Genomic DNA, 137949 nt, shown 5'->3' on the forward strand with positions numbered 1-137949 from the left:
GATGATGATGATGATGATGAAGATGATGTAGCCAGTGTTGCACAACAGCGTGCGGACTGTCGGCTCCGCCCACCCGGGGCTCGCGCTCACAACTGCACAATTATTTACAAAACTATATATATTTCTACAGTAGACAGTACGTGTTCATTTTTTTATTTATTTATGTTTATTTTAACTTAAGATGTCCTGCTTGAAACACACACACAGACACACACACACACACACACACACACACACACACACACACACACACACACACACACACACACACACACACACACACACACACACACACACACACACACACACACATATGAAAAGCCTAACTATTGCACATTCAATTTTTTTTACAATGTATGTCTGTGAATCAACAATTTGATTTCATCCTCCTCCTCATCATCATTATCATTAAAAAAACCACAATATCGTTAGGCATAAACATCTCCAAAATGAATTATAAAAAAATCTATATCAATTTATATCAACAAAAATAAATAAAAACAAACACAAATAAATAAATAAATAAATAAATAGTTTAAATAGTTTTTTAAAAGCATGTAATTTAAAAGCATGTTTAATGCGGTAACATCCGATTTTATTCAAGTCAAAAATAGGCTATTGATTTCAAGTCAAAATTTACTGATTGAATCAAGCTGATTACAACAGGTTATGGCAGCAGAAGTACACAGTATAATCAGTTATAGGCTAGCACACCAACACAGAATATTGTATACAGTATATATATATATTTATATATATATATATATATATATATATATATATATATATATATATATATATATATATATATATCCGATTAATCGCATTCAAAATAAAAGTTTGTGTTTACATAATATATGTGTGTGTACTGTGTATAATTATTATGTATATATAAATACACACACAATCATGCATATATTTAAGAAATATTTGCATTTATATACTGTATATACATTGATATTATTTATATTATATATAAATATAAAACAAATTCTTTAATCGATTAATCTTTTGACAGCCCCAATATATACATACACACACACACACACACACACACACACACTGTACTCTTAAGATACTAATGCACAGAATTGAATTTACCCCCCCTCCCACCATTACACAATGTAAAATACACAATACAATAGACCCCCCCCCCCCCAAAAAAAAAAAAACAAAAAAAAAAAAAAAAACAAAAAAAAACCACACAAGCACACACACACGGCTCTCGCAACGAGAACACAAGTGATTATGGGTGAACAGTGGGTTGGATCATGTGCTGAGTGAGTGTGGTGAGTTCAAGCCAGTGAACTATAAGGGTCCAGTGTGAGACTAGCTTGGGAGAAGCTGTGACGCCGCATACCTGATGGTAGCAGTGAGAAGAACAGATCATGGCTCCAGTGGATGATGATTCTCTCCACTGGTGTATCGTTGATGGTGTTCTGTGTTCTCGTCTCCTGAAGTCCATCACAATCTCTTTGGTCTTGCTGATGTTGAGGGAGAGGCTCTTGCCAGCGTGTGAGAGACTGAGCCTGGTTGAAGTCACCTGATGAAGTTTGGGTTCGTTGCCACTGTTGCCTCTGGCTTGCTTAGTTGGGAACACAATTTTTAGCAATATTATTGATCTGACTGCACTCACACTATTGGAGGAGAACTGAGCTGGACGAGAACATCATTGACATAATTTTGTGCAGAGCTGCTTTATATGAAATTAACTAATTTAATAATTTATTATCTTTACAACAGAACTGAATCAACACTGAACTGTCAAAATGCATAATTTTCCTAATATCACTGTAAAGCTTGAAACAATCTGTATGAAGCACTATATAAATAAAGGTGACTTTGACAGGTGAGTGTTTCATCGTTGTCGTTGTTTATTAATGATCTGAGCAGAATTACAGTAAAACGGCACATTTTCACTTTTCACATGAAGAAGTTGACTGAAGAATTATGTATGTCTCAATCCCTGTGCTGTTACTGTGAATTGATAATGCTTATGAAGACTTTTGATAAAATAAGATGTACTATTGACACTATTCCTTGCAAAATCACATTGTACTGAGGTAATATGGAGGAGGCGTGCACTTATGTATTAATGAAAAGATGCAGACTACTATAATTTAGCATCAGATCATAAAATACAGTTATTGCAAAACAATATAACTGAAATCAATTAAACTCTTTCTGTTTATCTATCTATCTATCTATCTATCTATCTATCTATCTATCTATCTATCATCTATCCATCCATCCATCCATCCATCCATCCATCCATCCATCCATCCATCCATCCATCCATCCATCCATCTATCCATCTATCTATCCATCCATCCATCCATCTATCTATCTATCTATCTATCTATCTATCTATCTATCTATCTATCTATCTATCTATCTATCTATCTATCTATCTATCTATCTATCTATCTATCTATCTATCTATCTATCTATCTATCTATCTATCTATCTATCTATCTATCTATCTATCTATCTATCTATCTATCTATCTACTTTCTCTCGATTGGCCGCATGGCTTGTCCATCTTTGGTTCTTGAGGGTGTTTCCCAGAGTGATGTACTTCCGGTACGAGGGGTAACCCCGCAGGAAGTAGCTTACAGGACCACCAGCACAGGAACAACAGAGTAAACAACAGACACGTTTATTCTGTTTTTGGGCCGATATCTCCACAAGTATGAAATGAGACAGTACAGTCAGTCCCTCGCTCAGACGGTGTGGCGTGTCGGTGATGTTTTCAGCCGCTGTTATAGGCATGAATGAAGGTAATAATGAGGGGATGTTTGAGGCTTATCGAGCAGATTAGCACGAGCTTTAGCATGGCCTGACTAGCGCGTTCAGTCAGCTGTTACTTACGGCTGTTTTATCAACAGTATTATTCAAATATAATCTTATTCTTATCAGACAGCAACGTGAGTACAATTGTGAGCAGTTCCACTTGATAACGAACTCAATTAATGCGGTTAGAAATAAGAATATGTTAGCTTTCTGGCTAGTTAGCATGTTAGCTCCATCAGTTCTCATTTTGTTTACAATGAATTATTTAAAAAACATTTTAACATGTAGTGTAATTATTTGGTACGGTTGTCCCTGCTTATGTCGTAGTCCTGTTCAGAAGTGTGTTATTGGGTTTCTGGTGACAGGAGCGATCATGACAGCTTGTGTCTAGTTAGTAACTAACTAACTAACTAACTAACTAACCATCATGTATTTACTTTACTGTGTTTAGGTCATAAACATCCTCATAAGAACAAGACTAGATCCTGGAAAACCGGTTTATCCCTTATACCTGTGTATATTCCTCGTGATTTTGTCCCAAACTAATTATGGATTGTACAGTTTATTGATATTTTTATCTTTTTTAACATGCAGTTTGGTGCTGATGTTGTTATTTATATGGCTTAAAAGTAGGATGAAGTTCTGATACCTATTGCAATGTAAATCAATAACGTTATTATAACCAATATATATTATAGCAGACTAAAATGCATATAAATATCAGTTTTCACTATATCTCCCAGTCTTAATAAGAGGATATTTGTGTTTATAAGTGATTATCTTTAAATATTACTAACAAAACAAAAGTTATTCTTATATTTACCTAGTAACAATCAGACTTCGCAGCATTATGAGCTGAGTTGGGACGTTTTTTCAATTATATTAAAGGTGTAATAACTTAAAAAGTATGAACTCGTGTAGATTGTTTACCACAGGAATTTCATGAAAGTTTTGATCATTTTGGTAATTTATAGGTCTTAGTAATTCATGCTTATCAAATATGATACTGTAGGCTTTATATGTAAATATTACTTAAAGGGATAGATACATTCTGTCATAATTTAGCTACTCGCCCTCAACTTGTTCCAAACCTGTATGAATTTCTTTCTTCTGCTGAATACAAAAGAAGATATTTTGATGAATGTCGGTAGCCAAACAGTTGATGGACCCATTGACTTAAAATAGTTTTTCCCCCTATGCTATCGAAGTCAGAACTATTGTTTTAAGAATGAACAGTACTACTTCAGCATTTATTAATCTATTAAAGGTGCACTTGGTAACTTTTTCAACTTAATAAATCCGTTTAGAAATCATTTGGATGGTTAAATAATCTGTTCTGGTGAGAATGGTTACTTTTAACGCTCCCCCCAGCGATCCCAGGCGGAAAACCAGCCTTGCAACATTGGGACTAACGTCCCGGTAAGTTGAAAATAGGAAGTCTTGTGAGAAGCGAGAATGAGCGAGAAAGAGCGAGAAACACGAACTGCTTTACGGAATACAAAATGTACATGTCAATGTTAAATGATACTGTGTATGATGTATTACCCACCTCGGTAGACATGCTCCACACGATAAAGTTGGTGCGTCTGGGACTCATTTGTTCACCACACCGGCTCCGACCATAACAAAAGCACATGAGTAGCGATAGAAAGGGGGAGGAGTGCGCCGGCGCGCCGCAAGTGACTTTACGACAGTGATGTGAAAAATATACGCACCGCAGCTGTAGGGGGAGCTCGTTGAGAAAATCAGTGGCTAGAGTTACCGAGTGGCGCTTTAATTACCGAGTGGCGCTTTAATTTCAACATTTACTAGTATGTTATTAAAATCAAATATTGTGTTTGTTAATATTAGTTAATGCACTATGAACTAACATGAACAACAGCTGTATTTCTTTCTATTAACTAACATTAACAAAGATTAATAAATACTGTAACAAATGTATTGCTCATTCTTAGTTCATGTTAGTTAATACATTAACTAATGTTAGCTAACGAAGTGTTACCATAATTTCTTTTGTGTTCAGCAGAATAATAACTGATACAGGTTTGGAACAACTTGAGGATGAGTAATTGTTGACAGGATTTTCATTTTTGGGTGAACTATCCCTTTAAGTGATTGTATGATATGTGGGAGTGTTGTGTCTTAAATTATTAAACATCTGGGCTGTGTTACCCTGCAGGCAGGCATCCATGTCCCACCATGGAGAGGAGAAAATAACCCCCAAAAGAAGGAAAAGAAGACGCTGCATCGCTGAGGAATCTTCAGCCTCGATCTCCGACTGAGGTTCGGCACATCCGGACAGAGACCCGGAGAGCGACAGAGGCGCGAGAGGCTGGTGCTCAGAATGGCTTTCCTCGACAACCCCGCCATCATCCTGGCCCACATCCGGCAGTCCCACGTGACCAGCGATGACACCGGGATGTGCGAGATGGTCCTGATCGATCACGACGTGGATCTGGAGAAGTGCCATTCGTCGGTGGCGTCCGCTGGCGGAGGCTCGTCCGGGGGTTCGTATGGAGACGCCAGCAGTGGAGGAGAAGGCCAGACCTGTGAGCTCTCTCAGTCTGTCGACATCACTTCCAGCTGGGACTTTGGCATCCGGCGGCGCTCCAACACAGGCAAGTAGCTGTCTGACTCCCCCTTTTCTGCTTCCGGGGCCATGAATCTCCAGCTTACTGATGTGGTTGGTACAGGTAAAGACGTATCGCACAAAAAACCTTCTCACACTTAGTTTGAAGAAAGGTGTATATTAGCCAGCTTCACTTTCTTTTCCACCTACGCCTAATTTCCAACATTTTTTGCGGACAGATTATTACAGTATTTCAGTAGATTTATGATAGCAGTTGTTTGTAAACCTGTTGTCACAGAAACTTAAAAGGCTTCCACACAGTTTTTTCCCCAAAATAAAAATTCAAGGGTTTAAATCTTTCAAGTTAAGATATTAAGACTTATTATTAAATATTATTTTTTATTGCAGTCTCAATGCAAGATGCAGTTTTAATAACAGTTTTAATGCAGTTTATCAACAGTAGACTCATACTGTAGCTGAATTGGACGTTAACTTTGGGCTTTTAGGGAGGAAAGAAAGCGATGCACTGAAATCGCACAGCTCTAGTTTCTTGCTGTCATTGCTGTAGGGTTGCTATCGTTGCAATGTCTCCGCAAAGACGCTGCTAATAGAATTGCCATTTGCTAGTGAAGCAATTTTAAAGTCCGCGTGAACCGGAAGTTGCAAACGACTTTTCTCAAGTGTTGTGACGCATTTCCGAGTGAAACGGAATATTGAACAGAGGGTTTTACTTTAGCGCTCTCCTCTCCATCTCTCGCCCATAGCAGAGTAACGGTTTGAGGGGAGTGGTTAAGCGTTTAACCCAAGCCGTCAAACCTACGTCATCAGAAAAAGAACCATTCCAGACCGGAAGTAACTTTTCAGACTTTGATTAAAGATAACCACGGCAAACCATTTTTTTCTGTGTATTAACTTGCACGGATTAATTGTTCACCACAAGACTAGTAATATAAAAGTAAATAGGGTCAATTTTGATTTCATGCCGACTTTAACTGCGCATAGAAAAATTGTCTCGTGAGTTTTGCATCATCTGATCGGCCTTTATAGAGACAGCAGCAGATCAAAATACATAAAGCTTTTATCGGCCGATAACAATCAACGCCCGATCAGTCGGAGCACCCTTAAATTAGGCCGAAACCAAAAATTGTTGTAGTAGCTGAAATTTCAGTGCATCACTAGTTTGTACTTATTTTTTTGTCAAATAAATGCAGCTTTAGTGCGCATAAGAGACTTTACATTAAAAAAAACTTAATTATTCCAAACTTTGTCTGGTACTTTGTAGATAGGCTACTCTTCAAATTTGTAGTCCCCCCTGTAGTATCAGAAATAGTATCAATTGTCAATATTTTTCAAGGTATTTTGAAAGAAATTCCAGTATCGCTCAGACCATTGTGTTCATGCTTAACTTGCTCTATCAGCATTTTCAATATGTGGCTTTGCAATTTGCTGTGGGATCTTATATGAGCATGACAATGGCTCATCATTGTCTTAAAGCTCATTAGCTACCAAGGCCGCAAGAGTTTGGTTACTGATAATATCAAACATGCTGAATGTTGAACATCTGCTAATGGGATGCCGGCCTAAACTGAACCTTGCACGCTTCTGCTCCAGTTTGCTCTGCGGTGTCGGCCCAGGATTCAGTAGTTGTTTCTCTTTCTCTCTGCAATGCATGAAAACATCGATCTGTTTTGCTCTGCTTTAAGCAGTCAGGTTGATGATGCTGATAAATGCAACATCTGAAGCCATTTAGGTCTCGCACAGGAAGTACAGCCAAAGCTTGCTTTTAAAGTTAAACAACAAAGTCTTAAGTTAAATAAGTGTGATGTGTTATCTTTACATCAAGACTAGTATTTATTTGGTCATCAACTAAACTGCTCCATGGCTTGCAGATGGACAGACATCACAGCTTATTAGGGTTGGGAATCAAGAACTGGCTCATTTTTCAATAACAGGCCTCCAGAAATGTATCATTGATCTAAAACATTTAACAAAATATGGCATCAGAGGAAGTTCTTTGTACTTTCATTTTTGTAGAATGTCTGACTAGGCCTTAAAATCAATGGATTGCAATCAAAAGAATCGCTTTCTAAATAGTGTTCATTCTGAAAAGCTGAGCGAATTGTTAATGCAAACCTTGAGGAACCAGACTCTTTAAGTGGAATCTGAATTGGAGCCAGAATCGTTAGTTTCCTTATATTCCCATCACTATTGATTATCAATAGGCTGAAACCTTGGAGCAAAACAAAGCAGAACGTCAGTTTTGAATTGGGCTAGACGTGAACTGAACACTATATTCTGTTGCTGCTTCATCTTTCACTCAAAGCTGTTCTGCTAATGCAGCGCTACATTTATTATGTGCTTTACTGTACCAGCCACAGAGAATTGAGCAGGAAAAATAATCTGGGGCTCAATAAATGTTTACATAAATAAAAAGGAAATTTCACAAAGCATTGTGATCTCAATAGGTACCATTTGAAATCAAATGAATTGTTTGGGGGAATTTATTTTATTATCAGTTTTTTTTTTTTTTTTTTTTTCATGATCAAGGGATAATCTGATTGTGCTTGTTGGCTGGGAATGGCAACTGACTGAAATTGATTTGTGCTCTTAGACGATCTTGCCTTTGAAAATTATTTCTGATGAAATTGGATCTTTTGTCTTTTGGAATCAGTTTTCTGATGATTTTCTAAAAACACATTAAATATGGTCTTTCTTGTTTATTAATCTTATTCCAAATAATCAGTATATGAACACACATTTTAGTGTTTGGATTTCAGAGAATATCTCTGGTGTTCAACATGTGCTCAACATATGTGTCTCATGTATGTTTTTCAGAGTAGATACCAGTCCAGCAAACACACAATGTTTTATACTAAAATGGTTTTGAGTTAAATTAAATGAGTAATTCCACAAAAAAAAAACATTTTCAGTCAGTCAGTTTTCCACATTACAGGAGGGTTATGCCTTGTCTGTTACTTTTTGCTTTGGAAATAAATAATACGGCAATTATAACTGCAGATTTAGACATAAGTATGTAAGGCTAATTACATTATGCTTGTTTGAACACACAAAAAAATTATAGTCTGTGTAAAAAGTTTGAAATACTGATGCCTGGTTATGTTGAAGTTTGTTCTTGGAGTCGTTCAGTTTCAGTCAGTCCCTCTTGTCATGGTTAAATGTTGGAATATGAATTAATCCTGGGCTAGGGATTGATAATCACTAGCACTTGGGCTTTCTTACTGTGATGAAATGGATGTGGCTTAGCTCTGGTTTTGCGATGCTTCTGTTGGAGAGGGGATCTTTGACATATTCCTCTATTATCAACCATCTGAACAACTTGTCTCCAGGACGACAAGACAGTTTCGTGAGACCTGAGCCTGCTGGTAAGCAAGTGTTCAGGACAGGAAACAATGCTGAAAATATGAATCTTATCTATGAATCATATTCAGTTTGAATTTCAGCGAATCATTTTGTGATCTCAAAATAATAATCTTTAATTTGACAGTTCATTTTCTAATTATTTCATGACTTTACATAGGTTTTTTGTTTTAAAGAGTTGAATTGGCCTCTAGAAACAATGATTGTATCAAATTGATTCAGTTCTTTGGATAGCTATGGGCATTATGGTATTTATTTATTTTATATGATACATATATATATATTGAGATGTTGTATCACTGCCACAGCTGTTCAGTTGTAATTAATATAGAAATTTAGTCTACTACAAATAGCCTAGCTAATCATTTTGTTGTACCTAGAAACTACTAATGCTGGTCACTATTGTAACTAAATACCTAAATATTTTCTTAAGACAGTCAGGCAAGGTAAAGTCAAAAGTACACATTGTGAAATAGAAAAGATACTTAATGTGCATTGTTGAAGCAACAATCCCCAGACAGTATTCAATGCAATGATAGTTCACTTAATGTTGTGTTATGAATTGCAATATGGCAGTTCATAATGAAATGTTTGGATTCACATATTTGTGAAGAGCATATTTCATGCTTTGTGGTTACTTATATATCTTGAGTATAAGAGATGTTACACAGCCATTGAAATCAAAGAGGATTACATTTGCAAACATCCTCAAGTTCGAGTGCTGCATTATATTTGTACCCGCTCTCAAAATGCCAAGTGCTCTATGACCGAATCTTTTAGTTTTAGGGATACAAATTGGTACAAAGTGTACAAAACTACTCTGAATATAAACTTCTGAACAATAAGCATTTATGCAGCTTGTAGACAATCTTATATTTTATACGAGCTGCATATATTTCGTATGTGTTTGTAAAATTAAAAATGACGTAGAATAGATCAATTGTAGACCTCATGACACAAGACATTCCAGAATATTCTTCTCCTAATATAAACTGACATGAATGAAACACTAGTTGAGTGTGTTTTTTTTTTTCAGACAGTGATTGTCTGGCTAACAATGAATGTCATGTTGTGTTTTTCTAAGTTTGCTTCAGATGGTATTTCTATGCAAAACAGCTTAATTTTACAATAGGGCTTTGAATAATAGTGCTTTTGCATTTTAAGGCAATTAAAATGTTTTCCCTTTGTGACATTCCTTTCATGAAAATGATTCTTATTACTGTAATGAGAAAAATAATGATATAATATTAGATTTGTAAAGTACAAATGTTTAAGTATACATAATTGTAGTATTTTATGTAAGAAATGTAATTCATGCTGATTAAAAATAACAACAACAATTATGTCCAGACAAGATTAGCAGTTTAGATTTTTTTATTTTATTTTTTATTGTCTTGATCACCATCATCCAATAAATAATCTTCTTTTTCTTTATGCAAAATCGTTTTTATTTTGAATTAAATCTTAAACAAATGTACAGATTATATGTCAGTGAAAAGGAAAAACAAGACTAATGGCATAGTGGGTCAAGTTAGGCCCTGTTTACACGAGAACGCTCGACGGTAAAAACGCAAAAATCTGCTAGACAGCGAAGCGTCGCGTACGCGTTTACGTCACAGGCATGCGCCAGTACAGGAAAATAACAAAACATTATCAAACTAATATAGCATTCATTTCATAAAAAAAAAAAAAAATCTGTAATTTTTGAGCGACACGCGAAGAGCACCTTGGGTTAAAGCAGCAGCTTTACCGTATTAAACATGAGAAACTGTGTCAGCGTCTCTTTCACTTTCAGTGCTCCACACTGCCACCTAGCCGCCTGGAGTGCACACTACATCGAATTTCACACACTTTTGCGTCACCATATGCACGCAGATTTCCCCCCCATAACGCTCGTCTAAACGCAGAATAAAAAGTGATAACGCAACGGCACTTTTGCGTTTTCTCTTCAGATCGTTTCCGTGTAAACATAGCCTTAGACATTGGTTTGTTAGATGATCAGCACTTTAATATTTAAATCATCCGATCCGTCTAATAGTAACCTGTATGTCTTTAGCAGTTTAATCAAAGATGTATCATAGCTTGAAAGGTGTCATAACCCTCTTTTTTATATATTTGTTTTCACCAGGTACATTCAGCTCTTGTATTTGTCAGTCACAGTTGTAACAGAATCTGCTTTTCATTTAACTGATCATTTTGAACTCTAATGGGGTCACACCACTGACGCTGTTAATGAGATGAAAGTCTTTTCATTTAAAGCTCAAAGACTGGAGCGACTGAGGAAAGAACGACAGAACCAGATCAAGTGCAAAAATATCCAGTGGAAAGAGAGAAACTCGTCTCAATCAGGTACAGTAGCCATACTCTCACGTTCATTATCTCGTCTTCATTTCTTCAGTCCTCTGAATGTTTTTTTTCCCCTCTGTTGTTGATTATTGTAGTAGACGACTTGAGCTCGCTTTTTGAGAAGAAGGACTTTAAGGACAGGGCCCGGAGCACAGGCAGTAAATCCACACTCTCGCTGAGGCTCGAGCAGTGTCCTCAACAGCTCAACAACCCCTTCAACGAATACTCCAAATTTGATGGCAAGGTGAGCACTTCTGGGTCTTTTTCCTCTACAATTACATGCTGGATTATCCTTGAATACAGATGTTTTTTAAAAGGTCCACATGAGATCAAAATATATATTTTTTTAATTTGTACATAAATATAATCTAAATAAATTTCCCTATATCTATAGTTAGACAAATAATGCATCATTATCAGTGTTGTTTTAGAATTATTGATACATATTTTTTTATTAATTTTAGTTTGTTTTAGTGATTTTGTTGTGTTTTTGTCATTTTTAATAGTTTTTTAGGTAACACTTTACAATAAGGTCTCATTTGTTAACTAACAATGAACAATACATTTCTTACAGTTATTATTAATCTTTGTTAACATTAGTTAACAAAAGTTAATAAAAGTAGTTAATAAAATACTACTGTTCATTGTTTGTTTATGTTAGTTCACAGTGCATTCTTTCAACTTTATTTAAAAAATGTATTAGTAAATGTTGAAATTAAAATGAACTAAGATTAATAAATTGCTGTAGAGTGTTACCGTTTTTAAAATAGTTTTATTAACTTTTATTTCGAGGTTTAGTTATTTTAGCACATCAAGTTAAACTAAGTGAAAATGCGAAATGTTGCTTTGGTGACTATCTGAAATAAAATAAGTTTAAGTCTTTTATATTGTATTTTATATAGTTAATGTTTATTTTTATTTACAGTAATAATTGTTTTTAATGGTTTTATTTTCAGTTTTAGATAACTATAATAACTAGGACTGTAAAGCGATTACAAATTTTTTAATTTAATTATTTACACAATGTGTCGATAAATTAATCCAATTAATTGCACATTGAATTTGGCTGAGAAATTACCCCCAAAAGATAATTAAAATCATTATTGAGTTAAATGAGAAAAGCATCAAATAGTCATTACAAAAAGTAGTTTTTTTTTTTTGATACTACATAGAATTTATTACACAAACTTTTAGGCTTTAGGCGGTAAATGTGTTAATTTTAACGCATTACTTTTTCCCGTAACTAATTAAATAAATGAACATGTTCAATCGACAGCCCTAACATTTTAACTGTAAATGAATGTTGCAGGGCTGAACCCTTCCTCTCTTGCATGATTAAAAACAATGAACATGCTTAAGAAATCACCAGTAACACCCATTGTTGAAAAATATGTAATGAGGCTTTAAATGAATGGCAGAGTTAATTTCATCAAACCAATTATGAAACAGTCTTTTCATCATCCTGTAAGCATGCTCTTTGTAAAACACAGAACAGAAACACCTGGTGTCACGCAGGTTTCTCTCCTGTCTCCGTGCATTAGGATCAGCTTCAGGCTATAACACCTTCGCAGAAAAGAGAAAGACTGCCGTTTTCATTTTTTGACAGTCTTGCAGATTTTAGGTGTAGTTTGTCATTGTGCATCAATTACTGCTGTCTTTATCACCTGCTCCCCTTTGGCTTTTTCGATTCATGTTTTTACAAACACTCTGTTTTCTGTACTATGAATTTGTCAGGAATGCATAAAGGCTTCTCCTCTTCCAGTAAAATCTTAAATACAATCCAGAAAAATGAATGCAAGTTTATTTGAATCTTGTAAGTGATTTTTAAAAAAAATTTTTACTATCTATAATAATATTTCTGATTCTTTTTTTTTTTTTTTTTTAATTGTATTTTTCATTGGGGCTCATTTTTCTACTTGTACTGACAAACTTAAGCCCCTTTTACACAGAGATTCTGGAAAATACACGGATAATGTGACCCTGGATTTGTCCCAGGATTTGTTTGATTTTGGTTCATTCACACGTTCACACACAACCTGTAAAGATCCCGTAAAGACACGTGACATCGATGTGCCATGTAATGTCTCCAGGGTTACTTATGAGCTGCAATTTCTCTCTCGCTAGTGCATTTTTTTTTCTGATTCGATCATACGCTAGCTGGCGAATGATCCCAGCTTCAGCGCCATCATTACGACACACACCTTACGGCATTGATTACGGCTTTTGCTCACACAGAGCACGTCCCGGGACTGATACCGGCAATGTTACTAGGTCCCCAACCCGGGATCGATCCCGGCATCAATCCCGGGACGTGTTTGCATTCACACAGAAGGCACTCTGACAATTTCGCGGGATCAACGCGCTGTGTGAAAGGGGCTTTAGAGGAAACAAAATGATTTTGAGGAGCACTAATGTAGTCAGGATATGGCACCAAGGTTAAAAAAAGGCCATAGTTTGACTATTTTTATCTATTCACCTGCTTTTTGGTTTAAATTTTCCAGTATCTTTTCAAACACAGGATTGCTTACAGACATGCTTCCTTCACCTTTCTTTCTCAGGGCCATGTTGGTACAACGGCAACCAAAAAAATTGACGTCTACCTCTCGATGCAGTCGACCCAAGAAAAGCTTCACCCCATGACGGTGGTCACGATGGCTAACGCTCGGGTCCACGATCTCATCGGGCTCATCTGCTGGCAGTACACCTGTGAGGGCCGTGAACCCAAGCTCATGTTAGTAGACAAAACTTCACACATGCATCCTATATGTGACCCTGGACCACAAAACCAGTCACATGTCGCACGGGTATATTTGTGGCAATAGCCAACAAAACATTTTATGGGTCAAAATTATAGATTTTTCTTTTATGCCAAAAATCATTAGGATATTAAGTAAGGATCATGATCCATGAAGGTATTTTGTACATTTCCTACCGTAAATATATCAAAAATGTATTTTTGTGAGTGAATGCAAGCACAATCGTGAACATTAATGCACAACTTTAAAGGCAATTTTTCTCAATATTTTTTTTTTTTTGGCACACTCAGATTCCAGATTTTCAAATAGATGTATCTCGGCCAAATATTGTCCTATCCTAACAAACCATACATCAATGGGAATCTCATTTATTCAGTTTTCATATGCTGTATAAATCTCAATTTAAAAAAAAAATGTACCCATAAGCCTGGTTTTGTGGTCCATGGTCACATAAGAACTTAGGCCGGCATCAGTATACTTCTCGAAATCGAAGAATGGACTTGTGTGATGTCATTTAGAAAATTTTTTTAGTTCATTTCGGGAGTTTGAAACCTCTTCGCTGTGAGTATATCGGGGCCTTTAATGGATGCTTGTTTAGGGTGCCATGAATAAAATATGCTTGTTGTCAACCTGCTTGGAAAGTGCTACTCTCCAAGTAATGTACTAGTGATCCTTCCCAGAGGCATTTATATTCCTTTTCCATCTACCTCTGCTGCTAATGCCAGTCTTGACCTTTCCCAGCCAAGGCAGGGATTCCCCTGGGTTTCTTTCTCATCTTCTCATTCAGCGCGTCTCCGAGGTTTGCTGACCGAATAGCGCAGGAATTTTCTCCCTGGTACATGGTACAATATGAAGATTTATACTTCGGTCAGACTGAGGAGAGGGTAACCATTAAAATGGAGAGGAGAGGAGACGAGAAAAAAAAAAAGCAGATTCCCTCTTGGGCGGCTTGGTGCCTCACACAGACAGTCTTGGTGGTTGATGTGAGACCTGATTGGCATAGCAATGAGCCTTTTCCCCCTGGAGGAGGGTCAGGCTGTAGAGAGGAAGAGATACACTACTTGTGTGGGATTTCAATGAGTCTACTACCTCCGTACGGCTTTGGCCATTACTAGAAACCTTCTGAAAGCTGCTTTTGAGTGAGGATCAAGGTAAAGGGATGCCCCTCTTGAATTCAAAGATGGTTCTTTCAGGACATTCAGATCGCTGTCAACCTCTGATTTCCCATCAGCCCTTTCTCCTACAGTTAAGCTGAACTGCCTCTGCCGATCCAGTTTTTGAGTAGTTTATTAAAATGAATCCTAGACTTTGTTTACATCTAGTATAGAGGGTATGCACATGCTGTCACTGAAGGCGGGAGTCAATGCGGTTACACCCACTGAGTGGCAAAAAGGCTGAGTGGCAGTGTTGGTGGAGAAAACACACAAAACACATCTAAAATGGAAAAGAGCTGTGCGAGCTACTGTACAATCCGATTAAACTAGTAAATGGAGCATGTTTACAGACTTCTGAAAGCTTCAGGAAAGAGAAGAAAATGGATCGCTGCAATTCGCAGAAACAACTTGATTCTAGGCAGCAAAATACTAATTTGCAGTTACCATTTTGTTAATTTTTTTTTTTTTTTTTATAATTTATAAAATAATTTACCCCAATAATTTTTGGGGTAAAATCATACCCCCTAGGTTATATAAATAATTATATATTTACCATCAATTAAATATTTACCATCTTAAATTATGCCTAACTGTAAAACATTTTTTGTCAGCATTTACTTTTTAAAAATCCGTTATGATGAGCTTTCTGTTCTAAATTAGCTTTTCACAATAAACACAGTTTTCCAAGCAGCTTTTTACAGAAAGTCAGAATGTTATGTCTATAATGCCTTAGTGGTTTAACAAGTTTAAGGGCTGTGCGTACAATTAAGAAGAACAATCACAAGTGGACTGTGTTTAATACAGATGTAAATAAGATCCATAACTTAAACTCAAACTATTTGGTGTTATGTATACATGAAAACATGACTCGAGTTATCATTAAATACACACTGCAACACAAAGGTCTTCATGACAAACTGCCAAAATACAAGTTTGGTTTAATTTGAAGTAATTATGACTGAAATATATTGCTGTTGTATAATGCAATTTAAATGTACTATTTAAGTGTCATCATACTAAGACATATTATTGGCAGATATAGAATGATTACTGTTATTTATATGTATTTTATGTAAATATCTGCTATACTGTTAAAAGGATCTGCTTGATTTACATTACAAGCATCAGAATATCATCTTGCTTTTTGGCCACTTTTGCTTGGGTTATTTATGATTAATCGCGATTAATCGTATCCAAAATAAAAGTGTGTTTAAATAATATATGCATGTGTACTGTGTATATTATATTATATTTTGTATATATAAATACACACATGCATATATATATATATTTAAGAACTATTTGCATGTATATATGTAAGGAATAATTGACGACAGGCCGTTGAATTATTATAAAAATAATGCACACCCGAGGTGGTAATGCGGTCACGACGCGAAGCGGAGTGGCCGTTACACCTCGGGTGTGCATTATTTTTATAATAATTCAACGGCCTGGAGTCAATTATTCCGCTTATACTACAGTTACCACACCTCGAAATATTGTTCAGATGATGTATTTCAAGACGTTTGTAAAGTTTTTGTCATTAAAACGCTCTTGTATGTAGGACTAACTCCTTGCGCATCTAAACCCATGCTCCGTTGCTAATTCCAAAACGTAATTTTAGAGTTAGTAACGGAGGTTTGAGCCGCTGACAGCAGAGTAATGCTGGACACACTTAACGACTAGAAACATTCTCTGACTGTGAATGCAGCAGATTTTAAACACCGCTGTGAACCGACTGAACGCGCTGAAAACGCGTGCATGATCAGTCATAACATAAGTATCAAATTACATTCATAACCGGCCTTAGAGAGAAGCATGTGCGTCAATATTATTATTTATTTATTAATTCAATTCGTTTTAATTAATTCGTTCATTCTTTTTTTCTATTAGTGACAGTAGACTAGACTAATAAATGAAACACAAAGCCCTTTTAACAAGTATAGGCCTATCAATTTTATTTATTTGTTATATTATCTTCAATAATTACGAAAACCCGTGCAACAGGACTATCAATTTATTTAAATATTCAGTTTAATTTTCTATTGATTATGAATAGGACTGTTTACTTTATTTATTAAAATTAAACTGCATGTTTTCATTGATTGTGAAGTTAGACATTGAAAATTGCAGATCAAGCGCATGGGGCTGCAGCTTTTTCTTGTTATGAATTGTATCGTATTGTCCGTTATTACAGTTGACTACGCGAAGTGATATGGAACTGTAATGAGGTCAAGACCTGCCGGAACTACTTTAGCCGTGCGGTTCCCTGAAAATAATTGCACACCTCAGAACGTTCGTCAACCAATCAGATTCAAGCATTCAACGGCCCTGTAGTATAATTATTAGGGCTGTAACGATTAATCGCGATTAATCAAAATTCAAAATAAAAGTTTGTGTTTACATAATAAATGTGTGTGTATTGTGTATAATTATTTTGTATATATAAATACACACACATGCATGTATATATTTAATAAAAATGTGTTATTTATATATAAAATAGTTCTATTTATATATAATATAAATCATATAAAAATATATATGCAGTATATAAATGCAAATATTTCTCAAATATATACATGCATGTGTGTGTATTTATATATACAAAATAATTATACACAATACACACACATATATTATGTAAACACAAACTTTTATTTTGAATTTTGATTAATCGCGATTAATCGCGATTAATCGTTACAGCCCTAATAATTATACATAATTTATATTATATATAAATATTATTTTTTCTTAAATATATACATCGCGATTAATCGTTGCCCATCCCTACTCACTATATCATACTATATGAGCCATAAAAGCTTGATTTATCAGATATGATACTCAAAAAAAAAAAAAAAACTTTGTGTCTTATGTCAGGGTTAAGAATCAAGACTTTTGAGACCGACAAAGATCTTAGATATTCAAGAGCACATGGTAATCTTGGATGGCACAGAATTTGGCGGTGAAAGTGAGAAGTGAACGTTATTGAAACACAAAAAGACCTCTTCCCTCAGTCGGCTGTTATCTCCTCAGGCTGTCTGAGCAGGATCATGGGTCTGATTAACACTATGACAGTTAGTCTTTACAGCTCAGGCCTGGATTTCGACAGTGTGTCAGAGCAAATTAAAACGGCATCGTCCCAGCACAAACACCAGGGCAGGCACTGGCCTCGAGGAATGAAAGCTATATCATAAAGACAAAGCTTAACATGCCTGCGCTGAATGAATCGTGGAATAGGTTGCTTTTAGTTTTATATTTCTGATGGATCAGTTCTCCTTTAAAGGAGTCGATCCATTATGATATAAAACAAAGCTCTGGGCAAAAGTAATCTGGAATAGTGCCAGCCTACACTATATATAATGATACAACAAAAGGTTTAACCATGAAACCAGTGAAGTTAACTCTTCCCAGTGCTTCTCTTTTGATTCATCCTCATTCTGTGCCAGTCTGCATCCCAACAAACACTCAATGTTTTTGCTCCTCAATGAATAGCCCTCATTTATATGCCCTGACTCATAAATTGTGTCTGGGGGCTTTTGTTTGATGCCCCTGTTGTTGTTGCCCTTCTTCAACAAACCCGAGCTTTTAGAAAGAGTCCTTCAGAGCCACTTTTCCACAAACAGAACTTAACATTAACATTAATCATTTTTAAATTTAAGGGTTAGGAGTAATTTTAGAAGTAACTGGTCAAAAGTTTTAAATAATTAATCATTATTTCATAAATATGAAGTCTCTTATAGTCACCAAGGCTGCATTTATGTGATCACAATTGCAGTACAAACAGCACAATTGTGAAATATTATTATCATTTAAAATAAATCTTTTTCTATGTGAATATATTGTAAAATGTAATTTTTTCACATCATTTTTCAGCATCATTACTCCAGTCTTCAGTGTCACATGATCATTCAGAAATTATTCTAATATGATGATTTGCTGCTCAAGAAACATTTCTTATTATTATCAATCACTGCTTTTGCTACTTAATATTTTTGTGGAAACCATGAAACACTACCATTCAAACAGTAAGTAAAGACATATATAATGTTACAAACCATTTATATTTCAAATAAATGCTGTTCTTTTGTACTTTTTATTCATCAAAGAATCCTGATTTTTTTTAATCATGTTTCCAAAATAAATATTACGGTATGTAGCAAAAACAGTTTTGAACATGGATAACAAGAACCATTATTAATAATTGAGCACCAAATATTATAACTATTATAATATTAGAATGATTTTTGAAGGATCATGTAAATTTCTGAAGTAATGTAATTTTAGAATCATTTTAGACAATAATAATTTTCAGAAGCCATTTTAAAATAGAAAACAGTTCTTTATTGTTTTTACTATATTTTCGATCAAATAAATGCACCCTTGGTGAGCATAAGCAATAAAAAAAAAAAATTGGTACTGGTAGTGTATAATAAATGCAATTTCATTGCAATGAATTCACACATGATACGTGTTACTTGTTATCAATATATGCCTTTGTTTCTTATAATGGGAACAATGATTTTACCTTTTTTAAATAGTAAACATACTTTGCATCGACAACAACGTTCTCTGAGTTTGATCTCTCTTATTTTCTCCTTTCTTGCCTCCACAGAGAAAATGTCAACACCTACTGTCTCCACATCGCTGAGGATGATGGAGAGGTGGACACAGACTTCCCTCCGCTGGACTCTAACGAACCCATCCACAAGTTTGGCTTCAGCACACTGGCGCTGGTCGAGAAGTATTCATCTCCTGGACTGGGGCCCAAACAGTCACTCTTTGTTCGAATGTAAGAAAGCCACTTAAGTCTGACTTTATCACCTCCAGTTACTACTACTGGCTCTGTGAAGAATACATGCATATAAAGTCAACATCAAATTAAAATGCACCTGAATTACTGTCATAATACACGTTATACATAATAGAAGTAAAATGGGTTGGGAACAGATTTTTGTTGACACTGTATATATATATATATTATATACCATTATTTTAACTACACTAATGTTCGAAAGTTTGGGGCCAATCTTACCAACTCCAAACTTTTGAATGGTAATGTATTTATTTGTATATACAGGTGAAACTCGAAAAATTTGAATATGGTGCAAAAGTTCATTTATTTCAGTAATTCAACTTAAAAGGTGAAACTAATATATTATATAGACTCATTACATGCAAAGTGAGATATTTCAAGCCTTTATTTGTTATAATTTTGATGACTATGGCTTACAGCTTATGAAAACCTTTTCACAATATTCTAATTTTGAATTTGGGTTTTTTATAAGCTGTAAGCCATAATCATCAAAATTATAACAAATAAAGGCTTGAAATATCTCACTTTGCATGTAATGAGTCTATATAATATATTAGTTTCACCTTTTAAGTTGAATTACTGAAATAAATGAACTTTTGCACCATATTCTAATTTTTAAAACAAACCATATCTAACCACAAATCTATCACCGTCATCAAATATATAAAACTTATTGCCGTTTGTCTTGAAGTTTGCCTCAGTGCACATCGTCTCATACGGTTCTTATGAGAACTATCTGAATGTTTTAGGTTTAAATTGCCGTTCACACAAGTCTTAAGGTGATGATACACAGCTTTTTGGGCAATGTTGATGATGAGACACAGGGCCCACGACCGATCTAAATTATCCAGATATAAATGTATTGCCCATTTTCAATGGGAAAGTGCCCATCCCAGCAACATTGCTCAAAAAGTTGCCCTGTGTATCATCACCTTTAAACACTCAATCCTTTAAGTTTGTTGGAGATTTTTTCCTCATGCCTCTCCATGAAGCTCTCATCTTTGTGAGCTCAGTCTCAATTAGATTGTTGCTCTTGTGTGCGTTTGGGAATATCTCTAATCAACTGTTTGGTTAATGTGACTGACAAAGCATTAGGAGACCCCTATTAGTTTGAAGTTGCTAATTGGATTTGAATGGCTCCCTGCCAGACTGTCCTGCCTTTGATAGGGAACCTTGCTTTGGGCTGTAATATTGAATTTGGTTTGTAAAAGGTTCTGCTTGTTCGAAAAATGGGTTCGTTTTTTTTGTGTACGTCACCGATTTTGTTGGATTTTTTTTTCTTGCAATTGAAGATATGGTGATATTGAATTGAATGCCTTTATTGTCATTGTCATTTAAAATACAACGAAATTAGGATCGCTCTCCATTGGGCGTGTACGATAAAATACAATAAATAAACCTTATATATAAAACAGAATAAAAACAGAATAAAAATAATAAAAAAACAGAATTAAAACCGTAATCGCAGTGCAAAAGTTGACAGTGAGTGACTGAGTTTGTCTAACAACATTTGTTTATGGAAACAATTGCATTTGGAAAGAAGCTATTTTTAAATCTGGTAGTTCTTGTTTGTATAGACCTGTAACGCCTACCCGAAGGCATCAATTGAAACAGATGGTGGCCTGGATGAGTATTGTCCTTGATGATGTTCTTAGCTCTTGAGAGAGTACGACTGAGTGCAATGTCTGACAGGGAGGGGAGGGGGCAGCCAATTATGTTTTCTGCAATCTTGATAATTCTCTGCAGAGCCTTTTTTTCGGCAGAAGAACATGCAACAAACCACACCGAAATGCAATATGAAAGAATGCTCTCAATGGTGGATTTGTAAAAGGACACCAGCAGCCTCAAATTCATGCTGTTTTTCTTGAGTATCCTCAGGAAGTGGAGTCGCTGCTGTGCCTTTTTTACAACTGTTGTGGTGTTAGTTGTCCATGAGAAGTGATCTGTAATATGGATACCCAGGAATTTAAAAGAGTGAACTCTCTCCACGCATTCGCCATTTATGAGGAGGGGTTGATGGTGTGTATTACATTTTCTATAGTCTATTATGAGTTCTTTTGTTTTTAGAATGTTTAGAATGAGGTTATTGGCAGAGCACCACTCAGAAAGATTCTGTACTTCTTGCCTGTACAGGGCTCCAAACTGCGACTAAAATGGTCGCATTTGCGACCAAATATATTTATTTGCGAGTGAAATTTCTGCCAAGGTCGCCATTGGCGACAATACAAATTTACTCCCTTTGATTGTAAAATCTGCATCATACATGCATGTTTTATAACCAGTAGCCTATCGCTTTATTTGTTTTGTTAACGTCATGAAATGAGACGCTTTGTGTGAACTGAGTGAAAGCGCCAAAATATGAACGGGTAAAACGAATGTCACCTTTCGCGCCAGAAAAAAAATGTCAAAGCGAAAAATATTGGACTTCTTCAAGCAATCCTCATCTCTGTCAATCACCAGACACATTATACCAGACCAGACTGCATGACACACCTGCTAACAAATAATATGCGATATTTCAAATGCGTCATTCTGTTCATAGAACGCTCCATATGAAAGTTTTTTTTTTTTGCAAAGCCAATCTAGCGCTGGCTCCATGACGAGCCAATGATCAGAGTTGTTCCCTGCACCGCACAGCTTAGTTTCTAGATGTAGAAACTAGAATGTTTTGCCGGACTGGACAAAAGCGAAGAGAACTGGACGAGATGAGACAGAGTGTCTGCGCGCGAGCAATAGTGCGCGAGAGAGACCGAGTGTGTCTGTGCGCGAGCAATAGTGCGCGAGAGACTTCAAATAACAAGAGACCTTTCAAATAACAACTACAGAATTTTATTAACTGACATCGGGATCCCGCTTACATGGGTACCTTCCAAATAAATCAATAATTTGACACAAAATATTCATTTAAAAAGGATTGTATTGCTTCCGTGTCCATGACAACGCTCTGTTTTTCATGGCAACTGTGTCTTATCAAGAAATAATATACTGCATTCTACATTAGAATTTAACCAAGCCATGTAATAATAGGTAATAATAATAATAACAGAAGATAATATCTCTAGTCAATCCTAATAATAATTATAAATACAATGTATATAAAATATAAATACAATTTCAAATATTAATACATTATTTTTATTTATTCTGGAGATGCACTGAATTTTGGTGAATAAGAATAATAACAGAAGATAATATCTCTAGTCTATCCTAATAATTATTATAAATACAATGTATATAAAATATAAATACAATTTAAAATATTAATACATTATTTATTTTTATTTATTCTGGAGATGCACTGAATTTTGGTGAATAAGAGGACCCATTTTATTTTGATGCACATAACCAGGAAATGTAGCACAATATGAATGTAAAAAGCAGTTATAATTAGGCTATGTGACAAATCAACAAATAATCGTGATAATTAATCGTGATATCAATATTGATCAAAATAATCGTGATTATCATTTTGGCCAAAAATTTTTTTTGTGAATTTTGTTCAAGAGCGGGCAAAGAAATAGCGGGGAAAACGGAGTTCATTACAGGAACTAACCATTTAAAAAAAAAAAGACACTGTGAGAAAACACGGGGACAGTAACAAGCATAAAAATGCACGCGATCACATAATCGAGAAGAATGTTCCACAGACTGCACCGTTAGCACGTGCAGTTTCTCGTGCATGCGAGCTGTGGGAATTTATTATTTATTATATTAAAAAAATTATTTGACTGTATATAGTTCATAAGTCGGAAGTGATATTCAGTTCCCAAATAAGCTTCAGTTCCCAGAACATTCACAAGATGAAAATGCTGAAACTGTAAGAAGAGGAGAGACATGCACACAACAGGGTGACTAAAAGTAAATGCATTTTTATGTGGCTCTTAAAAAAATTATTTGGCGCCTGTTTTTTTCCCCTATAGGAGCCAATGGCTCCTTACTTGATTTTTTTGTTTGGAGCCCTGCTGTAGGCGGACTCATCCCCGCCCGTTATAAGTCCTACCACAGTAGTGTCGTCTGCAAACTTTATGATGGAATTGGTGGGAAACGTTGGTAGACAGTCAAAGGTGTACAATGAATATAGGAGAGGGCTCAGCACACAGCCCTGTGGTGAGCCGGTGCTAAGCGTAATGGTGGAGGAGATATGGGGACCAATTCGGACAGTCTGTGGACGATTTGACAAAAAGTCTTTTATCCAGCTGCAGATAGGTGGGGAAAGGCCGAGAGTCAACAGTTTATTTATCAGGATGTCTGGGATAATTGTGTTAAAGGCGGAGCTGTAATCCACGAAAAGCATCCTGACATAGCAGTTTCTCTGTTCGAGATGGCTCAGGGCAGTATGGAGAGTAATGGATAAAGCATCATCAGTGGATCTATTTGACTTGTATGCAAACTGATGATTATCCAAAGAGTGAGGTAGACTGGCTTGCACATGTCTGAGTACCAGTCTCTCAAAGCACTTCATTATGAGAGGGGTGAGGGCCACGGGTCTGTAGTCTGCCATGCTGTTTGGTCCTGATTTCTTGGGAATAGGGATAATAGTTGCTGATTTCAAAGAGGAGGGAACGATGGCCTGGGCGAGAGATAAGTTGAAAATGGTGGTAAAAACAGCAGAGAGTTCATTACAACATGCTCTGAGTACCTTCCCAGGTACCCCATCAGGACCAGCCGCCTTCCTGGGGTTCACTGCTTTAAGAACCTGTCTCACTTCATGCTGTTGGACCGCGAGAACAGGCATGTCAGTGACCACAGACGGGGTTGAATTAAGAGAGCGCTTGATCTCAAAGCGGGCAAAAAAGTTGTTAAGTTCTTCTGCCAGTTGGGCGCCATTTGTTGTTATTACTGTTTTATTTCTGCCCTGATAGTTAGTGAGATGTTGTAGCCCCTGCCACACTCGTCTCGGGTCATTATCCGAGACATAGTTCTCAATTTTCTCTTTGTAGGCCCGTTTAGCGGTCCTAATTCCCCTCTTCAGATCAGTCCTAGCAATGGAATACAGGTCTATATCCCCTAACCTGAAGGCCCAGTCCCGTGCTTTGAGAAGTTTGTATACTTCTGAAGTCATCCATGGCTTCTGGTTAGAAAATACCCTAATTCGTTTATTTACAGTCACATTGTCAATGCAGGTTTTTATATAAAAAAGCACTGTTTCTGTGTACTCCTGAAGATCCCCTTGTTCAAAAAGGGACCATTCAGTGCTTGAGAAGCAGTCTTGGAGTTGTGACAGCGCCCCCTCTGGCCATGTTGTAATGATTTTAATACATGGCTTTGTTGTCCTTCTAAGAGAGATGTAAACAGGGAGGAGGAACAGAGAGAGGTGATCTGAGAGCCCCAGGTGAGGGAGGGGCACTGCCCTATAGGCATGCTTTAGGTTACAGTAGACGTGGTCAAGAGTGTTATTTCCCCTGGTGGCGCAATTCACATATTGAGTGAATTTGGGGAGCACTGACTTTAAGCATGCCTGATTAAAATCACCCGCAATCACATGGACTCCGTCCGGGTAAGATTTCTGCAGATTACTGATGGTTTGGTAAAGGTGAGCCAAAGACGAGCTAACATTTGCATCCGGTGGAATATAGACGGCTGTCACAGTTACCACAGTTAGCTCTCTCGGTAGGTAGAAGGGTCTGCATAACACTGACAGAGACTCCAGATCACGAGAACAGTGACTGTCTATAACGCGGCTCTGCTCGCACCAGTTATCATTCACATATACACACAGCCCCCCTCCTCTTTTCTTACCGGTATCTTTGGATCTGTCCTGTCTGTGTAGCGTCCTGTCATTCAACTCGACGGCAGTATCGGGGATCAAAGTGGTAAGCCAGGTTTCGGTGATTATCATTACATTGCTGTTCCGTATTGAATTATTTGCGGCTAAAAGTAGCTCCAGATCGCCGATCTTATGAACAACAGACCTGGCATTTGAGAGGAAGAGGCTGGGGATTGATGGTCTGTGTGGGTCTTTCCGTAATCTGACACTAAGACCCGCTCTGCAGCCACGCTTCTGTTTCCTATCCCGCCGGCGTCTGCGTCGTTTTCCTGGAATAACAATCCACGGAGAGCCCGGCTCTCTGGCAATGGAATCGGGAATGCTGAAAGTCCGATGGAAAGATGACATAATTTCCCCAGTGTGGGCAACGCCAATATTTATTAAGTCCTGACGACTGTAGGAGTTTGTTGACTGATACATATCTATCCGTAGCAGCGACAAAATAAATAAAATTAAACACCAGCTTGGAGAGCAAGGAGCCGCTGCACTCGCGTGCGCCGCCATTATGAAACCGTGAGGACTGCATACAGCATACTTGCACCAATTAAGAAATAATCATGGATATTTTTATTAGGGAATAAAGAGATGTTTTGCAGATTTTGGGTGAACTGTTCCTTTAACATTTCACCAGCGAGGAAGTAAATAAGATGCACTACCGTTCAAAATGTTTAGGTCGGTATGATTTTTAAAAAAAAACATGAATGCTTGTATTCAGCAAGGTTGCATTAAATTGATCAAAAGTGAGTGCTAAGACATGCATAATGTTACAAAATATTTCTATTTCAAATAAATGTTGTTCGTTTGAACTTTCTATTCATCAAAGAATCCTATAAAATGATCTTGGTTTCCACAAAAATATTAAGGAACACAGCTGTTTTCAACATTGATAATAATCATAAATGTTTCTCGAGCAGCAAATCAGCATATTAGAGTGATTTCTGAAGGATCATGTGACACTGAAGATTGGAGTATTGATGCTGAAAATTCAGCTTTGATCACAGGAATAAATTGCATTTTACAATATATCCACATAGAAACGGTTCTTTTAGACTGCAAAAATATTTCACAATTTCACTGTATGTTTGATAACCTAAATGCAGTCTTGGTGAGCTGAAGAGGCTTCTTTCAAAAACATGAAACATCTACTGACTCCAAACTTTTGAACGGTAGTATAACTTCATTTTTAGTTGCTATTTGCCTGTGGCATAAACTAATTTTTTATTTTTTTTTATAAAAGTTTTATTTGTGGCCCAGCTGCTTTGCACTTTTCATTGTCTTTTGTCTGTATTTATTTGTGATTTATTCATCAGCTCTCAGCCGTCGGCTGGTATTCAGAGCTCTCTGGGTCAGCTGCATGCTCCCTTCACGAGAGGACCACTGATGTGGCACTGCAGGACCCTGGGCGAGAACTGAGCCAGTGCTTGGCCCTCAGTGGGCCATCGGGGCCGGCGACCTCTTCTGACGTGAAGCCTGTCAGAAGCCCTGGCCCGAGGCTGACGGGTCAGGACTGCTAAATGGAAGTGGACAAGCGAGTCCTCTGTCCAGAAAGTGTGCGCGCTCCGGTTTCTGGCCTGGGGTTGTTGTTCTGTTGATGTAGTGTATTGCAGTGATGCGTCCATGTGCTCAAAGTTTGACTCGTGGACTGCCCCTCGGCCCTGTTGTGTGCTCTGATAAAGCAAGCCGTCCACTTAAGAGTACAATACACTCTTTCTGTGCGCAAGCTTTTCTTCTGACATTAACTGCTCGCACCAGTGCCGCTAAACTGTCATTCAAGAGTGATTCTCTTGAAGTACATCTGCAAATATAGGTTTCATTTGTATGCTTGAGTTGTGTGGTAGCCTGGATGCCAGACCGAACCCCGCCCACAACATTTTTTGGTCGGGAAGTTCGGATCCGTTGTGGAGTAATTATGCTCGGTCCAGATCTCTTCGGACCAATCAAATTGTCAGGGCGGGCTTCATACGACGATGGACAGATGATCAACAGTTACGTAATCACCCACGTCACCAAAGAGCGCTTGGGTGTTGAATTCGTTTACAAAGATGACTGCCGCTGGAGAATTGAGATTTCACGAGTTCACACTTACAAATGAGTAAATGCGTATATGATGTGCTGTTCGAGAAGAGAGCTCTGGGCTCGGTATTCGGCCCGAACCCAGAGTATGACCCCGTATTCCTGGCTGTGAAAGAACAAGCCTAAAGTGAGGAGCCGGGGTGGTGGAGGGATGCTGAAAAACTGTCAATGAATGTTAGGTGAGTTGACAGAGTGAATATGCTTCCTCTCATGCTGATAGGGTAACGTTACGTTAGACATGGTATTGTTTGATGACAAGTTGATTGGATTGATTATTTGAACGTGGTCCTCCCGAACTTTGTTTATGAACTAACATCATGTGTAGATTCCGACATCGCGTCCGTTATAGAAGATTTCGACAGCGCATTAAAGGACAATTCTCGAGCCACGAACGCCGTGCTACGTTAGATTTCACAAACGTAATTCCTATCGACCAGCTCACGTAGCACGACGTTCGTGGCTCGACTAGTCGAGACTGTTTTCCAAAGATGGCTCCTGCCTGTATACGCGTAATGTACTGTCTTTATAAAGTATCTTCTTATTAAACTGTCTGTACACGTACAAAGTTCTCAATGCTTCGGTTTGCATGTAGGGACCCTCATTATGGTACTGTGTTAGTGTGAGGCTATTTTGAGCCTTGTTAGTGGTATTAACTAGCGATTTACCTATTCTATGCCCCATAAACTAGCGTTATAAGCTAATCAGTTCTTAGAGATAAAACTCTTTACATTCGATTATCATGAAAACGCATCCCAGAGAACGGTCAACTCGGTAACCATGTGTTAATTACCCCTAGGTTCATTTTTCACCGGAATTGTCTTTTAATTTTAAAAGAGGAACAGAACCACGATCAAGGCATTTGTCGGTCGGAAATATGAATGAAGAACATGCATCATTTACTCCGTTGCTCTGATTGGTTGTAGGTCTATTCAATTGAATGCAGAGGCATTTTCTTTCCTGGTTCGGTTGAAACACGCCCTATAATCACAGCCCAATGGAGCAGTTTCAGACTCACGTTCTGACTAGAATCTGAGTATGACGAAGTCAGGCTAGTTGTGTGGTGCTGTTTAGTGAATCAATTGAATCAGTCTGACTTGATCGCAAGAGTCGTTGGTTTGAATCTGCTCAGATGACTCGCTCATTGAACCACAGGTTATGATGTCTCTGAAAGTGCCAAAATATAAAAAAAATTAAGGGTTAATGAAACTAATTAAATTACAGAGTTATTGTGTTAATCCTGTAGAAATCACTGGCTCTCACATTTTAATTTTAAGTGATCACTGTCATTGTTTATTATAATTTCTATACAATAATTTGAATCATAAGACATACTAGTAATCATTAATATACTATTGTTGTGTTGTTAATATTTTGAATAGTTTTTATCTTTATATTTTCTGTTTTAATTTTAGTTAATTCCATTTAGGTATTATTATTTTTTTAGTTTTAATACTTCAGACTGAAATAGAAATGTTTAAAAACTGAAATGTTTATTTAAATTAACATTAATCAATTTGAATTAACTTAAATTTTTCGTAATATTTTTAAATTTAGTTATCCATAATAACACCATTACATAAGACTTGACCATTTAAAGTAATGATTAAAAAATACAATGCTATGTTATGATCACTTTTACTTGATGTTTTTGATTGCATAGTTCCTAACCACTATTGTTCTAGTTTCCTCAGAAAAAAAAAAATCTAAATCATGTCCAACTCATCTTGAACCTAATGGTTTGATGTCTTTCATATAATTGAATATGATATGCTCAGCCATTGGTTGAGACTCAAAGCTCAGTCCTGAGAATCTGAGGGCATGATCTCAGTGTTGATGCTCTGATGGACAGGAATCTCGCATCTAACTCAAACGTTAAAGATTTATTCAATATGACTGATGATTTGCCTTCCTCACCCACAGAAACGCCGCTCATGGTTTCTCCCTGATCCCAGTGGACAGCCTGAAAGTGACCATGAAGGATATTCTGCAGAAGGCCCTCAAAAAGAGGAAGGGCTCCCAGAAAGGATCAGGTGAGACATCTGAAAGATTCATAATGTGAAGTGATAGATATGTTTTGGATTCAAGCTTATTTCTATAGGTGGATTATCTATTTTGGCTGGCCTGCAATGTTATTTTACTATTATTTATTAACTATTATTAGAATTAATTAATATTTTGAATTGGCTTTTATTTTTATAGTTTGTTTTCATTATTAATTTGGTTTTTGTAATGTTTATTAGTTTTTCTTTAAAATTATCATTATTTTTATTTCCATTTTAGCTGTAGTAATTGTAGCACTTTTATTTTTTAGTTAGTTACCAATGTAACATTTGTAATTTTTATTTGTAATTTTTTCAAAATCTAAAGTACCTAGAGGGCACGTTCCATAAGATTATCTCTCAATGCAAATCAAACCAGCTAATAGGCGAACTGAAATAAAACATGCCTATCTCTAGGTATGGTGAAGGGTGTTTGATGATGTGGGGATATTTTAATCCCAAAGGCCAAGGGAACTTTATCAGGATCATAGTATCCTGGATCCATGAAATAACTGGCCTTTAGGGGTATTTATGCACCCTGTATTTTAAGGAAGAACATTTATTTATTTACAATATATTATTCATTCACTAAGAAAATTGGTGTCCTTAAAGGTTGGATTTTTCCTATTTTTTTTTTTAAATTAAGGCTTTAAGATCAATTTTCAAAAGATGATTTTTTTTATTCCTCTTTTTAGTCAACTTTAGCATGGGTGTGTTTACTTATGCTAAGCACTGTATACATATATTATTTCAGCTTTATTTCAATTAACAAAATATATTCAACTCAATAACAACTCAAATGCCTTTACTTACATATTGGCATGTAAATGAAATGTTTTGGTGCAAGAAACCTTAACAAAAAAAAAAAAGTGTACTTCAGGGGAAAATAATAAATGCTGTAAGAAGTGTAGCAAATGGTGCCTTTGAATTGTCAGTCGAACTGGAATTTGTGTGTGTGTGTGTGTGTGTGTGTAGTTTTCATCTTAGAAAGTAAGTGAAGCCGTCTGCTGTGATTTGGCCTGATAACTGTGGCAATGTGCCGTCCTAATTTGTCATCGCCGAATGGGCCAATCTTATAAGGCCAGAGACTTTAATACAAAAAGTCACAGGTAACGGATCGCCCCTTTGATGGCCATGATGAGCCGGGGCAGCGGTGAGATAAGAGGGGTGAGGAGAGGAGATTGAGCCGCAGACTGACTCGGAGACGGAGAAGGGCACATAAAGAATGGAAAGCAATGGTGCGGGAACGAACGTATATTAGAGAGAAAATGGATGAAACGCAGAGAAAATGATGGTGCGTGGAGAGCCACTGGAGCCTCATCTCTCTTGGATTTAGCACACACTGAGGTCAAAGCCTGCAGCGAGAGGAGTTCGCTTCAGTAAGGGCGAGCGCTGTCAGGTTAGAGCGGCTATAGTCTTGTGTATCCACGCAGTCTCATCATCAGTATGGCTCATGTACGCCTTCATTGACTCCAGAGTGACTAGTCTATAGCAGTGGTTCTCAACCTTTGTGGAACCAAGGTACCCATTTTTCTTTTCTTTTTACTTTCTTTTTTCAAAACAACTAACAAAAAAAAACCGTACAATACATATGCACATACTCATCCTTACATACTCTTGTATACACCTGTACAAACAAAATGTATATTCCGAGCACATACACGCATACATAGACATACACTGGTTACCGGGGATAACTTATATTATATTCATGATCACATGATTCAATCAAATTCTGCAGTACAATTATGTTAAGGGCTACACATCAACACAGTCAATTGGTTAAAAGTCAAGTTATTTTTTTCTTCTTTCTTTTCTTACTTTCTACCTCATATATGCATGTCATAGGGGACCTTAGGTAACCGATGTAGTATTTTTATCTCTTTTCAACCATTTCTGCCAGTATGAAGGGATTATTTTAGTTTGTCTTCTTAATGGAAAAAGTCAGAGATTCCATATTGTACACCTCTTTTACAATTTCTTGCCATTCGTATACCGATGGGAGATCTTCTTTGAGTCATTTCCTTGTAATGGCCTTCTTACTGGTTGCTAGTAGTATATTAAACCGATAAATGTCCTCCTTTGTTATTTCTGAAAGAATGATGCTCAAGTACATTGTTTTAAAGTCACATTCCAGATTCAACCCCGTTAAGGCACCCATTTTTCACGAATCAAAAATACCAAGGTGTGCACATCCCACGCATCCTACTTGGGCTCAGGTGTAAAAAGAATAACAATAATGAAAAGATTAGATAAGAATAAAAAATAAGTTTGAGGCCCGCACATTGGCTCCAAACTAAGCGCAACACTCACATTATACAAATCGTGACACACACAAAATATTATTTCAACTAACAACATATACAAATAATCCACATAAGAGTAAACACAGCAAGAATATGATATGAAATATTCCACTTTCTTACTCATATACTGTAATACATTATAAAGCTGTATCAAAAATAAAGCAATATCTTTCTTTATTATTAAAAAGTATGTCTTCAATAATAACAGCATATGAAGAAATATAGAAATCCTAATGGTGACAAAGTATTCAAAGTATAAATCCAAAACATTCACTTTGTAACACTTTCTTCCCCTAATCTCCTAATTTTTCAAGACAATCTTTTTTAATTATATTAAATGTGTAATTATTATTTTATATTATATTAATTACTTTATATTCTATTATGTTAAATTACATTACATTATAGTATATAATTTTCCAAGTCTAGAAATCAAACTTTTAAAATTCCCTCATATCCAGGTTTTGTCATTGCTTTTGGCATATTTTAAATGATTTAAATATTTTTTATATATTTAATCCGTCTTATGAAGTTCTTTGGTTTGATTTGTAGGTGTTATTTAATAGACTCCTAAACATGCTTTTCTAAAATAGTCACATTTCAATTTCTTTCCTCAAATATGACAACAACATATGCTATTTTAGTACAACTAAACTGTCTGTAGTCATTTAAAAGATAATCAATCACAATGACATTCGCCTTTCACTTGAAACCATTTAGTACTTTGAAATTCACAAATAGTCTAACGTGAGAATGTTTCGGATGCTATTTTTGGTTGTAAACTCAATCCGTTGCCATTTATTTCTGCAAAACCAAGCAAGTATTTGACAGCTTTTTCTAGAAATAACAAAGACCATGAGAATAAGAGAAAAATAAATTCTCCGGCTTAGTGAGATATGCGTCTCTTTGTCTTTTTGAAGGTGTCAGAGGAACTGCAAACTCAATCTTCCCGGTCTCTGGGGCATAAAAACAAACCCAGAGTTTCTCTTTTGGGATTTGTGACATCTAAGACATGCCTCAGTCAGCTTAAAAAAAAAAGCGAGAAAAACTCCTAGCTCTTAAAAGGACGGCCACACTCTCTCAGTTATATAATAGCATATTTAGTTTCAGTGGTTTGAGAGTACTTGTGTTTGATGTACAGCCTCATCAGAGACGGATTGATTTGCCAGAAACCCAAGAGAGCCCTCAGAGGGAGTTTAATTGGAAATAAACCTACAGAATTGCCCCGTGGGCAGTGAGCCATTGGCCTGTCCCGGCCGGGTGATGGTTTGTGTTTTAGCCCGAGATGGTGTCTCAGAAGACGTCTTGAGTGGATGTGATGGGGTAGTTGGTCCAGAAGAGAAACGTTAGACGGCGTGGACCGTGCTCTCATCTGCATTTAGATGAGTATTGATTGTTTATTTACCCGCTGGAGACAAGAGACCTATCCAATCTTCTGTCCACTGTGCTGCCTTCTCTTCTGCACCCGCTGTTCGCGGTTTTGCTGGGCTTTTTTTTTTTTTTTTTTTTTTTTTTAGCGATTGTTTTCTTCCATTTATATATTAATTTAATACCTTTTATTTAATACTTGTATTTGAACAATTTTAATCTATCTATGACAGACATTTTAATGTCTGTCATAGATAGATAGATAATTTCCTGTTGTTTTGTCTATCTCTATCCATCCATCCATCCATCCATCCATCCATCCATCCATCCATCCATCCATCCATCCATCCACCCATCCACCCACCCATCCATCCATCCATCCATCCATGTTTTTTAACACTTGGTATCGTCTCGTTTAGCAGTTAAACTGAGTGAATATATAATGGTAGGCGTGTGGACACTAGGAAGGGTGCGCACTGTAAAATATGACTAGTTTTATGAGCATCTCAGGGTTTGTAAAGCTCGGTGGGTCTGTTGAAGGAGATAAGCGCGATTGAATGCCTCCTATGAGGCTTATCAGGGTAAATGTTGGTGACATTTGGGAGGCGGCGACGGCTGCGGTTTGGGGTCGGTGTGCCTGTGTGTGAACTACAGATGAGCTCAGACGAAAGAGAAAGGCCGTGACTGTTATGCTTTATGTGCTTAGGGGGAATGCACTGAGGCGTAATACAAAGCTGTACATTTTCAGCAGATGCTGTATTTGTGTGGATTTGTAAGTATTTAGCATCAGCTGTCTTATTTAGTTCTTGATATTTTAATGACGCACATGCACAAAAAAATGATTGGATTTGTAGCTCCACACAGCACATCTGGTTTCCGATTATTAAAGATTCATTATAAAACAGCTCTGAGACCTGATCGGTGAAACCTTTGATATATATATATATACACACACCTATGACTGCATATCGGTTGAATTCTATTTAAATGTATTACCGTATATTATTGCCATATACAAAACTGTTCAAAAGTTTGGGGTCCGTAAGATTTTGTATTTAATTTTTTTTATCAAATTAATGCATTTTTTCAGAACGGGCACATTAAAGTGATAAGCAAAAGAACAGCATTTATTTAAAAACTGAAATATTCACTGTCACTTTTTATCAAATAATTCTGGAAAAATGCATCATGGTTTCCAGAAAAATATGAAGCAGCACAACTGTTTTCAACATTGATGATAATCATACATGTTTCTTGAGCAGCAAATCAGCATATTAGAATGATTTCTGAAGGATCATGTGACACTGATGCTGAAAATTCAGCTTCGATCACAGAATTGAGAAAATCCTGTAAACGAAAAATTTAAATAAATGAAACCTTGATGAGCAGAAGGGACTTTCAAAAAAATGTGCTGACCCTTAAAGCTTTGAATGGTAGTGCCTATATAATATCTAGATTCAATCCCCCTACAGTTATGTACTGGCTAATGCACTGTAATGCCTTATTTCAGAATGATTTGTCATGTGCTGTTGCTTTACTAAGTGATCAGACTCACAGTTTTCACCTGCCGGAGAATAAAATGGATAAAAAGCAACCTCTCTCAGCTCATTGAGATTAGCGCAGGGTCGCCGGAAAGGTTGTAAAAGGTCAGATCGTGTGTTTCTGAATTAGTCACAGTCTCTTGCTCTTCAGTGTCACAGCAGTTACAGGGATTCACATTCTCTCCCTTAGATTCAGAGAGACACTGTCTTCGCTTCTTCCGTATATACTCAACTAGTCCGATTCTTGCACGTCAAGTCCAGAACTGCAGTGTTGTATAGAATTGATTCACTTCGTTTGTGTTCTGATATATCTCGCATTGTGCTGGAGGGTGTCGTGAACATATTTCTTTCTCCGTAGAGGTCGTAAGCTTTCGGAGGCTCTGGTGACATTTTGGAAAACCATGGTATTTGCAAAAGGGTAAATATCGCCTTGAGTGTTTGCCCTATTTAGATTGGCAGCTTCTCTGTATTGTTTTTTTCCCTTCTTTTCTGGCAAAAAAACGAGGTAAAGACTTGATCCTACCTCTGGGCATTTTTTCCGGCCTCTGACAAGAAATAAACAGTATCCAATAAAGCCATTTTTTGGTTTTATAGCCATCAATTGCTCCTGCAAGGCAATAGTTATTGAGAAAGGTTTGCGGAGATCGGTCAAAGTTAATCGGTCATTAGGTCTTAGATGGGTTGGTATCATCTGATTGGACGAAAAAAGTCAAATTCGATTGTTTGCACTGAGCAATATTAATCAAGCGACGTTATAAAGAGAGAAGCCAATAGCTCTGAATCCCATCACACCGTATCTAAGAGATTGCTCTGGTCACCCTGAAGTCATTTATGATGGCTACCCTCTCTCAAGGGCTCTCTGTGATTGTATTAAACTATTCAAAGGTTCAAAGTATTAATGTATTGAAAAAGAAGAAACTACAGTGTACTTGAGATAAACCAAGCTACACTTTTTATTGTGTGTCTTTGTGATTCTGAGTACCGGTATACACAACTGTTGAAATATTTGGGGTTTTAATGTTTTCTGCTCAGCAAGGCAGCATTTACTTGATCAAAAATACTGTAAAAACAGTAATATTGTGATATTATTACAATGTAAAATAACTATTTTCTATTTTAATATATGTTAACATGTTAATCAAGCTGAATTTTTAGCATCATTACTCATTACAGTTTTCAGTGTCACATGATCCTTCAGAAATCATTCTAATATTCTGATTTGCTGCTCAAGAAACATTTATGATTATTATCAATGTTGAAAAAGGTTGTGTTGCTTCATATTTTTGTGGAAACACATTTTTTTCAGTAGTCTTTGATGAATATAAAGTTCAAAGGGCCAGCATTTATTTTAATTGTTTTGTAACATTATACATGTTTTTACTGTCACTTTTAATCAGTGTAATGCATCATTATACAAAAGTATTTCTTTAAAAAAACAATCATACTTTGACTAAGCCTTTGACCAGTAATGTACATGTTTAAAACTAATGATTGTTTATATTGTTTAAATGGTAAACATCCACTCAGCTCTTAATTCAGTAACTGATTCAGTAAGTAATTCTGATTCATGGAGATAACCGTGAGTCTATTTGACTGATTCATTAAAATAACTGCTTTGTAAGAGTCATTTGTTTGTGAATCAGACTAGATCTGTTGCATCAAGAACAATGCAATAGAAGGATATGTTTTTTTGTCTTTTTATCGCATCACATTCAATTCTGACTGCATCTCGTGCTGCTGTACATTTTAGGCATGGACAAATTTTTTAGTTTTTAATCAAATTGATGATGCTACTTGCAGTTGTTTCCCATCGGAATGTAAAAGTCTTTCAGAATCTACATATTTGATCATTGATTTAAATGTAAAAAATGTTTATCGTCTGCTTATGTAGCTGCAACAAGTAAAGAGTCAGGCTTAATGGAATAAACACTTGATCTTTGAATATTAAATTGCATGTCATGAGCTTTCAGATCAACCAGTACAATGAAATGTATTTTGTAGATCACGTGAGCCAAGTTAAACCACATTCAACTAAACCAATCTCTTAACAGCTCAAATCAAACGCTAAATATTGTGGGATTTGTTTTAGGTCCCATGTATCGACTAGAGAAGCAAACCGAACCGAATGTGGCGGTGGATTTGGACAGTACGCTGGAGAGCCAGGGAACGCTGGAGTTCTGCTTGGTCCGAGAAAACAGTGAGTTTTGTTGACATTCTTGACGCTCCTTCCATTGCAACACATGATCTTTAAACACTGCACACTCATGAAGCATTTTAAAGGGGACCTATAATGCCCTTTTATGAGGTCTTGATTTTGTTTTGGGGTTTTCATGATATAGGTAATGTTTAAAAACACAAAAACAATTCCCTTATTCTCCGTTGTTGCTACTCTCTTCCCAGTCTGTCAGTAACGCTCTGTTTAGATCCTGTATCCATGAAGCCCCTCATTCTGAAAAGCACAGTGTGCTCTGATTGGTCGGCTGGGTCAGTGTGTTGTGATTGGTCAACCACTTTAAGCGTGTTTGGGAAATGTCACCTCCCTCACCATAACCGCCAGTTTCAACACACTACTAACTAACTTAACCAGTCCCTGTCCCTTTATTCTGAGTATTAATTATTTAAATGAGGAATATTGTGACGTGTTCGGTCCCTGAAGAAAACTCAAGACTACAATGGAGGCGTTTCAGGGAGTTCAGAAACAGTGACACTGATATAGAGAATAACTTCCTCTGGAGGGAATTTGTGATTTGTTACTTTGTAGACCGTTTTCATACTCAAACAGCAAAATTACACAGTAAAAAATATTGAAAATACAGTAAACAAAAAGCATAAAAGGACCCATTTAAAACATTTCAGGAAGAGTGTTTTCCTTTATTGAAATGAATAGATGCACTTTATTAATCACATTCATTGTTGAAAAACAACAGCAACTTTAAATGTATAGTGCGCAAATGCACACCTAAACAACATCTCTTTCTCCGTCACCTCCTGCTTTCATCTGTAGGTTCTCGAGGCGAGGAAAGCTCGGAGGAGGACCCGCCTATAGACATCACTACGGTACAGGACATGTTGAGCAGTCACCACTACAAGTCCTTCAAGATCAGCATGATCCACAAGCTCCGCTTCACCACAGATGTACAGCTAGGTACAGATTACTAATCCCTGTATTTTACACTAGGCTCTTCTTCTGCCAATACACAGACCAACATTCAGAGCCAACCCAAGAGTTTTCTCTTCAGACATTTTAATACGACTTAAAATCATTCAAGTGGAAGAAGACCCGAGTGCTGTTTTCTGTGCTGCACACACATAAAAAATATGCACACAGAAAGCTACCACTCAAACTGAATAGTGCACGATACTGAACCAAGTTTTCTTCTTTGCACTTTTGCACAGAAATACATACAAACAGACAATTACACACAACAATATGTAAAAATATCCTCATGAACACATTCGGTTATGTCTTAAGTGAACGTAAACAGTTGATTAAAAAAAAAACTCATACCGGTATATTGGATCCGTGCAGCTCTTAAAGTGACAGCAGCCTAATATTTCTGCTGCTGTCTCTATAATAGCGTTAAACAACCAAACTCAAAGCTGTTCTTGACTGAATAACTTTTGTAACTATATTTGTAATGTTTCTTTTTGATTAGTTTCTGACTCGTTTGATTTCGCTTCTGTACCTGAAAATCTTAAAACTGTTTATTTCAATCGTATCTTTGTTCAGTGTATTTCTTTGTACAATTTGTGTAAAATTCAAACGATACCCAACCCTACAGTAGTGTAATATACAGGTGAAACTCGAAAAATGAGAATATCGTGCAAAAGTTAATTTTATTTCAGTAATTCAATTTAAAAGGTGAAACTAATATATTATATAGACTCATTACATGCAAAGTGAGATATTTCAAGCCTTTATTTGTTATAATTTTGATGATTATGGCTTACAGCTTATGAAAACCTTTTCATAATATTCTAATATTGAATTTGTGGTTTTCATAAGCTGTAAGCCATAATCATCAAAATATCAAATAAAGGCTTGAAATATCTCACTTTGCATGTAATGAGTCTATATAATATATTAGTTTCACCTTTTAAGTTGAATTACTGAAATAAACTTTTGCACCATATTCAAATTTTTCGAGTTTCACCTGTAGAAGTTAGAAATGGTGTAATATAGTGTAGAAGTAGTATTGTTATTCTAATAGTATAGTAGGAAATTATGATATCATATACAATAAAATGTTAACATGCCATTCTGAATTTTTTTTTTTATCATAAATGTATACTGTAGTATTAAACAAAATAATATAATGTAGTGTAATATATAAAAAACTATAAATAAGTTATTGATATGGTTTAGTTTAGTACGGCACAAAATGCTAACACTGAAAGATTCCTGTAACAAAAGTCTCTCCAGTTCTCTCAGTTTCTCCAACTCAAAAGTTTGGCTGAGGGTCTTCAGATCAAACACAGCACTGTTGTGAAAACACACCAAAATATTCCAGCACACTTGACAGTGTCTACACTGCAGTCACAGCTCCATCCCAATTACAGCAGCGCTGCAGGCACTGGAAGTTGTTGGAAATCTTTTTGGGAATTTCAGTCTGATTGACAGACTGGAATTTTTTTTCTGACACACTGATGTTTGCATGCTATTTTTTATGTCATGTGAATGATGGACAGCTGTCACATCCATTATGGATGGACTTTGTGTGTGCTTGTGAGATAGACCTGTAATAATATTCCAGACCTCTCTCTCTCTCTCTCTCTCTCTCTCTCTCACACACACACACACACACACACACACACACACACACACACACACACACACACACACACACACACACACACACACACACACACACACACACACACACAGTTTCAGCCTGCTTCGGGTCTCCATTCTTATTTAAATAACAGGGGAAATGAATTCACACACCTGTTAATCTTTAAAACCCGGATGCCATTCTTTTGTTAACCCTTTGGATAAAAGTTGACAGTTAAAATCTATGGTTTCCAAAGTGATTTTTATGATAAAACCTTCCCACTTTTTCAGGAGTTTCTGGTGAAAAGGTAGAGATCGACCCTGTCACCAATCAGAAGACAAGCACGAAGTTCTGGATCCGACAGAAGCCGATCTCCATAGACTCGGATTTGCTGTGTGCCTGCGACCTGGTGGAGGAGAAGAGTCCAAGTCAGTTCTGCTCATACTTTAGTAAAGGAATATAGAACTAGTTCTGCATCAAATCTTTAATTTTTTATATCACCACGCAAATATTCTGGGATCAGTGAGACTTTGTTTTTGAAAGAAGTCTCTTCTGCTCATCAAGGCTGCATTTATTTGATCATAAAATACAGTAAAAACTGTTGTATTGTGAAATATTTTTTACAGTTTACAATAACTGTTTTCTATGTGACTATATGTTAAAATGTCATTTATTCCTGTGATCAAAGCTGAATTTCTTCAGTCACATGATCTTTCAGAAATCATTATAATATGATGATTTTCTGCTCAAGAAACATTTTTGATTATTATCAATGTTACAAACGGTTGTGCTGCTTAATTGAAAGTATTCATTTCTAAAAAAGCGTTGATCGTGAGTGTATACATTTATTAAAAATGGGGTAAAACAAAGTGTACTTCAGTGAATTATATAAATAATCCTTAAAAAATACATAAAGTAATGGTAAAAATGTACAATAAGGTTTCAATTGTTAACATTAGTTAACTATGAGCAATACTTCCATCGCATTTTTTGATCTTAGCTAATGTTAATCAATATTTACCAATACATTATTAAGATCAAAAGTTGTATATTTTAACATTAATGAACTAGCATGAATATTTGTATTGAGTAACATTAACAAAGGTTTATAAATGCTGTACAAATATGTTGCTCATTGTTAGTTATTGCATTTCCTAATGATGAGACCTGATTGTAAAGTGTTGCTAAAACCCCGATAGGCGCTGCCGCTCTCGCCTCCTCAGAGAAAAGTCTCAGCTTTATGTATAAACTCTTCTGATGTCCCCACATCACTGCCGACTGACATATATAGTTGTAGCGCTGCAAACTCACCAAGGGATTTATATTGCATTACACTTACAGGGAACTCCGTTACAGAAAACTAAATCTATTTATGCAGCCTTTCTGTAAGGTTTGCATCGGTAAGTGATGCAGACATCTCTTCTTAGCGGATATGACAGGGACACGAGCACAGCTCTCCAGACGTGTGCTGCTAACCGTGATTGATGAAGTGAAGACAGATTGCTGAAGTCTGCTCACGGATGCTCCGACTACGCCTGGAAATGCTCCAGTCTCACAGTGGGAACTGAGCGTTTGTTTTTGGAGCAGGGCCATTTTATTTTATTATGTGTCCTGTGTTCATATTCCGAGATGCCAAAGCTAACGTCTTAATTTATGTTTAACACAGTCATAGTTTGTTATGCACCCAACAATACCTTCAATCAGGCTCATGTTTGTGTCAGTAAATGGTTTATTCATCAAGGATGCATTGAATAGATCAGACATTTATAATGTTACTAAAGATTTCTATTTCAAATAATTGAACTTTCTTTTCATCTAAAAACCCAACAAATATTTAAAAAAAAAAAAAAAACTGTTTTCAACATTGATAATAATCAGAAATGTTTCTTGAGCAGAAAATCATCATATTAAAATGATTTCTGAAGGATCATGTGACACTGAAGACTGGAGTAATGATGCTGAAAATTCAGTGGATTCAATTATATTTTAAAAATATATTCACATAGGTAGCAAAAAAATGTATGGATGTCGCAAATGTACATTAGCTCACGTGCTCTGTGTGTGTTAAAGAGTGGTCATTTGGACGTTGCATCCCCAATCATGTTCTGTGTCTCCTCTTCTTTCCTGGATGTAAGAACATTTTTATGCTTTCTTTGTAGGTCATGCAATATTTAAGCTCACATATCTAAGCAACCACGACTACAAAGCCCTGTACTTCGAGTGTGATGCTGCTACTGTCAATGAGATTGTGCTCAAGGTAGGGTTCAACTGAGACTTTATATTTTTGTATCTTGTAAAGTGCCCCATTATGCTTTTTCAAATGTTACCTTTCATGCAGTGTGTATTATAGATGTTTCTGAATGTAAAAAGGTTTAAAGATTAAAGTGCATGACAAATAAAGTTATTGTCTCCTAAATGAAGGAATTGATTCTGAACCGCCTGAAACCAGTTTAGCAATTCCAGTCTCACTTCCTGTTACAAACCTGCATAGGTTTGCAGCACATTTGCATAATGCCTGTTTATGGTCTTCATTGGCTGCCTGTGATTGACATCTACTTTGCCCCGCCCTCAAACACTGTAGCTGAGACTGGAAGAGTTTGGTTTGTGTTGTTCATGTCCACTTTTCTGCTCTTCCAAAGGATGAGGACTTAGAAACTGTTTATCCGACACCACCGTTACTGTTTGTATGAGTGTGTTTATAAAATGTAGTCTGGCTATCACTAGACCAAGCTCAATCTTTTAAGGCCTCATCCACACTACTGCTTTTTACTTTAGAAACGGAGAATTAAAACGAATACGATCTCCGAGATCAACACCAGCATTGGTCTCCGTCCACATTAAAACGACTGAAAACACGGATCACGTGACCACTCGCCAACACTGGGCATGCGCGTGCCGGTGTAAACATAGGCAGCTATAGGATTGTAAAATGCAGAATTTACTTGCACAACAGCTGCTAGCAAAGACATCAACGTCAGTAACACTTGTAATTCGTTATCCATGTTGCAGTCACTAACGTTACGTAGTCCAGGCTGGTTTTGTATGTTTTCTTCCCGGGGACGGGTCATGTGATGGGTGGCTGACAAATCAGGGAAGGATACGCCATGACTGATGACACCCAATCATAGAGCCGAGCGTGAGCCTCTGCGTCATCGTTTGTAAAGTCCTCCGTTTTGACCGTCTTCACTAAAACGCCCTCCGGAGATTCAAAACACAAACCGGGGCGATTACACCCACTTGAGCGATTTGTTTGCTAAACTAAAGAAGCCATCGAACATCGTCGAGAGGTTAAAAGGATTTGGATTCGTCGCTTCTCTATCGTCATCGTGTTAAACCCGCCCATAGCGCGCCAGGTGGATAAGCCAGTTTGTGATTGGTTCCCGCAAATTTGGAAAGGAAGCAGGAGAAAAAAATGTGCAGGGCGAAATCGAATCGGGCTGGGTTTACCCACTCTATATAAAATGCTGAGGAAGAGCTGAAATTCAGATATGGTAATAGGCGTTTTGTTTCCAACATGCGTTCAACCAATCACAGCAGACTAAGCCATCTGACCAATCAGAGCAGAAGGGAGGGGTTTGGAGACACTGAATCCTTTATCGAACCGTTTTTTGACCTTGGATGCCTGTAAACCTAATGTAGAAGACTCCAAAACAAAATGAAGAACCTTTAAAATAGCATAATATGAGGGCACTATACTGTTTTTACTTTTGTGCATTTGTATAACTTTGATCCCTTTCACAGCAAGTGTTGTTACTTCCTCTTCCTCTCCCAGGTGAACTACATCCTGGAGTCTCGTGCCAGCACGTCGAGGGCGGATTACTTCGCACAGAAACAACGCAAACTGAACCGTCGCACGAGTTTCAGTTTCCAGAAGGACAAAAAGTCGGGCCAGTAGGGCTGGCGGGCAAACCGATCAGAACTGAACGGTGACCGAGACGGGCCTATGTGATCAGAAGCAAAGAGATAGATGGGAAAATAGACAGATTAGAAGGATTCCAAGAAGTTTAGAAACGGATAAGATCGAGAGAATATGGGATAAATATGAGACAAACGTTCTTGTCTCATCTGGATGGAGAAATCAGCCTCTTAAGGTCGGCCTTTCCTGGACTGACGGTCCTTAATCATATCAGAGCACTAATGCTCTCTGCTGTCACTCGAATGTACTAGAAAAACCAACCAACAATCTAATTGAACAATTATATTAACGTTTGAAGCCACAGCCATCGCCCCAGACCAGACAAAACCATCAGCTGGACTCTGGATGCCAAGGACCGAGAACTTGCTGCTGTTTCAAAGACTTACTTCCACTGCCTACAAACGAACTGTACATAAACGCACACCAAACCAACGCAGTCGGATCCTTAAAAGCCAGAAAGAGCAAGTCAACCGTATTATCTACTCCCATATGTATCAAAGATATTCACTTAAACCGCATCAGACTCTGACAGGGAAAGGGATCGTGATCTTTTTTTCTTTCTTTTTTTAAACGGAAATGTAAATAGCAACCATATTCAGGGTCTGATGACAAACCCTCTTTGGCCATAGTACTTTAGTGCCTGCTACAGATCAACATGACAACTGCGTTCTTCGAGATTTTAAGCGTCGGGAAAAGCCTCAACTCTTTTTACCAACAGAGGAGGCTGGTAGGTTACGGAATGACAGATTTTTAATGATCAAATACGAAATGAATAACTACTTTTTACTGTGATGTGTTTTTCCCCTCTGCATTGTTTCTTTTGATTGCATATATTATAACAGACCAATCGCCTTCTATCTCTTCTAGATGGATGTTTTGGTTTATTCGGACTGTCCTCTTGGGCTGCAATGGGAATGTATGACTGTTTTTGCCACATTTCATTATAAATGTTAAAGATAACATTACTATACTAGGCTCATTTCATCTGTGTGTGTGTAGAGATGGCTCGTTCTCCGCACCAAACCTGCCGTTTCAACCTGTTTGTTTCTACGAATGAGAGGAAACTCTTCCTATAACTCCACTTCAATCGCTGCTGTTGTTAGACTGGATTCAGGGTGTATGTTCTTTCCAAAACGTTCTGACTCAGGTTTCCGACTGCCATGTTGTCTTGACTGATCTTGTTTCTGTTTTTGTTTTGTTTTTTTAGTCTGTCAAAGCCAGAGAGTGATACTCAGTTCAGCGCTGACGGATGGACAAATAGAGCGTGTGTTCCCGTGATGGGGATAACCGCTGAATAGACATTTCAAATAAAACTTTATTTATAATATTACGATGACCTGGGGGGGGTTATCATGCGGCCTATGGAATCAACAATATTTGCTACAGTACATGTATACTGTATATAAGTAGATTTTCTAATTAAAGACTGAACTACAATATATGTTGTCCTTGTGTTGTGTTATTGTGTTTTCAATATTTAAAGAGGACCTATCATGCCCTTTTTCAAAGTCTTCGGGTTTTCGTGATTGAACGCTCAAAAATGTACGGAAGCCCTAAGAGGCCATGGATTATTTATATTTTTTATGTTGTTTTCTCAAGATGACAACTTAATTTTCTCGTGATCTCGAGATAAGAAAAGTTGTTTTCTCGTGATCACGACTTATTTTTCTCGTGAACTTGACATAACAAAAGTTGTTTTCTCGTGATCTCGTGACTTGCTTTTTTTCTGCGTATTCGGCAAGTATAAGCACCAAACGCAGAAGAAAGCAGCATCATGGATGATCACATAATAAGTTGAAAAATCAATATTTTCAAATATCAAAAAAGAAAAATAAGTGGTGATTTCGAGAAAACAGCTTTTGTTATCTCGAGATCACGAGAAAAATAAGTAATCTCGAGAAAACAACATAAAAAATATAAATAATCCATGGCCTCTTAGGGCTTCTGTAAAAATGTCCATTGTTCTCCCATATTCTCCATTGTTGCGGCTCCTCTCTTCCCAGTCTGTCAGTAACGCTCTGTTTAGTTCCTGTCTCTACGAAGCCCCTCCTTCTGAAAAGCACAGTGTGCTCTGATTGGTCGGCTGGATCAGTGTGTTGTGATTGGTCAACCACTTCGAGCGTGTTTGGGAAATGTCCCGCCCCTCAACACTACTGTGAGTTTCAACACACTACTAACTAAGGGTATGTTTACAACAATATGCTTAAAACGAAGAAGTTTTTACTTTTTGAGTTTTCCACGTACAGACGACACCATTGTCAAGACGATCCCCATTCACAAACAACTGAACCGTAAGGTTCTGCTGTCAGGCCATTAGATGGCGATGAAGCACTTTAGACTGAACATGTAATACGCATGTGCTTGACGTCATTGTCTTTAGAGATTCGCATTTTTACGGTTTACACAGAGACTTATCAAAAACTTCCACTTTAAAAAACGTTTTCAAAAGTTTGCGTTTTCAGCCACCCAAAACACTGTTGTGTAAGCGAACGGCCAAATCGCCTAAAAAGTTTAATTTTTTTTGTTGAAAATGGTGTTGTATAAACAGTCCCTAACTCAAATAGGCTCCGCCCCTTTATCTGCATATGAATGATTTAAATGAGCAATATTGTGACGTGTTCATTCCCGGAAGAAAACTCAAGACTTCAGTGGAGGCGTTTCTGGGAGTTCAGAAACAGTGACACTGATACTGACTTTATCAGAGGTGGACAGTAACAAAGTACATTTACTTAAGTACACTTTTTGAGTATCTGTACTTTACTTGAGTATTATTTTTTCTGGAAACTTTTACTTTAACTTCACTACATTTTAAAGACAAATATCGTACTTTTTACTCCACTACATTTCTGTCAAGGTCCTTGAGTAGAAAGTAGTAACGTCAGGGATGATTTGGGTCGCAGGGGTTGCATTTTGGTTGGAAATGAATGTCTGGATGACGTCAGAACTCGACTGATGTTGGTTTCTGACGTCAACCGATTTTCAACCACAATACAACATCTGTCCAACTTTGGAGATTAACGTCAATCTGACATTGGATTCTGACATCCACATGATTTTAATTTTCAACGTTGGGTTTGGTCTTCTAAATGCGAATTTTGTCATTGTTTTGGAGCACACTAGCTTATAGATAAAAAGGCTAACATATTCACACTAAACGCCAAAAAACTGGGAACAGCCATTTGGGTGTCCGAAAGTTGTGGACGTTATTGAGTACACTTATTCAATCCCACGACTGGAACTGTGTTCTAGAAATAAATGTGATATTGATATGAGGTAGGCAGGCAGAGATTCAGAGGCATAAGGTACTATAAATTGGCTATTACATGCAACAATGCAACAATAATAAAACAATGAATTGACATTTACTTTTATAGTACTTTTAAAAATGAGTACTTCTGTACTTTTACTTAAGTAAAAATGGGTCTTTACAACTTTTACTTGTAACGGAGTAATATTTGACCAGTAGTATCTGTACTTTTACTCAAGTAAGGAAGTTGTGTACTTTGTCCACCTCTGGACTTTATTTTATCTCTCCTTTTGTGTCTACAATGTATTTTCTGCTTTTTAGAGAATTGCAGCTTCGGATGTGTATTGCTTGAAAGACACTATGGGTGGTGTTGTTTATGCTTTTATCACGGTTAGTGTCTTAAAAGGATGCTGCCTACAGACAGAAAGGCAGGTCACTGGGTTTTGCATTAAAGCTACTGTTAAAAGTAAAACTGAAGTCTCTGTATAATGTAGCGAAATCTCTTTGTTCCAGCATTAATACAAAGCCAAGTAGGTTTGTTAGCCTCAGGCTAGTGCAGGGTCTCTCCTCTGTCACATTTAGTTTGCCTTGCTCGCCCAACCCTACAGGCCACAAGAGAGCTAGACGTGGAGTCGCCCAACACTCACTCATTTATCTCTGATTTGTGTAGTTGTAGTCTTGATCTGCAGCTGTGGTGCTTTTTTGTTATACAAACAGAATTATGCAAGTAATATGTGACCCTGGATCACAAAACCAGTCACATGTCGCACGGGTATATGTGGCAATAGCCAACAATACATTGTATGGGTCAAAATTATCGATTTTTCTTTTATGCCAAAAATCATTAGGATATTAAGTAAAGATCATGTTCCATGAAGATATTTAGTAAATGTTCTACCGTAAATATATAAAACATGTATTTTTGTGAGTGAATGCAGCACAATCGTGAACATAAATGCACAACTTTAAAGGAGATTTTCTCAATGTTTTGATTTTTTTGGGGAGCCAAATATGCATACCATTTAAAAATCGGTGTTGCCTACACTGTTATCCTCTTTTTAAAATTTGCACCTCGATTGTACGTGATCGTAACTAAACCTATGCGCGTGAACTCGACAATCGACTACTTTGGACTTCGACCGAAAACAGGATGTAAATACAGGTATGTGCGCTGGCTGAAATAACATCATTTTTATTAATATCTTTCACATCTACTGCAGTCAGATTCACTCGTGTTCACTCTGAAGGAATCATCTAACATGGCTGGGCACTTGTAATGACACATCAAGGATGTTAAGAGGCTAAAAGCAGGTTTAAAACTTGCCCCATTGAAGTCAACAGGGTGCAAATTTTAAAAAGAGGATAACACGGTGTAGGCAACACTGATTTTTGTCGTTGTTCTCTGTATTGACAGCACTCCAAATTTACTAAAAATGAGCTCAATGTTAAAATTGACCGGAGTTCTCCTTTAATGGTGACGTGAAGGGAAGCAGGAACGTTCTGAGCCATCACCACTGTCTTCTTGAGGCTTTTGGTTAGTCCGAACTCTGTGTAGGCAGCAGCAAAAGAATTGCACAAAAATCGACATTTTGCGTCATCTGAGGATTTTTTGGCCAGAGGCTATAGAGACTACAGCCAGTAGAAGGCGCTAGATCCGCATGTTTTCAACCCGCCCATAGAGGGAGGGATCTCACTCACAGAATGTACAAACCGTGTCAGCCATCTTTTATTTGGAAGCTAAGCTAACAGGCTCTTGTTCTGTGGAGAAAGCTGAGTAGTAGGGGTTACCATGCATCCTTTTTCCTGGACAAGTCCGGCCGTCGAGATCGTCCAAAATGTCCGTGATTCGGCTTTTGCTTTCTGCGGTCGCCATTCATTGTTTACATGCACACCTTTTGTTTCCGTCTAACTGAATACATCCCGATTGGTGAATCTGAGTGTAGTGTTTACATGAATGTTAAACAAGTGATGGGTTGATGTGCGTTTTAGCATTGCTAAGAAAATTTCCGCTATTCCGTGAGAAATACGAGACCGGTGCGTCTCACAGGTGCCGCTCATCAGTAATCACGCCACCGGCCTCGCGTCGTTCTCCCGCGGCCGTCAGCCTTGTCCTGCTCATGCCGATTATGACGATGACGATTGGTGACTGTAGAACGCAAAAGCCGAATCCTGGACATTTTGGGCGATCTCAAATTCCCGGGCAGACTCATCACGGAGACTCACTAGTAGCCTATCCTAGTTGTTTGATTGCACTCTTACCGGTAGGCGTGGCTTGGGAGTGGCCTCGTAGGGCAGCGAAGCAAGTGCATTCTGGGAGTCGTTGTCTTTCATCCCCATAAGCCAAAAATATATTTTCTGGCTTTTCTCAGTCTAGAAGGCTCCAAATGTAAAAATAATTTCACATTTATACTACATAAATGACCCATTTTAAATACACATTCATCTTTCCAGAGGAAAGTATCCCTTTAATGTCAACTGTAGACGCTCGGGTGTCGATAGGAGACGCCCAGGTAATTAAGTTCCAGGTACGAATCTACCACACCAACTAGCCAATTGTTTTTTTCATTTAAAAAGAAAGCAAGCAGCACGTCAACTACAGGTAGCGTCTCTCCTCTGGGGTGAAACTGAAGCGGTGTTGTGTGGATCAGACACCAGCTGGCAGAGGACTCGTCCTCACACACACACACCTCAGTCTCGGGGTTCTTCTGCAGCTGTGGCCCCTGAGAGATCTTTTTCTGCCCTCAATGAGAAACGCAGATAGACACTGGATAAAAATATCCTGGGACTTCGCCACAACCAAGACAATAAAGTTAATTCAGAGTGACAGTCATGGAGCCGGAGATGTATTTTCTCAGCTCTCGGTGCAGGAGGAAGAGGCTTGTTTTGTCTTCCTCTGGTGTCTCAGTGCTGTGAACATCTCTTCGGTTCTGTCACGACGGTTGTTTTGGCTCTTCATCCTCGCTGGAGTCTTCCAGACGGTGTCAGCTTGGCTTTCGCACACAGTGCAGTGTGTGTTCTGCTGAATGCAATTGTTTTGATGGTAGTCTGCTTTTCAAACCACTAGGTTTGAATGCGGATGCACTCAGTGTTAGTGTCATTTCAGAGCTGCCTGTGATTTTTTTATTTTATTTATTTTTTAATGGATTAAATGTGTCATTTCTATTTTCAGTGCCAAATACTTTGTGCCATGTACGTTTTTGTTTTTTCGGCCTAGAAGATTTTACCATATTTTTTACTTTTTCCATAGAGATTTTAAAATGTAACAAAAATTGTGTAGGCTCTCTCTCTCTCTCTCTCTCTGATTTAGACACTTTTTTCAAATCTTTTTTTTTACACATAACTTAGGGTTGACCTGAAACACACACACACACAAGGTTTCAAAAAGAGGTTTCTACCTGAAAAGTGATTTTTTATATACACACATATATATATATATATATGTGTGTGTGTGTGTGTGTGTGTGTGTGTGTGGGAAAATGTCCCCACAAAGATGTCTATCAGAAATCCTTGTGGGGAAATTTTTGGTCTTCATGAGGAAAATATCTATAAATCATACTAAGAAATTTGAAAATCTACAAATACAGTCTTCTGTGATGGGTTTAGGGTTAGATATAATATACACAGTTTGTAAAGTATAAAACTTGTCTATGGAATGTCATCATAATGTTTTAATAGTTTCTGCAGAAATGCACTAGGGCCGCTTAGCAACACATGAATTAATATAGACCAAAGAGCCACATTCATAACTCATGTTTGTTTGATTTGTATGCAGCAGCCTGGAGCAGTAAAATGCACTTTTCTTCACTGATATCCTCCGTTTTCCAGCAGATCTTCAGGCGGAAGCTGACTGCCCTCTAGAGGTAAACCGAGCTGGTGTTTTACATTTAGTTCTTCAAACTGCATTTTTCACACACGTTTCAGAATTTAGGATAAATCTTTAGTGTTGTCCTTTATGCACTTAATTTATGTGTGTTAACTGCTGAAATCCAGCATGATCATTTTTTTATATAAATCTAAAATTGTGCATGAAAATATCTTAAAGAGGTGGTTGATTATGATTTCACTTTTCTAACTTTAGTTAGTGTGTAATGTTGCTGTTTGAGCAGCAAAGTTACAATGCTCAGTTCAAAGCAAAGGGAGATATTTTCTTGTAAAGAATTCAGCTTTTTAAGAACTACAACAAATGGAACACATAACAGACATAAACCCCGCCCCTGGGAATCTATCATGAGAGAATATGCTAATCAATGACTAGAAGATAACTACACATAAACTACATAAAGTAATCAACTAACCATTCAGAAATGTCCGGTTGCTTCTACATGTTGTCACTTCTTCTTGAGTCTCTCCATCATTGTCTGACTCCGGTTTGAACATAAAAGGCTAAACGTTTTTGCAATTTCCAGTGAATGTGTGTGTGAGAAGTAAAAGGACACAAACTCTTGAAGCTCCGCCCCCTGTGCCGTGAGCAGCAGCTCATTTGCATTTAAAGGGACAGACACAAAAATGGTGAGTTTTTGCTCACCCTCAAAAAGTGACAATATCTGTGGGGTATTTTGAGCTAAAACTTCACATACACACTCTGGAGACATCAAAGACTTATTTTACATCTTGTGAAAAGGGCATTATACCACCCCTTTAAACACTGACTGGATAATCCCGCATGTCCAACAGTATTTCACTCTTAAAGGGAATAGTTCACACAAAAAAGAAAATTATGTCATCATTTACTCACCCTCATGTCGTTCCAAACCCGTAAGACTTTCGTTCATCTTCAGAACACAAATGAGGATCTTTTTGATAAACCTGAGAGCTTTCTGTCCCTCCATTGACAGCTACACAACTACCACATTGATGCTTCAAAAAGTTCATAAAGAGATCGTAAAACTAATCCGTATGAACTGAAAAGTTTAGTCCAATACTTTAAATGATGAACGGGATAACGTGCTTCTCTCAGTAAACAAACTTCTCTGTTAACTCTTCAATTAGACTTAAATCTCTCTGAAATCACACATTTAGCCTACTCGTATATTTTATATATTTTGATTATAATAAATTATGTAATAAAACGTTCGATAAACTAGTGTCTTTTAGAACTTAATTAGATAGATACTTTTTTATTTCTGTGGAAGACAGAAGTAAGCGCGTGCTGGAAAAGCGCGTGTAGCTCAGGGGCGCGCAGTAAAAGAAAGTTAGGCTACAAAGGCCTGATATGATTTGTAATGTATGATTTCCATACTATGCTTAACCATGACTTAATATTTATTAGCTATAAAATTGGATTTATCTGACGTTTTGACTGATCTAATCCAGGTTTTAATTAACTTTATAAAAAAAAATTAATTTCAGCACAAAATATTATGGTTATAAAAATAAAACCTAAAAATATATAAATAACCTGCAGGGAACGTTCTCTATAGGTTATCAAATAGATTATATACATAACCTACAGGGAACTTGTATTGTCTTATTTTATCTTGCGCGTTGCTGCCCTCTGGAGGTTAAACATTGACACAAGAGTTACGTCAGTCATATCAAAAGGAGAAAATGAATCGTTGCTGAAAAAAAGTCTCAATGTAAAAATAATGACATGAGATGAAAGCTCTGTGAAATTAAACGGACGGTTGCATGGGATCATTAGTGTGACACGGTAGAAAAGATCAGGAAAGGTAAAAAAAATCCTCTAACACACCACATGGTGGAGCCATGATATTGACACAAGGTAGGATACACTATAATTATAGGACAACAGAAACAATTTTTCAAAGACACATCTTTTTTTTATTCAAGCTTGAGATTGTTTGTTTTCTGTGAGACCGTGTCTTTGTCTGTTGTTTTCGGCATAACAGCAATGGTTGACACATTGATCTTGAAAATATCACTCCTACTATAGCTATATATAATCATATATTTTACTATATACTTTATCCCTCATATACAGCATATTTTCAAATATCAAATATTCAGGCAGGTTAATTAGGCTATATTAATGTAATGAGATAGAAAAAATAGAATCACATGCAATCCTTTCTGTCTGTTTACCACTGTATATTTACACTCAGCTGGGCAAAATCACCTGGAACATGTGCTATAGCTGTTCTGAGATCAGACAGGGTTGTGCTATGACATGAATTCATCAATAAAGCAGTGGACGGATTTCTCGAACAAAGTATAACTAGGAAACTCAAGGAGGAGAAAACCCGCTTTGTGGTGAAATAGGAACAAACTGCAAGTACGTGACAACGTTTTACAGGTATCAGCTCACTGATTCTCGAGCACTGGGACAAAACAGGCCACACACACACACACACAAACAAAATGTGCCATATCATTTTAGAGGAATGATCTGCTGCTTAAAATTACTTATTTTCCTTTTGTCAACACCGACAGGTTAAAGTGTGTACTGTTAGGTCAAATACTTTATATGACAAGATGTTACACTGTAAAGTGAATTGATAATGCAGGATGGTTTTAAACAGACTGTATATTTCTATCTCTGACATGCTTGACATCTGAGTGTTGATTTTGTTTTTGCATGGATCTATTAATTGGTGTTGCTAGCTGTTAACAGGCCTAAATGGCAGATCAAAATGTAAGCCATTTTGTGCAGTAGCTCAAGAATCAGTGCTGTTTTGCCACCACATGTTGCATTTGCATTGTTGAATGTAAAATCTAAATGCAAAACCAGTATTTGTGCAAACAAAACCACAAAAAAAAAAAAAAAAAAAAAAATATATATATACTATTTTTCCAAGCTTAATAACCAATATACCATACAGCAACTCTGATTCCATTTTTTCTAGAGACAAAACTACAGTTGCATCTTCTCATATCCCTCATCATAATCTTAACAACTACTAAAATATTTCCAAGTCTAATAGGTGATCACAAGGAAACTCTATCAAGTGACACGCATATAAGAGATAACTCAGTTCACAGTGTTTCTGATGGAACAGTACCGGCCAACACCTAATGTGCAGCACATCACTGACACCACTATTTTCCAGGTTTTGTCTTCAAGTTCATTATTGCTCAAGTAATTCTACTAACCATACATAAAAAGCACCAATTACTTCATTAAATTGAAAGCTAAATAACAAACCATTTACAAAAATGAGTTTACCAGGTTGGAGCACAAAATTCTAGGTGTTGCTTGATTCTAAGCAGCTCTCTTTTTAATTAAAGCCGTTCCTCAAAGTACATTTAGTAGACCGTGGATAATCCACAGCCCTTTGTGTGTACTGTGATTCTACTCTGCATTATTAAGTCACTCTTTAAGTTTGTGCCAATCACAAAATCACTAAAAGTATGTTAATAATATAATATAATAATTAATATAATATAATAATGCCTGTATTAAAAATACATTTTTTTTTTTTGAGATTAAAAGAAATATAGTACCATATTTCTTTAGCCAAAACATTTTCAACATTTTTGCGGGACAATGTTGGCTTTTTTTTCTTTCTTTTTTTTTGCATAGGAAAAAATATTCAGCTCTGTCTCTAAGTACATCATTCTGTAGATTGATAAAATAAATAGAAGATTGTTTTTTTCTCTCTTTTTTCATGAACAATAACAGAATATCAAAAGAGAATTGCTACAAAGAAACAGGAGGGCAGTAATTGCCAGTGAAGCATAAATTAACAAAAGCTGGGTCTAGATACCAAGTTAATAAAGAAAAAAAGAAAAAAAAGTGAATTACTCATATTCAACATCTGATGGGCAATATTCCAATATTGAATAATACTGACCTTGCAGACATGAATACATTTTTTTCCATTAACAAAATACATATCTACAAACATGTATTACAAATAAGCTTGATATATTTAGATATGTACTATTGTGAGATCTATGCTTTAATATATAAAAGGTGCACTTGTTTAAATAATGTCATCTAAGAGATGTGGGTTGGCTACCCAGTCCAAAGTTCGTGGCTCGGAGGCTGCCATTATCATGCACATAAACTGCTTGCCGGTCCTTTTATCAATAGGGTAAATAGTAGTGGGCGTGAACCTCCGGTTGCTTTCAACAAACTCACAGAGTTTTTGGTAGACATTGGGATACTCGTGGCGAAGAAACACCCCTCGTATCCTCAACTCTCGCTGAATGTTGATGAAGCAGATCTCCCTGGCTTTCCTTCCCTCCTCACCTTCCTTGTCAATGTCAGCCATACCTGGTGGTGGGGTCAGGATCAACGTCTCCATTTCACTTTCCTTCCGATGGACCTTCTTTTCTGGGCTGTAGGAAGCAAGAGCAATCTTGGCAAATTTCCTGACGGTTGGGGCTTGGACCCTTGGCGATGGTCCGTCAGGCACTTTATCACCAACAGCGATGGATACATTCAAGAGAAAACATTCATTAGGGTCATATTCCTTTCCCGCCTCTTGGAGCTCCTTGCAATATTCCCCAAGGTTATCTTTGAAGCTCTCCAGCTCACGGAGAGATAAGTATGTTGGCGTCATGAGCAGACTTTCTAGTCCAAACTGAAGGAAACTTGTGGATGAACCCGGATTTGGAAATCCCAAAAACAGGACACCCCTGCCACGAGACAAGTATCCAACTTTGGCTATGCGGGAGAAAGCTTTGTGGACCTCTGCGGTCTCTCGGCAGTGCTTAATAATGTGGCGGCACACACTGCCGATTCGCCCATAGAGGCAGCTCTCCTTGTGGACATCCCAGTCCTCGCGGCGACAGTTGCGAGAGCAGTAGTAAGTATAGCAGCTGTGGCAGGATTTAAAGTAGAGGCAGGCGTTAAACAAGGTCTCAGTCCGACGGCATTTATTGTTTGAACACATCATCGTGTCGTCCTCATCTGGACTCTGGTCAGGGGAGCACTCTTCTGTACTTCTCAGCCCATCACAACTCCCATCAGTGTCTCTAAGTGTTTCAGGATCTATTTTTATTGAGGTGGGTTGTTTGTCAAGGGGCATGCCACTTTCAGATCCTGCCATTGAATCCTTTCTTGATGAAGATACTGCTTCTTCTTCATCAATGAGCTTTTTGAGTTGATCAAGCAGTTCCTCACTGGTCCTGGCTGGAGGCTTGTAATCGACGACAAGGTCAGCTAGAAGCTCATCAAGCTGCTCTAAACTTTGTTGTAGGGATGTGCTGCCGTGCGGTTTCTCTTTGGTAGATTCTCCAGAGCGGGATTTTGCTTCACGTTGAGGGGCTTCTTGATTTGGGGCACTTTTTGAATCCAGGACATCCCAACTTGCTGAGCGTCCTTCTGATTTACTAAGAATACCTGGTCTGATATCATTGTCTGTAATGGTAATTTCAGGTGTGACATACCACAGCTTACTTGAAGAGCTCATGGCCTCAGTTGGACTTTTGTCAATCAAAGAGTTTTCAGATAAGGACAGTGCAGCATAACGCCTTGGTGAGCTTGAAAGATTGACAACCACAGGTTTAGGTCTTTCACTTGAAGTTTCTATCCCCTGACAAAGAAGATTCTCATCACTTTTCCCTCGGGGTACAGGCTGTTCCCGCTCTACGTGGGTATCGAGGATGTTATCCCAAGATCTTGAGTATGGTCTTGGGTCTGTTACGGTTCTTGCTGGCTCCATGCATGGGTTGGCATACCAAGTTGTGTGCTTTGGCTCTTTTCTAACTTTTGTGGGAGTAACCTGTGAGACATATGAGGAAGGGTAATGGCTAGAGTAGCCCGATACCTCGGAGCCGTACCAATCCTCAGATTGTGGCTGCACCACACGGGCATGTCGTCTTCCCTCTGTGTAATATGCCCTTGCAGGAATATGATGCTCCATTGGTTGCGTGTATGGGTCGGCCATGTAGAAGATCCGGTGAGGAGTTGTTTGAATCTGATATGTCCTTGGGTCATCGCCATAGTAAGTCCTTGCTGGAGGTGTCTGTATTATATATGCCCCTGGCTCACTTGCAGCATAGTGTTTAGAGTATGCAGACTGTCCAGGGTAATGGTAGTGGTCAATTTCTGAGAAATATGTCCGGGAAGGTACAGTATGAACAATGCGAGTCCTTGGATCTTGTACATATTGTACTTTAGGTGAGTAGGGTTGGCTTGGAATGCTGTATCGGTCATCTTGATAATAAGTCCTTGATGGAGCTGAAGATCCATACTTCCCCAAATCCTCTGCATAGAAGAATTTAGTTGGCACGTTGGGGCTTGAATGAGCCCTTCGTTCCCGTCCATAGTGTTCCCTTGGCTCCCGTGGTGAGGCCACCTTTTGTAAAGGGATCTCCATAGGCTGCATGTAGCTGTTTGGCATACTTTGTGAATACTGGTACGCCTGCCTGTACTCTCCCGTGAAGGATTCAGTGGGAGTTGGTGTCCTCGAAGTGGAGAAATGGCGAGGCACTGTCAGACTCCGACTGTCACTGCTAGGATACTTCTGCCAAGGTATGTCCACATGGCATGTAGCTGCCTTTCGGCCACCTTGCTGCATGGCCGACTCATCCGGTTTGATGTCCACTCGGCACCGAACATGAGGACTAGTAGCAGGTTTCTCTGGCCTTCCTTCATCAGTGCCTTCAGACACATATACAGGGGAATACCTGCTTGTATCACTCCTCTGCGGCTGCAGTTTGATGGGGTGTACTTCGTTTAAATGTGCCCTTGTGGCAGCATAGGAAGACTCTCTCCTTGGGGAAATTTCTGGCCTTGGCTGAGGGTTTTTATGTGCTCTTTGAGTTTCCCGACCCCTCCTTGCCACTGGAGGGGATGCATCAAATGATACAGGAGTTAGGCTGGTCTGAACCCGTGAGGCACTTCTAGATCTAGTCCTCCTCTTTTGTTCTGTTACAGCAATTTCACCAGACATCTCAGCAGTCATTGGCTGGGAGGTGAGACGGTAGCTTAATATGTCTGGGGAAGAAAACCGATGGAGTCCATGCCCTTGTTGGCGACCTAAGGCGTTCCAGGTAACATCTGGATTGGCCGCGTACCTTTCAGCCCTTCGGTATGGGTACTCCATTGCTATTGTATGATATCGGAGTTTGTCCATAGACTCAGTGTCAAAGCTACGGCAGTGCCTCTTTTTGCTTTTTCGAGTGTTCTCCAGTTTCCTGATGGATGGGGAATCACATTGTTTTGAGGGATGACAGGCTTTGGAGTGGGTCGAGAGGGAATTCACTTTGACATCTTGATACACAGTTGATACTAATATGTCAGGTGGATCTGTGCGTGTCATCTTAATGAGACTCTTCTAATTTCCCCCATTAAATTAGTTTAGGTTAAGGTTCCCTGCAAGAGAGGGAGAAAACAAAACAAAATTAGTTGGATTAAAAAAAAGTGTTGCATGAAAAAAAGCATGAATGCAAAGAGTGTTTTTGGGAACTGGATGATAGCCACAAAACACTAATTTTAAATAGCCTAAATTTAATATGGTCAACAATAACGGCACAATATTTAGTATTCTATAGTTGATTAGTATCGCATAACCTTATAGAGTGACTCATCAAGAAAAGATTCAGTGCAGATGTACGTGGCAAATAAACGTATTTCTGATTCTGAATGGCTTCAACTGCATTGCGTTGTTCAGCAAAATAAGTTGGCAGGATGTGTGCGAGTAAATTGGAGGTGGTTGCCAGAGGATGATGTTTCCCCTGGCAACAACATCATCTCATAACCATCATAGTACAAACAGTGAGAGGGCTCAACAGAATTGCACTGAATCCCTAATACAAAAACCCTTCTTTTCACCTTTGAAATATCTTGGAATGGTAAACCTCTTAAGAACACTTATGTAAATCTAAACCTTTTTATCTCTTATGCATGGTTTCAAATTCAACTTTCATCAATTCAAATCTGCTGGATGAAGGCAGGACAGAAATAGTGTCTTGAGTCTATATTAGGCTCTTTGAAGGCTTGTCTAAACAGGTGCAATCATTTGTCATGAAGAACGATATTGTAGTTCCTGCGGTGTTGTAGAGGACACAACTGAAATAATGCATGAAGTCATTAAAGATACAATCAAACCACCATTGATGAAGCACCTCATCCATGTCGTTCCCTCGTTAATTATTTTCTCCCTTTTCAGGAGTGTTACACAAACACTTCAAATCACATTTATTTCCACATCTAAATGTTTATTTTATTGCAAAAGAGAGATGAAATAGTATTCAAGAGCTTCTACACACTCCCTACTGCTAAGTTGATCAGATTCAGCTAATCACATCGTGTTTCTACGACAGACATTATGTAAAGGAGGAACTGAAACCTCTACAAACATGTATATCCCCAGACGCTGCTTACTCACGCAGCATTTGTCTGGCAGCTTTTCACGTTGTGTCACACAATCGAGTAACTGCATTTGTATGAAACACCCGCTGTCTACCAACATATGCATAAGCCCTGTTCGGACGGGACTAGCTTTCTAAATGACTTGTTACAATTCTTATCACTCGACATCTGTGATTTATGTCTGGATTTGAACGGTACTAACATCTCCATGTTTATTACAGAGGCGGGACTGGGGATGTGGGCCTTACAGACATATATGTTGTTTAATTTAATTATTTTTTATATAATTTTATCCAATTGATAATTTCAATCCATATTGAAAGGAAATGAAGAAGTGCGCAAACGGTAGCTCCAAAAACACATGAGGAGAAGTGTTAGGATAATACAACATCAGCAATCACAGACATTCACATTCGGACGGTATTCAATTTCTCAGAGGACTGTTGCATTTTTACTGAGATTGTGTGAGAAAAACAGATTTGGCAGATTCGGACGGGATTAAAAATCGCAAAGTACGTCTGTGAAACACAAATTTCTATAACGTCCCCCTCGAAAACTAGTCCTGTCTGAATAGGGTTATAGTCATCACCATAGTTGTGTGCAAGATAATGTCTTGTCCTTGTAAAACAACTGATTTGGAAATGCATCATTAGTTCATAAAAAATAATATCCTTACTTGAAAACAGTCAAAGAAAAAATGTAGGATCAATTGGCAGATGCATTAGCTGAGATGATGAAAGGAAATCTGGTTTACAGAAATGCAACATTGAGTCTTGGTGAGAAGGTTAAAGTTAGTTAAACAGTCAACAAGATGCCTAAACATAACTTAGAGTAATGCATAATGCATCTTGAATTTAGTAAAACATTTTTAATTAAATACCATTTCTATGTAATAATTTGTGAAATTTACTAGCAATTTCTGAGTGAAAATTGCTTCAAAGTAAATGCTACACCATTTTTTATCCAGTACAGTTTTGCTATGAAGGTTAACAGGAGCATTTGTCCAGCATCTCAGTGAAAATCACCAAATACAGCAACGAGACTCAAGAGTCAAGGCTTATCCGTGGCCTTTGACCCTGTCATCTGTAAAGTGTGTGAACGTGCCTGTACTGTGCCATCTCCCCTCTCATCGCACTATGCTGATGCCAGCTGACCCTTTTAACCCAGCGCAGACTCCGCAGAGATACAGATGGATGTGAATTATTGAACATATGAGCCTCTTTACCACCACATGTTTCCTTGATAGGTGCTTTCCTCTTTACTGTATACACAATGCACTACAGATACATCTATCAATGAAGAATCCATTAAATACATGGAAATCGGACTTTTATCCAGCTGTAAAATGTAAGATTTAAGAATCGTTATCGGTTGTTCAAAACTAGGGCTGGGCAAAAAAAAAAAAGATTTTTCGATTAATCGATTTTTTAAATGTGGTCGATTCAAAATCGATTCTCAAAGGCCAAAAATCTATTTTTTCCCCCCATATTTATTAGGCTAATCTATCACCCAAAAGCCAGTATTAGTTTTCCTACAGTTCATAGGCTAGCAGCCTCCACGTTACAGCGAATGCTGTGAGATTTTAAGGTAGTTTTCTCTTAAACATAAAATAACCTGACCCTGTTTGATCAAGGCTTGCGACTGTTCTGACTTGTCCAATTTTCAGCATCAATTTTTCATCTTCCATCAAAATCCTGTCTATTCATTGTATGCATTTGAAGTTGGGTTTTAATGTACCCAAGTGTACCTAAAATAAAAAGAGTTTAATATACAGATATACTTAATTTCTTTTTTTATTAATTAACCACTTGTAAACTTTTGTTCACCGTTTTTTTACGTATATATAAATATAGGATTTGTATTAAATCTATATTCATTGAGTTGAATCGGGAATCGAAATCTAATTTATAATCGAAATTGAATCGAGAATCGAAATCGAATCGAATTTAGAGCTTGTAAATTGAAATCGAATTGAATTGATCTGAACATCTGAATCGATACCCAGCCCTATTCAAAACGAGATAAATCTGTATTTTTAACTCAGCCTTAGTAGACATGTAAAATCACAAAGCAGTCTATGGTGGGGTCAGCTTAAATCATTTTGCATGAGAAACAATATCACAAAAAATATCACAAAATGTAAAGCCACAAATGAAAGTCAAGGAGTCTTGCTCAGACTTTTCAAGCTTTTTAACACACCCAGTGATTATTTCTTGATGTGAATTCATCAGTCTTATCAATAGCAGTCTGCACTCATAATGCAATGCAGTCTTGAACAGGAGCTTTCCATGCTAATGTGAGGACTGCCAATGCGGCCCAATCCACGCCGAAGGCCCAGCGCTAATTTTGCATAATGAGCCCATTTGATACGGGGGACAATGGGAGTCTTGTGAAAGGCTTTAAAACAAAAACCTCCCAATCCTGCAGCCTGAGCTGCTAAACGACCACTGCAGAAACCGAGGACAGAGTTAACAATAAACACTTGACATGAGGACACCAGAAAACCATGGAAAAAATCAACTGATTATGGGATGTACTGTAACAAATGGGCTGATCTGAAAAATCATTGATGTCAGACACCATCAAAACAAACGTCCCGCTCCCGTGAGGCCTTGAGAATTACCATCTGTTCAAACTGATCTGGTGACACCCAATGTCTCGACTGATGTGAATCTAATCTAAACTTTGATAAGACAGACTTCTCTACACAGATAAATGGATAATAGGTGCAAAAATGGTCCTTTACTTTCATTAACATACTAGAGTTTCACCTGCAATATATGCGAGTTGCGTTGAATAGATTTATTCAGTCAAAAGTTTAGGATTTTTTAATGTTTTTGAAAGAAGTCTCATATTATCAATATTGAAAACAGTTTCATATGTTTTTTGAAAACCTGATAATGTTTTTTTCAGGATTCCTCTGAATAGAAAGTTGATTTATTTGAAATAGAAATCTTTTGTAACATTATACATGTACTTACAGTCGCTTTGTCAATTTAATGTGTCCATGCTGAATAAGAAGGGGGAACATTCTGGCTAATTATTGCCACAACAAAATGTGATATATTTTTTTATAGACTTTATCATTAGTGATCTGAAACAGATTTTCCATCTGAATTATTTTAAACGTGCAGATTTGTGAATCATTTACAGAATGGGACTGACAGAGATAAGTATATTTCTATCATGACAACCCTCGGAAGAGTTCAGCATGGTAATGGATTTGTTGTCATCAATGTTAATGTATTTGGTCTTGGTGGAATAGATCTGCTACACTACTGCCAATACATTCATGTTAGATGTTCGAGTTCTTACCAGAACCAGGAAGTATGACCATATTAGCCCGGTTCTGTCAACACTGCATTGGCTGCCTATTAAACATCGTAAACATTTTAAAATATTGCTGATTACTTACAAAGCACTAAATGGTTTAGCTCCGCAGTATTTGAGCGAGCTCTTAACACATTATAGTCCTTCACGTCTACTGCGATCTCAAAATTCCGGCCAGTTAATAATACCTAGAATATCAAAATCGACTGCTGGCGGTAGATCCTTTTCCAATTTAGCACCAAAACTTTGGAACAGTCTTCCTACCATTGTCCGGGAAGCAGACACACTCTGTCAGTTCAAAGCTAGATTAAAGACACGTCTCTTTGACCTAGCATACACATAACACATTATAGACTTCTATAACTCAATGTTAGGCTGCATAGATTAGGTCAGCCGGAACTGGGAACACTTCCCTTAAATCCTGATGTACTCGTTACATCATAAGAAGAATGGCATCTACGCTAATATTAGTGTCTTTGTTTATCCCGAAGTTTTCCCGCAGCCTGCCGGATCCAGATCTGACGAAGTACTTTCGCCTAGACCCGATGTCAAGTGCCAACTAGCCTCTCCCTATGGAGGATCCCTTTACCACTCTACAGATAAAGCATTGTGGAAATTCGCGTATCTACCCCGTAGTGATACAATTCAGTATCAAAATTTTAAGGCCAGACAAGTAGTTTGTTAAAGCTTGGTTTGTAGGGAATTAAAAACCTGCGCACATATATTCAAATGCACATAACTATAGAATTAATTCTTGATGTGCACGTGAGCGCCATCAGCGTTTCTCACAGGTTCGCGTTTAAAGTCTGTGTAGAGAGAACAGTGTCGTCTTAGGGTCTCTAATTTAATAACTAATGATCGTTGCGACGGAAGTGAATCAATCAAAACTAACTTTAGCTGGAGAATATCTTTATTCAAGAACCGCTATATAGCCAAAACAATCTGTTATCTTAAATTATACGTTTATCACTGTAAACCAGCTTTGAAACAATCTACATTATTAAAAGCGCTATATAAATGAAGATGACTTGACTTGACACAAATAGTTTTAATGAAATGACCCTCAGCAGATCTATACAGGTGGAGCTGGGGAAGTGGGAGGGTTCAGAAGGACTCTGCGCTGAAATCTGCTACAGCAAACAATTTAAATGTTGAGCATCAAGCTCATTAGATGTTAGATGATGCTTATAAAGTCTGCATTTCCTGCTTTTAGTATTTAATGATTTTGCTTGCATATCGTCGCTGTAGGACGAAATATCTCCATATTTACATTTTTTTTTATCACTACTATTGGTCACCCTTTACGCCTGTCTGTGGGTTTTACTAAATATTTAACCAATGAAAAGTATTAAAAAGAGCTTGTGACTAAATGTCCTATCTCTATTGGCTCCTCAAACTGTCAGTCAAACATCATAACTCCGCCCCGCCTCTATATGAATGAAGTGCTGCACACATCTCTGCTTGTTTGCAATGCAAAGGTATTAAACATTTCTGACAGCGTAAATCAGAACTGGTTGTTTGAATAAACCTGTGCCTTCTAGAGTTTTATGACAGTCAACTTGTCAAATGATAACTTAAAGATTTGTAATGTGAAGATGTGTATACATCTTTAAATGAAAGGCTCTAACACAATTCACTGTAAATAAATGAAGAATACATTTTTGGGTGATTATACTATTCTTATATTCCTATTCTCTATATGGTCTTTAAACATTCATGGAAAAGTGATATTCAGAAAGAGATTGACATTAGGAGACCATGTTGGATGGTTATTCCCGGCTGATCCTGACAACTCCATCATATTCCCAGCCAACGAGCTTCCCAGTTTATGACCTTGTCTTTGTGTAGTGTCTGTGCTGTCAGTCAATCTGTGCTCCTCAATCTCTAATCTCTGTAATCCACTTCCACTCGTGAACAGGACAGGAGTTTGTCTCATAAAATCGGAATCAGGCCAAGTCAAACACGGACCACAACATGCCCTGAGGACGAGCTGCGGGTCAGGAAACACCCCAATGTACACGGCCACAAAATTATGCCACACAATAATCCATGTGAAAATATCCAGTTTGCAAGTCTGAACCTGATTTCTGATCCACAATAGGTTCTGCTTTCACATTTAGTGCTGTGCATCTCACTAAAAATGGTATATTTCGTCCCTAAAACGAAAGAAAAAACACGAAATTGTCATGATAATGGTTTTAAAATGCACGTTTGTTGTTTTTATTGTTGCAACACAAAAATGTATTGGACAATTTTGAGTTTGCAAGATATTCTGCTTTCAAATTGTGCATCTCACTGGAAACGGCATATATTTCACCCCAAAATCAAAAGAAAAATTTTGAAATTGTCATGATAATGGCTTTAAAACGCACTTTTTGGGGTGAGATATGACCCAGACACACTTCATATGATTCACCCAGACTAGAATCACCAGACAAACTTATCTATCTGTAGAACATTATATAAACTTATCATTACCGTCTGTTGAGGAAAAAACGCTACTTTTCCGGAAATGAAAACACACTGTATATTTGAAATAATTAAACACTGCATTCTCAAAGTTGATATTGTGGCTTTATATATGGTCAGACACTTGCTTATGTCATTATTTTATTACCATTTTTCCCAAAATCAAGCTCAAATGGAGTAGTTTTTGACCACTGAATTTCAGAAGATTTTGGACACCATTGTTTCATCAACATGAATTGTAGCTATGTGGGCGCTCGCTTTTTTCTGTCATTTGGCCAAAATCTCATGTTATTATACACTATTTAAGACCACACATGCTACACTAAGACACTCTTCTCCACTTCGCAAATACATAAAACATTAGTCTATATATATTGTTCCTTGAGTAAAGAAAATGCTGTACTTATTCAAACAACCAGTTCTGATTTACCTTTGCATTGCAAACAAGCAGAGATGTGTGCAGCACTTCATTCATATAGAGGCGGGGCGGAGTTATGATGTTTGACTGACAGTTTGAGGAGCCAATAGAGATACGACATTTAGTCACAAGCTCTTTTTAATACTTTTCATTGGTTAAATATTTAGCAAAACCCACATACAGGCGTAAAGGGCGACCAATAGTAGTGATTAAAAAAAATAATTATATATATATATATATATATATATATATATATATATATATATATATATATATATATATATATATATATATATTCCGCCCGTCAGTGACGATAGAAGCAAAATCATTACATACTAAAAGCAGGACATGCAGACTTCATAAGCATCATCTAACCACACACACACACTCATAACCACAGGGCTGGAAGCTGGAAACAGCCGCTGTGTTCCTGGTGTGTGGGAAAGGCCTCTTCAATGAAAGGCTTTTGAGTGAATCGTGCTTTGTTGAAGCTCCTTGACCCGTGTGAGCAAACAGAAAGATGCAATGGCCAGAGCGGAGATAGCAAAGCTTTTCACATGAGGATGTGAGGGCATGTAGAAAACAAGCTAAAAATAACTAAACATCAGGACTTCGGTCCAGGAGAAATTACATATGGCCGGAACACTTTGAGGTCATGCACTAATAAAAGGGCCATATCATACAGTTATCATCACTTTATTTATTTTTTCACTGCGGCCCAGTTACAGTTACATCAAAAATAGTCATATTCTACATGCCAAGCTACATTTATAATTTAAAGTATTTCAACTACAGTCCTTTAGGAACGGTATTTTTTAGTGCTTTTAAGAAGTAGTTAAAACTTCTGAAGTTATATAAGATGGCATATCTAAAGTTCTTTTAAACTACACTCCCCAATTATCAGATTATGATTCAAATAGAAAGAGCACTATATATCTGGCAAAAAAACAATAGGGATTACTAGAGTGACACAATCAAACTTAATATATTAATGCACATAAACAAGCAATTAATCAGCACCCTAATGTGTGCCATAGTTTAGCCAGTTTGTTTAAATGAACTAGTCAAATGAAACATCGAAGCCACTCGGGATGAAAAATGTAATTAAGATAATTTAGCATTGCGTTCAGTTACTTGCTTCCCAACAAATAATGCTGTTATTGTTAACTAAAACTACATCTATTAATAAAAATAATTTTCTTTAACTGCAACAAAGCTGACATAAATACAATATAATATTAAGCTATATGAAATTAAGTTGAAGTACTAAAATAAGTAAAAAACTAAACTGATATAAACCAATTTACATTTATTAATAGTCAACGCTTTTATCCAAAGTGACTTACAAGTATGAATCTAAAGAGACTAAATATATATAAAAACAAAATATGACAAAAGCACATGGAAAAATATTAAACGGAAAATATTACAATAAAAGCCGATTCCAAATATGAATGAATATACTATAAGCAATACTAAAATAACACAGCAACATAGGAATAATAGTATCTGTTCTACTTTCTCCATATTATCTTTTGAGGCTGGGTGAATATTTGGATTTCTGAAAGTTAAAGCAGGTTTTGATAGTTTCACTGAGCTCTTCTTCACTGAACATGATTTATGATTTCTGATGATGTGACCTCTTGGAACGGTCCTGACTCTGTTTTCTTACAGATGCACAAATAATGCAGTGGATGCTTTTGGATATGGAGTAAAAATAGGAACATATGAGTCAGTTGAGCGTGTGTGTAATGTATAAGAGACAGCCCGTGCAACACACGCACGAGAGAGAGAGAGAGAGAGAGAGAGAGAGAGAGAGAGAGAGAGAGAGAGAGAGAGAGAGAGAGAGAGAGAGAGAGAGAGAGAGAGAGAGAGAGAATATTGTGTGTAATGCAATTTTGACTGAGTTTAATGAGGTTTCAGTGAGACTGAAGGCAACAGCGTTTCCTGTGGACAGTTATCATCGCATAGGACTGATCAGTCAAAGAAATGCTTCAATTTATGTTCTTTTCTATGGAAAACCAAAGGAGAATTCAGCTTTCTTCCACAGTTCGCAGTGACTATATCTGTCAAGTTGAAATAAACAAAGTGAAAGGATTATTCAAGTAGTTCACATGAGTTGTGCATTATACTCTAAGTCTTCTGAAGTATGAGAGCTTAGTTTGAGAAACTAAATATAACATTTTAATCATTATTCACTAAAATGTCTTAACTCTCGAATCTCAATCTTGCACCTTTGTTAGCCTGTATTTGAAAAATAATGATGTTTTATTTGAATCTGAATGTAATCCTGAATTAAATTTCTTCAGATTATCAGAGAATAACTTTTTTTTTTTTAACTTTTTGTTCAATTATATTATATGCCATAGATAGATAAATATGATATGATAGATAAATATGATCTAGAATGATTTCTCCTTGGATAAAAGATGCAGCAAACACAGAGTTTTTGCCACGCGTTTAGTTTGGTTAAAACTTAAAGACTTAAAGATTTAAACTTTCTAAAAAAATAAATAAAAAAAAATAGAAGATTTTTTAGACCACCCTTCGAATGATATGTGTATTTAAAACAAATGTGCTTGCAGATAATATAATATTAATAAAATTAAAGGGCCACTAAAGTGTAGAGAAGAGAATACACTTTCATGACTGTCTCTTTTAAAAGTGCACTTTGTGATAATGTCAAATTAAATGTTTCACTTTAAAGTATAACTACATTTTACTTTGCAAGTGTACTTCTTTTTCACAAGGGCAGGATAATAAGGTTAAAGGTCTTTAGGAGAAATAACATCACAGCCATGGTCACTATATGAACTGTCCTTGTATGGAAAAGAGATATTAAAAATCGTCTTTTTGTCTTTCCACTGAAAAATATAGCAGCATGCAAGCTCGGAATTAGATGAGGCGGGGCAAATAATGATATAATTGCCAAATTATTCCTTTAAATATGTATTAAAAAGGGTTTCTGTCATGCAAACCTGCTCTCGTGCACACTGCAGCTCCAGCATGCAACATTAGAGTCTCTAGGCACCATCGTACGATGACGTATGGCCCCAGAGCATCCCACATCACGTGACAAGTAGACCATTTCATCAGGCATCATTAGAGGTTAGTTCACTTTCACTAGTAGGTTCCCCAGCCCTGGCCATGCCTCTCCCGGCGTCGAAACATCAACGACTGCATTACACAACGATATTAATAACAATAATGACATCATCACATATGGCAAATGAACACTATGGGTAATGTCTGTTGCATGCAATAAATAAGTTGCATGCACAAGATAATCAATGCGAATACGCGGTTGTTACTGCATAACTCATATTGCAGACTCCCACTAAATGATCATGCATATATGCAATGCATAAAGCTGGAGGTTTCAGGATATTCCTCCCGTATGAGCAATGCATTCATTACCTACAGCATCATGCGCAATAACTCACACACACACCATCTCCACACCAACAGATCCTTCCGTACATCCCCGCCGATCGCATGCATTCGATAAAGTCATCTGTCAAATATCGATGCGCGTGTTTTCAATGTCAATGTCAGAAAAGCTGCTCATCTGTCACGCGCACTGCACACAGAGATCACGCGATGCTCTTACCGTGTTAATCCATCCGCCAATCGCACATATACATCCATCATATAAAGCGCTTATGCTTTATAATGTGCCGAGAGTCGCATTTGAGCGTGAAAGCGGCTGTAGTATCGGAGAATCGCGTCGTTCGCACGCCTCAGCTGAGCGCATCTATGGCGTTACTATCCGCGCGCGTCTCCTCAGCACCGGCGTCCAATGCGTCTAATATGCGTTCAAAAGGGGCGGACGCGGCTAGCACGCGTTTAAAGGGGCGGGGCGACGCCTTTGGCTATAAATGTAACATAAAAGTAGTATTAAAGCACTGAAACGCTGTATATTCCGTGTCTGCCCTTACAAGACAGTAGTATAGGAGTGCCATGGTATAGCGATGATATCAAATACAATACTATGGATTTTATAGAGAAGTAGTAGCCTAGTAATACCGCTGTATTCTTTGAAATAATTTGGAGTATCATCAAAATAGTGCAAGATCAAAGTAAAAACAACAACAACATCAAAATAAACATCAATAATAAATTATTATTATTGGGCAGCCCAACGTATAAAGATGCAAACCATTAACCATGTTGACTTTATGAAATTTGTGAACACCAGCAGTCACAGTGGGAAACAGCCATTAAACAGCATATCACAGGGTTTGCAGACACATTTAAAGGGATAGTTCATACAAAAAATAAGGGTTTCTGTCATCATTTACTCACCATCAAGTTCCAAACCTGTTGATGGGCCTCATTGATTTTATTTTTTTCTTACTATGGAAGTCAATGGGGTCCATTAACTGTTTGTTTACCTATATTCTTCAAAATATCTTATTTTGTGTTCAGCAGAAGAAATAAATTCAGGGAACAACTTGAGGGCGAGTAAGTGATGACATGATTTTCAGTTTTGGGTGAACTATCCCTTTAAGCTGATACACTATTATGAAACGCAGAGGTGGACAAAGTACACCACTTCCTTGAGTAAAAGTACATTTATACATTGAGTAAAAGTACATTTATAAAAAAAAAAATATATATAAACTTACTGTTATCTATAAGCTAGTGTGCTCCAAAACAATGACAAAATTCACATAGAAGACCAAAACCAACGTTGAAAATGAAAATCAGGTTGATGTCAGAATCCAGTCAGATTGCCATTAATCTCCAACGTTGGACAGACGTTGTATTGTGGTTAAAAATCAGGTTGACGTCAGAAACCAACATCAGTCGAGTTCTGACGTTAACCACTTTCATTTCCAACCAAAATGCGACCCAAATCATCCCTGAGTTACTACTCTCTACTCAAGGACCTTGACAGAAATGTAGTGGAGTAAAAAGTACGATATTTGTCTTTCAAATGTAGTGCAGTTAAAGTAAAAAGTTTCCAGAAAAAAAATATACTCAAAAAGTGCACTTAAGAACAGTACTCAAGTAAATGTACTTTGTTATTGTCCACCTCTGCGCAACACAATAAGACGGCAAAATTACAAATGTTTGAAACATGCAAAACCACTGATGAAAGCTCTTGGTCTCTCTTTTATACAGTATGTATCAGAAAAAAAAATAATGCAATATACTCCACACTAAACAATATTTATCTAATAAAGATTTGCTTAGTGTGAATTGACATCACAAGTGTGTGTTGCTTTTAGTGGTGTTACTTGATTTCTTAACAGTTAAGTTGCTCATTCTGCTTGACAAATGCATTGCATTATCCATTACTGTTATTCAGAAAACACACTTGTATCCAACACAATTACAGGGATTTGAGCTTCATCCCGACTGCTTGATGGGGAGCGGATCAATACTCAAAATCTTCTAAAGGACCTCCATGGGGACAATCACTCTAAACACTGACCAGTGTGGGTTAATAAGATTAATAAAGCATCTGAAGAACACATGTAATCAAACACACAGCTGTGAAGCGGCTTAGAAACACGCCATCCTCCTAGTCCTGCTGTAATTATTCAAGACAGCTCGTCATTTCACTACAAACGACCTTAAACTGCTGTACAGAGAACAAGAATGCAAATGAGCCAGCATTGTGTGGCGATAACACGCCGCCTGCCGTAAAAAGCGATTAAAAACACAACAACTCGCTTTAGAGGAAACGCTGTAATTATGATGTATTCATTCAGGCCTCCGTGACGGATGGCTTCGAGACCAATCACTTTATTCTCTGTAAATCCTCATTACGGCTCGTTTCCAAACCGCGAGCTGCCTTGCCGTCGCAAATAAAACAAAGATTATTGAAGAGCGTTTTACAAGAAAACGTCTTTCTTCTTCAACAGTGTGTGTTTAATTCAATGTATTACTTGCTTGGTTTAACTAGAAATTCCTGTGTGATAGGTTTCAAAGTATATTCTATCCATTTTTTTCACTTTCATGATTTGCACAGTACACTGATGTAAAATTGTGCAGCCTATGATGCCTTAAAATGCAGACTACGTGTTTTATAACGGAGTCTAAATCTCATCCTGTGCAGAAAACTCGTGCTCCGTGTCATGACACCCTTGACCTTGATGCTAAAGACCCGTCTGACAACATACAGCTCACATAAGGATATTGAATCCCCCGGGCAGGCCGAAGCGTGCTGAGTTTCCAGCGCTGCAGGAGGTTCCAGCTCTCCGTATTGATTTGACTCCGGGAAGGGAGAAATGTGCTGAACAGCACACACACACACACACACACACCTGCTGGCCTATCACAGGACACTGACAGAGACTGTTCCCTCTACATGTGAAGTCAGCACACACACACACACACACACACACACACACACACACTCGACTCCAGACTGACGCTCACGTTGACATGTTCTGCATGAGCAACTTTAGCTTTGGTTTCTCAACTTTGGTGCTTAGCAGATTTAGTTTCGGGACGCAGTCATCATACACAGCAAAACTGTTTATCACTCAAAAGTGAACAAAACGTAAAGCATATGTATACAAATAGGCCGACAATAAAAAAAGTATTGCATTCAAGTCTGTCTGCGATACCTCTGAAGAATTGTTAAACTCCATCGTGAGTTGCACTGGACTCAATGATCTGGAATACGAAAAACTCTAATGACACCTTTAGTCTTTCCATGTTTATTTGGCACAATAATTTAATGCAAGTAATGTCAGCTTTTCTCAGCAATTATTACAGTATTATTACATATCGCTCCATATTACAAATATGTGATACAGTATGCGTATATATATTACACACACACGCGCGCACACTGTGTATATATATATATAAATAAATCTGCATTGTTAATTCTTATGATCTTTCATTCATTCAAATTAATTTTTTTAAACCTTAAATTGAAGTAAAAAATAACTAAAGTGAATACTGTTATGAAAAAAGTATGTGATAATTTGAGTTAATTTAACATTTATTTTGCCCATGTGGAAGTGACATTTTTGAGAACTGCTTTATCGTGCATCTTCCAAATTCAGGTCAAAAACACGAACCATGAATGTCCACACACACACACACAGCTCTCCACTGCACACACACACACACAGCTCTCCACTGCACACACACACACACAGCTCTCCACTGCACACACACACACACAGCTCTCCACTGCACACACACACACAGCTCTCCACTGCACACACACACAGCTCTCCACTGCACACACACACAGCTCTCCACTGCACACACACACAGCTCTGCACTGCACACACACACACAGCTCTCCACTGCACACACACACAGCTCTGCACTGCACACACACACACAGCTCTCCACTGCACACACACACACAGCTCTCCACTGCACACACACACAGCTCTCCACTGCACACACACACACAGCTCTCCACTGCACACACACACAGCTCTCCACTGCACACACACACACAGCTCTCCACTGCACACACACACACACAGCTCTCCACTGCACACACACACAGCTCTCCACTGCACACCAGGGTTATTATAGTTTTGCATTATTCATTAGTTTTTATTTTTATTTCGTTTTAACTTTGTGTTTTCAAATTCAGTTTAGTTTTAATTAGTTTCTAACGTGGGTTTGCTAGTTTAGTTTAGTTTTTATTTTTTGAAAATGCTTAGTTTTAGTTTAGTTTTAATTAGTTTTAGTATTAGTTTTAGTCTTTGTCTCCGACAGGCTGCAATCGGGAGCCCGACGCGAAGCGGAGGGATCTTGAGCAGCCTGAAGGGGTTGTATTCCCAATAACTACCGACTCGCTATACATTATCCCGCTTATTACATGGCTACCTATCAAATAAATCACTACCGCTAAGCTTCCGCCAAAGAAAATAGTGCGCTCCGTCTACGGTTAGAATTCTGTGAGTCAACGCTGTGGTTTTCATGGCAACGCTCTGTTATACTCCGCAACTGGTGTGTTATCAAGAAATAACAGACCGCATTCTACATTGGAATTCAACCAAGCCATGTAATAAAACAAAATATAAACTTAAAAAGGATGGGACAAATGGGCTGCCAATGTAGATCAGAAGGCCGTTGAAAAAGAAAAGAAATAAAGTATTAAATCCCGAGATGTATCGAATCAAAAGGTACGTCGGTCCATCGGGCATTTGCCCGGAATGCCAGATTACCATTCCAGCCCTGCAGCTTATAACGTCAGTGTTTTGACAACGACAACACAAGTGCATTTTAAGTTACCTCAAACTTGCGACTAGTTAACTTTTTAAAGAAGGCCCAATTGCTTCTCATATGAACATTATATTCAGAGAATATAAAATATTTGTATACCACTTTTTATGTGTAAGTGATTGTGTAAAGGTGTTTATGAGATACCAACCTTTTGCGAACTTCGTCGCGTCTCTGGAGACTTGAGGAGGGGAGGGGTGTGTGACTGTGTGTGTGTCGCGCGCATGCACGCGAGTGACAGAGAGACGGAGGGAGAGCAGGGAAAGGAAACACAGCTGAGCGAATTCTCTGCGTGTTTTTAAATAGCGTCGAAGGAAAGACATTGACAAAGACGAAAACTAAGGACATTTACTCTATAATTTTATTTTATTTTAGTTAGTTTTGTCAACCACACATTACAGTTTTATTTAGTTATCGTTTTTTTGTTTTGCCTCGTTTTTATTTTTATTTCAGTTAACGACAATGTTTTTTCCCATCTAGTTTTCGTTTTTTCGTTCGTTTTCGTTAACGATTATAACCCTGCTGCACACACACACACAGCTCTCCACTTGCACACACACACAGCTCTCCACTGCACACACACAGCTCTCCACTGCACACACACACAGCTCTCCACTGCACACACACACAGCTCTCCACTGCACACACACACACAGCTCTCCACTGCACACACAGCTCTCCACTGCACACACACACACAGCTCTCCACTGCACACACACACAGCTCTCCACTGCACACACACACACAGCTCTCCACTGCACACACAGCTCTCCACTGCACACACACACACAGCTCTCCACTGCACACACACACAGCTCTCCACTGCACACACAGCTCTCCACTGCACACACACACAGCTCTCCACTGCACACACACACAGCTCTCCACTGCACACACACACACAGCTCTCCACTGCACACACACAGCTCTCCACTGCACACACACACAGCTCTCCACTGCACACACACACAGCTCTCCACTGCACACACACACACAGCTCTCCACTGCACACACAGCTCTCCACTGCACACACACACAGCTCTCCACTGCACACACACACACAGCTCTCCACTGCACACACACACACAGCTCTCCACTGCACACACACACAGCTCTCCACTGCACACACACACAGCTCTCCACTGCACACACACACAGCTCTCCACTGCACACACACAGCTCTCCACTGCACACACACAGCTCTCCACTGCACACACACACAGCTCTCCACTGCACACACACACAGCTCTCCACTGCACACACGCACAGCTCTCCACTGCACACACACACAGCTCTCCACTGCACACACACACAGCTCTCCACTGCACACACACACAGCTCTCCACTGCACACACACACAGCTCTCCACTGCACACACACACAGCTCTCCACTGCACACACACACAGCTCTCCACTGCACACACACACAGCTCTCCACTGCACACACACACAGCTCTCCACTGCACACACACACACAGCTCTCCACTGCACACACACACTGCACTCTCTTTAAAGGGTTTCCTCTCTCATTAAGTGACAAGCTTCCTCGACGCCAAGCGTGAATGCTGGCCATGCATTATTTAAAGATCCTGTTCTTTAGATCTGCCTGCTGTACTGTTCAGCGTGCAGGACCTGTGCCATGGGAATGTCTGGCGATTAATGAAGTGCTTTCTCAGCACATGAGCCCATGAATGATTCTGAAACCCACAAGTAACTGTACAAGAAAGACTTCTTATGACCCCATACTACAAACCTCATGATACTGATGCAGGATGACACAACAAGAGTACTTGGGAAACACTTGCACATTGTCAAGATGATGCTGAGAGGCTGTGTTCTGGTTTAAGTGCTTTATATGCATGCAGAAATTAGATTAATATCTTAATAGGAGATTCATGTACACTACCAGTTAATTAATCATATTTTTTTTATGATCACATTTTCTTATTCAGTATCATTGTCTTGTTTTCCAGTACAAATATCTAAATATAATTTTGCTTCCCAAGTAAATGTATCTTAGAGATAATAAGAATGTTAAACTTAATACAAAGGGGGAAAATTTGTCACTTCATTTTAACAAAATGTTCAGAAAACAAGGCTTAATATATTATGTCATTTTTCTTCCTAAGTAAATGTTTCTTGATTAAGGAATGTTATTGGGAACATAATTTGAAACGATTGCAATCTTCACTCTATGCATTAAAAATAAATGATCATTATTAAAGTTACTCAGTCAAGGGCAGTGAATCATTCTCTCTATTTCTTTTGTTGTTTGATTATGATTAAAGACACAGACAGCAGGTTTATTAGGCTACTGTCACTTTAAGATCTAATACATGGATCAAATATACTGACGCATCCAATTTACCCACATGGTATTATAGGCAGGCTTAAATTCAAGTCCTTATTCATAAAACAAAACAAAAAGTAAAGTCCCCCTGTGGTGAATAGCAAGTTTTTAATGTTGTTTATACATCTATGAGGTGTTTTTAACAAACCATGTGCAAATTCATAAGTCGACAGCATTGCTGAGTATTTTCTCCTTAAAACTGCAGTGAACTAAAGACAGTCTCAAAAACACGGTTTGAAATCACTGGTGTTTCTGACGTCACAAACTACCAATCAGATCAACGTGTGATCGTCAACCGGTGGATCTCTGAGTTGAGTGAGTGAGTGGAGGCGGGGCTCATTTGCATATTCATAGAACCGCGTATACTAAATGAGGCAAGGGTGTCGAGTTACATTCAAGCTATATTAAGGCATGGAGACATTTTTTTTTAAAGGAAAAAATATTTAAATATTTTATTTTGATGATTAAAGATGAGTTTTAAGGAGTTAAATGATTGACTATAGAGGGACTAAGTTTGCAGAAGCACAAGATGACGCAAAAGATAACTTAATTCGGCATTCGTGCAAAGTCTGATTGTCTGAGCGTGAGTGTGTGCGCACAGAAACTTGTCTTAGACAGCCTGCATCTAATTGATTGTATACACACATGCACTAGATTGACTTTCGTGACAATGGAGTGCTGACCCGATTCTGGCCAGTGACAATTCCATCACCTGTCCTGAGCATATTTCACCGAATCCCTGGATTCAGACTCTGGAAAATGTTATCAATCCCAAATGTTTGAGTCCAAGTCGAGTCCGAGTAAAAATACATCCAAGGCCATGACTCGTCAAGTCCAAGTTAACTCTATACAAAACCGAAATCTTATAATGTGCCGTGGTTAGATCTTCCATCAGGACAACGATTCAAAACAAACATCAAAATCAACACAAAAATGTGTCAGAGCACAAAATGAAGCTTCTGCCCTGACCGTCCCAGTTCCCTGACCCCTACAGAAAACTGAAGAGGAGAAACACAAGCTGGGAATCTAGAGGATCTGGAGAGTTTCTCTATGGAGGAATGATGTACAACCTCTATCAGGCATTACAGGAGAAGACTCAGAGCTGTTGTCTTGGAAAAAGGAGGTTTCAAAAAGAATTGAATGAAAGGGTGTCATTAATTGTGGCCAATACGTTTTAGAGAAAAACATTTATTTCATAATGAGAATTCTCCCCATTTTCAAGTGTTTTACTTCAATGGTTAAAAGGATTAACAACGCAGATATATTTTCACAGCCTTCTTAGTTCACATTTACCAAAGGTGCCAACAATACTGACCAGGACTGTATATTTTCATTGATGGGAACTGGTGATTGCTCTGGTTTTAGGAGACTAACAGGAGGAGGCAGCGGCCAGCGGTTGCATGGCTTTGTGAGTCAGAGCCGGTTGCGTAACCTCCTCAGTATCTGATGAGCCGGTGTGAAGCTGACATCAAACCACTCGCTGCAGATCAGCTCGCAGCTGTACGACTCTTATGAACGGGATTTTTAGGCATGCAGGAATAGAAAGAGAATGCAAAATAACTTCATATCTCTGTCTGAGCTACCACAGTTTGTGAAGTCTATCAAACTCAGAATTCAGATCACTAAATTATTCTCTTTACAAACTAAACCCAATCGCACAATTACACCATCTACAGTGCTAAACTCTTGATTTTATTGTCTCTTCTGCTCACCAAGGCTGCTTTTATTTGACCAAAAATACAGTACAAAGAGTATTATTTTAAAATATTACAATTTAAATAATGGTTTTCTTTTGTAATATACTGTAAAGTGTAATTTATTCCTATGATCAAAGCTGAATTTTCAGCATCATTACTCCAGTCTTCAGTGTCACATGATCCTTCAGAAATCATTCTGATCATAATTTGCTGCTCAAGAAACATTTCTGATTATTATCAATGTTGAATATAGTTGTGCCGCTTCATATATTTGTGGAAACCACTTTTCTCAGGATTCTTTGATGAATTGAAAGTATACAGCATTTTGTTTTGGTTATATAATTTTTTTGTCGCATTATAAATTCTTTTACTGTCACTTTTGATCAATTTAATGTGTTCTTGCTGAATAAAACTATTAATTTATTTAAAAAAACATACTGCCACCAAACTTTTGAACTGTTTAGTTCATTATAGAATCAAGGTAACACCCATTTAACCGTGGCAAAGTTACTTTAATGCATTGACTTAGTCTTTGAAGTCCAATGATAATTCAATGATAATTCAGAGTTGGAACTAGAAGTAAAAAAAAGAAGATTTTTTTTTATTGTCATTCATGAAAAGGTCATTTTTAAACAATACAGTGGTATCGGGAGACTTTATTCAGAAACAAAGGAGTGATTCCCATGTAATGTATGCCAGTGATGTCTTTAGCAGAACATAATGTGATAATGCTCAGTTACAGAGCCAGAGCTGAAGAGATTTCACACTCATCAACCAAAGAGAGAAGAACACACTCAGTCGTTGACAGACTCAGCAGAGATATTTCATTCATGTCACTGAAAGAACACAGTGTTCAAAAAGAGCATGTTTGAACTCAGACTGAGACATTTAAGAGAAAGTATAATGAATAAATCATCTTTGTTGTGCTAAATGTGAGGGTGCAAAATGGGGTGTCAAGAGTTTTGAACCCTCACAAAGATAATAATGAACCACTAAACTGATGAATTAGAGACGGTCCTTTAAACATCACTGCTCTTCGAAGCGGCAAACGTGCAAAATAATTCACAATATCTGAAGAAAAAAAAAGAAAAAAAAACGTGAACAGTCAACAGCATATTTTATTCTAATATATTTTAATAAAATGTAATTTATTCCTGTGATCAAAGCTGAATTTTCAGCATCATTACTCCAGTCATGTGTCACATGATCCTTCAGAAATCAGTATAATATGATGATTTGCTGCTCGAGAAACACTTATGATTATCAATGTTGAAAACAGTTGTGCTGCTTCATATTTTTGTGGAAACTGCATGTGATTTTTTTTTTGATTATTTGATGAATCAAAAGAACATTATTTAATCTTTACTTTCACCTTTTTCCCCATTTAATGCATCCTTACTAAATAAAACTAATAATTCCCTTAAAAAATATTACTGACCCAAACCATTTGAATGGAAGTTTATATCAGATATGTAGTTAATTGCATGTTTTACACAATGCATTCTAGGAATGGCTTTTGAATAACATTTATGCTACTTTTTCATGAATGTCATGTGCCTTAAAATGGAGTCTGACAGGCAACACACTAGGGTTTGGAATACAGCTCTACAATCTCTATTGTGTAGAAATACACAGCCGAATGTCCATGAATCAGATCGGGGCGCAGCATGTGCGACAGTCATGACAACCAAACACTTGAGATCCAGGCAACATGAAACAAGCGTTTCCTCCAGAGATGTCCCTGGAGATTGCTCATGTGTTGAATGTGTTTTGACCTGTGGGGACTTCATTGATCTGATAAAGCCACTGCAATGCAGACACTCTGCAGCAGAACAGGCAATTACAGAAATAGGAAAAGAAGCTCATTGACAGAAGCTTGAGTCTCTCATTCAGTAGAAGGCGGTATTTACTTTACATGGTTCAAGTGACCCAATTACGTTTTTTCCGTCCCATGTGGCAAAGATCAGATGTGACCCATGAACGTGTAAGAAGAGCACATGGATGCCGATATTCTCAGATCGGTTTCAGGCCTCATTCACATGCAGAAATAAATCTGATATGAATCGGATGTGTGTATTTGCATCTGCCGTGTAAGTGAACAGATCGAATATTTCCCTGCCAATGTGAGTCGTATACATCATTGAAAAATCGACGGTGGCGAATGACGGCAACTCAGATGGACACAAACTACGATCACATGACACATGACTCTTTTCAATGGTGCAATGGAGGATGAAGGCTCAACCCAATGTTTGTCTGACCTTTAAAGATAGGGTATGTGGAAAGCGGAAGATTGTATTATTATTTATCATCAACCAGGTGTTTCAGTTTCATTGTCCAACTGTAGTTGAATGTATAAAGTGGAGTATCGAAATAAAGCGGTACCGATCACAGAGACTTGAGCCAGTAAGATACCACCCAAGTTAAGTCATCTTCATTTATATAGTGCATTTAACAATGTAGATTGTTTCAAAGCGGCTTTACAGTGATAAACGTATAATTTAAGGTAACAGATTGTTTTGTCTTTATAGCGGTTCTTGAAGAAAGATATTTTCCAGCTAAAGTTAGTTTTGATTGATTCACTTCCGTCGCAACGATCATTAGTTATTAAACTAGAGGCCGCTAAGACGACACCGTTCTCTCTACACAGACTTTAAACGCGAACCTGTGAGAAACGCTGATGGCGCTCACGTGCGCATTAAGAATTAATTCTATAGTTATGCGCATTTGAATACATGTGCGCAGGTTTGTAATTCCTTACAAACCAAGCTTTAACAAACTACTTGTCTGGCCTTAAATTTGATACAGAATTGTATCACTTCGGGGTAGATACGCAAAACCGAAATTATCCCGACAACGCTTTATCTGTAGAGTAGTAAAGGGATCCTTCAAATGATAACCTTAGCAACTGCATAACAAAAAACACCCATAAAAAAACATTCAAAACACTGTTGCAACACCCTAGAAACCACATAGGAACACATTTTCTTGCACTATATAGCTAGAAATATTTTATTTTATTGCAGGCCACGGAGGATACACTGTCTTCCCTAAAGACAAACGAAGGGCACTAGTGAGTGTGATGTAGAGAAATGACATAATATTTCAATGGCTGACTATTTTATTAGGTCAACTAAAAGCCGTAGGGCTGCCAGATAAACGGCTCAGATTTCCTGGGCACTCTCATAACTGCATGAGCAGCATAAACCCTACATCATAAAACCTCAACTGTCCAATCCATTTCATTTTTACAGGTAGTGTTTTTGTCCACAATTTGTCTGTAATTAAATAAATAAAAAACTTTCCCCTTTTTGCCTAAAACCACATTATTTTTTCAACTTTTCTCCTGTAACCCCCTGATTCCTTTCAGTACAGTATTTAAAGGTGAGGAGTGAATCTATGGTGTCCCCAGAATGTGTCTGAGAAATTTCAGCTCAAAATACCCCCTAGTTCATTTATTATAGCTTGTCAAATTTGCAAAAATTGGCCGTTTTTGTGTGTGTCCCTTTAAATGCAAATGAGCTGCTGCTCCGCCTCCATTCAGAAGAGAGCCGATCCACGAGCATCGGCAATAACAAAACATGCAAATCTCACTCAGCCACAATCTGAGCCACTAACCAGTAGCGAGTGCAGCTCCGTTCACTTCCGGCGACAGTGACCATTGGCAACAGAATGTGGGCTTCGCTTGACACGCGACAAAAGTTCATACATTTAAACTTTATGCAAATTAGAAGCGATTTTCGCGAGCGACAATAAGAAGACTTTCAGTGGAGCTCACGTCACCGTCTCAAATGCAGGCGAGACAGAAGAGTACGAGGGCTATTTCACTGTTTTATATGATTTGACTAACCACATTCATGGATATAATAAAATGATGCATGGACAGTCTCAGTGAGTTTAATTCATACATAGTTCGAGTGTTGTAATTTTATGATGCAAGTTTAGCACTGCTACAGTTCATTTTACAGTTTCCCCTGCATTATGTTGACTATTAGGGACAATACACTTTATTATTTGTCAAATTCAAATGACGTTTTAGTAATTTATGCCAGTATGAGCATTTAATTTGTTGATTGATCGATCGGTAATCTAGTAAATTATTTGGTAAAATAAAACACTCTCCCAACAGCATACTGTTTCTTTTGAGCCTAATTCCAAGTCAAATAAAAATTATATAGTTGTATATATCACTTGTGATGGTATTTTGTAGTATAGATATGGCCAGATGTGCAGTCTATCAATAACATTAGAGCGACAATACTAGGAACGCCCACAAGCGACTACACCGTACAGAGACTAGCGACATACAGCGACAAAGTCGCTGGCGGTGTGAACGGGGCTTTACGGAGAGACTTCAACTTTTAGACGCACCTGGACGTTTCTGAATGGTTAGTGGATACTCACAGCCTGTACGGAGGGGAGTTCTTTGCAGCTTAATATTAACAAAACCAAAGAAATTTGTTGTGGGGCTAATAATGCACGTACACTTTTTAAGCCTTTGATACTTAATGGAGAGGAAGTTGAGCAGGTGGGACCTTTTAAATACATGGGTACAGAGATTGACTCCCAGTTTAAATTCGATAAGCATTCAGAAAGTGTTTTTAAGAAGGCGTATCAACATCTAGGTTTATTGAGGAAACTGAGGAGCTTTAATATTGAAAAGGACATTCTGATAGTGGTGTATAAATCACTTATTGAATCTGTGCTTACTTTCAACATTGTATCCTGGTACAACTCTCTTTCTGTTAAATGCAAAAATAGACTTTTAAGGATTATAAATATGGCTGGTAAAATTATTGGTGAGAAACAAGTGACTCTGTCTGATCTTTACACTGTGGCAGACTCTTCACATCCCCCTACAAAGTTCATTTAATGTACTTCCGTCTGGAAGACGTATAAGAAGACTTTCACACATCGCGTTGATCCCGGGAAATTGCCGGGAAATTGCCAGAGTGCCTTCTGTGTGAACGCAAACACGTCCCGGGATTGATGCCGGCATCGATCCCGGGTTGGGGACCTAGTAACATTGCCGGGATCAGTCCCGGAACGCGCCCTGTGTGAACAAAAGCCAGGATAAATGCCATAACGGTACTGATCCACTTGTCCGACACGAATGTCGTGTGGTGTCGCGATGCCTCCCCACATGTGTACGTTGATGGGCGTTCCTCTAGTTTACCGCTATGGACGTGGTTTTGAGCCAGCGGCCAGTCTAGAACAAAAGACCCGCGAGAGACTTCCCCCCGTCTCCATGTGCGTGCTTCTATTGGATAGCCGCGTCGCGTTCAACGGAATTCATTTGCATAAAGATGGGCATCGGCCAGTTTTTTGACGCGCGGCATTTTTTTCAAATGAAGCGCCGCCTTCCCGGAATGCTTTGCGGGCGCGTCAAAGTCGCTTGACGTCACCCATAGGAATATAGTGGAGTGCAGCGCGACAGAAGTGTCGCACGGACAAGTGGATCACCGCCGTAAGGGGTGTCGTAGTGATGATGAACGTGCCATCACGCGACTCTAGAAAGTTTGTGTTCGTCATCAACAAAGAAAGAACGACAAAATGTCTGCAAACTGGAAGGAAGCCGAGACCAGGAGCTCCTCACTGTCCGCTCTGAAGCTGAGAGCGCTCGCCAGCTTTGTGGAACGGTACGCGATGCGTTAGTGTACATGTTCTCGACGCGTACGTTACACGTCTCATCCTGACGTCACGTGTCTTTACGGGATCTTACCAGGATGTGTGTGAATGCACTCGCAGTGTGAATGAACCAAAATCAAATGATCCCAGGACAAATCCCGGGTCACATTATCCGTGTATTTTTCTGGAATCTCTGTGTGAAAGGGGCGTTTTAAGTGTGTGGTTGTCTCTTGTATTGTATTGTTTGTTGAGCCCTTGTCTAAAGACAATGTTCTACCCCTGTGGGGATAGACAATAACCCTCTGCTTTCTCGTTAAATGTCAGTGGGTATTCAGCACAGATCACTGGCATATTTTAATTCATCCAGAGATCTCTCCCGCATTTAATTTCCGTGTTCTTCACCCTGCAAGGCCTACAATTTTGTTTTAGGAATGATAAGCTAGGCATTTGGAAGAAGAGAAATGGAAATGAAGAGAGAGTGAAGAGAGAGAGAGAAAGAGAGAGAAAGAGAGAAAGAGAGAGAGAGAGGAGAGAGAGAGAGGAGAGAGAGAGAGAGAGAGAGAGAGAGAGAGAGAGAGAGAGAGAGAGAGAGAGAGAGAGAGAGAGAGAGAGAGAGAGAGAGAGAGAGAGAGAGAGAGAGAGAGAGAGAGAGAGAGAGATCATGTCATAGAGCCAAGTGACTTTAAATAGCCTCCCAGAGAGAATCAGGCTGTACGTCCCCCGTCTCTTCAGCTCAGTCAGTTTTGCCCTTCACATAAACCATATGACTATATCACTTTACTCACTGTGAATACATTTTAAAGCAGTGCTTCTGTTCTGACAGGGTCGCCGAGATCTAAACCAATCCTAATGCAAGTAATAAAATGCTATTAAGAATTTGGTGTGAATGTCAATCAAAATCTACAGTGCTTTAGAAAAAAGTTAATGTTACGCCTGGTAGAAACCAGTCAAAATAGATCCAAGTCAACATGGAAGACATGTTATAATAAATCGTATTAATCTATATTTTGTCTAGTTCTCCAGTAAAAAAGACAAGACAAATTGACTTTATAAAAACTGATAACATTTATATAGGAGGGAAAAAAGCTATTAAAAGCTATTATAATTTTTTTAGTGTATGGTAACTATGTTAGTCTATGCACACACAACATAGACTAATATAAATGAGAATATAAAAACAAACTGTATTATGAGTGGTTCTTTATCGTGCAAAATGCACTGACATTGGTTGTTGCCATGCGCTGATTTGCAGTTGCTAGGGTGTTACGTGTTTTTCAGTGCCGAAAGAGTGGACTTTTTAGCCAGTTCATCTGCTTGGTGAAAATCTTAAGCCTCACAACTCATGTCCACAACAACACAGTCGTGGACGAATAACACACTGAAGTCTAATACTTCATCTGATTGAATCAAACCCCAGGTATATATAGTGATGCTTGCTATAGCAAACGTGGTTGCCTTAGTAATAGTGAAGGTTGCCTAGAAACACTAAAACACATTTAAATGGTATGAAGTTATTTCTAACACTATATGTTTGTAAGTCACTTTGGTAAGAGAGCATAAATTCAACACAATTAGGCAGGCAATTATCAAAACGTCCATTTATCGCAACACTCATCATGAGTCTCGGAAGTTTTACTGTGCAAAATTACAGGGACAAACAGCTGCAGTTTAACATGCTGAAGTATGAATCATTAAATCACAATGGAAATAGAAAAATAGACATTTGGGGGTTTTTTTCAAACAAAAATATGATGATTCGCAATCTTTCAAAACACTGCTGTAATTTGAGAGAGTTGCACACCTGTCCTCAGCAATAAAAGACTGTAGTTTCATTAACTAAATTGAACAAATAGATTTTTACAGCATATATTATCTACATCTGGCTTTCCCAAAACGATAAAAAAGCTAAAAAGCTTTCGATAAAAAGCTAATGAAACAAATTATACAGTATATATATAACCAAGGTTTCACAGAAATGCATGTGTGGGAGATTTCTACACTGTGAAAATGCACATTCTCTGTTAAACTGTGTGTAGGAGACTGGCATTGTGCTGCAGAACTGTCTATGTGATGTGAGTGGCTGGTGTGGTTGTCATGGAGTCACAGTGAGTCATCAGACGTGTGTGTGTGTGTGTGTGTGTGTGTGTGTGTGTGTGTGTGTGTCACATATGGCAGCTCCGGCTTCTCCCGCCAGTCATGACAGAGCGAAGAGAAAGAAGTGACACAGCCATCTGCACACACACTACACTCGAGCCCTGTCTGGAGCCTCACACATATTTACATATTTAAAGGGGCCACGTTCCACACTCTTACACCTACTTAAGACCCCGTGTGGTGAAAATTACGTTTTTAATGTTGGTGTTTTTAATATGCTTTGTGCACAATCACCAGTCAGCACCACTGCTCTTTAAAACGGCAAAAGATGTGGTTTGAAACCTCATGTTTCCCACCGTCACAAGCGTGTAACTAACACAGTCAACGTGTTGGGCGGGGCTTTCCTATCACTAGGAAACTAGGCATTTTAACACGGAGTACAAGAATACCTTTAAGAAGGAACAGAAAAAAAAAAATCAGGTAGAATTGTGTATATGATGTATATATGACAATGTTATGATGAACTATATGTCTTTCTCCACTGACTGATGTTTAAAGTTGTTCAAAGCATTTCTAAGGATGCTGGTTTTAGAAGGCAGCTCTAGGCTAATCATATCAGTTACCGTTATGTGCCCAACGTTGAGTTGTAGACGACCCCGTGTAATTCACTCTTCCTCTTCTGCTTTTTAATCGGTTTCTGCTTCAAACATATATGGCTGAATTAAACCAGTATTTCCACTTGCCATTGTGTAGCGTTTACTACAGTAAAGTTGAGCGAGTGGATCAGCTGGTGTGATTGAGGGGAGGCGGAGACTAATTTGCATATTCATGTTTCCGCATACTAAATGAAGCAAAGGTGTAATAGAGTTATATTCTTTTAAGGCATGAATAAATTATTTTTTACAGGGATTATCAAAGATGAGTAAGGGATACAATTAAAAGTTTTAGTTAATCAGCCATAATCTAGTTTTGCACCCTCCATCTGACTCCTAAAAAGCTCTTAAGTTAAGCTGAATAATTACAATATTGTCTTCAGCTCTAATTGGGTTTATTTCAAAATTGAAGAACTTTGCAACATTAATACTGTAATTTCCCTGTTTGTTATGAGGCTGATTTGAAGCAATCTGTATTGTATAAAGCGTTATAGAAATAAATGTGACTTGACTGTACTTCTGCATGTTAAAGAACTTCGCTACGATTGGCTAACCTCTGCGTGCCGGAGTTATACAAATACTTAAAATTCAAGATATAAGATACATATTTTTTACAAAATTCTGGTCTTATTAGCGGTCAAGACAGACACGGTTTTAAGCTACTGTTGCATAATGCAACAGTAGCTAATTTAATAGTAGTAATTTAATGACAATTAGCCTCATAAAAATTACATAAGTGTAAAAAGTGTTACATTTCAGATGAAAAACCTACATTTACAAAAACTTAAAAGAAAATTAGAAATGGAAATACTTGTAAATAAGTTCAATTTGATGTACTAAAATGACAAAAAAAATAAAATAAAAAAACCTAAACAGAAAAATTCAATAACAACAACATTACTAAGACTTAAAATACACTGTAAAAAAAAAGTTGCTGCCTTAATTTAAGTACAATGAACTTGGATGCTTAACTGACTACATTAAACTGACTTATAAAACTTGTATTATTACTTAAAAATATATATATTATTATTTTGATGAGTTAAGGCAATATAAAATCATGTTGTCCTAACTTATTAATCATAATTTTTTTTACAGTGTACAATTAAAATGCATATTGAAAATATCAATCCAAAATACATCACATTCCAGAAGTAAATTCAGTTGTAAATGCAAATTCATGTTGACTATAAGGTTTAAATACAGATGTTGAGTTCAATATCTCCAGGCAACACACACGCACACGTCTTACAAGTGCAAGTCCTACTAGGTGAAGTGAATGACTTGTAGTCTGTTTAAGACTCCGAGCACTGCATGTGTCATCATCGTGCCCAGTGAGCTGAAGAATCAGTGCTCTCTAAAAGCCTTCAATCTAAACGTCTCCAGAGGCAGAAGCAGTCAGCCTTGAGAGCTTCTCACCACGGCTTCTCAAAAGCTGATGTTAGACATTTTCAACATCTCATGACCACGTTTACATGCACAAAATGCACTATTTAAGCCTTTATTCTGGAAAAAGCCATTCAAAACCAACTCGGGATATTCCTTCATTAGCATATACTCAAGTAGCCAATCAGGTTAAAGCATTCAAATGATGCTCATAATGAATGTAATCAATATAGAAATGTGCTTATGCATGTAAACGTGGGCTCTGCTGTTCTCTTCCCAATTTGGACTGTTTCAAAGCTCCAATCCGTAACTTTTTTGGGTTAGAAAATGATCCAAAATAAATTTTAGAGCAAGTACATAACCAGCCAGTGTTCAAAACTATCTGCTTGCCGTAGCTCGATTCAAAACGGTAAGCTTGTAATGATGTTTTTAATTCCAGTGGTACTGGTGGATTTCCACGGGAAATTCGAGCATGTCTTTGCGTCATTACGTCACATCTGCACACATAAAGTCTCGGCTAGTAGGCTATGTTGTGTGTGAGGATGGTGGAGGTGGAGATTTATAGCCTTTTCTCACAGCATTTGATATACCGTATTTTCCGGACTATAAGGCACACTTTTTTTAATTGTTTGACTGGTCCTGCGACTTATAGTCAGGTGCGACTTATATATACAAATTGATTCATACTGACTGAGATGAAGCAAGAGAAAACATTACCGTCGACAGCCGTGAGAGGGCGCTCTAGTTGGCGGAGTTGTTCAGAAGCGACACCGAGGAAGAACTCAATGGATTCAGTGATGTGTGGAATGAGATCGCGGGAGATTGGTGAACTTGCTTGTTGAACTCGCTGACTTATGTTAATTTAGCCTATTCAGCCTCTCAGGTATATGTTCTTTATGCTATTGTGGAGCTGAATTGTTAATGTGTTTTGTTAACATACCTATTCAGCCTGTTGTTCTGTGTGCTGTTGTGGAGCTGAATAACTTGCCTTTTCAGATTAAATGTCTGTTCTTGGTCTTGGATTTTGTGAAATAAATTTCCAAATAAATGCGACTTATACTCCGGAGCGACTATAGTCCGAATATATACGGTAATTAAACATCAATTTGATGGCGGATCCAGAAAGGTTCAAACGACAATCACCAGTGACAACTGGATATTCACCCGTTGTAAAACGCAAAAGACTTCGGAGTGGCTACAGAAAAAAAGAGACTGCAACCGGCCCATGAGAAAACAAGGATAAATACCGGAAGGTCATTAAATGTAGTCATGCAATGCTGATGTTGTTAACACTAACAATTTGAGAACAAAGTATAATGTGCATGGTTTGACATGATATGATAAGCGATCGTTAGATTTAATTAGCGCGATTTACTGCAATGTTTTTTTCCCTTAGTTGGTCAGAACAGTGGATGTCACTTATGTTGGTCATACTTCCAAAAATATTAATCTGTGATTCTGAATGCCAGTATCCACACTGGCGCGGCGACTGACAGCCGCACATTCTCCTCAAAACATTGTGTTCACCCGCGCTGTGCCGTGCCGAGGCACAACTCACGTAAAGTTGATAATTCCGCGAATAACTGCAATTGCAGATTTCGAACAGAGATAGCGACAAAGAGGAAAAACCGCGGACTGCAGCTTTAACAAAGCGCCCTAAAATCAAGTTGTCTTTCTTGAATGATTTCCCATATACTCACATGAACATCAAGAGCTGGGGAAGATCAGTGATTTCTCAGATTGGTTGCATTGGCTCGTCGTCTCAGAGTTCCTTCAGTTCACATCCTGAAGAAACAGATTTGTGGTTCAAACCATCTGTTGTTTCTCACGAACACCTGTGAAATCACGTCTATTACACAAATCTGTGCCGACGGCTGTCACACAAAATCTAATGCCATACTTGAAAATTTTTCCAGTGTCAGATTGGGTTTGTTGGACATCCTCCAGCGTCAAAACATACAGTTACACTGACACTAGACAAATCAACATGTTTATATTATTTTTAATATTTTTAGATTTTTGTAGATATACTCATACTCACCAGCCACTTTAGTAGGTACAAGTTGCTAGTAGCAGGATGGACCCTTTTGTCTTCAGAACTGCCTTAAATCTTCGTGGCTCAGATTCAACAAGGTTCTGGAAACATTCCTCAGATTTTGGTCCATATTGTCATGATCGCATCACACAGTTGCTGCAGATTTTATCGGATCTGAACATCCATGATGTGAATCTCCCGTTCCTCCATATCCCAAATCTGCTCTACTGGACTGAGATCTTGTGATTGTTTGAGGTTAACACCAGACCCTTCCCAGTTGAGAGTGGGTCTGGGGAAGGTTTCACAGCCTATTTCAAAAGGGGCGTCACCAATGGACGTCGCTCAAATGCCTCTGGGCGCAATTGGATAGACCTAAAACCAATCAGATCGATAAACATTGTGTAAAGCCCGCCTCAACGTTTGTGATTGGTGCCTCGATTTGGAAAAATTGGAAAAAGGCTTGAATGGGCTCTTGGTCAGATGGACTTGCAGAGCAAATCTCAAATTTGCCGGAAGTTCGTCAGGGTTTTCCCAGGCTAGAACTCACTGTCATGATCAAGAAACCAGCTTGAGATGATTTGAGCTTTGAGACGTGTGTGTTATCCTGCTGGAAGTATCCATCAGAAGAGGAGAACACTGTGGTCATAAAGGGATGGACAGGGTCAGCAATAATAGACTGTGGGGTTTAAATAATGATCAATTAAGGGGCTCAAAGTGTGCCATGAAAACATCCCTCACACCATTACAGCCCCAGCGCCTGATCCGCTGATACAAGGATGATCCATGCTTTCATGTTGTTTACGCCAAACTCTGACCCGACCGTCTAGATGTCACTGCAGAAATCCACTCGTCACAGTGGGTCTTCTTCTGCTGTTGCTTAGTGGTCTCAAACTCAGTTCCTGGAGGGCCACAGATCCAACCCTAATGAAAACACCTGATCTAGGCAATCAAGGTCTTTAGGACGACTAGAAACTTCTAAGCAGGCGTGAGCTGGAGCTAAACCCTGCAGAGTTTATGATGACCACTGCTGTAGCCCGTCTGCTTCAAGGTTTGACCTGTTGTGCGTTCAGAGATTGTTGTGTGTTGTTCAGAGATTGTTGTGTGTTTAAAAATTGTTGTGCGTTCAGAGATTGTTGAGCATTTAGAGATTGTGTGTTGTTCAGAGATTGTTGTGTGTTGTTCAGAGATTGTTGTGTGTTTAAAAATTGTTGGGCGTTCAGAGATTGTTGAGCGTTTAGAGATTCTTGTGTATTCAGAGATTGTGTGCGTTCAGAGATTGTGTGCGTTCAGAGATTGTTGTGCGTTCAGAGATTGTTGTGCGTTCAGAGATTGTTGTGCGTTCAGAGATTGTGTGCTTTTAGAAATTGTTGAACGTTTAGAGATTGTGTGTGATCAGATATTGTTGAGCGTTCAGAGATTGTTGAGCGTTCAGAGATTGTGTGTGTTCAGAGATTTTTGAGCGTTCAGAGATTGTTGTGCGTTCAGAGATTGTGTGCTTTTAGAGATTGTTGAACGTTTAGAGATTGTGTGCATTCAGAGATTGTTGTGCGTTCAGAGATTGTTGTGCGTTCAGAGATTGTTGTGCGTTCAGAGATTGTTGTGTGTTAATAGATTGTTGTGTGTTCATAGATTGTTGTGCATTCAGAGATTGTGTGCTTTTAGAGATTGTTGAACGTTTAGAGATTGTGTGTGATCAGATATTGTTGAGCGTTCAGAGATTGTTGAGCGTTCAGAGATTGTGTGTGTTCAGAGATTGTGTGTGTTCAGAGATTGTTGAGCGTTTAAAGAGTGTGTGTGTTCAGAGATTGTTAAGCGTTTAAAGATTGTGTGTGTTCAGAGATTGAGCGTTTAAGAGATTGTGTGTGTTCAGAGATTGTTGAGCGTTCAGAGATTTTTGAACGTTCAGAGATTGTGTGTGTTCAGAGATTGTTGAGCGTTCAGAGATTTTTGAGCATTTTTAAAATGCTGAAAACACAGTCAACATTTGAACTATAATAACAAACAGAATTAATTTTGCCATTGCTACTATTGTAACACCCCTTAAATGTGATAAATAATCAGCATAACAGCCTCTGTTGACTTGTAGTTTTAATCTGTAGCGTTTGTGAAATGTTTCAGCCTGTGTTGCCTGCAGTCGTGATGCATCATTAACTCTGGAGTGAACACAAGGCATGCTGTTCAGCGGTTATGTGATCAGCACCACTCCAGAGACTCCTCTACGGCCTGAGATAATTAAAAAATTGTTGCACAGAAAACTCCCAGCTACAATAGAGAAACCCAGAGATTGAACCATGACATTTCTGTAGTATAAATCCTCATTAGTGGTTCTCTGGGAGAGAGTGAGACTTCTGGTTACTCACATTTTTAGACCGTCAATAAAGAAGGCGCTCATTAAACTGAGCTCTGAGACGGTAAGGCTCTGTTCTCAAACCTAGTGAGCGGCCTTGCTGTCTGCTGCCTACTTAGGCACCGTGATGCAACTTCAGACACGCATTAGCACACTACATGACAGCAACTCAAATAAACGCTTTTAAGGTCAAGCACACAAGAAAATACAATATAATTTGAAGTTAGCACGTTGATAAGCAGTACTTTAATGGTCATTTTTAATATTGAATAGAGTAAAGATATTTATAATAAGCATTTCTTATTTCATTTGCCATTTTTCTCATAAAAATGTATTGTGGGATCGTCTTTTCTGTCAGGGATACATGCAAATTTGGATCAATAAAGGGGTGGTATAATGCCCTTTTCACAAGTTGTAAAATAAGTATCTGATGTCCCCAGAGTGTGTGTGAAGTTTTAGCTCAAAATACCCCACAGATATTTTTATAGCATGTTAAAATTGTCACTTTTTGAGGGTGAGCAAAAACACCTCATTTTGTGTCTGTCCCTTTATATGCAAATGAGCTGCTGCTTGCGGCACAGGGGGCGGAGCTTCAACAGCTCCCTCACACACACACATGCACTGAAAATTTAAAAAACGTTTAGGCTTTTATGTTCAAACCGAAGTCAGACAATGAAGCAACAGGACATTTCTGATTGGTTAGTTGATGAATTTATGTAGCTTATATGGAGTTATCTTCTAGTCATTGACTAGCATATTCTGTCATGATAATCTATAAATTGTGTTCCTGGGGGTGGGGTTTATGTAAATTTTAGGGTTGGTGATGTCACTAACCTGAGAGGAATATCTAGTAGTCCCTACCAGCCGTTTTTTGTAGTCCTTTTCTTTGAAAGCAAATATCTCCCTTTGCTTTGAACATTGAGAGTCGTAACTTTGCAGATGTTGTTTATGCTCAAACAGCAACACTACACACTAACTAAAGTTAGAAAAGTGAAATCATACTTTACCACCCCTTTAAAAGGCAATGCAAGCCTACCTAGGCAGCTTACTTGGTTTTAGAGCAGAACCTACACGACTTACACAACAAATCTATAATGATTTTTATCAAGCAAGTAAGTTTATCAAGTAAACTTGAATGATTTTTATATTGTTAGTAATATTTCAAGGTGAATATTTACTGGATGGAAGCAACTTACTGGTTTACTTGATTATCATTTTTGACTATCAAATATGATCCATCAGACTTTGGAGGAACGCTTTTTTGTTCATCTCTCAATCATCATTGTATTAATTGCATTATATGTTTTAATATTTTAGAGCTTTGATCATAAAACTAAGCATTTAAATATCATCTTATAAGACATTATTGGGAGAAAGAAGTGACAACTGATATTTATATGCATTTTATGCAAGTAGTCTGCTATACAGTAATAAAGATATCATTGATTTACATTACAAGCATCAGAATTTCTTTCAGGGCATATCAGCAACTCAGGGCATATCAGCAACAGTACCAAATAGCATATTTTAGCAATCTGAATAAAATTGGTGATTGATTTCTCCTCGAGTGGACATGATTTATTCAAGTAAATGGAATTATTTTTTATATGTGACTTGCAAAATAAGACTAGATGTTAGGATGTTCATTAAAAGCTTTAAAATGTTGCTTTATGCTGCAAGTAAAGGCCTAAAAATCTGTTAGGTGAACCATTGTAGCACATTATAAAGAATTGAAGATGGATATACTGCAACTTTCCCTGGTTCGGGAGACAATGGCATGGCATCATTATGCTACAAGTAAAAAGGAATACAAGTTAATAATGAAAACATGTAATCCATAGCTGTATGCTACAGTTTCTAAGTCTCTATTGATCTCAACAGAGAGCAGCATTTAAGCGCTTACAAGGTTTCCCCAACTCAATCACCGAGTGACAGTTTTACAGTAAGCTGTGATTGGCTGTCTCTGCTGTCAGTCAAAGTCTCTGTGTGCAATTAAATCACAGCAACATATACGGGTCCAAGTCAAAAGAGTCTCTGATATTCTGGTCTCTGCATGTGACATTCAGTAGTGCACGTTTGTGAATATGTTTGAGGAGAGAAACTACTGTCTCTGTACAAATAACTACTTTTGTTTTTGCAAATAAAAATATTTATATATAAAAAAAAAGTCTGAATATTGAATATGACGAGTTTAAGTCTTTGGCCTGCTGTCGATGACCACAGATAATATACTGACTACAATTTAATTTGACATTTGATAAAATTAAAGGGAGAACCTGTTAAAAGTAACACACTTAAAGCAGAACACATTGATGCAGTCTTTCAAGGTGTGGCTACTTTTCTCGGATGGACATGTGAATTAATGTAAACACATTGTCATTCACCTTGACGCTAGCAACGCCAAGGTCTTGGGATCGATGCCCAGGGAATGCATGTACAGATAAAAATACATAGGTTGAATGCAATGTCAGCACTTCGGATTTGATTTTTACGCATCTGCCAAATATCTAAATGACAGTCCATGGTAATTGACAGCGCGCCACAGATGTGGTAGATATTATCAAGAGAAAATAACCTCGAATATTGCATTCTCTTGGACTGGGGCCACATAGTTAATGTGATCAGTAAGACAGAAGGGGAAGAGAAGGACAAGGAAGGTAGTATAAATAAGAGTTACTACTTATGGCAATGACTGAAGTTGGCACCAACGACTGCACTTATAAGCACTGTATACACCATGCTATGAATGATTTACTCAACAATAGAAAACAAATTAACTGGAAATCACAATAATAAATAAATAAAAAATAAATAAATCAGTCAATCCAAACACACATACTCAACTTTACATGGTGACTTGAACCTTATAACTGTATAAATTGAACAAAAACTGCTCCCTCCAGTGGCGATAAAGTGTAACAACCAAAATGTCCATGATGTGGATTGGACTGTGACCTAATCTACAATCACATTTCCTGAACAAAAACAACAGTTCGGGGCAAGCAAATAGTGCGCTAAAATGATCCAGAAAAGGAGAAACAAGCTAAATGTTTGAGGGATGTAGAAAAACAACCTGTGTATTTCTTCATGAGATTCACTCAGTGGCTAGAGAGAGAAAAACGTTGCATGAATGCTGCATTGAAAGCACTGAAACTAAACGTAGCTGTATGATTAACACCACAACTTTGAAGTATATCATTACGATACAAATAAATCACTGTAAAATCACTCGCTTGCTTTCAAATTTCGCTTACATTTATTACACAATTGAAACGCATAAATCAAAATATGAACACTGTGTGTAGTGAAACAGGGTAACAAAAAATAAATAGGCAATCACAACCATTTATGGTCCCAAATAAAAGGTTTTGGAATGCATATATGCTGGATGAATGAAATAAAACCCAATCTACGGTTTAAAACAAGCGTTCCCAAACATTTCCGGTCTATAAAAGCAGTCGTAGTGAAACGCAGGAAGTATGTTGGTAACTGCTAGTGCAGCACCAATGCATTCATCTCCGTTTTCCTTAACAGTGGGAAAAATATGCATGCCAAACGGAGAGATAAATCAATCAATCAAGGGCCCTTCAGAGTCAATCATACTTGAGGCGGAGTAAAGAGGAAGTTGATATGTGTTCGAGTCGCTGGTTTGGGGTGAGAGTATTAACAGTGTACTCGTATATCCAGGAGTGTGTGACTATTTATCACAGTGAGCGTGTAGACAGTTTTCCCAGGCGAGCAGTTCCATGGTGACAGCGTGATGCATCACATGGTCTCAGTGGCACATGTGGAGCCGGCAGCCGTGCTCGATTTGCAACGACCTAAGAGACACAGGCGATGGTCGCAAGAGACACACGGGAATCTGCAGGTCTTTAAACGTACCGTTATTTAAGGGCTAGTCGCCCCAATGATCTCCGTTTCTCTTTGAGAATTCCTTCGGGGATTCTGGAAAAACATCTTTAGAGCAGGAATCAACATTCAGTTGTCGGCACTGCTGTGCCTGAGAGAAAGCCGTAGCGGGACAGTGTGTAGGATACAGTATCTCGGGCCGAAACAACCAGGTTCAAAGGTTGATGCCAAGGTGAATGTTCGTAGTACAGTCAAGCCGGAAACAAGTCCTTCTCTTTGGAAGGCGGAAAGTACGTTGTTATTTTGTCCCAATAATAATAATAATTGAAAAATAGAAAATCCATTTGAAATGATGAGGAGCCACTTAAGCTGGAGCCAATTAGATTCCACAACAGTCTAGTTCATTAGAATAAAATTCACGCCTGAAATTATTAGGTTATCATTTATCAATACATGATGAAAACAAAAGCAAAAAAAAGGGCATTGCAACACGTAAACATTGGGCTTCATTCATGAATCACGAGCAGAATCAATCGTTGGTAAAAGCATTCTTACATAAATGGTCATTTTACATTCGATACCATGCAAACATTGAAGTAAGAACTGCTGAAATTATTTGGTTATCATTTATCAACACACGATGAAAATTAAAGGAAAAAGCGGGGCATTGCAACTGCAAGTAAACACTAGGAGAGTATTCATGAAACACGAGCAGAATGAATCGCTGATAAAAGCATTCTTACAAAAGTGGTCATTTTACATACAATCTGATGCAAAAATTGAAGTAAGAATAATTCTAATCTGGCTTCATGAATGATGCCCATTATGAGTAAACAATTGTTTGTCAATACAACTCTCCTTCATCATAACATTATTCGGATAATTTGAAGCCAAAATATTTGAGGTGATATTACAAAGTATAAATGTGTGCATTCAAAATATGATTTTACTTTCACTATTATACGCTCAAGAAGTTTTACAAATGTACATATACAGCCCGTTTTTCTAGATCTTTTACTAAAACATAATTTTCTCTGCTTTTAGTCACCTAGTCATGCAAAAATATGAGGGAAAAATATTTTGATAATTTTTGAGATCAGTTCTGTTTTGTTTTGTTGCATTTGAATCATTTAAACAGGACGGTTGCTAAAATGTACACATTTCTATTTCAAACACTAGGTCTAAACACAACTTTTAACGAGTACACAAGCCATAACCAAAATAAAGATACTCAGCAAAGGAAACGGATACATTTACCAGACAGGACAGGAGAGGAAGAGGAGGAAGAGTTTTGACCGGAACCAGAAACTATGATTATGAAACTTAAAACACGTTATTAGAATAGTAATACTGGTTTAGTAAATGCATAATTATAAAGAAAATCAAAAATCAAAAAGACAATCTGCCCGACTTGATGGGATTATATCATATATATTTAAATGCAAACATGATTTTGATTGCGGAAAGAGTGCGTCTCTCCAGCTGGCAGTAATTATGTCTATGTTAGCAGTGTGTCAGAGCCTCAGCCATTAACTCACTTTATAGGATTGCTCTACAAAGGCTTTCATTATATTAAGTGTAAAACGATTTAAGGCAGTAATGAAAGAAACTGATGGCAAAAGCAGCTTTTGTTATTAATAAATAGTTACCAACTGATTATTTGAGGATCTGATATATGATGTATCGTCTGGAAGACAATGAACGCCACAAGATATCAGGTCTCATGATGCATGAGCAGAACGAACTTCTGTGCATTTTTTGTGTGAAAACTATTCTTACATTAATGGATAGAATTGACAATTTATGCAACATTTATGAAACACGACCAAAACGATTCAATTAAATGGAGAAAATTATAATTTTTTGAATGATTTACAGATAAATTAGTGTTGCTTGTGTATTGAGGGCCAATATGTGGCCTACTACTGCTGTGCAGATTTGAACGGAAAGTCTGATTAATCCCTCTATAAGATTGTTAAATTAAAATGCAAGCACACACAGAGTTGCCAAAAGTTATCAGGGACACACACACACATTGACAGACACACACAAAACAAAACCAATACAGCTAAAAGTGACCAAGTTTTTGTTGAACGTCATAATTTTGCTGGAATCAGTTAATAACGGAATAAACTCTGGATCGATTAAAGAAGCATCTGAAATCTGCCTCTGTCCTTCCCGAAAAATGCATCTAAAGTTACAGGTCTGAAAATACTGATACACTTTGGAAAACGGCATGAGGCGAACAACGGTGCCATGTACCAATTTGAGAAAGCACAACGTAAAGCTGCACTGCTGGAAGAAACAAAAACGCTGTGAAAATTCAAAAGGTTAGGCACTGAAAAACAGGTGGAATGGATTGGAAAATGACCTGGCGTTCTCACGGTGTTGATGTCAAACCCTGATTGGTTAGATGGAGCTCTAGAGTTCTTCATAATCTCCGCCCTCACTGTTTCCCGGTCCGTCTCCACCGGCCAGGAAGGCCTCAAGATCGTCCACAGTTCCTGCTTTCTTGGGCCTTGATGATTTCTTCTTCTTCTTTTCTTTCTCGTCTACTGTTCCTGTTCCTATTCCTGCTTCATCTTTTTCCTTTTTCTTGTGTTTGTGTCGTTTTTTGCTGCTTTTCTCATCCTCCTAGAACAACAACAAGATTTCTTTCTTCAATTTCACTAATAAAGGCAGTTTATGCACAAGCAACAAAATCTGAAACGCATCAGAAAGTTTTAATAAGAGCAAGTTATTGACCGGTGGAGGCTTTTTGATTGCTGATACTGACTGATATCCAATATAATGTTGTTCAATTATAAATTATAAACATTAAATTCATATTTACATCAAGCACAATTAAAAACCATAAATGGATTTAGCAGTATTTAAAGAAAGAGAACACAGAACAAATGCATTTTCTGTATAGTCACATTAATGGTTTCCGAACTGCAAAATATTGTAACACTGATGCAGTTTTTAGCATGTTTATTACTGTTAATGCTGCTTTGAAACAATCTGTATTGTATAAAGCACTATATAAATACCTGTGACTTCCCTTTACACAATATTTACTCACATAATTTATGTTTATATAAAAAGCACATTATCTAATGTCAAGCTGTTGGTAGATTTTGGAAGTGACGCACAACCTCAAAATAGCAAAATATTGTTTATTTGCCCTAATTGATATTTGTCTATTGCTAATATAGTCAAGGTTTTCATATCTTACCTCTTTGCTTTTCTTTTTCTTCTTTTTCTTGTCCTTTATGGAGTGTCTGCTTTCATTATCTGCAAGATAAAACAGACTTAGAAATGTGCACAAAGTCATCCTTTAACCCAGTATTTTAAGACTGCACACATTTAAAAAAAAATTAAATAAAAAAAGTCCTTATGGAGCATTTGAGGGATGCAAGATCATTTTTAAGGGTGTGGGATTATATGGGTTAGTTTTAAAAGCAAGAATACAGACAGAAATATTTGCCCATTTGCCCGTCCTCTTCGAAATCAATGGATTTGCAGCATTCTTTGACAGCAAAAATTCAGTTTTACCTGCATTAATATAACTTGGAAATGGGCATCAATGTTTTAAGAAATCAAATCTGTTTTTATATAACGTGTCAATTAAATCGTCACTTACATTAAAGTGCCCCATTATGATATTTTGGATATTACCTTTCATGTAGTGTGCAATATAGCTGTTTGTGAATGTAAAAGGTCTGCAAAGTTTCAAAGATCAAAGTGCATGACAGATAAAGTAATTATCTCCGGCCCTTAAAGCAAGAACCGATTCTCAACTGCCCGAAACGAGTCGTCAACAACTTCCTGCTCGAAGGTTTGTTACAAGTTTGCATAATGCCAGCCTATGTTCTTCTATCTACTTTGACCTGGCCTCAAACACTCTAGCTGTAACTGAAGAGATTGGTTGAGAAGACGTTTTTTTTCTCTGTGCTGTGGAAGCAAATCCACTTTGCATGTGCTTCCATGAGGACTTAGGCTCAAATTGATACGGAGGGGTTTAGAGAGACTGAATCCTTTACTGAACCGTTTCTGACACAGTGAGAAAAGAGCTGATGCTGCAATGAATATGATGAGAAAATTAAAGTGTTGTTTGACCTTGCATGCATGGAAACCTATTGTAGGAGACTCCAAAACTAAATTAGGAACCTTTAAAATGGCATAATGGAGCACTTTAAAATGGCATAATGGAGCACTTTAAAATTAAAAAAGTAGGACAGATTTCAATGTCTGAGTGAATAATGTTAATCCTTATTACAGGTGAAACTTGAAAATGTAGAATATCGTGCTAAAGTTCATTTATTTCAGTAATTCACCTTCAAGGTGAAACTAATATATTATATAGACTCATTACATGCAAAGTGAGATATTTCAAGCCTTTATTTGTTATAATTTTGATGATTATGGCTTACAGCTTTGAAAACCCCAAATTCAAAATTAGAATATTGTGAAAAGATTTTCATAAGCTGTAAGCCATAATTATCAAACTTATAACAAATAAAGGCTTGAATTATCTCACTTAGCATGTAATGAGTCTATATAATATATTAGTTTCACTTTTTAAGTTGAATTACTGAAATAAATGAACTTTTGCATGTATCTTGTATACATATGAAGCCCACTTTGGCTGACAATAATGAGCATGATGAGGGTGTGAATTCCCTTTATTTGTGATTGGTCATTTACTGAACGTTACCTTCCTGATCTTCACTGCTGTCTTTACTCTTAGGTGTCGTCTCTTCGAATCCCAGGCCGAAGAGGTCAATGTCGCTATTGAGGGTCTTGAATGAGGGGGCAACAGGATTGGGGGGCTCCTGGAGTCCAGATAACACAAAACCATCATCCGACCGGTCAGATAAGTCATCTAGTGCAGAAAGTGCCCTCTAAGAAAAACAGACAAAGCATAAAATATGCGTGGCTAAGTGGGAATTATGTGGTGGCAAAATAGATCAATTATATTTATTAGACATTCCGATGCATTGTTTAGATTAGATTTCAGTCATGGTTATTATAGTTAAAACTAAAACAATAAAAATAGTTATAATTTTGAAATATAATTTAAAAAAAACAGGCCATTTTCATTAATAATCAAGAACCTAAAAATGGTTCTCTACCGTCTTGATCTTGTGTACGCCAAATTCTTCACTCTCAAAATCAGGGTCATCCATGGCAAATGAAAGCATCTGCTGATCGTCTGAGTGCACCTCAACAGCGCCCCCTGTCTTTAGACCCGCAGGTCCTGCTGTTGTTTTCAGGCTTTGGGGTCTCTCGGCTGGTTTAGACATGGTTTGCAGATGTTTGATGGAGTTCACTGAAGATCTGAGAAAATAAATGCCAGTTTATACAGGAAATGTCACTTCGTTTGTCCAATCCATCCATGCATTTCAACCATCCATCCATCCATCCATTTCATCCATCCATCATGCAGTTCATCCATCCATCCATGCATTTCATCCATCCATCCATGCATTTCATCCATCCATCCATCCATGCATTTCATCCATCCATCCATCCATGCATTTCATCCATCCATGCATTTCATCCATCCATGCATTTCATCCATCCATCCATCCATCCATGCATTTCATCCATCCATCCATCCATGCATTTCATCCATCCATGCATTTCATCCATCCATCCATCCATCCATTTCATCCATCCATCCATGCATTTCATCCATCCATCATGCATTTCATCCATCCATGCATTTCATCTATCCATCCATCCATGCATTTCATCCATCCATCCATCCATGTATTTCATCCATCCATCCATCCATCCATCCATCCATGTATTTCATCCATCCATCCATCCATTCATGCATTTCATCCATCCATCCATCCATCCATGCATTTCATCCATCCATCCATGTATTCCATCCATCCATCCATCCATCCATCCATGTATTTCATCCATCCATCCATGCATTTCATCCATCCATCCATCCATGCATTTCATCCATCCATCCATGTATTCCATCCATCCATCCATCCATCCATCCATCCATGTATTTCATCCATCCATCCATGCATTTCATCCATCCATCCATGTAATTCATCCATCCATCCATCAATCCATAAATTTCATTCATCCATCCATCTATCCATCTTTTTCATCAATCCATCCAGACATCCATCTATCCTTTTCATCCATACATCCATGTCTAACTGTTAGTCTACCGATCTATCTATAGAAATCACTGCCAGGGTAACATTAATTGAAAAATAATATTATCAAGAAATGAAAATTGGTTTTGCCTTCATTACGGGTGTTTTAATTAAAGTAAATGAGAGAAGTCTCTCTGCTAATGGAATAATTTCTATTTTGGAAGCTCATCAACAGTGAGGGAAATTAATTTAAACCGTACAACAAATCTTCTGGAAATTCTGGTCAGGTCTCAACATGTCTGTATCCCACTGATGTCTTTCTATTAAATGTATTCGTTTTTTTACCCCTTTGAGTTTGTTCCTGAGCTGATGCTTTTGTGCAGGTCAACAGAGGGTAGATATGAATCTTCCTCCTCTTCGTCACTCGTGAGTGTGACGCCCACGCTCGGGACCACAGCTTTATGGGCAGGCTGGCCCAGCGCTCGGTCATCCGGATCTAAATCATCCTGGAAGCCGGAGACCAGAGGATTTCCCCGGCCCTCTCCGTCACTGAGGAAAAGACAGGAAAACTCATCATGAGTTTAACATGCGACTAAAATTGAACCCAAATGCCATTAAAATAAATATGGTTGTGTCACTTTACAATAATATTTCATTTTCCAACATTAAATAAATTAGTTAACATGAACAAAGAATGAACACTTCTACAGCATTTATTAATCGTTGTTAATGTTAATTTTAACATTTACTTAGTTAATGCATTGTGAACTAACAACATTATATTTTTATTAACTAACATTAACTAAGATTAATAAATGTTGTAAATAAAATATATTGCTCACTGTTCATGTTAGTTAATACATTGACAATACATATTGTAAAGTGTTACCAATGTACCTTTGCATGAATATTTTCAATGCTTAATTTTCATTGTTTCTCAAAATTCACAAACTTTCTTCATTTCTGAAGCATCACTTGTTTTTTTTGCCAGCATAACCACAACCAAATTATTTTGAGATGAAACAATCATGTTGATCTGAGAAAAGGAAACCCTGTCCAGTATTTTAATGAGCTGCTAAAATTACAACAGTAATGGAATTATTTTTTAGAAACAATAAAGGACGTGTTTTGACAGCTCACCTATCACTGTCCAGAATGGCAGCTGATGTTGGAGGTTTTTTCTTTGATTTAACTGCTGTTCCACCGTCTTCCAGAAAGGTCCGGTCCAATCCCACCTCCGGTACAAATTCATCCACGCTCTGCACATTTCCAGAAGGCTTCGGGCCTTCAGAACCTGTAGTTTCTGATGAAAATAATGTTGGGTTAAAATGAATGTATGCAATAATTCCAAAATGGTAATGTGCACAAATTATGTTGCACAGTTGCAAACAGTCAAGGCAAGTCAGCTTTATTTCTATAGCGCTTTATACAATACAGATTGTTTCAAAGCAGCTTTACAGTGATAACAGGAAAATAATGATTCAATGATGCAAAAAATATGTAATTACAGATAAAGCAGCATTGTTTAGCTGAGGACAGTTCAGTGCAGTTGTTGATTCAGTTCTGTTCAATAACGGTGTAAAGTTCAAAAAGTAAAAAAAAGAAGAAAAAAAGGAGCAGCTCTGTAGAAAACAGTGATTTCATCGTCCAGCTCACCTCCAGCTTGATTCTTTTTCTTGTTTATTAATATTAAGCTGCGTTGAAAAAACAACAACAACTGTATTGTGTAAAGCACAACATAAATGTGACTTGACCTTTTTTAGGGATTAAGATATTTTGCATTGATAATAATCAGACCCAAATTCTCCTAAAAAAAAAAAAAAAAAAATCTCATTCTCATTAATAACATGCAAGAATGCATTTACTTGAATTATACCAGAAACATATTTTACTTTTATAGAATGACAGAATTGGCTTGTTATGAAATTAAACTTGTTAATTATTATTTATTATATATAATTATTTAATTAAATGAACAAATTAAATGAGGTAAATCTGTCATTACACATCAAGCATTAAAAAAAAAAAAAAAAATATTGCATAAAATAAAATATAATTAAAATATTTTGCATTGTCCATTTTTTTCACATTTCCCCTGAAAATTCTCATAAAAAAAATCTCATTCCCATTAGTTTATTAGAATAATGAAAATACAGACACAATGATTTAAATTAAATCAGCAATAGGCAGTACAACAACTTTAATTTATACTTTAACTTTAAATATAAACTTGATGAGATTTTTTTTGGGGAAATGTGCTTAATCATGATAATATTGATAAACAGTAGACTAAATAAATAAATAAAAAAGGCTTTAGATTCACTGAAACACATGAAACGTATAAAGGAAATTAATATACTGTATGAATACATAGGTTTCATGGGCATTCAGGACACTTTCAGACATATTTGAAGGACAGATGATGGCAGTAATGAAGACACAACAAGTATTTGTACGGTCACAGATGAAGGAACTGTGCTTTATAACAATACTTAGCACAATCCTGCGATAAGAAAGTCTCTGCAAGTATGTTATTGAATAAAGGAGCTTTTAAAAGGTCCTAAAACAGGAAAATGTCCAGAAGAAATGACTAAAAACTGATCAAACCTGAATTCTGGACCATCTTGAATGCTGAACTAATGATAAATTAGTATGCATGATATCTTGGACCTTTCATACCAGTTTAGACATTTGTCAAGCATTCCACAGAACAAAAGGGCACTTTTGTGAAAATGAGCAAAAACACAAACTTGAGAGAGCAAAATATTTGCAAATGATATTCATATGGAGCCATTTGACACACATTCTGTGTATATATATATGTGTTGATGGGCCCCATCCCCCAGGATCTGCAATGCAGCAGCAGATGCACTGGTGCAGAGCCGGCGAGTGTTTGTCAGTCCACCGCTCTCTGTAATGACTGTGCAGCGGCGGGTCCAGTGTTGCCTGATAATGTCTCATTGGTATTCAGTATATAAGGCAATGAATGTAGTCCCTGAACGACTGCCCCTCTTTAGTACAGTTCATACATTCACATTAGCAAACCTACACACACACACACACTCAGATCTGAAAACACACTAGGGAAACCGTGTAAGTTAATTGTTGTGAAGGCCTTTGAAGTACATATTGAATGCAAACAGACCTTTTTATACAAAGCAGCTTACTGGGGATGTGCAGTTTGATCATTTTGAATACTTACTTGCATTAAACTTTATAAGTCTGTGAGAGTAAATATTCCAACTGTAGTCTAAAGAACTATTTCCAAATGGTAGGTAGCACCGTTATTCAACAATTTATTTAGTTAAGAAAATCGCTGAGGATTAATATACTTGCATTTTATTCATTACTGTAAAAACGTACAAAGCTAGTGTACCCAATATTGGAGTGTATATAATATCAAGTGTTTTTATTTGTGTGATGCACAGAGTTGCCCTTGTAGAGAGTTTCAAATCAGACACAAACAAGGCTCTTTTTTAGTTTGGATGCTGCCTACACTCAGAAAAAATTAATATAGGCCTACATTTAAGATTTACGTAATTACTAGGGCTGTCACTTTACGTTCGAAAATCGATTGCACAATCGATCGGACCAACCAACCCAAGATTCGAAAATGAAAATAGGGAATCGATTTTAAAGGCCTTTTTTTTTTTTTACCAAAAAAGTTGTTTTAGGTGGACAGATCAATACAATACACAGAACATGTAGGATGTTGGAAAATAACAATGTCTTTTCTGTTTACCAAATGCTTTTTAATATTCGCTATTACTTCAATGCAAGTGAGCAAGCGCACCGTTGTTTGTTGCTTAGTGACGTGTGTGTTCAAGTAAGCCAGAAATGCGCAGATTCTGCGCAATACGCTGCATTTAATATATCATGATGACTCACGAGTTGCATATTTGCGCTAAATCCGCGCAGATTTGGCTACACGAACTTCCCCAGCAAAGTGAGTAAACATAGAAACACACCAAATTGGCTCGTGATTTGACAGCGCTACCCACCAAAGTTAATTTTTACCCGCATTTGGCGGATTGGCAGGTGTTAATTTCAATCCCTGAATGTTGCACTCCTGTTTGTTATTGTGCACGAAACTTCACGCCAATAAATCATCAGAAATATTGCTGACTTGTGCGCATCTCAAGCGCAGTCTTTACGCTCGTCCTAATGCCTGTTAGTTGTCCGTGGATTTGCCTATATTTGGTTGGAAAATGGAAACGTCTTTAGACATGGAAAATCGATTTTACAATCGATTCAATGAACACTTATGTCTCAAAAATCGAACAGGATTTTTTCACAAAAGTGACAGCCCTAGTAATTACATAACATTTTCATTGATTTGGGCATTTAAACACATTAGTTTAACAAACTAATAATTGGATTTTGCTTGAACTAGCCATAATTAAATTCAATGACTTTTAAAAGGATTAAATTTAATTGTTTGTACAATTAACAGACTTATTCTAATGCTAAGCAATTTGAATAAATACATTTAGAAATAAATGTGATTATTAAAAAAAAAAAAATAAACTATGCCATGATTAATTTTTTTCTGTTTCTGTGTGTGTGTGTGTGTGTGTGTGTGTAGGAAGTGAACGACAAGACTGCTTACAGAACAGAGCTTATCTGTAACACAGAAAAGCCTTATTCTTTAAAGTGAGATCTTTGGGAGCCGAGACATAACTGGCAACAGACCAGTAAAAACAGACTCCTCTGATGTTTTGTACTGACCTGGTCTGTCTGGTGAAGTCTCTGCAGCAGACGAACCGAACAGGCGTGACATGAAGCCTCGTTTCTGGGCATGAGGAGGTGCGGGTTGGGTAGATGCGGGTACCGTTGCTGCGGGCGAAGGCTCCAGGCTTTGAGATGGTGTTTGGGGAGCATGGGCGGCTGTGATCTGGACAGGAGGGTGTGGTATAGATGGAGGTGGTGGCGGGGCGGATTGCGTCTGGAGAGGGACAGGAGCCTGTGGTGTACTGGGGCTGGAGTTACTGGGAGAGGCGGCACCGGGCAGCACCACAGGGGACTGGGACCCTGAGGACGGGCTCTGGCCATTAGAGGGCGCTGGAGATCCATAAGCTTTGCGTGTCTCCATCATCTCAAGAAATCTGCAAAAACAGCAGTGAAATTTGTAAAAATGTTGGTCAGGTGGCATTCTTGTCTTAGTGGGTGGCTCTTGGCCGGAATAAATGACAAAATTGACTTTTATTGCAAAGTCATAGTGAGACTTTTGCTTTGCTGAACTCTGATCCTTCCAAACTTTTTTTTAGCCAAACCACTTTTTAAAAAAACGTGCTTGAAATATCTCCTAATATAATATCTCAAGTTAATATTTAAATTATTTATCAACACAGTAATAATAAATTACTATTATAACTATATATACTATTATTGATAATAACGACAAAACAATAGTTCTCGGGGGAAAGCCAAACATTTGCGAGAGAAGGCAAAAACATTGACTTAATATTTTCCCTCCCATCTCATATCCCCCCCCCCCCCCCCCACACGTCCACTTAGGGGCTCCGTACATATCTGTTCACTAAATTATGTTAAAAATGATGTGAATTTGTAAAGTTAACCTAGCATACCGTGCGTTGTATGGTACGGTAACTACAGTAGTCGACATTTTAAGTGGATCAAAACCTTTCATCAAAGTTATACATGAATTTTGAACAATACCCGTTCTTGTCTTAGTGCCTGTGTGTGCCTGAGGTTCACACTCACATGTCATAGTTCTGGTCCTCCGTCTCCTGCTGAACACTGAGTTCTTCTAGCGTGGCATCGATGTCAAGCTGATTTGTCTCCAGTTGTCGTAACAGAGTCTCCCTCTGGAAACACAAAAGCACCACATCAAACATACTGTAATCTCTCAGGACATCAACAGTGACCTCATTTTCACTGAAGTAAGCACTGTCCTGCTTTATTATTTCTAAATTAGGACTGGAAATTAATGGGTAGAGAGAAGCACAAACCTCTTTCATGAGCGCCACAGCTCAACTGAAAAACATGCACTAACCAATAACCGGTTTCTGACCGAACTGATACTTGGGGTTAGAAGTGTGTTCAAAGTCACGGAAGTCAGAAGTGGCCTTTAAACTATGACTGAAAAAGATAGCAAGGAGAGGAAAACAGATCTAGGCACAGTACTGAAAGTTTAATGAGTTTGACACGGACTGATTCTGAGCAGCGGGATTTGCATCACCTTTACAGCAACCAGTTGTTCAGCTGTCAGCAATATTCACAGATAATAAAGACTTGTGTATAACAGGGGAAGGTCAACAGTGTCAAACAGACAAAATAATTACAAACAGACTTCAGTAACCAGAGCAGGAACCAGAACCCCATGAAACCAATCCATATACAGAATCTGATACAACGTTTATGAATTATTGTGGTTGCATCTGTAATATGATGTTGCGTATCTCTTGAGTTTCAATATCAATCTATGCTGAGCTGGCTAATTGAACAGAAGTTAATTTCTCTAACAAGATCAATGAAATACATTAAACTGAAACCAGTCCGCTAACCTACTTACTGTGGAGTAACCTTAGGAAGAGAGGCTGACACATAAGACACAGGGGCTGCCATTGATCCCCAGGCTAATTGCAACATTCCTAATTAATTGATGCCATTCAGCCAGTCTCATGAGACATAACAAGGATGCATATAAAAGAACAACTTTAAAGGGGATCTAGAATGCCTTTTACAGTCTTTATTTTGTTTTTGGGGTCTACTAGAATAGGTTTCCATGCATTAATGATCAAAAATGTTGTGATTGGCCATCTGCTCAGAGCGTGTTTGAGAAATGTCCCGCCCCTCACCATAACCGCCAGTTTCAACACACTACTAACTCAACCAGGCCCCGCCCCTTTATTTTGCGTAATGCCTTGGGTGGGAATTATTTAAATGAGGAATATTGTGATGCGTTTGTTCCCATAAGAAAACTCAAGACTACAATGGAGGCATTTCAGGGAGTTCAGAAACCGTGCACACTAATATAGAGAATAACTCCAGCTGGAGGGACTTTGTGCTTTGTAAATTTGCAGACCTTTTCATACTCAAACAGCAACATGACACACTAAAGAAAGTTGAAAATGTAAAAACGCATAACAGGAACCCTTTAATGCTACTGCTAATGTTAGTACTAACTTGACTGTAAGACTGACTAAATCTGTTGAGCGACAAAGCAGGGGCCTCAAATCTATAGCTGCCTACTGAGTGCACTAGAGAAGGTCCTACTAAAGGGTTCCCACAACTTCTGACCAATTCATTTCCATGATTTAAAAAAAAAAATCTGTGTTGTTACTGTTAACTCAAACTATAATTATATATATATATAAAAATAAAAAAATAGATCTAAATCTATTAAAAAAATCTAAATAGAAGTATTAAAAAACCTAAAACTAACAAAAATTACATAAAATAAACGGAAAATATAAATATAAAAACGAAGTCAAATAAATAATATATTATATTAATAAAACGACAGTCATTAAAATCCCTTGAATTAAATTAAATAATTAAAACATTCTTTTACTAATTTCTATATTCTTTTTCTATAATCTATAAAAAAAAAAATTTAAAATGGAAAATTCCACTATAGATTTGCCTGATTTTCCCAGGTTTCCTGTGAATCATAAATATGGCCATGTGCATTCATGTGATTTTGCTCAGAATCAAATTCATGACTAGAGAAATTTTCTATTTCTCTCATTTTCACTTCCTGACAAAGACACATTTTAGCATTAGTGCTAAAAATAAAGCGAATTCTCAAATTGTAGCCCAAAACTGGGATAATGTCTGGATACTGTACCTCCCTGCATGTATACACAATAGCCCCTTTAGCATACCATTTCCAATGCACTATGATTTAGCACACACTTATTTTTTGCTTGCATACTTTTTAGAATGGATGCAAATGAGGACGCGGCCCTGAAAACTACAGAAGATCTGTTAGAGCAGGAAGGCAGATCTCCAGGATCAGCATCAAGAGCCCTGGCCGTAATCCACAAACTCTTATATCACCAAAACATATGGATGAACTCAAATCCCCATGTAAGATATGTGAAGATTCCACTTGAAATGACGCTAAAACATTTGACGCTTTGACCTGAGAGCAAACATGACTTTGAGAGTTTCCTCTGACCTGCAGCTGCAGGAATGGGATGTTGAAGAAGCGATGGAGGTATTTGAGACCAAAGCCGTTTTTCATGGAGGACTCGGCATAGTGGATGTAGGAGGAGCCCGGAGGTCTAAAATGAAAAGGGATTATTGGATTAGGGAAAAGTTGGCTGATAACTGACACATACATTATTCATAAGAGCTTTGCATTGTATATTTGGAGACATTTTTAACTAAAAATAAAATAAAACTGTCAGTATGTAAGTTTTTATGTAGGTTAAAAGGCATAAAAGACATGTATTTTTTAAGTGTTGCATTAAAGGCAGTGAATATAAGGAATTGTTAAATTGTCATTTGAATACATTTTAAAAGATTAATTAAATTGTTCATGTTTTATGCCTTTATTTGATTACAACTGTTTTGATAAATTATTATTAAATTGTTAAAGTTTTATGAATTTGATTCATTTGACATCTTCCACCTTCCTCCTGGGAACCCACTGTCCAGCTAAGTTTATTTCAAATAGAGGTCGACCGATAGTGGATTTTACCGATAACGATAGCTAGGTTGGGCCATACTTGCCGATAACCGATTAATGAACCGATAGTTTTTAAAATTGATACTGGATAAAAACAAACATAATACTCCAAGTAAAACAGTGCTGAACTTTATTATAAAAATAAAAAAAACTGTATTGAACCATGAAAACATGCTAAATGAAATAAATATATAAATGTGAATAAATATTTAAGTCAATAAAAGACATTCATTCAAACTGAAACAAAAAGTAATACTCTAAATAACAAATAAAACCAGTTACATTCAAAATTTAACTATTCTTTTCAAGCCAACTTAATTAATAAAAAAGTAACAAAATTTGTATTAAAGTGAAGATGAAAAAAAAAAAAATAACCGAAATCAAATGCTTTTCTGATTCGTTTATGTTTCTGTCGGCTGTATGAACATATCAGTTTGCTTACGTCTCTAGCTTTAAATATGCAACTTCTCTGCATATTTAATGCATAAAAGTGACCAGCTGGATATGAACTAATGCAAATATAGAGGTAACAATTGTGACATTAAACATTCGGGTCGGACTTACGTTTATGTTTGTCAGTGTTTTAACCGCTTGAGGTACTACTAATGTTAGCGTCCTCTCAGCCTCGAAGGCAAACAAACATACTGTTGTGCTGTTCTTTCTCTACTAATGCAGCATTTAGTCAACAAATTTATCACTTTATAATGATATGACAATGTACTGTATACATACATTTGAGCTGTCGGTGCTTTAAACGCGCGTCTGATGTCAGCGCTCTCCACACAGCATGTGCTCTCAGTGCAGCACGCAGAATCACGTGTCGAAATAAACAACACGAGGCACAAGTTTTTATTACACCTCTAGAGGCCGCTCTTGTACTGCATCATGCCAGCAGACCCTTCTCAGCTCTTACACTGTGTAATGAATGACAGCGCGCGCTTCTCAGCCGCTCCAGCAATGGACGCAACCAGGAAAAACTATCGGTATATATTTTTGCCGATAACGATAGTTCCACCAGTCAACAATCGGTGCCGATTAATCGGCAAAACCGATGAATCGGTCGACCTCTAATTTCAAACCTAATTTTACTCCACTAATATAGTTCACTTGAGGGAGTGAATGAAAACGAGTGAGTGAATTCGGACACTGGGTGCATCAGAAGGGTTGACGCTTTTGCATTGTTTGTGCTTGCCGTTTAATAACTGAAACTTAGCAAACTGGCAGCTCGAGTAGTAATGAAATTATTTATCTTGAACTCTCTCATGGAAACTATGTATAAACCTTATTGAAACAATTGAATAATATATTAAAAAAAGGAATGTATGCCTGTATGATATTACAATGTACCCACATTGGACAATAGATTGATGGATAATTCAGCTGCGGGAGACATCTAATGGTCAGACACGGGAATTGACCGACAGTGCATTATGGGTATTCTCTAGCTGAGTGATTGAAAGATTGATAGCTGAAAAATGTATTACATAGGGCATGGATTTGGACTAAGAGGTTCTGTAAACCCCAGAATAAAATTATTCTCTAACTTAAAAAAAAAGACATGATTATTTTGTATTCCCAATAAATTCTTAATGTTCTTGAGACAACAAGAAAATTCTTAAAAATAATTGTCAATTATTTCTTAAAGTAATGATAAACCCATACCTGTCTTTATATATACGATGCGCTCACTTTAGCAAAAAACTAGCGCGGCATCACACAGATACGGGATGCATTCACTCTAGACAGAGCGCAAATGAATGGAAAATACCACTAATTCTTGGGACAGGCTATTTTAGAAACATCTATTTTTAAAAGAACTATTTTAACTTGACAGCACATTAAAAAAAAACAGCGCTGAGTGATTAACTCCCGCCAAGAGGAAGAAAAAAACAAATTGTCTGAGCACGTACGTCATCTACAGTGATCTATGCAGGGCAAAAAGATGGGCTTTGAGGTGTTTTTCATTCAGCAATACCAGCCTTTCAATCAAATAACACCAAAGCCTGTCATTTTCTTCTTAAGAAAAAAATAAGATTATGTTCTTAAGAAAATATTTGAGAACTTTGCAATATTTGAGAGAATTGCACTTAAGAACATTCTTACAAATTTATTAGCATTATATCTTAAGAATTTTCCTAACTTCTTTCTAAAGAAGTTTTTGTGAATCCAGCCTTTAGTTTGAGGGTTACAGTCACTATTAAATCAAAAGTGATAATTTTTTATAATATTGCAAGAAATTATTATAAATGATTTATCCATGCACATCATTATTGTTTGATTAAGTTAACATTTCCCAGATGACCGATTGCACCTTTAATCAAAATAACTTCCCCCCCCCCCTCATGCAGTGACATCTCTTCTCTTTTCTAAAGACGAGGATAGGACAACCTGTCACTCACATGAGATCCACCAATAGCAAACCACAACCATCCGACCAATCCCAATGGACAAAATCAAGTCCCGCCCTACAGTTGTTCTTGTTTGAGGAGCCGTTTCACTCGGATATACGACACAATAGGAAACAAAAGACTATCACAACTTCCGTTTCACGCCGACTTTAATCTTATCTGCTCACCTGTTCAGACTGTTGATAAAATCTCTGATGTCATCAGGTAAGATGACCCTGTGCTCGCCCATGTCCCGCTGGTTACCCAGGACACACACTGGGACGTGTGTTGGCACTTTTGGTAACTCCCTAAGGATGTAGTTGAACGTCCTGCAGTAAAGACAGAGTCTGTGATTCATACGAAACATACATTGATGTGATTTTCTTGTGTATTACACAATTTCATACATCATAATCTAAAAATGTGAGTTTTAACATTGAGTACGGTTTAAGATATTTTTGAACCGATTCATCAAATAATCTTATTTGCATTATTGGCCACCACTCCCAGACTTCATACCACCCACATATACAGTATGTTAGGGGAAAAAAGCATAATGAAATGCCAGGATCTTATTAGCAAGCAGCATGGAAAAGCAAAGCAGTAAAAACATCATCTTGTGTGTTCCTCTTTAGCGGCCTGACAGCAGCATAAATACCAAACTGAAAATAATCAAGGTTATTAGACCGTTTACCCGGCAAGAGATTCGGATTAAACATGGACCAAGAAACTTAAGAAAAATCCAGATGATCACAGCTGACATTCATATAGTGAGCTGTATATATTATATATATATAAAATGCAGTTCACTATGCATTCATTTAGTGACCTGTGTGTGTGTGTGTATATATATATATATACACACACACATATACATAATACATTTTAACACTATTATTATTTGAAAATGTGGAAAAAAGTCACAATAAAGAAAGTGTTTTTTCCAATCAACACAAGAATGAACAATTATCTCAACAACTCAATTAGTTATTCCAATCACGCATATTTGAAGACTTGTATATGCATTGCAGGCATATTTGAAAGACCAAATCAGACAGCGAGGAATCAGATATTTAATATGTTAGATCTTGTTATGCAATCCACAAAGAATGGGGCACTGATTAAATGTTGGTCTAAACACCAAAAAGTACCTGCTGGTCACAACATTCCCAATGGTTGAAGCAAAAAAAAATTCAGCCCTATCAATAAAGCAAAGCCCATAGGTTTGCAAACAACGGGCACCTGTGACGAAGTGCTTGGGTCGAAAAGTAAAGACCCATTATCAGAATGCAAGGCAGATCCAATGAGCAGAGAGATAAACAGAGTCAGAACCTTTAAGAGACACTGAGCTGCAGGTATTGGTTTCATTGCGTTCTTTGTTCCTGACAGTGGCCTCGACTCTACTGTGAAAGAGACGCTCAATGACCCACTGCAACCCAACGCCCAGTTCCTCCACCTGATCCTGACCACGATAGCTGTCAGACCAAAAAGAGGGGCGGCAGGGGCGGGAACGGAGTGGTGGAGGGACAGGAGAGGGTGATGGAGAATGAATGTGGGGTTTGGAGAGAGTGAATGTGGGGGAAAAAACGGAAGGAATGGCAGATTTCTTACCACTGTTTGGTGATGTCAAACATCATGATCACGCCATTACAGTTCTTATAAACATCCAGGAACTCTGCGTCGAGAGCCATCTCGGATTCAGACTGCACAGAGAACAAAACATCTCCAAGATTACCGTGTTGTTTCCAGCTGACTGAACATTAAAATTATCTTGCAAATAGCTCACAGATCCCATCATGAGATATTGATTAATTAGGAAATGAAATGTATTACACAATACATTTTTAATTCAGTCAAAACAAACATGGAAGTATTAATCACATGGTAATTGTCAAGCAGACTTACAAAACAGTTTAAAAGTTTGCATATTTAAAAAAATACATGAATGCTTTTATTCAGCAAGAACACATTAAATTGACAGTAAAACATTTACAATGATACAAATGATTTATATGTCAAATAAATGCAGTTCTTTTGAACTAAGCAGCAAAACTGTTTAAACATTGATAAGAAATTAAAATTGTAATAATAACAGTTCATAATAGTACTGTTTGATTGTATTTTTGATCAAATAAATACAGCCTTGGTGAGCAGAAAAGACTTCACCTCATCAACCCCAAACTTTTTAACAGTTGTTTAAGAAAACAGCAGTGAATACCTCCTGAGGTTCGTTTTCCAATTTCAGATTCTCTCCGCGTCTTTTCCCTTTCCCTGCAGTAGTTGGAGAAACACAGTTATTACAATTAGTGTGGCTGCACTTCAGCAACTGTGAGTCTGAGATACGAGAAGAGTAATATTCATCAAGAACCCACCAAAGCAGACAAACTAAAATTATGGTGTCCTCTAACACAAGTTGCTCTGAATCTTTACATGTTTTAACACGACTGCTGGAACCCTGACTATCTTACCTAGTCAGCCACATCAATTCAAAAGTAAAGTATTACTCAGAAAAACAATGGGATGATATTTGAATTTTCATTGATGTATTTGGCAGATGCTTTTATCCAAAGCGGCCTGCATTGCATTCAAAGTATACATTTTATCAGTCCATGCATTCCCTGGGAATCAAACCAATGACCTTGGCGTTGCTGTTGTCAGGCTCTACTGATGACACATTACTCACACACACTATGAAAAAAGAAACTATGGTTTTTCAAAGGCTCTTTAAACATAGTAACAGTTTATTTAGAACCATATCATGCTGAAAAAAAAAGTTAAGCTAAAAATGTTTCTTTGTGTTAAGAGTTTAGTGTTCTTTATTCACGCCTTTTTATTTTTTTTATTTGTACCTATCAAAAAATCTATTCAAAGCCATCTCATTATTGATTTTCTGAAGTCAACACACTGTCAATGAGTACTCGATATCCTTCTTAAATGTCTATACATTTTAACTTTCAAATTGTAACTGGTTTCCTACCAATCACATATTTTTTAACAGAAGATGCACAGTATGTGCTGTTTATATAACCATTGCATTTTGACGCATTACTTTTGAAAACATCTAAAATAAATTTTTACATTAGAGTTTTATATTAGATATTTTTTATCTGATGATTCAGTAGAAATTCTCACCCCTGGCTCCTTCCCAGAAACCACTTTATTCACATTAACCCCAGTGACAGTGATTCAATAACTTATTTCAATATTTACACATATATAAATTGAAAAGGGCAAAAGCATTCAGCAGCTCCTTGTGCAAATATTTTCATGGTAACCATAGTTTGCTCCTGTAGTTAATATAGATATTGTTACTGCTATAAACCCTCATACATTCAGATGGGATCTGTTTCCAGCAGTGTAAATATTTTCTACATTTTTATGTATTTTTTTGATGACAGTTCTAACTCATTTTTTTTTTAATGAAAACTATGGTTACCATAGGAAAAGGTTGTACTAATTTACAAAGAGCCAGATTTACTAAACAGGGCAAATTAGTGTGAGAGCACAATCCCATAAACGCGGAAAGTTCTGCGCATGATCTACTGACGACACACAAATGAAAAAACACAGAGGTAGCCGGATCATTTCCATAATGATCAACGCAATTTACCAAGAGAAGCGCAAATTAGCATCTGGTTTCAGACATGCTTTCTTTGGGCGGTAAATAATACTAGTGAATTGTCTAGTGTATGTTTATGTGTCTATGTGGTGTTTTTAATATGCTTTAAGACAAACCATGTGCAAATTCATGTCAACACCATTGCTGAGTATTTTCTCCTTAAACCTGCAGTGAAAAATAGAGTCTCAAAAACGCGGTTTGAAATCGCCGGTGTTCCTTACATCACAAACTACCTTGTAACCAATCAGGTCAATGTGGGCGGGCTTTAACATATCATTAACTGCTGCAAAGCAGGGGAGTCTCAAGAGAAGCCAAGTTATCCCGGAAATACTTTTCTGCTGATATGAAAAATTGTGTACATTTAGCAATTTAGCGGGAGAATTATTCACGATGTTATGATGAACTATATGCCTTTCTTCACTGACGTTCTGAGTTGTTCAAAGCATTTCTGATGATTGTTAGTAGGCAGCTGTCTGACTCTGAGATGGAGAACGGTAAATGTAAATGTGTAACATGCTAAATGTGTAACAATGTAACATGTTTGTGTAAAATTAGCAACACATTATTAGCTGTTTGATAATATAGTCAAGCAAAAGGCTAATTATATAATTACCGTAATCGGAATGTGTTCGACGTTGTAGAGAGCGATACATTAAAGTTTTAAATGCATTAATATTCTGATACATCGGCTTGTAGACGAGTCTGTATGAGTGAGTGGAGGCGGGGCTCATTTGCATATTCATGAATCCGCGTATACTAAATGAAGTAAGGGTGTAGAGTTACATTCAAGATATTTTAATGCAAAAAAAAAATTTTCCTCACAGGAAAAAAAAGTTTTTTTCATAAAAACCATTTTTATGATTAAAGATGAGTTTTAAAAGATACAATTTTTGACTACGTGGAGACTTTAAATTCTCTCCTCCCATAAATGTTGCGTCTGAAAGGGAAACTCCTATAAATGCATATCCAATAAGGTCAGCGGCAAAAATAACCCTGTCCACACCTTTTCAGCGCACATTTTTCACTGCATGTCTTTAGTGAATCCTGACAGTAGCTTTTTAACGCCAAAAGAGGGTTTGCGCTGGTGCAAGCTGTTAGTAAATCTGGCCCTACGAGGGTAAATCGTAAAAAAAAAAAAAATAAACTCTGGCATATCTGGAAGTAATATTGTTGACTTTATGACTTTATGAACTTCTTCACTTATAAGATCGATAATATCAGGGACAAAATTATAACTATGCAACCGTCTAATACAGTATCGCATCAGGAAGTGCATTGTAGTCTCCCTGAGGGAAAATTTGATTCTTTCATTGCTATAGGAGAGGAAGAATTTTGCAAACTCGTCAAATCATCTAAATCCACAACGTGCATGTTAGACCCTATACCGACTAAGCTACTGAAAGAGATGCTTCCAGATGTCATAGATCCTCTTCTTAATATCATTAATTCATCTTTGTCTCTAGGATACGTACCAAAAACCTTTAAGCTAGCTATGATTAAACCGCTTGTTAAAAAACAGCAACTTGATCCTACAAAACTAGTCAATTACAGGCCGATCTCTAATCTGCCATTTCTGTCAAAGATATTAGAAAAAGCAGTATCCTCACAACTGTGTTCCTTTCTTGAAAGGAATGATATCTGCGAGGATTTTCAGTCCGGATTTAGACCGCACCATAGTACCGAGACAGCTCTCGTTAGAGTCACAAATGATTTGCTCTTATCATCCGATCGTGGTTGTATCTCTCTATTAGTATTACTGGATCTTAGTGCTGCATTTGACACCATTGACCACAACATCCTTTTAAATAGACTCGAACATTATGTTGGCATTAGTGGAATTGCACTAGCATGGTTTAAATCATACTTATCTGACCGTTATCAGTTTGTAGCAGTAAATGAAGAGATGTCTTATCAATCACAAGTTCAGTATGGCGTACCACAAGGCTCAGTACTAGGACCGCTGCTGTTCACTCTGTATATGCTACCATTAGGAGATATCATTAGGAAACATGGAATTAGCTTTCACTGTTATGCCGACGATACTCAGCTGTATATTTCTTCAAAACCTAACGAAACCTACCAATTCACAAAATTAACGGAATGCATAGCTGATATAAAAAATTGGATGACTAGTAATTTCCTACTACTAAATTCAGAAAAAACAGAGATTCTAATTATTGGACAAAAAACTTCCACACGTAATAACCTAGAGTACTGTCTAACACTTGATGGCTGCTCTGTTAAGTCTTCGTCGTCGGTTAGGAACCTGGGTGTGCTCTTTGATACCAATCTTTCATTTGAAAGTCATGTGTCTAGTATCTGTAAAACCGCTTTCTTCCATCTTAAAAATATATCTAAATTACGTCATATGCTCTCAATGAATAATGCAGAACAATTAGTTCATGCGTTTATGACCTCAAGGCTAGATTATTGTAATGCTCTACTGGGTGGCTGCCCTGCACGCTTAATAAACAAACTACAGCTAGTTCAAAACGCAGCAGCTCGAGTTCTTACTAGAACCAGGAAGTATGACCATATTAGCCCCGCTCTGTCAACACTGCATTGGCTGCCTATTAAACATCGTATAAATTTTAAAATATTGCTGATCACTTACAAAGCACTAAATGGTTTAGCTCCGCAGTACTTGAGCGAGCTCTTAACTTATTATAGTCCTTCACGTCTACTGCGATCTCAAAATTCCGGCCAGTTAATAATACCTAGAATATCAAAATCGACTGCTGGCGGTAGATCCTTTTCCTACTTAGCACCAAAACTTTGGAACAGTCTTCCTACCATTGTCCGGGAAGCAGACACACTCTGTCAGTTCAAATCTAGACTAAAAACACATCTCTTCGGCCTAGCATACACATAACACATTATAGACTTATAATTAGGCTGCATAGTTTAGAACAGCCGGGACCGGGAACACTTCCCATAATCCTGATGTACTTGGTACATCATAAGAAGGATGGCGTCTACGCTAATATTAGTCTCTCTGTCTATCCCGAGGTTTACTGCTGTCCACCGGAACCAGGCCGTATCCAGATCTGATGAAGGACCAGCGCCAGGACACGACGACGACGCCGCTGACCTGAAGTGTCAACCAGTCTCTCCTCCTCTCCACTCCGACTTCAACCAACCGGAACTGGACAAATACTCTGATTCATTCTGAACTTCATACACTGTTCACTCATTGGCCAGAGGAGAACTGGCCCCCGACTGAGCCTGGGTTCTCCCAAGGTTTTTTTCTCCATTCTGTCACCTGATGGAGTTTTGGTTCCTTGCCGCTGTTGCCTTACCTTCTGGCTTGCTTAGTTGGGGACATTTAATATTCAACAATATTATAGATCTGCCTTAAAGGTGGATGATGATGAAATTGTTTTTTTTTTTTTTTTTTCATGTTATCACTGTGAAGCTGCTTTGATACAATCTGTATTGTAAAAAGCGCTATATAAATAAAGATGACTTGACTTGACTTGACTTGTTAAATCACAATTTAAACCACAAGCTGAAAAATCTATTGAATTTCCACTTCATGCAATTTTAAAAGAGGGCTGTGTGCAACTAATATTTACACCTAATATTCAGCAATATAATCAATTTGACTGCACTGAAACTATGGATGAGAACTGAACTGAGATGGACGATGACATGACTGTTTTTCTGCAGAGCTGCTTATAACTGAATAGACCTCATTTCATATTTGATTAACTTTACAGTTATTGCACTGAACTGAATCAAGACTGAACTGACTTCAGCTGAACAAAGAAACTATTGTTTTTTTTAGAGCTGCTTTTCCATCATTGATCATTATTTTCCCATTTATCACTGTAAAGCTGCTTTGAAACAATCGGTATTGTATAAAGCCCTAAAGAAAAAAAGGTGAAAACACATGACATTGTAGAAGATCCTTTTAACAATAATTTAAAAAAGCTGTTAACTTATTACATATGAATACAAAATGCAATCTAAAAAAAAAAAAAAAGCCCCCTATTAAAATAAATGTAGTCTGGGAAAAAGAGGCCATCTGATTTTAATGCAAGTACATTAAAATCTTGAGTCTAAGAACAGCACAGACTACTGAAGGCAATGTCTATTCTGGGCACAGTTTTATAAAGAAGAGAGGTGAGGAGACCACAGCACACACACACACAATGTTTAACTACTTGACTACTAGTTCTCACCTACACCTTCTTGAAGAGGAAGCTTTTGTCCTTTAAGTATTTGCAGATAACAAAAATATAAGTAAAATACAACATTACTTCCTTTTCCTTCAAAGATAGCAGAAAACATACTAAAATAGCAATTTCTTTAGGTTTGCACTTATGAGTGCAAATATCTACTGTGTGAGAAAAATTATTTTTACACACATTAATTTTAATGATTTGATTGAAATCATTTTCAAAGCGTTTGCACTGGAAATTAAAATGTTGCTTGAATAGTCTCACTGCTAAACTGAATAGCTGTATAACATGAATAGCTGAATAACTTCAGTCCAGTTCTTCTATGTCACTAGAGCCAGGGTGTTTTCTAAACACTCACCTTTGTCTACCACATCCCAGACTTCAACTTTCACTACATCATCTGTCGCTGTGAATAAAAGCAAAAACAAAACAGCCAGAAATGTAAAAAAATATTGTAAACAGCTTCTGATACTTTACAAAAGTTGACCTATGACCTTTCTGATAGGGTACTCTACTTAAATTACATTTGGTCTTAGAAAATAAACCACTTCCCTTCATAAAAGGCCAGATAATCAGTGTGAACGTTGCCATTGATACTCACTTTTGTAGTTCCAGTGAATGCTGGTGACCTGGATCTCCTGCGTGGGGATGTACTCTTCTAGGAACTTTTTCCCTTGAAGTCGGTGCCAAAGTGCACTTTTACCGGTGTTCCTGTCCCCACGGATGACTATTTTCACTGAGAGAAACAAAGGAGATAGGAGAACACTGATATAATATATAAGAAACCCCAAATTAAACAGTCCCAAGTTTCAAATAAACAACCACAGGGCACTGATTGTACATCAACCAAGACAAACCTTTCACACTTACTATGTGCTAGATTTGTACTGATACAGCACATATCTACCAAAATGCCCTTTTCACAGCTAAAATGCTTGGTATCGTGGGATATCTGCGTGTCTAAAAAAAGATACCTCTACCAAGGAGAAGCGACTGGAAAAATAGGCCAGTAGGTGGGTGATCATGTATCATTCATGCATTTTTTATTAACACAGAGCTGCGGAAACAGCACAACGACGAGTATTCAAAGCGAGATCAGTGAAGAATCACCGACTGGCTCACTGATGCAGCATCACATGTCAAAACACGTCTACACAACATCTACACAACTGCATCACACCAGCACGAAGGACTCGGTTACGTCTTGTGCATTTAAGACAGAGCGAGCTCTTGATCTTCAACATTGACAATTGTTATGATGTCTCACATTTTCCCATTGACAGATCTTTAACTTTGTGTTTAATAATTGTGCTAATTGTGATTTAAATAAGTGAACTATGACAGAAAATAAAGCCTATTTAAATTTTTTTGCATTAACATTATTTCATGACATTGACAATTAAACATTTTCAAATCCAAATTCACAGTATTGTAATGCAAAAAAAAATGTAATCTCATTACTAAAATACACTGAACTACATTTTACCTTGTCGTAAAATAGATTTTTACTGGATTTCCAATACTGTATTTTTTTTTTTTTTTTACTATCAGCATAAATTGAAAGCAGTACAGAAACACTAGCCATGTTTACGTCAAAATTTAAATTATATATATATATAATCCCATTATGTTTTTTTTTTCGTTTATATGGTGGTATAATGCATCAGATGTGTTTCATTGTTATGACAATATCACAATGAAACCCTTTTATGAGTCCTAAAAAGGCTTTCTGAAACTAAAATATTTTAATACACAATCTTTTTACATTTCATCTTTTTTAATGATTTGGGGGTGAAATGTGACAGACAGACACATGTTTTTGTCCCTAACATAAGCATATCAAATTAAACATGTCTCACAAATTTCAATTTGTTTTTAATTTGTCAACCAACTTTAACATAGCAAGTACTGCCATGTTCAACGTGGATAAGTGAGTCAAATGTTTCTATCAAATAATGTTCCCACTTTACATGATCAGTTAAGCTATTATGCATAACTTCATGTGTTGATTAAAATTAATTACAAATATACAATTATAATAGTTTTAAATGATCTTAGATTAAGTGACAACAAGGTATTTCTCCCGTTTTAGGAAATGTTTGTTGTTTGTAAATTATGTTTTTGTTTCTTTTTGATATAGACTGTTTATTTTTTAATATAAATTTGACATATTTATATGTGTCTGAAATGAAGAACTCAACAGTGTAATACTTTAGACAAACCACAAGGATAAAACTCACTCTACAAGCCCAAAAGAAAACAATGGATGTCTTTAACATAATCGAAAACTATTTATAAAATGCTCTACTTTAAAAAAACACAGATTAATCATGAAGCTCTTACTGTTATATTGTACACCCTTGGCGAAGCGTCTCTGCAGACTCTGGTTCATGGACTGCAGGCCTGCAGGAATATTTCTATCCCTGAGCGGTCCTGCTTCAGAGCCCACTAGCTTCTTCAGAGCGGTAAACATCTCGAGCAAAGGCTCTTCAACAGTCCAAGAATAATAGAAACGTGTGTTCAGGGAAACACTCGCTGCAGCGTCGAAGATCGAAGACTTCAAACTTTCTTAAGCAAACATATTGACGGCAGGTATGACGTGGTCTAAAGGGCAAAAGTGAAGTCCGTCTTCAATACATTGAGCTCCGGGAGAAGAAGGTTACTATGGTGCCAAATCCAGTCAGCAGATGGTGACTTTCTATTTCAACAGTTTACAATCCTAAAATGTGCCATTTTAGCTACTGTAGGCTAACTGTTGTGATGATATCGGTCCATCCTGGGCTACTGGCATCACCTGTGGGAAAAACATCAATTTCAGTCAAGATCAGCAAAATTTGACATATTTCATAACATTCATGTCATTTACATTTTCTTTCTTTCGAGGAGCACAAAAGGAGATGTTTAGCCATATGTTTACATTGTTCTTTTCAACATAATGAAAGCACAGTGACCAAAAAGGACACAAAAAGCAACAATAAAAGTAGTCTAGATTCATTCGCCAAGTCTTCCATAGCCATAAATTAAGTTAATTGGACCAACATTTAAGTTTAAAAAGTACCTTGAATGGAGAAGACCAGCATGAACATTTAAAATATCTCCTTGTGAGTTCCAAAAAGCAAAATTAACACTTTTGGGTGAACAAACTCGAGCCAAACTAACCTACTAAAATTATTAGAAACTGCTTTTACCAGCAGAAACGACATTACGTAATAATACTTTGTGTTTCGGATAACTGAGAAGCATCATTTTTAATTACAGGTTTATTTCAAATGCATTTAATAACTAAAAGACCATATACATTTACGCATTTGAAAGACTCTTTTATCCAAAGCGACTTGCATTGCATTGCATTTCAAGGTAGACATTTACATTGTTATCAGTTCTTGCTTTATATGTATGTGTGTGTGTATATATATATATATATATATGTATATGTATATATATATATATATATATATATATATATATATATATATATATGTATATATATGTATATATATATATATATATATATACACACACACACATACATATATATACAGTACACAAGCAAAAAACAAAGTATTATGGCATCATATTTTACATTTACATCATATTATAACATCAAAAAAAAGCAACATAAACATCATCACAGCTTCAGATTAAGACAGAGGCAGCAGAGTCAGACATATAACTTTAATTTAATTCTGACTGCAACAAAAATGTAAACATTGCTATAGATTCTTTTATTTTTTTATTTATCAGCAGCAAAAACAATAGGCCTATGCATTTATAGTTAACATTCTCACAAAATCCATATCACGTTATGTAACGGCGTTACGTAACGTAAATCAGGATACAAAAATCTGGTAACTAATTCGTTATAGTTAACGTTACGTCAAAAAAACAAATAATCAAATTATATATATATTTATACACAACATTCGTCTAAACCCAAATAAGTAACGTTACCACCCAAAAACATTCAGTCGTCCTAATCTAAGCACACAAAACTAATATCTAACGTTATCTCTCTCACCTGTCAGTTGATAAAACCGCTGTAAGAAAGCTGTCAGTTTTCCACAATCTCAGAATGGACCAGCTGTTAAATGTTCTTTTGCAGCTCCAGTCAGTCAGCAGAGGTTTATATTCACTCTGTAAGCTGTTAACCCGCTGAAGCTCTGACAGGGAAGTGTGAATACTGTCCCTATGAAGGCTCTCATTGATAGCACTACCTGTGTGTGTGTTTAGTGAGGTGAATTATTTGCGCTCGTCTGTTTGTAACGGCCATCAGCTTCACAGCTAAAGCGACGTGTCAATTACAACACAAACACACGGCAACGTTTCATTTGAAATTCAGAGCCGTTTCGCGTCTAACAAACTCATTACCTGGCTCACGGTCTTCGCCTGCGATATTTCAGTCGCATTCTGCTGTCGGCTGGAGTTCACGATAGCCCATTTTCTGTGTTGAAGGGAAACATTTCCTTAGCATCCCTCTCTCATCCCTCTATCAGCTGTGGAATGCCGTGAGGAGCGCGCGTCGGGTGCGCGCTTGTGCTGCAGCTCCTCTAGCGGCAGGATGATGAATGACGCTCACTGTGGTGCAAACGCCTCTCTCTAGTGGTGGTGTTGTGTAACCGCAGCGCTTTAGCGCCTCTAGTGGTAGAATGGAATCTAGTACAGTACAAATCTAATCCAGACATACAACTGGCCGAGAACAGTATATTGCTATATATATATAGTCATTATATAGATCAGTGAATCTAAACAACAATAAGAACATCTTAGAATAGTAAATGTACCTTTCCCAAAATTAATTTTCAGAGGCAAAAATAAAATAAACGAAAATGAAATAATTTAAATAATTGAATATTTAAATAAAACAGTATTGCTATAATTAACACCTATCAGATATACAGTAATCTAAACAATAATTATAGGTAATATAGTAATCTAAACACTGATCTATATGCTATAGAATTATCATATATTTACACATATATATCTATATCTATATATATATACAGTATGTATATTATATAGTCATTATAGATCAATTATTCTAAACAACAACAAGAGCATCTTAGAATAAATGTGCCCTTCCAAAATTAATTTTCAGAGGCCAAAATAAAATAAACCCTAATTAATAATAGTGAGAAAGTCAGGATGTGTATATATATATATTATATATATATATATATAGGCTACTGTACATGTGTGTGTGTGTGTGTGTGTGCGTGGGTGTGTGTGTGTGCGTGGGTGCGTGCGTGTGTGTGCGTGCGTGGGTGCGTGCGTGTGTGTGTGTGTGTGTGTGTCTTTGCTATTATTTATTTACCTTTATTTTTAAATATGATGCGGTTCAGAGTCTGTACAATAGTAATCAATATGCATATTATACATTTGTATTAATATAGGCCACTGTATTTATATTATACACCGACCAAAATTAAATAAACCCAAATACCCAAAACAGATAGATTATGGATGGATAGATGGTGCATAATGTAGTGTAATTGTGATGTATTCATATGATTGTTATTATAATAATTCATACAAATATTACATGTATTATAATAACAAGCACTATCACAATTACACTACATTATGCATCCAACAAGAAACAATGATACAAATAATACATATGAATAGTATATGAATAGTATTTAAATGGATAATATGTATTTACATTACGGACCAAATTATCCTTTTTTTTTTTACCATGATAGATAGTCCTCCTGAAAAAAATAAAAGAAAACTGCTTTAGATATCCAAAAGCCCAGTGCACGCTCACATTATGACGTAATCCTGTGAAAGAGCACGCGCTCTTCTCAACAATGTCGACCACCAAAACACAGCAGCCGCGCCGCGCGCCTCGATCCGTCACAGCGCGAGCACAACCGAGCAAATGAAAGCGAAATCTCATCGCGGTGCGGTAAGTGCGTCGGTCTCATAATCAATTGTTTGATTCTTATTTTATTGCACGCATGTTTATTGTCAGGCTCTACATATCCTTACATGTAAAAGAGGCGTGGCGGTACAGAACGGACGCAACAACCATTCGAAAGATGTTGCATTTGCTTAGCAACAGAGGAAAAGATGAAATTTGCAATTGTCAGCTGACTGTGTGATGTATATCGACGGGCTGCATGCTCGATATCTGATAAAAGTGCTTTCAGATATGCATGAAAGGTTCTAGTGTGTGTTTCATGGGAATGTTTACACCACTCTACACTATTATACATCATTTGTGTGGACTGGATGTCTGTATGGAAACACGCACGTATTCAAGCAAAACTGAAACAGAAACAAAGAGATTGGGATTCATATTAGGAGACCTGCTGTGCATGCTTAGGCTTATTAATGCTTATCTGATTACTTTAGATTGAGTCTTTCCATTTCACAATGTAAAGCATAACAATCTTATCAAACGCTTTCAATTGTAGCCCACTAATCCACATAATAATTTATTAATTTGTACGTAATATGTTTGCAAACAGCAAGAAGGCTTTAAATATGTCACTAAAAGCGTATTAGACAGCACAATATGTTTTAGGAATGCTACATTTTGCATGTCAGTGCTTAGTTATTATTCTTTAAAGTAAGATTACTTGATAAATAGGAATATGATAATAATGTACAACATTGCAACATAAACTCCAATCAGATCATCAGGACCTTGACAAAGCTGAGGGGTTTTCCATCAACCTGATATTGTTTATTTCATGACTTTATTATCTCACTGATTACATGGCTACTCACAGTCATCAAATAAAAAAACACACGGACATAACATATTGATTTATATTGAATGTGGATTATGTTAGAAGACTGTAGAATAATACAAGCATTCCAGAGAGCGGAGTAATAAACGTTGGTTACTCTTTATGGGAACACTGTATTTTACAGTGTCTTTGTTACACATTGATGTTGATAATAACTATAATTACATGCAACCAACCCTAAAGCAACCCCTTTTCCTAACCCTAACCCTATAGTAAGTACATTTAGTTCATTAACATTAAATGTATAATTACACTGTAACAAGGACACCTTAAAATAAAGTGTAACCCTCTTTATACATTGTATTAATACATTAATACATTGTAAAATTAAGTAACTACATGCACTTACTATAGTGTCAGAGTTTGGTTTAGGGCTAGTTGAGTGTATTTATGCATCATTTGTAGTTATTATTACTATAGTAACTACATGTAACACATGTAACACAGTAAAATAAAGTGTTACAGTACCTAATCTTTTTTTTGGAAACGGAATAGAAAGTCACTGTTGTCATATATATATATTTGAAGTTAGTTTTCAGCCCTTATGGATTCTCTCTTGTTTAGACCAGGAACGTTTAGAGCGGGACATGGCTGCTCAAGAACCCTCTCCCCCGTCCTCCATGGAGAACAACAAGCCAGGGTTCCCAAAGAAGATCCTGGCCAACAAACTTGAAGACAAACATTTATGCAACTGCTGTCAGAACATTTTGAGAAGGCCGTTCCAAGCTCAGTGCGGTCATCGCTTTTGTTCTTACTGCTTCAACCGGACTGTTGGGTAATCCAGCCTATGATCTAAAACAGATGCGGATAAATACACTTCTGATGCAATGAATTTAAACAGATACATCTATCTAACGTCATAGGGGCGATTGACATTCAATTTCATTCATTACAAAAATACTGACACTGTGAAAACTACAAAATACACTGCCGTTCAAAAGTTTGGTGAGACTTTTTTAACTTATTTTGGAAAAAAGTCATATGTATTTATGGCATATGCTGATTTGCGGCTCATGAAACATTACTGATTAACATCAGTGTTGAAAAATGCAAATTGCGGAAATACATTTCAGTTTTCTGGCTTTTTGATGAATACAAAGTAAAAAAAAAAAAAAAAAAATTGTAACATTATAAATATGTTTACTATCACTTTTGATCCTTTGAGTCCTTTCTGGAAAAAAAAATTATTACTTTAAAAAACTTTTTACCTACCACAAACTTTTGAATAATAGTGTAATTTTGAGGTATAAACGTGCTTTTTTTGTATAATTTCTTCTTCTTCTTCTGTCTAAAGTTTGGTCTTTGAATTAAAATTAAGATCTATTTTATATCAAGGTTGTTAGTTAAATTAACTACCGTTTAACTGATATCCAATAGCAGCATCTACAGACTGTATTGTTCAATATTTATACGACATAAGCTACAGAAATTAATTATAATAACTGAGATAAGTAATTTAGTGCACTTACTGTATACGTTCAATTGTATAAATCCATTTTAACACTTTTTTTACTCAGAATTCACAAGCAATATTTGAAAATAGAAATTGACTAGGGTGTACTGATGCCAAAAATACTGATGTCAAAATAGCAAAACATGTCTCGCTTTGCCGTTTTAGATCTGGACCACAGAAATGCAATGCATGTATCAAGGAGGACATCTTCGAAGAGCCCACGTCAATTCTCAAACCAGGCTGCGTAAGCACAATGCTTTGCTTAATGTGAAATATCAAGAGTTATGAACATTTTTAAAATTACTTACTGCCAGACATTTATTGCACATTCCCTGTGTTTTCCTGCAGGCGTTTCCCGACAATGCTGCCAGAAGAGAAGTTGAAAATCTTCCAGCTGTGTGCGTCAACGAGGGCTGCGCCTGGAAAGGCAGTATTAAAGATTATGAGGTTGTGTGTTCATTAACATTGGCTTGATTTAAATAACAAAGCTTTTCAACACTTGCGTTTGCTAACTTGTTGTCATAACTCTGTTTTTTTGTAGTTGAGCCATGAGGGGAAGTGTGAGTTCATGATTCTGTCCTGTCCCTTGTGCAAGGAGCTCATTAGATTTAACGAACAGGAACGTCATAATGAGCGCGTGTGTCCTGAGAGAACGCTCAACTGCAAATACTGTAAAGAACCATTTCACTTCAAAAACATCAAGGTAAGTGAGTGGTCTAAGAAAAGATGTGATGTGTTTGAGGGGCGGAAAAAGATTTGAGTGTTACGAAATGATGTTTTCACAGGCCCATGATGAGATCTGTCCCAAGTATCCGATGATTTGTGAAGGATGTGCGAAGAAGAAAATCCCCAGGGAAAAGGTGTGTTGATCAAAAACCTTTATCCAAGTCACATTGAACGTGAACATCGTTCTTCAGGAACACTCTTCATTGACTTCTTTAAGAAAACAGATTACGTACGGATGGTAGATCATTTCTTTGCGATTCTCTTTTGGTCTTTTTAGTATGTTGACCACATCAAGTTCTGCAGCAAATTCAGGACTCCGTGCAGATATCATGTGGTTGGCTGTGACATGTTAGTAAGTATACCGTTTTTTATATCGTAGCATTCAAACAGACCAATAGCTGAGGTCATGAAATGCAAGTCAATGCCTTTGTTTCTGTCTGTTTTTCTTGGGGATGTTGCAAACGTGTACTCTGACTTCATTTGCTCAGCATTTGTTCAAGAGCACTTCTGAAAACATGTTTCCAAACTATAAACATCTTCAATCGCAGTCAAAGAGACGGTCACGAACTGTCCTTTTCTTTTTCTCTGTCCCAAAACCTCAATGTACAACATAATGTAGGCTACATGTACACAAAATGTAATATGTGCGTATAGAGTAATTTTGTAGCAGTAGAAATACAGAATTTATTGAAAATATACAGAAAATATACAGTGTTCAGAAAATAGCAATGGAATAGTAATAAATAAATCTGCTATTTGTGAGAATAGACTATTATATATATATATATATTATATATATATATATATATATTAAAAAACAAATTGTTAATTAAAATAAAGTAGGCTATTAGGTGAAAAACTTCAACTTGGCAGCTAACTGAAATAAAATAGTTGTTATAAATAAAAATAAAAAGTTGAAGTACAAAAAATTACTAGAACAAAATAAATGAATAAAAGTATATTAATGACACAAGCACATGGAAATACAAAAAATTTAACTAAAATAAAATAAAATAAAAAAATACAAGTAATTTAAATTATTAATAAATACTAAAAAATAATGCTGAAGGAGAGTTCATATCAGGGGCGCGGGAAGTACGGGTGTTGTTTTCACAGCTATAAACGCAATGCAAATTTTATAAAGAAATCAATACATATTAAATCAGAAAACCTTCAGTAAGGAATTTAATCTTGCATAGTTTACTTTCTTAAAACGGGATTAGTCTATTATTTCATTCTTCTTGGATATTAATTGGCGCACACCAGGGACTGAAATTAACGGAGGCTTGTACCATCAAAATTAATAAAAAGGCTCCCCAAAATTAGGTTAAGAGGAAAAAATGCCTCAATAAATAAACAAAAAGTTAATATTAATATTAATTAAAATACTATTATTAAAACTATTAACCGTTAATTAATTAAAATAAAGCTCAAATAAAATGAAATATTACATAATAAGGTTCAACTTAAAAAAAATTAAGTTGGCAACTAAAAAAAATTTAAGTTGGCAACTAAAAAAAAATTAAGTTGGCAACTAAAAAAAAATTAAGTTGGCAACTAAAAAAAAATTAAGTTGGCAACTAAAAAAAGATTAAGTTGGCAACTAAAAAAAAATAAGTTGGCAACTAAAAAATTAAGTTGGCAACAAAAATAATTAAGTTGGCAACTAAAATAATTAAGTTGGCAACTAAAATAATTAAGTTGGCAACTAAAAATAATTAAGTTGGCAACTAAAAATAATTAAGTTGGCAACTAAAATAATTAAGTTGGCAACTAAAATAATTAAGTTGGCAACTAAAATAATTAAGTTGGCAACTAAAAAAAAATTAAGTTGGCAACTAAAAAAAAAATTAAGTTGGCAACTAAAAAATTAAGTTGGCAACTAAAATAATTAAGTTGGCAACTAAAATAATTAAGTTGGCAACTAAAATAATTAAGTTGGCAACTAAAAATAATTAAGTTGGCAACTAAAAATAATTAAGTTGGCAACTAAAAAAAAAATTAAGTTGGCAACTAAAATAATTAAGTTGGCAACTAAAATAATTAAGTTGGCAACTAAAATAATTAAGTTGGCAACTAAAATAATTAAGTTGGCAACTAAAAAAATTAAGTTGGCAACTAAAAAAATGTAAGTACTAAAAAAGTTGAAGTACTAAAATGACTAAAACCTTTATATTTTCTAAAGAATATGTGAGCTGTGCAGAACCCTCCGCACAATGCAAACCGCATGATTTGAGGAATAATTCATGTCTGTAGCATAAACGGGATGGGACGCTGAAGTTTAACCCCGTTGATTTCCCTTTGAGGTGGAGAAGGAGAAGATCCACGATCACGAGCGTGCCTGTGCTCACGAACATCTAAACCTGCTGTTGCACTTCATCATGGGCATGAAGGTCAGTCTGGAGGGCCTGCAGCCACAAAGTCTGGAGCTGGCGGGTCACAAAGCTCACGAGCTTCACCAGGCGCTGCGAGACCTGGAAGCCAGAGTGAGTCAGCTGAGCGCCATCCCCGTGCAGGGGGTTCCCTCCTCTTCGTCCTCCTCGTCCTCCTCGTGTGCCGTCGCTCCTCCACCTCCTCTGCCCACGTCCTTCACGCCTCTGCCCAGCTCGGTCGGCGCCGCCCTGGAACTGCAACTCCACAGCGAGAAGACCAAGGTGGCAGATCTGGGCCGGCGCTGCCAGGACCTGGAGGTGAAGGCGGGGACGTTTGAAGATGTGGTGTGTGTGCTGAATCGAGAAGTAGAGCGCTTCGCAACCACCATGGAGGCCAGCAACCGACAACACAGACTCGATCAGGACAAAATCGAGGCTCTTAGCAACAAGGTGTGCAGCTAAACATACATCAATCAAGCTTTAACCCTGTAAAGCCCGACTTATGAAATAATAATCTTATGCTTTTGAAATGGTACAGTTTATTGAACCTAAAAAAGGTTTGCATGTGTTTTATGTTAAGTATCGTACCTGATACATCAGGCTTATATAGTATGATATAGTGAGAATATGTAGGGGAAAAAAACATGCAAAAATATTCAAATTGGTTCAGTTGCTGATATTTATATGGCAACAAAGTAAGATGAAATTCAGATGCTTGTATTGAAAATTTGTGAGATTTTTATAACAGTATAGCAGACTACTTGCATACATACAATGCATATAAATATTATATTTAAATGCTTATTGTATGATAAAAGCTCTCTAGTTTTGAATTGTTTGGGGGCAAAAAAAAACATAATGCAATGCAATACAATGATGATTGAGATATGAACAAAAAACGTTCCTCAAAAGCCTGATGCATCATATTTATGGAATTCCAAAGCTGCCAAAATAACAAATAAATAAATTCATACATATATAAATATACGAAGAAATGTAATAAAAATAAATGAGTATTTATACTTTTATTTCCTTATTTATGTATAATTGTATTTTTCCACATTTATTTATTTTTTCATTTATTTATTTATGTATACATTTACTTATTTATACATTTATTTATTTATATATTTATTTATTTATGCATAAATAAATCTGAAAATATTTTTTTTATGAATAAATAACTGGAAAAATACAATTAAACATGAATAAGGAAATAAAAGTATAAATACTTATTTATTGTTGTTATTTTACATTTCTTCGTATATTTATTTAAGTATTTATTTATTTATTATTTTGGCAGCTTACTTTGGAATTCCATACATATTTGATACTCTTATTTAACTTTTTTTTCTAATAAATGATGTATGAATAATCAAGTAAACCAATGTTGCAATATTAATAACAATATAAAAGTTATTCTTATGTTCTTTTGTTTACATAAATCAGTGCAGATTTCACAGCAGAAAGACACGAGCTGAAGCTGGACATTTTTACAATCATACTAAAAGGCCTTTTACTTGCTAAAAACTTATAAACTATCAATCAGACAACAGAAGGCATGAAGTAGATTGTGTGCAACACAAATGTTTGATCATGTTGACAATTTATATTTCAAATATGACACATTAGGCTTAATATTGTCAGTATATATCTTGTGAAGGCCTCTTTCTTTGCCAATGTGAGAATCATTTATGATCCAAATGTAATCAAATGGCGTCACCTGTGTATTTGTCCCTTCGGTCTGTCTTCATCGCATAGGTTCGTCAGCTGGAGCGGCAGGTGGGGGTTAAAGACCTGACTGTCGCTGAAATGGAGGGCAGACTACGGGAGATGTCCGCAACCACGTTTGATGGCGTCTTCATCTGGCGGATATCAGATATTACTAAAAAGAGACAAGATGCCATTGCTGGACGTGCGCCTGCCATGTTTTCACCTGGTAAAAAACTCCACATGAATCAGAATAGATACAGTCATTTTTTATTTGTATGATTATATATTTTGACTTACATGCTCCTCGGTTCTGTTTAGCATTTTACACAAGCAAGTACGGCTATAAGATGTGCCTGCGCATTTACCTGAACGGGGACGGGACGGGTCGTGGGACTCACCTCTCGCTGTTTTTTGTGGTCATGAGAGGAATGAGCGACGCGCTGCTCAAATGGCCCTTCAACCAGAAGGTACATCACCAGTTTGCTCACTGCATGTCTTCAGACTAATGCTATTGCACACTGATACCGTTACTTTTCATGAAAGGTATTTCAAACTTAAAGTGAACAAGTGATCATAGAAATATTTGGTAACACTTTACAATATGGTTTCATTAGTTAACATTAGTAACTACTTTAGTTAACATAAACTAAGAATTGACAATACTTCTACAGCATTTAATAATCTTAATTTCTAAAAATCTTAATGTTAATGTTAATTTCAACATTTACTAACATTATTAAATACAATGACAAATACATTATTAAAATCAAAAGTTGTATTTGTTAATATTAGTTAATGCTCTGTGAACTAACATTAACAAAGATTAATAAATACTGTAATACATGTATTGCCCATTGTTTTTAATACATTAACTAATGGTAACAATACCAAATATTTTTTACAAAAATATATATTTTTGCGAAGAAATTAGGATTTAAATGTATGTTAATATTGCATACATTTTTTCACAATTTTAATACAACACAGAATATAATAATAAAAATAAAAATATAATTATACATAAACTAGAAGACTTTAAAATACAATCACATATTGCCAGCTGAACAGGGGAAAATAAGCTTGAAATATATTTTAATATTCCAATTTGTTTTTATTAAATAAACAAAAATATATACAAATAAACTGTAATATATACTGCCTTTTGTACAAATTGAGGTGATTATAGAAATGTTTTTTTGTGAATAAATTAGAATTGAAATATTAATATTATATAACTAACTAAATAATATTAAAATATACAAATATATATATGTGTGTGTGTGTGTGTGTGTGTGTGTGTGTGTGTGTGTGTGTGTGTGTGTGTGTGTGTGTACAGTAGACAACATTTGAAGTGGATCAAAAAAGTGAATCAAAGTTGTCCTAAGACAAGATCGGGTATTGTTCAAATTCAAAATGTATATTTTGATTAATTATATCTATAATTAATTTATAACTGATGAAAGGTTTTGATCCACTTCAAATGTTGACTACTGTACACACACACACACACACACACACACACACACACACACACACACAATACAAATGTTGACTGTATAAATGTATATATATGTCTTCTGTATTATATATTATTTGATATGTATTTAAATATTATTAGTAGATTAGTATATACAAATAGTATTAATATAATTTTATTTTGTGATCAAATTAAAAATGAATACTTTCACAGCCTGAACTACAGTACCTATCCCAAAATGTATCTGTGAGCTGAATCTGGCTTCATGCTTCCAGGTCACACTGATGCTGCTGGACCAGAGTAACAGAGAGCACATCATTGATGCGTTCCGTCCCGACATCACTTCCTCCTCATTCCAGAGGCCCGTAAGCGAGATGAACATCGCCAGCGGCTGCCCGCTCTTCTGTCCGCTGTCCAAGCTGGAGGGCAAGAACTCGTACATACGGGACGACACCATCTTCATCAAAGCCATCGTGGACCTCACTGGCCTTTAGGTTTTTCCTCCATCACGGTTAGACGCGGGAGCTGCTTCGCACGGCAGGAGGGTTACTCCGTGACGTTTCCCTGCATGTGTAAAGCCGTCACACACGTTGCACTGCTGCGTAGTTCCTGAAAGGGTCAGTAGAGCTCTTGGGTTGTGAAACACTGGAATTGAACGTGAAGTCCGGTCCAGTTGCATAGTGTAGATCACAATTCAAAACTTAAGTTCTTCAGCACAGCGCTGACTTTTTTCCATCATAGTAAAATGCATTCAACTATTATTGGTAGTTGAATGCATCATCATCATATATTTAATAAACGAACAGGCTGATTAGCATTTTTACAAATCGCAGTTTGCATGATGAAGACTATGAAATGTGTTCAGCACATTTTCTTGTTCATTGGTAAGTGGGTAAATTGCACTCCTCTAGTGCTGAGCTGTTTTTGAGGGTGAAGGGGGATATAATTGTCATACAATAAGTATAGTGAGGGTCATGATCGTGGATTTCATTTAATCGGTGTTTGGCTACATCTGTGGAAGATAGTTTGAAGTTTAAAGGTAAAAATCTTAGCGTAGGTGTCTGTGAAATGGTCCTGAGCGGGAGTCCCGTGCACACCAAGTTATTGCGTTGCATTTTGTATATTTTTAAGAAACTACTACGACGAGTCTTGTTATTACTTTTGTAAATAGGAATATTTATACGGTTTACTTGGTACATCGGGAGCTTGAGTTTATAGTGTTTGCCGGCTTCATGGAGTGCAAGTTTGTATTTTATTCCTTTTAAATTGTTCTCTCACTGCCAAATGACGTACGAGGCAGTTTCTGTATTTTCTAGGCTAAATTGAAGCTTTTGAGATGTTTACACAGGACCAAGCTTTTGCTATACAATTGTCTTTTATATTTGGCACTGGGGGTATGACTACGAGATAACCAGAATCCACTGATTTTAAACCAGTTATGACAACTATTGAAACTTCTCTGTGCATGGGAGGCCTCAATCTGCAAATGCACATGATATTTAACACAAAACCGTTTTCTCATCCAGTGAGTGACGACACCACTGCAGACATACTTTAGAGATAAATGAAATAAATATTAAACATAATGATTATTTTATACGATACACTGCTTCTATTCTTAAAAATACAAGCAGATATCTATATATTCATACTATATAAGCAATCGATATGTATCTTTATATATAACCATAAACTCTCAAAGCGAGGGATCTTTATACAGGAAATGTATATACAGTTTACATCTATTTTATTATATTTAATGCATATTATTTATATAGCTGTACATGTGCAGTCATGGTGGTTTAAAACTAATTTTAACTTCTTCTTAGTAAATTGTCAGAAATACAAATTAATTTGTACATGCGATGCCTTGTGATAACTTGAATCCGATCACTTGATACAATCTTCAAACAGAAATATCTGATAGCTGAGGATATACACTGCAATACTGAGAAAGCTCAACTTTAGGGCATTTATTAAAAGGGACAAAATAGATGGTACCAGACATTAAAAAAAGATATGTTATACTGTGTTTCTGTGACATTATTTGTGCCAAATATCCATAGTGAAGTGCTGTTAGAGTTAATAGATAATGATATGTCCTTTAATGAAAACTGACTGAATGTATGTCAAACTCAAAATGTGCAATTTTATAAATACAAAAACTTAATGTATACTGTATTATTTTCCCTTTCCCTTTTAAATGGAAATTTGTGACAAGTGAAAATTTGTGCAATTTCTTTTTTTTTACTATATTACAATGCTAATGATATAACCCCAAATTTGTAAAATTCTAGATTACAGGTAAAAGGTTTAGAAAATGTTGCGCATACCAAAAATTGAGCCACATTTTCATTTAAAGTTGATCTTGACAGCTCTCAATAATTTACTTGTTAAGAAAGACGTTTTTCCTGTACCCATTTCTTTTTTAATTTTTATCCTAGTATGTTTCTATGTATGATGCAAAAATTGTCATAAAACATTCACATTTCACAAACCTTGATTGTGGCTATTGTTGATATTTCAAAGTCCCAAACGTCATGGTCTGCTTAGACTTAGTCTGCATGATATTACACTCATCAAGACAGTAACGCTGTCACAAATGCATACATGTGGTCATTATGCATAATTAGCAGCATTGCTGGCTGTCTTAGAAATGCATTCAAAATGATTAACAATATATGACATTATGACCAGTCATAGGTGAAGTGAATATTGTTGATCATCTCCTAACAAAGCCACATATTAAGGTCTGGGTAGATTAAGCTGTCTTTCCAGCACTTTTACAGTGTTTACAGCAACTTTCCTCAGGAACTAGCAACTTTGGGATGGTACTCGGTGGACCGCAGGAACCATGAAGTTCCGGGTAAAAATGTCCCCTTCAGAAAGTCTCTGTTCGCGAGGTAGTACTTTTTCAAACTTCAGGAACGTTCAAGGGTGGGACTTGGGTGCTC

At 37.1% G+C, this 137949-nt stretch overlaps 4 protein-coding genes across 14 annotated transcripts; 2 read left to right on the forward strand and 2 right to left on the reverse strand.

Annotated features, from left to right (window-relative positions):
* The first annotated feature begins 2566 nt into the window (after positions 1-2566).
* mapkap1 (MAPK associated protein 1) lies at positions 2567-45037 on the forward strand. Of its 6 annotated transcripts, XR_013796860.1 has the most exons (16): positions 2615-2780; positions 4973-5411; positions 8710-8745; positions 11000-11089; positions 11182-11330; positions 13645-13817; positions 19615-19791; positions 29576-29685; positions 36999-37106; positions 37914-38054; positions 39972-40109; positions 41841-41938; positions 43454-44324; positions 44465-44513; positions 44597-44714; positions 44805-45037. XR_013796860.1 is itself a non-coding variant. In XM_079607082.1 (13 exons), exons 2-13 carry the CDS (start codon positions 5138-5140, stop codon positions 43574-43576), a joined length of 1617 nt encoding a protein of 538 aa, XP_079463208.1. In that variant the 5' UTR covers positions 2615-2780; positions 4973-5137; the 3' UTR covers positions 43577-45037. The 6 variants fall into 6 exon arrangements, 2 of the variants coding, with proteins under 2 accessions (XP_079463209.1, XP_079463208.1); XR_013796858.1 differs by lacking the exon at positions 8710-8745 and having other exon boundaries at positions 2567-2780; XR_013796861.1 differs by having other exon boundaries at positions 43454-44513; positions 44805-45036.
* Positions 45038-54280: 9243 nt separating this feature from the next.
* Positions 54281-69067, reverse strand: ajm1 (apical junction component 1 homolog). Its single transcript, XM_079608126.1, has 2 exons — positions 68895-69067; positions 54281-58068 (listed from the first exon to the last, which is right to left on the reverse strand). The coding sequence occupies exon 2, from the start codon at positions 58013-58015 to the stop codon at positions 54728-54730; it is 3288 nt and encodes a 1095-aa protein (XP_079464252.1). The 5' UTR covers positions 58016-58068; positions 68895-69067; the 3' UTR covers positions 54281-54727.
* Positions 69068-94926: 25859 nt separating this feature from the next.
* rabl6a (RAB, member RAS oncogene family-like 6a) lies at positions 94927-125080 on the reverse strand. Of its 6 annotated transcripts, none has more exons than XM_079608228.1 (16): positions 124862-125077; positions 122837-123287; positions 121095-121229; positions 120852-120899; positions 114909-114961; positions 114302-114393; positions 112879-113019; positions 109791-109896; positions 107369-107472; positions 106373-106749; positions 102785-102947; positions 101990-102193; positions 100652-100856; positions 100234-100420; positions 98752-98810; positions 94927-98168 (listed from the first exon to the last, which is right to left on the reverse strand). In XM_079608228.1, the coding sequence occupies exons 2-16, from the start codon at positions 122964-122966 to the stop codon at positions 97956-97958; spliced, it is 2217 nt and encodes a 738-aa protein (XP_079464354.1). In that variant the 5' UTR covers positions 122967-123287; positions 124862-125077; the 3' UTR covers positions 94927-97955. The 6 variants fall into 6 exon arrangements, with proteins under 6 accessions (XP_079464354.1, XP_079464355.1, XP_079464353.1 ...); XM_079608229.1 differs by having other exon boundaries at positions 124512-125077; XM_079608227.1 differs by having other exon boundaries at positions 114909-114964; positions 124512-125007.
* Positions 125081-126291: 1211 nt separating this feature from the next.
* On the forward strand, positions 126292-137242 carry LOC306996113 (TNF receptor-associated factor 2). Its single transcript, XM_079608253.1, has 11 exons — positions 126292-126404; positions 127819-128029; positions 128873-128951; positions 129056-129154; positions 129249-129410; positions 129493-129567; positions 129711-129785; positions 131740-132255; positions 133567-133744; positions 133837-133985; positions 135271-137242. The coding sequence occupies exons 2-11, from the start codon at positions 127842-127844 to the stop codon at positions 135487-135489; spliced, it is 1740 nt and encodes a 579-aa protein (XP_079464379.1). The 5' UTR covers positions 126292-126404; positions 127819-127841; the 3' UTR covers positions 135490-137242.
* Positions 137243-137949: the final 707 nt, after the last annotated feature.

The sequence above is a fragment of the Phoxinus phoxinus genome (genome assembly GCF_949152265.1).
Source record: "Phoxinus phoxinus genome assembly, chromosome: 3".
NCBI lineage: Eukaryota > Metazoa > Chordata > Actinopteri > Cypriniformes > Leuciscidae > Phoxinus > Phoxinus phoxinus.

Bases quoted from the DNA above. Each gene is read 5' to 3' on its own strand.
- mapkap1 (XM_079607082.1), top strand. From the start codon at position 5,138: ATGGCTTTCCTCGACAACCCCGCCATCATCCTGGCCCACATCCGGCAG. The intron at 37,107-37,913 runs GTGAGTTTTGTT...TTTCATCTGTAG, and splicing joins CTGCTTGGTCCGAGAAAACA to GTTCTCGAGGCGAGGAAAGC. The intron at 38,055-39,971 runs GTACAGATTACT...CCACTTTTTCAG, and splicing joins CACCACAGATGTACAGCTAG to GAGTTTCTGGTGAAAAGGTA.
- ajm1 (XM_079608126.1), bottom strand. From the start codon at position 58,015: ATGACACGCACAGATCCACCTGACATATTAGTATCAACTGTGTATCAA.
- rabl6a (XM_079608227.1), bottom strand. From the start codon at position 122,966: ATGTTTACCGCTCTGAAGAAGCTAGTGGGCTCTGAAGCAGGACCGCTC. The intron at 113,020-114,301 runs GTAAGAAATCTG...TCTTTACTGCAG, and splicing joins TTTGACATCACCAAACAGTG to GACGTTCAACTACATCCTTA. The intron at 100,421-100,651 runs GTAGAGAACCAT...TGTTTTTCTTAG, and splicing joins GCGTACACAAGATCAAGACG to AGGGCACTTTCTGCACTAGA.
- LOC306996113 (XM_079608253.1), top strand. From the start codon at position 127,842: ATGGCTGCTCAAGAACCCTCTCCCCCGTCCTCCATGGAGAACAACAAG. The intron at 129,411-129,492 runs GTAAGTGAGTGG...ATGTTTTCACAG, and splicing joins TTCACTTCAAAAACATCAAG to GCCCATGATGAGATCTGTCC. The intron at 132,256-133,566 runs GTGTGCAGCTAA...TTCATCGCATAG, and splicing joins TCGAGGCTCTTAGCAACAAG to GTTCGTCAGCTGGAGCGGCA.